Source organism: Sciurus vulgaris (genome assembly GCF_902686455.1).
Source record: "Sciurus vulgaris genome assembly, chromosome: 11".
NCBI classification, from domain to species: Eukaryota; Metazoa; Chordata; class Mammalia; order Rodentia; family Sciuridae; genus Sciurus; species Sciurus vulgaris.
In genome coordinates this window covers 21859951-22004129 of record NC_136472.1, presented here as the reverse complement: position 1 = coordinate 22004129, position 144179 = coordinate 21859951, and the positions used below count along the sequence as shown (strand labels likewise).

At 36.8% G+C, this 144179-nt stretch overlaps 6 protein-coding genes and 2 pseudogenes across 8 annotated transcripts; 4 read left to right on the top strand and 4 right to left on the bottom strand.

Annotated features, from left to right (window-relative positions):
- Positions 1 to 1183: 1183 nt before the first annotated feature.
- On the top strand, positions 1184 to 4647 carry LOC306638469 (olfactory receptor 5D18-like; the record flags this gene model as incomplete). Its single annotated transcript, XM_079101729.1, has 2 exons — positions 1184 to 1209; positions 3591 to 4647. 2 exons carry the CDS (start codon positions 1184 to 1186, stop codon positions 4645 to 4647), a joined length of 1083 nt encoding a protein of 360 aa, XP_078957855.1.
- A 9064-nt stretch (positions 4648 to 13711) lies between these two features.
- LOC306638467 (olfactory receptor 5L1-like) lies at positions 13712 to 14770 on the top strand (the record flags this gene model as incomplete). The annotated part of the gene is made up of 1 exon (XM_079101728.1): positions 13712 to 14770. Exon 1 carries the CDS (start codon positions 13829 to 13831, stop codon positions 14768 to 14770), a length of 942 nt encoding a protein of 313 aa, XP_078957854.1. The 5' UTR covers positions 13712 to 13828.
- A 5360-nt stretch (positions 14771 to 20130) lies between these two features.
- LOC306638466 lies at positions 20131 to 27581 on the top strand (annotated as a pseudogene). The gene is made up of 2 exons: positions 20131 to 21066; positions 26573 to 27581. The product of its transcript is annotated as an uncharacterized misc_RNA (transcript).
- Positions 27582 to 37703: 10122 nt separating this feature from the next.
- On the bottom strand, positions 37704 to 38636 carry LOC306639038 (olfactory receptor 5W2-like; the record flags this gene model as incomplete). Its single annotated transcript, XM_079102482.1, has 1 exon — positions 37704 to 38636. The coding sequence occupies one exon, from the start codon at positions 38634 to 38636 to the stop codon at positions 37704 to 37706; it is 933 nt and encodes a 310-aa protein (XP_078958608.1).
- Positions 38637 to 57062: 18426 nt separating this feature from the next.
- On the top strand, positions 57063 to 57998 carry LOC306639023 (olfactory receptor 5L1-like; the record flags this gene model as incomplete). The annotated part of the gene is made up of 1 exon (XM_079102466.1): positions 57063 to 57998. The coding sequence occupies one exon, from the start codon at positions 57063 to 57065 to the stop codon at positions 57996 to 57998; it is 936 nt and encodes a 311-aa protein (XP_078958592.1).
- A 47446-nt stretch (positions 57999 to 105444) lies between these two features.
- On the bottom strand, positions 105445 to 106383 carry LOC306638465 (olfactory receptor 10AG1-like; annotated as a pseudogene). Its single transcript has one exon. The product of its transcript is annotated as an olfactory receptor 10AG1-like (transcript).
- Positions 106384 to 127240: 20857 nt separating this feature from the next.
- LOC306639223 (olfactory receptor 10AG1-like) lies at positions 127241 to 128191 on the bottom strand (the record flags this gene model as incomplete). Its single annotated transcript, XM_079102617.1, has 1 exon — positions 127241 to 128191. The coding sequence occupies exon 1, from the start codon at positions 128183 to 128185 to the stop codon at positions 127241 to 127243; it is 945 nt and encodes a 314-aa protein (XP_078958743.1). The 5' UTR covers positions 128186 to 128191.
- A 14445-nt stretch (positions 128192 to 142636) lies between these two features.
- LOC306639229 (olfactory receptor 10AG1-like) lies at positions 142637 to 143584 on the bottom strand (the record flags this gene model as incomplete). The annotated part of the gene is made up of 1 exon (XM_079102625.1): positions 142637 to 143584. The coding sequence occupies exon 1, from the start codon at positions 143576 to 143578 to the stop codon at positions 142637 to 142639; it is 942 nt and encodes a 313-aa protein (XP_078958751.1). The 5' UTR covers positions 143579 to 143584.
- Positions 143585 to 144179: the final 595 nt, after the last annotated feature.

The following is a 144179-nucleotide window of genomic DNA, read 5'->3' as shown; positions in this document are numbered from 1 at the left end:
ACACCTCCACACCAACAAATTGAAGGCCTAGAATAAATGGATACATTTGTAGACACATATAACCATTAGTGTGCAGAAAAAACAAACAGAACACTAGTAATTACCAAGATAGTGTCAGGAATACAAACTTCCTCAGCAAATAACACTCAGGATCAGATAGACAGCTTTATGGCTGAATTGTACAAGAAATATTCAGACTGCTACTGGAATGAGCGTAGACACATAAGGAGCACCACAGAGACCACAAACATAAGTCCATGTATTTACAGCTGACTGACTTTTGGCAAAGGCAAAAACAAAGCAAAACAAAACAAAACTACATTAGAGAAAGGAAATTTTCTTTAATAAATGGTGCTGGGGTTACCAGATATCCATGTGCAAAAACAAATTTAAAAAGATACCAGACTTGGATATTTACTCTGATCTTTTGTACTAGCATCAAGTGAAAATTCATTAATATCTCAGAGATCCCAAACTATGAAAGTCGTAGAAGGAAGTATAGGGGACTTCTTGTAGATATTGATCTGCTGAAGGTTTTCTTGGTATGACCCCTAAAGCACAGCAAGACAAGGAAAAAATTGACCAATGACATGACATAAAATGAAAAACCATCTGCAGAGCAAAGGAAATCACCAACAGAGTAAAGAGACAACTCACCAAATGGAAAAAAAAAAAAAAAATAGGGACAAACTATTCTTCCAACAAAGAATTACTATCAACAATGTATAATCAACTTGAATGACTCAGTAAAACCCCATAAAAACCCAATTAACTCTGAGTGAATTATGTGAATATTTCAATAACTTTATCAGAAAATACAAATGAAAATCACAATGATATATTATCTCACTTCATTTAGAATGATAATTATCAAAAAGATGAGAAGTAATAAATATGAGTGAGCCTGAGAAGTACAAGAAGTTCTTGTACACAGTTGGTATAATCCAAAACACCAGAAATAGAACTACCATGTGCTGAGCAATCCCACTACTGGAAAATGAATTCAAAAACTTAATTCAGTACATAGAAGCAATTTCTGCACTCACATGTTTCCTGCAGCACTATGTACAATAGTCAAGATATGGAATCAAACTAAGTATCCATTGATGAATGGGGCAGGCAAAGAAAACAATGGAGTAACATTCAGTCATAAAAAGAATGAAATTCTCAAATTTGCAGCAACATGGATGGAAGTGAAAAATATACTAAGTAAAATTTACCAGTACAGAAGAAGTACTACAAGTTCTTACCTACATGTGGAAACTAAAGAGTTGATGCAGTAGTAAAGAACAAAATAGGGTTACCAGAGCCTGGGACAGGTGTCGGGGAAGCAGAGTATGGAGAAGGTGGTTCATAGATTGAAGCTGGGTGGGAGAAATAACTTATAATGTTCCCTTGCAGACTAGAATAACTATAGTTGATAATAATTAGTGAATATTCCCTAAGCTAGTAGAGTGTTTTGGATGTTCCCAAGATAAATAAATTATAACTGATGAGGTGATAGGTTTGACCTCTACCCTAATCTGGTCATTATATATTGTATACACATTGAAATGTCACAGAGTAGCTCCATAAAATGCAAAATTTATATATGCTCATCAAAAAACACATAATTAAAACAATAACTATCAGATAAGATGATTAGTTTAGTTGCTTGCTTTGTGCCCTCTAGAGAGTGGAGCAATACCTGGTCTCTAGGGCTCAGGTCTCCAAGGTTTTATCTACAGGTGTAAAAACACACGTTTCCCCCCCAATCAAGAGAGATCTTAACTTTGGTTTATCAGGTTTAAAATTCAAAAGAAAGATTGAAATTTATTTCAATCAGAAGGACATCTGAAGAGGGAAGAAAGTGACTCTAGAACTACATTGAGAAATAAAGGTGAGTTTGCAAGAAACAAGAAAGCACTGCATGCCACGCTTTGTATTGAGGCTCTGGCTCAGCCTAGCTCCTCAAAGCAGGTATGGTGCAAGGAGGAAGAGCAGCACTGGAAAGCGGGGGATGTGGACCCTTTCACTTCTGCAAATTGTGGAGGCATAGCCAATGTAGACTAGGCAAGGATATAACTAAATGAAATATATTCTGGTAGAATACACTTTAGTGGAAAAAAGTAAATTTACCAACATCATTATGTTTATAAAACAGGAAGCATGTGTGACTTCAGTGAGCAAATGTAATAAGCAAACTGGAGAGCAAAAGCCAATAGGGTAGAAGATTTGCAGTATTGTGTTTCCTGAACACAGAGATGTATAAATTTAATAGCAAAATAACAATAGCGTTTGGATCACAGGAGTCATTGTCTTCTATGTAACATGGGTTTAAAATGAATTTTTAAAGGCCTTAGATAAATGAAATGTCATGAAAAATATGATAATTAGAGTGTTTGTGATTGCTTTGTTTCTTGAGGTCGCACTTAATACATTTGAGTCTGCCATAAATATTCATATTTATGAATGTAAGAAAGCTCAGAGACTTTGAATGTCTTTGTATATATTTTGCCAATTTTACTGATGCACCACCTGAAAACTGTTTCTTGTGTTATGTGATCACAGAGAACTTTACCAGAAAAAAATAGACAGACATTTATGGTACAATAGGAACTAAGAGATACTGTGTGCCAATGAGAGACAGAGAGACAAAGAGACAAAAACACAAACAAGGAAACAGAGAGAGCTAGTGAGACACACAGAGACGCATAGAAAACAGATTGCCTTTGTAATCGGAAGTTTTTGGCCGATTCTTCAGTACAGTTAATTACTCTGGATACTCCCAGTGAAAACATTCCCTTGATCTCATTCTGTAGCTTCCTTTGATGCTCTGTGGCATGTTCAGTGCCATGTGTTTATTTCTGATGTATTTGAAGTCATTGGTTTTGTTCACAAATTAAAAGTGTGATTATTAACAAAGAAAATGTGCTACCATCTAGACCTAAAATACAGATTAGAGTCTAGTGTAGGGAATGGGCTCATAGGAGTCTGAGGATAAGAGCTCAAGGCAGGTGAAAAGATTGGGCTGTGTCATTGGTAAGGTTGAACTTTCTCTGGCTTCTCTCTTGTCAACTCTAAAACAATGTAGTCAACTAGACCATCTTTAAAATTCATTTTAATTTTATTATCTATTTTATTCAGAGGCAATGTGAAAAAGTTGAAAAGAATACCCTCTGAAATCTTGATTCTCATATATTTTGGTATAAGTATTTATTGAGTCACACAGATTAAAGTGCTCAAATATGGAATTCACAACGCAAGCACAGAAGTGTTAAGGGTGCTGGCAGTAAACAGTATCATATAAACAAAATGTAAAATTAATTTGGTTGCAGTGTTGACCTGATCAACCATTAAACTATATTAGGCTTTACTTTTGTGAATTTACAAAATTCAATGGCAGCTGAAATTTTTATGCCAAGATCTGTTTAATATAGTCATACATATTTTTATATTATTTTCCCATACGTCTTAAGGTTGTGAATTGCTTTTGAGAACTTAGGATTCAGTTCAAAAATTGCATTCTTAAGAAAATTTAAAAATCATTCCTGCATTTTAAAATTTAAACATGTGGTCTACTTTGAACATTAAAAATCTAGATCCTGAAGTGATTTTGTTTCATTCTACAGGCTCTGTAAAGGAGTGAATCAAGTTTCCTGTTTTCTCACATCGTTCTTCACTATTTTCATTTTCAAGACTTACTTTAATATTACAGACCAAAGAAAACATGGTACTGTTAGAAATAAAAGTGGGGCCACATTCACCCTCCTGGGGTTCTCAGATTATCCAGAACTAAAAGTCCCACTGTTCATGGTTTTTCTGGCCATCTACAGTGTCACAGTGGTAGGGAATATTGGGATGACGGCCATAATCAAAATTAATCCCAAACTGCACACCCCCATGTACTTTATCCTCAGCCACCTCTCTTTTGTGGATTTCTGCTATTCCTCCACCATTGCTCCAAGGATGCTGGCAAACCTACTTGCAGAAGACAGAAGCATCTCTTTTTCAGAGTGTATAGTACAATACTCTTTGTTTTGTACCTTTGTGGTAACCGAAGCCTTTCTGCTGGCAGTGATGGCCTATGACCGCTTTGTGGCCATCTGCAATCCGCTGCTCTACACAGTGGCCATGTCCCAGAAACTCTGTGCTGTGCTGGTGGCGGGATCCTATGCATGGGGGGCGACCTGTTCCCTGATACTATCATGCTCTGCTCTGCACCTGCCTTTTCATGGCTCCAACACAATCGATCACTTCTTCTGTGAGTTCTACTCTCTGTTCTCCCTCTCATGCTCAGATCCCCACATCATCTCTTTGCTGCTCTTTGTTTTCACCACATTCAATGAAGTCAGCACCCTGCTCATCATCCTCACGTCTTACGTGCTCATCCTGGTTACCATCCTCAAGATGCCATCAGCCAGGGGGCGTCACAAGGCCTTCTCCACCTGTGCCTCTCACCTGACGTCCATCTCCATCTTCCATGGCATCATCCTGTTCCTCTACTGTGTGCCCAACTCCAAGAACTCCAGGCACACGGTCAAAGTGGCCTCTGTGTTTTACACAGTGGTGATCCCCATGCTGAACCCCCTGATCTACAGCCTGAGAAACAAGGATGTCAAGGACACTGTCAGCAAAGTATTGGGCAGTAAAGTCTCTTCTTTTTGAGCATCATATTAGCATGACATTTGTTCCTGATATTTAGATTTTGTTCTTGAAGTTTGGTTTTAAGGATAACATTAAAATTAATAGAATCATATTGTACAAGAGAATAGAAATGGAGTTTTCTTTCAAGGAAATAAACTTGGCTCTCTTTTTGTAAAAATTCACCAATCTCTCTTATCATTAATATATTTAATCACAAATTGTGATAGCACAATATAGTTTGTAATCTGATCGTGAAAATTAAAAGACAACATTCATGCCATCTCTGATACCTATGTATAACTCAATATTAGTTTCATCCCCCTTTTTATAAGATATGTATTATATATAAGCCTATTAATAAACATAGGAATTTTACTTACAACATAGAAATAATAGTTACAATGAGGCATAGTACAGCAATGAGGTATATTATCAATAAATAATGGTGGAAATAATAAGAACCATAAAGGTTATCATGAAGAGAATGCTAAAATGCATGAAGGTTTTTTGAAGTGTGTTTTTATAAACTAGGTGTAATTTGAACTTGACCTTGGAAAAGAGAATGAATAGAGTTTTGCTGATTCTTTTCAGTGAAAAAATACTTTTATTAAAGGGAAAATAGCATAAATAAATTCTGGTTGGCAAAAACAATACTGAATCTAAGAACCAACAAATATTTTATTGAGCTAATGTGATATAACTTGCATGTATGAGTATATGTGTGTGCATCTCCTGTGTAGTGTGGTTACTGAGCATGTAATTTCAGAAAAATTTGGTCAACATGCTAACTGTATTTTTGAAGATGCACCAGTGTGGCAGTGTGACATCCATCTTATAGTTCACCATAGATTTAAGACCCACAGCTTGGATATGAGAAGATCTTACATGCAAAGTAATGGTGATACACACCTGGCCAACTTGTTATTCATGCGTTCCTTCTGTGTGTGAAGATGTCACACACAGTATCAATGCTTTGGCACTTTTTTGTTGAGAAATGGCATAATTCCTGAGTACTTCTCAACAGAATTCTCATTCACCTTGAAACAAAATTATTTGGACTTTGATTAAATGTTGAAAGATAACTAGTATCAACATATACTTATTCAAGATAAAGTTTAAAAATTCATATCCTATTCATCATTCAGATTAAAAATACCAAATCTCTACTTTAATAAACTCACTTTTGCTTGAATAACATGTGTGTCATTTTTCTCCTCTTTACTGAATATGCTTAGATAAAATTCTGAGCAATTATTAATAGGGTGAAAAAAAATCAATTTGCATTTATTTTAGGGAGGGAAAAATGTAATTGGGTGCAAAATTTTATATGGGCTGCAGAAAGTATTTCCTCTGTTCATATTATTTTGGCTCTTACAATGTTTGTTTTTTGATGTTTTAATAAGAATCACACCACAAATTAAAAGATAAGAGCACTATATATTTTGATAAAATATAACTAACTAAACTTTTCAAATATTTCTGAAAATATTTATTTTCACGGGCATATGGGCTTGGATTTCTAATTCCAGTTAAATAATGTATTTGTGGAAAAATCTCAGTTCTAGATCAAGAGGTTTCAGTATCATTTCTATATCAATGTTTTAATAAATAAACATATTGCAGCTAATTTAATAAGGGTTGTTTTTTACAAATAGATTTTAGAGCAGTTTGTTTTGAAGTCAGTAGAAGTAATCACTTTTTCAAATTCAGGCAAGTTTACTGCAAATATTTTCTCAGGTCTTACCATATATAAATTAAAGATATCCATCATTCTTCTACTAGCAAGTTTATTGATCAATGTAATATCATTAAACAGTTTATAAAATGTAATATCTGTGTTTAAACTTGCCAACACACTATTTACCAATATGATATTGCATAGTATTATATTATGTGGTTGAAATTATAACATGAGAGACTTTCATCTGCTAATGAAATTCACAATATTAGGTGAAGTGGAAAAGCAGGATAAGGAAAAACGGATATCACATAATCCCATTTCTATGTGGAATTTTAAAAGTTGGGCCTAGAGAAATTGAGAGTAGAATAATGGTTACCAGAGACTGGGGAGAATAGAAAGCAGTGGAGAGGAAGAAAAGTCAGAGAGGAGAAATAAATACTCATGTTTTGAAGACACATACAATAAGTGTAATGTATTATTTATCTCAAAATAGTTAAAAGTGATGATTTCTGAGTGCATGTACCACAAAGAAATGATAAAAATTTAAGGAGATATATGGAAAAATTAACCTGTGCTGACCATTACTCTGTACATACATGGATCAAAATTATGGCATTTGGCGGTAAATGTATGGAACTGGAGAATGTCGTGCTAAGAGAAATAAGTCAATCACAAAGAACCAATGGCCAAATGTTTTCTCTGATAGGCAGTTGCTAATTCACAATAAGGGGGATGCTAGGGAGCAATCGAGGTATTTTTGATTAGGTAGAGGGGAGGGAAAGGAGGGCAGGAAATGTGGGGGTAGGAAGTATAGTAGAATGAATCAGTCATCATCACCCTATGTATTTATGGGATTACATGGCCTGTATTACTCTACATCATGTACAACTGCGGGGGCGCCTGGCTCTCCTTGCAGTGCTTGACAGAGTTCCACTGAAGGATGATTGCAGAGACTCATCCTAAAAGGATTGCATGCCAGATGTATGCCTGCCTAGCTTGGATGTTATTCTGTGGAGTTTTCCTAATAATATATTACTCACTTCAGTCTGGGGATCTTGCTAGAGGTGATGGGAATAATTCTACAAATTTCCAGAAAAACATCATGGAGACAAAACACATGTTGAAATCCTGTGATGTTAACCTCACTACAGAAGAATGTTTTTATTATGTTAAAAACCAAACACTGCATTTACTGGCACAGCCACAAGGTGTTGGGGCACAGAAACTTATAGATAACAATGTTTTCCCAAGTTCTAAGCACAAAGCACCTCCCACAGTAGCTACTAGATATGGACCAGCTTATTTTATCAATGGCAAGCCCTGGTGATTAGGTAAGGATAATCTGTAAGGTTACTGTTTTCTCATAATCTTTCAGTAAAAACAATTTCTGCCTATGCTTCGGAAACTTCTTTGATTTTATTAGTCACAAGCCTGTCATCATAGCCTGAAGAAAAATGTATATAAACCCAGCCTTCCTCAGAATAAAGTGGGAATGATTGCACCAGAACTAGAGTCTGTGTCTTTCATTCTCCATCCATCGCTGACACTGTCTCCCCGCGCCCCCTTACCAGAGTGGAACCCATGGACCCCTGCTGAGGCTGGACCCCGGCATACAACTGTAAGAATGAGAAGTTATAGTCCATTAATGTATGATTTATCAAAATACATTCTACTGTCCTGTATAACTAATTAGAACAAATTAAAATACATATCACATTGTACCTCATGAATAGGTGCCTATATTATGTGAATTAAAAATCAAATATTATTAAAAGTTTAAAGTTTCATTTTTATATTATTCAAAATATGGAGTGAGCATAATATAAATTCTGATAAACCTTTCCTATATCAACTATCTTTACTTTCTACTTAATGCTCACTTTTTATATTTTTAGAATTTTTATTAGTTTGTTTAACTCATGTGTAAGGGTTCATTTTTAACACAATTGTACATGCATGGAATATAATTTGCTCTAATTTGGTCCACAATACACCCCCATCCCCTTCCCTCTTCCCTCCTTTTGCTCCCTTTCCTCTAGTATACTAATCTTTTTTCTATTTATTTACAGTTCTATTTTCTAAATTAGTTCCTCATGAATATGCAAAATGGCGAGATTCACTGTGGTGACTTTCACGGGAAAGTTTGGTCAGATACAGTTCATCATTTCTCCCCTTTATCATCCCTCCTCCCTCCCTCACAAATCCTTTTCTCTACTCCAATGATCCCTCTTCTAATTATATAGTATTCCCTTCTCTATTTTATTTTTTTCCCCTATTTTGGTCTAGCTTCTGCATATCTTTTCACCCTTGACTTTCTGAGTCTAGCTTATTTCACTTAGCATCATAGTCTCCATTCCATTCATTCACCGAAAATGCCATAAAGTGTCTTCGTTATGGCTGAGTAATACTCCATTTTGTATATGTATCCAATTTTCTTTATCTGTTCATCTGTCGAAGGGCACCTAGGTTGGTTCTATAGCTTGGCTATTGTGAATTGTGCTACTAAAAACATTGATGTGATTGTGTCTCTGTAGTATGCTGATTTCAAATCCTTTGGAAATATACCAAAGAGTGGAATAGCTGGGTCAAAAGGTGGTCCACTTACTAGTGTTTTTTGAGAAGTCTCTGTTTGCCGAAGGGTTTATACTAATTGATAGTTATACCAACAACGTAGAAGTGTACTTTTATCCCCAAATCCTCACCAGCATTTATTATTATTTGTATTCTTGATAATTGTTATTCTGCCCTGAGTGAGATGAAATCTCAATGTGGTTTTGATTTGCACTTTCCTGCTTGCTAGAAATGTTGATTTTTTTTTTTTCATGTGTCTGTTGACCATTTGTATTTTCTCTTTTGAGACATGTGTATTTAGTACTTTTGCCCATTTATTAATTGAATTATTTGGTGTTTTAGTGTTGTTTATTTTTAGTTCTTTATATATTCTACATATTAACCTCTTGCATATCGGGTGCTAAAGATTTTCTCCCATTCTACAGTCTCTCTTTCCATGGTCTTACTTGTTTTCTACAGTCTCTCTCTTTCCATGCTCTTACTTGTTTTCTTTGCTGTGAAGAAGGATTTTGGTTTCATTCCATTCCACTTATTGAGTATTGGTTTTCCATCATGCACTTTAGGAGTCTTGTTAAAGAAGTTGATGCTTGTTTGAATATGATGGAGTGTTGAACCTACATTTCTCTTGCAGAAATAAAAATCTACTAACTTTTTTTTTTCCAGGACTTAGGTCGCAATGTTGACGCAGGTGGAGGCGTGGATAGGTGGGCTACGGTGTTGAAGCACAGGGAATAGGAACAAGCTAAGTAGTCATGAGTGAGCTTTTCAATTCACTTATATTTGTATCTTTTCAATTTACAACTGTGGATTAAACATCTTTCAAAAAGTGCCTCCTTTCTGTTCCCACAACATCCAACCAAGTTAAGGGAATATTGAGAGCAAGCCTGGGCCAGAAAGTGTAGACTCACGCTGGCTTTTGCTTAGGCACACAGGGAAGAAGAGCAAGTTAGTGTTGTCTGGCATGTATAACTAGACAGTTGCTCCTTGGTTGGGAGCAGCTAATTAATTACAGGTTTTATGAACCATCCCAAGGTGGAGGTGATGCCCTTCTGAGAACTCTTGGTGGTATCTCGCCAGTTTGAAATTGCTCAGTCACTGGTGATGCCCTGCCCATGGAGGATTCTGTGCCTCACAGAATGTACTGGCTTTGGGTTCAAATGCCATTGTTTGCTGTCTTCGGGTAGAAGAGTGTACTCAATGTCCTTGAGATGCCAAGCTGCCTGGAGCTACTAGAGATATGGGCACTAACTCATGAGCTTTTAATTGGGATGTTCCTGCTCACAAGCTTTCCTATATTGCTTGTTTGTCTTTCTTTCCTTTATTACTTTGATTTCTCATTCTCTCACCTGCCCTAGAGTTTGGGAACCAATCAAAGTTGTGCTGGTTCATGACACTCCTTCGACTGCTGGTCAGACATGCAGGCCAAGCAAAGGAATGATGATAATGTCATTGCACCTGCAGCCCAACTTACAGAGACCCTCTCTGAGTGGAAAGGATGCATGCCACTCATCCCGGTAGCTGCCACTGGACAAAACTCCCGCAGGGACAGGAGGCACTGCCTGACAAGGGACAAGAGGGATGGAGGTGCTGTCTGCTGTTGCCTCTGAATTATTCCTAGAGCAGTCAGTGATCTCCTGTAAGCTTTTCCCAACATACTATGTGTTTCCCATGCTGTCTCCAGGCACTTTCTTTGACCTCTCTGCATCCAAACCCACTCCTTTGGCACAGTTGGGCTGGATCAGAGGGGTCTTAACACTGGCTATGGGACTGGGCATATAGTTTACTTTGTAGAGTGCCTGCCTTGCAAGCACAAGTTCCTGGTTCAATCCCCAGGACTGCAAAAAAAAAAAAAAAAAACACTGGCTCTGAATCTCTGCTTTTCTCCATACAGTCATGTAGGTGGGAAAATCAGGAAGCTGTGGCCTTCTCCAGCAGCTTACTTCAAGGTTGTTCAAATTACGACTGGTTGTGCTTCCATCACCTTCTTTGCAAATCGTGCATGAAAACAAAATTGTCTCTTGACTGGTTATTAGGAAGATTAAAAAAGACAATGTTTAGATAAGATTTAGATAGATTCTAACACACAATGTGTGCCCAATAAATGTGTCCCACCATTAGAGCTATCTGGCCAGCAGATTCATTACCTTTACTGCATTTGAAGAAGCTCCAGTGTGAGTCTACACAGTCTGCCCTCCTGGAAGCTGAAGGATTTTGTAATCTTATGAGAAAGGGAAAGTTCATCAGAAATTTTCATGGTAATTTCAAATGGCAATACAAGCTGTGCTTCACATATCAGATACTAGGACACAGAAGTGTAATTACCCAAAAATTCTGGAAGTAGGTAAGTTTGGATTTAAACAATTTTTTTTCCCAATGTAGAATTTTTTTTTCTATTTCATTGGCACATAGTACTCATACTTACTTATAGGGTACAGTGTGCTGTTTCTGTATGTGTACATGATGATGATAAAATCAGGGTAATTTGTATAACTATCACCTCAAACATTTGTCATGTTAATTTTTTTTGGTGAAAACATTGAAAATTGTTTCTTCTGACCATTTAAAGTGTAGAGTGCATTATTGTTAACTATGTTCACCCCACTCTGCAATAGAATACCAAGTTACAGTGTTTCTAAAAACATTTTCTGATCACATTCCACAGAGATTAATTATTTTTAAACCTTCTATGTCATCAATTTCTACTTCGATTTTTCCTCACTTTGTTATACCATAGAGATTAATATTTTTTTAGCTAAGGCATTCATTTCCCAGGGGCATAATTTATAGTATAAAGTCTTTTATTTCATTCTATTCATATCTAACACCTTCAGTTCAATTCCAGGGAAGAAACGTCCATACCACAGGTTTGTTCACTACAACTCGACTCTAGGTACTTGAAAAATGAAAAGACATATATTTTTTGAGGAAAAAATAACATGTCTAACTCATCTGTCTTTGACTTAGAGAATGTTTATGATAATACTTACCTCATGCCCTTACTTTTCAAAATTTTTTATTTTATTTAAGAGACAGGGGAGAGATTACAACTATTTCTTCTGCATCATCAAACACTGATGCATATAAAAAATACAAAGTAAAAATGTTAAACTTTCTCTTTTCTCTTTCTCCCCCACTTTTGCCACATCAGCAGTCTTTGTGAGATCTACAGTGACCACAGATAAGCTGGTGATTTCCACTGCTACCCCAGTCTTGGGGTTGTGTGAGTTGTGAGGTGGTCATGAATGTCCTCTGCTCAGTATAGGAGGATACTTTTGGGTTTTCTTTGGATTTATCATAGACTTGTTCCCTGTTAGCATAGAATATTGGGAACAAATTATTCAAAGAGGATTTTCCTCTTTTATCCAGGCAAGAGTCTTAGCTTTTTTAAATGTTCTTGAATTCATGAGAATAGTTTGTTTTAATTACTTTACAACTGACTCATAATACAGAGAAACCATCAGGATGTTTGGGTCCAGAGGGTCTTCACTCAGTTTTCATTACAATATGTTAATGAAGTAAGTATCTGTTCTTACAATTTAGAGAGGGCAGAGAGTAAAACTACTTAAATTCCATTGGCTTCTTCCTTAAGGGAAAGATCTGGATGGTAGTTTCCACTATCATGAAATATACTACTTACCCTCTTTACACAAACAAAACTTTGAGGTACCTTACAAAATTTTCACTTACCTTTTTAAATGTGAATAAACTACTTATATATAAAGGTCATAGCCAAATTAAGCTGATGACATATGGGGTGTCTATCTGTTTTCACATTTGTACATATGCTCTCGCTTACAACTAAAAGTTTGCCTCCTATGTACTGATGGTGTCTCCTTTTTTAAATTTTTTAAAAACAATTTGAAAGTAAATTTCCACAGTAGATATGATGAACCACAGGTTGATAATTCGTTCTCTTTTGAATATTGTTAAAACAGTAATAAACAATAATGAGAACTGAAGATAGTTTTTCCTAATTTTTCAGTGTAATCGTTTGTGATAATATATTACTGTGAATAATATCTGTAGTTTAAAAATCATTTAGTTTTTATTGTTGTCAGTGTTAAGATTTTCAATAAATGTTGTCTAATGCTTTTACAAAAAGCAAGAAAGATGTGTTTTTCTTTCTGTGTCATTTAAAGACTTCATAATTACCATTACAATGAAATAAATAATCAATAATTTTACAAAACCTTTTTTGCTTTTAACTGTATGCATTCATTTTCCTTTGTGGTTCTCAATGACTCCAATTTGAAAGAGTCTTCATGAAACACTATTTTCAAGGAAAATGTTCACGCACCCCAACAATAGAATGAAACAGACATCATGACCCTATGCACATATATGATTACCCGAATTGTATGAATCTACATCATGCACAACCATAGAAACAAAAAGATGTACCCCATTTCTGTACAATGAATCAAAACACAGTCTGTAAAAAAGGATAATTATAAATAAAAGAAAAAATTAGTTAACATGTATGGAAAAATTTAAGGTTATTGATATATTTAATAATAACAGTAAAATGTGCACAGTAACATTTATATTTATTGTAATAAATTTTTAAAATTTTTGTGACTAGAAGTTAATTTCCATGTAAAATTAAAACATATCTTAGAATCTATTTCAAAGTCAATAAAACCACCTAATTCTATACATGATATGAAATGTGCAAGGTAATTAATGACTGAGAATCATTCAAGATTATTGATTAGGTTGAAATTGCTTTTCATTTGTGAGCTCTATGGAGATATATAGATTAGAATATTGTTAAAATTATTGAACATTTTGTAAATTTGACAGTTACATTCCTCTTAGAATTCATGCATACGTTTCATTCTAATGTTATTTTTTCCTAAAATTAATAACCATCTCTCACTTTCTCTTTGATGTCTTCCCAGAAGTAAACCAAAAATTACCATATGTAAGTTAACCTGACATCTGTTGACAATGGCTGCAGAAAATTGTACCACTGTGACAGAGCTCATTCTCCTAGGATTGTCAGATGTCCCCAAGCTGAGAGTCCCTCTCTTCCTGGTGTTCCTTCTCATCTACAGAGTCACAGTTCTGGCCAACCTGGGCATGGTCACACTGATCCAGCTCAGCTCTCACCTGCACACTCCCATGTACTTTTTCCTCAGCCACTTGTCCTTTGTGGACTTCTGCTACTCCTCAATCATAGTGCCCAAAATGCTGGCCAACATCTTTACCAAGGACAAAGCCATTTCTTTCCAGGGCTGCATGGTGCAACTCTATTTATTTTGTACTTATGCAATCACAGAAGTCTTCCTGCTGGCAGTGATGGCCTGTGACCGCTTTGTGGCCATCTGTAGCCCACTGCTGTACATGGTCATCATGTCCCAGAAGCTCTGTGCAGAGCTGGTTTCTGGTTGTTATCTCTATGCATCTATTTGCTCTCTGATTCACCTGTGTTTAACTCTTGAGATCCCAGGTTACAAGTCAAATGTGATCAACCACTTCTGTGATCTACCCTCACTCTTGAATCTTGCTTGCTCTGATGTCACTGTGAATGAATTGCTGCTCTTCATTGTGGTCAATTTCAATGAGGTCATTACCATCACCATCATCCTCACCTCCTACCTGTTCATCCTCATCACCATCCTGAAGATGCGCTCTGCAGAGGGGAGGCGCAAAGCTTTTTCCACCTGTGCCTCCCACCTCACAGCCATCGTCGTCTTCCATGGAACAATCCTGTTCATTTATTGCCAGTCCAGTTCTGGCACTAGTCTGGACATTGACAAAGTGACCACAGTCTTCTACACTGTGGTGATCCCCATGCTGAACCCCCTGATCTACAGCTTGAGGAACAAGGATGTGAAAGAAGCTCTCAGAAAAGTGGTGGACTCCAAAATATTATGCCAGGCAATTTAATAAAGCATAATTTGTAATAAGGGTGAATAGATGGGCCTAGGAGTTGGAAAGCAGAAGATGAGGGGGAGGTAGGCAGGTATGAGAGAGTCTTTTGGTTCTCTAATCTTTGTGCATTTTCAATTCATAAAGACAGGATTCAACATTTTCAAAGTTGCAGATGATTGATATGTTTGTCTTCAATTAGTAATATTTTAAAGTGGTATGAGTAGTAGCACTCTTAGGACATGAATGTTTAACTTGTTTTAATCTATCATGTACTTTAATGAAGAACTCACAAGTCATTTGTTTCAGTAATCTTTAGGGAAAACATAATATTTTTAAAACTTAAATTCCTGATATCTATAATGAAGAACAGCTTCTTGTCAACTAGTTTAAGCAAGCATAGTTTATTCCATACATTCACATATTTTGTTAATTGTTATTTTTTTCTTCTTATTTCATTTATTGCCATGGTAGTTGTTGCAATGTCCATTATTTTTAGTACTCCACACATTATTTTATTTGATAAATGGAGACAATATTCATTTTATAAGAATCTTAGAATAAATAAATTACATGACTGGTGCAAGCATTTATTATAACTCCTTATATATAATTCATTCTATCTCCTTCTCTGTGGGTTCTGCCTCATGTCTCTTCCTCATTATTAGTCACTGAATCACCATTATTATGAGCAGGTGCATCTATTACTTAGGCTTCTTTTTCACTGTTTCTTACCTTCTGATTCTCATGCTACCTCTTCAATACATTGTGGATTAAATGTGTACTGTACCTTGTAAGCGCATAACCCTAACTTTCTTTCTGTTTCTTCCATGTGTATTTATTCTTCACATAATGATCTTTTATCACTATTTTCTGTGTACCTAAGCAGCATTTCTTAATTCATACTTGACTCATATGCAGCATTGAATCTTCCTTTATAAATCCATTATGATTTAAATTTGTACTTTGCACTCACTTGTTTAAATTAAGATTCTCCCAGTCATAAAACATTAAAAAGTCACAAGATCCAGTTCATAAAAACTAGGATTGGTTTTTCTACCTTAATTATATAACTTGGAACTTAATTTCTTTAATTCTTTGTTTCTTACATTTTAACAATAACTAATTCTGCCTAACTCATAGAATTTTATTGATATTAAATATTTTCAATTTTTTAAAAATGGTCAGTGGATCTCTATTTTGTTTATTTATATGTGTTATTAAAACTGAAACCCAGTATCTCACATGCTAGGAAATGAGCTACAATGTGAGCCCCTATTGACATTAAATTTTAACATGTATTCAGTGGTGTTCACATGGTCACAAGAAATACATTTTGCTAATTAATAATTAGAAATCAGAGTGATTTCCTTACTATTAATTATAAGATACAATCTACCATAGAGATCTTTAAACAAATGAAACTGTCTTAAACTAGATAAAATTTGGTAGAGATTCCAATATCAGTGCTCTTATTTAAAATCTCATCAGGAGGAAGAACAGCAAGTGAGTCCACAATATCATCCTTTTTATACTGAATTTTCACATTTCACTCAAGATTTTATGATTCTCAACTATAAGATCTTTACACCAAAAACCTAAGGTCAACATAGGGCAAGCAAAACCAAAAAGAGTAAAAGATAAGATTTGTGATCTAGAGTGGCTTTGGCAATTAAAAAATGAACTTTAACTGTATGCACATCCTTATTCCTGACAAGACAGAGATCAGAGCAAGAGCAAACATTCCAGATGAAGGGAATGAAGACAAGTGTTCTGCTTGAAACTTTGCTATGTAAGTGTCCCTTCTAGAGAGGACATGGGAATGTGTGAGGAGGGCAACAGATCAGGAGAAACCCCTTCTGATCACCAGAAATCCACATTTTGGTTGGGAGAGAAAATCATGCTGATGTATATATGAACAACTAAGTTACACTGAGATGCTAACATCAGTGAAACAAGAGCTAATTCACAAAAATTGTGACTATTACATAATAATGAATATGGTCTGGAGGAATCAGGAAACATTGCATGGAAGGTTCCTCTGGTTCCACTTTTTTCTTTTCATTCTTTTTTTCTTCCCTTCCTTCCTTCCTTCCTTCCATCCTTCCTTCCTTCCTTCCTTCCTTCCTTCCTTCCTTCCTTCCTTCCTTCCTTCCTTCCTTTCTTCCTTCTTTCTTTCTCTCTCTCTTTCTCTCTCTCTCTCTCTCTTTCTTTCTTTCTTTCTTTCTTCTTCTGCCCTATAGTCCAGATACCTGCATGAGACAAGTCCTAACACTGGCTCTGAGTCTCTTCTTTGCTCCATACAGTCACATGGTTGGGAAAAAACAGGAAGCAGTTGCCTTCTCCAGCAACTCTTTGCCTTGCTCAAAGTACAACAGATAGACATGATTTAGAGCTGAGCACGGTAGCCCACTTCTGTAATTCCTGTGGCTCAAGCGTCTGAGGCTGTAGAATTGAAAATTCAAAGCCAGACTCAGCAACTTAGGAAGTGAGACCCTAAGCAACTCAGTGAGACCCTGTCTCAAAATTAATAAATAAAACACAGAGCATGGCTTGGCATTTTATTAGATAGTTAAGCACCCTGGGTTCAATACCTGATCACTTCCCCGACAAAAAAAAAAAAGAAAGAAAATATTTAGATAGATTCTGACACACAATGCCTGCCCAATAAGTGTGTCCTATGATTAGAGCAATCTGGCCAGCAGATCCATTACCTTTACTGTATGGGAAGAAACTCCAGTGTAGCTGTACACAGTCTGCCCTCCTGGAATATGAGGGATGTTGTAATCTTATGAGAAAGGGAAAGTTCGTCAGAAATATTCATCGCAATTCCAATGGCAATACAAGCTGTGCCTCACATATCAGATACTAGGATACAGAATTCCAATGACCCATAAAGTCTAGAAAACAGAAGGTTTGGTGTCAAATTATTTTTTCCCCACTCAGGATATTTTTTTCTTTTTTATTGGGCCAAAATTGTGCATATTTATAAGACACAGTATGCTGCTTCTATGCATGTATCCATGATGCAATGATCATATCAGGGCAATTATATATTTTTGACCACAAACATTTTCATTTTATTATCATGAAAACATTGAACATTCTCTTTTCTGACCATTTAAAATATACAATGCATTATTGTTAACTATGTTCACCCTACTCTGTAATGTAGCACCAGATTTTCTGATCACATTCCACAGAGATTCATCATTTTTGACCCTTTGGTGACATCAATTTTTACTTCGATTTTTATTTATTTTCTTATGCCATAGAGATCAGTAATTGTTTTAAGTAAGGTATCCATTTCCCAGGAGTTTAATTTATAGTATAATAGCATTCTATACACATCTAACACATTCAGTTCCAGTGAGGAAACATCTATATCACAGGTTTGTTCTCTAAAACTAGACTCTAGGTACTTGAAAATGAAAAGAATGTATTTTCTGAGCAACCAATCATAATTAATGATATGTCTAAATCATTTGTCTTAGACTTAAAGAATTTTTATGAGAACACTTATCTCATGCCCTTACTTTTAAAATATTTGTTTCTTCTATTTAAGAGACAGGAGAGAAATTAGAACCATTTCTTCTGCAACATAAAACATCAATGCATATAAAAACACAAAATAAAAAATGGTAGACTTTCTCTTTTCCTCTTATTTTCCTAACTTTTGCCACACCAGCATCCTTCATAAGGTGTTTAACAATCAAAGATGATGAGTTCATGATTACCACTGCCACCCTAATACTGAAGGTTTTGTTAATATTCCTGCAAGCTGGTAATGAACTACCTCTGCTTAGCAGAGGATACTTTTAGATTTTCTATGGAGTTGTCATTGTTTAGTTCCCTATTACCATAGAACATTGAAATAGAATTTTTAAAGAGGATTTTTCATTTGCATTCAGGCAAATATCTTAACTTTCTTTTCTTTTCTTTTCCTTTCTTTTCTTTTCTGTTCTCTTTCTCATTCTCCTTCTTCTTTATTTAATGTTTAACACACAAGAAATCAATGGTTTCAGGAGAATAATTTATTGCCATTTCATGAAAATTGATTAAAGATACAGAGAAAACATCAGGCTGTTTCTCTTCCAGACCATCTTCAGTCAATTTGGACTACAATGACGTAGCAAAGTCTCCATTTCTACAAGGTAAGAAGGAAGGCATAAGTAAGACCTTTCAACTTCCATAGGCCTCTTTCTTAAGGGAAAGGTCTGAATGATAGTTTCCACTTACATGAAATATAAAATTTTATCCCTTTACCCCAATAACTCTTTGAGGGACCTTAGAAAGTTTTCACTTACCTCTATTTTAATGTGATTAAAATATTTTATATCGGGGTTGTATTCAAATTAATTTGATGACATATGGTGTATCTATCTGTATTAACTTCTACACATAATTCTCATTTACAAGTAAAACCTTGCACTCTAGGTATTACTGGTGTCTGTTCTTTAAAATTTATCATTTTAAAACAATTTGAAAGTACATTTCTACCATACATATGATAAAATATAGTTCAAACAACTTTATTTTTGAATATTGTCAAAACAGTCAAAGACAATAATGTACCATTGAACATAACTTTCCATAACATTTCAATATAATCATTTCTGATATTGTTTTACTAAGAATAAAATATCTAATTAAAATAACAACTTTTACTATTTGAAATTATAAGACTTTCAATAAATGTCACTTAATTTATTAAAAAATGTGCAAATGTTTTTTTTTTTTCTGAGACATTATAGGACTTCATAATTATTGTTACAATAAAATCATAACTTTGCTAATTTGATAATAAAAACTATTGTGTCTTTGAGTGTATGTGTTAAGGCCCTTTTTCATTGACTAATTCCAATTATAGAGAATCTTCATGAACTACAAGTTTCAAAGAAAATGTTCACACACTACAATAGAATTTTAGGTAAATTGTACGTGCATATTTACATTACAGAAAGATTTTAAACCTCAACAAAAATGTACACCAAAAATTTTATACTAGTTTTACAATTCATGATCATAACTTCTTAGTGAATCCAAGCTAATTTCTAAGCAGCATTAAAGTACGTCTTTGAATCTGTTCAAAGTCTCCTAAACCACCTAATTCAATGAATTATCTTAACTGTACAGGGTCATAGTTAACTGAGAATCATTCAAGATTGTTGCTCATGCTTAAATTAATTTTCACTTGTAAGATCTATGAAGATACATATTTCATATTACTCATAAAACTCAAACATTTTGAAAACATGAGGTATGTTTCTCTTACAATCCATGAATATGTTTAATATTAATATATTTTCTCTATGATCTCCTCCCTTAACTAGCTCAAAACTTCTCACATGTATTCCTTAACTTGACTTGTTGTAGCAATGACTGAGAAAAACTGCACCACTGTGACTGAGTTTATTCTCCTGGGATTGTCAGATGTCCCCAAGCTGAGAGTCCCTCTCTTCCTGGTGTTCCTTCTCATCTACGGAGTCACAGTTCTGGCCAACCTGGTCATGGTCACACTGATCCAGCTCAGCTCTCACCTGCACACTCCCATGTACTTTTTCCTCAGCCACTTGTCCTTTGTGGACTTCTGCTACTCCTCAATCATAGTGCCCAAAATGCTGGCCAACATCTTTACCAAGGACAAAGCCATTTCTTTCCAGGGCTGCATGGTGCAACTCTATTTATTTTGTACTTACGCAATCACAGAAGTCTTCCTGCTGGCAGTGATGGCCTATGACCGCTTTGTGGCCATCTGCAGCCCACTGCTGTACATGGTCATCATGTCCCAGAAGCTCTGTGCAGAGTTGGTCTCTGGCTGTTACCTCTCAGCATCAGTGTCTGCTCTCATTCATCTCTGCTTAACTCTTGAGATCCCAGGTTACAAGTCAAATGTGATCAACCACTTCTTCTGTGATCTACCCCCACTCTTGAATCTTTCTTGCTCTGATGTCTCTGTGAATGAATTGCTGCTCTTCATTGTGGTCAAGTTCAATGAGGTCACTACCATCACCATCATCCTCACCTCCTACCTGTTCATCCTCAAAACCATCCTGAAGATGCGCTCTGCAGAGGGGAGGCTCAAAGCTTTTTCCACCTGTGCCTCCCACCTCACAGCCATCGTCGTCTTCCATGGAACAATCCTGTTCATTTATTGCCATCCCAGTTCTGGCGCAAGTCTGGACATTGACAAAGTGACCACAGTCTTCTACACTGTGGTGATCCCCATGCTGAACCCCCTGATCTATAGCCTGAGGAACAAGGATATGAAAGAAGCTCTTAGAAAAGTGGTGGACTCCAAAATGTTATCCAGGGTGTTGAAATAATTTGGGTTAAGGGATGAAAAATGTGTAACATAATAATAATAATTTCATAAAAATCTTAGGAGAAAAGTTTTATGTCATGGGTAAACACTTTTTATAATCACTTATTTATAATACATTCTATAGTTGTTTCTATGGATTCTGTATCTGTTCTTATTCATCACTGTTAATCAGGTAAATGCCATTATTATGAGTAGCAGACTACTGCTTTTAACATGCCTGAATTTCTTATATTCATGTGACACCTATTGTACACTGAGGATAAAATACTTTTGCTTGTAAGTAAATTTCTAACCTTCATCTTGCATGTGTATTTTGGTCTTCATGAGATAATTTTTGTCATTTTTTGTGTTTCTCAGGAACACTTCTTGATTCAGCCTTTTCTCCTGTGGAACATCGATTCTTCCTTTATAAATACACATGAATTATGACCATTTCTACTTGGACTTGCTTTTAAAATGAAGTTTCTAACCTTGTATTTATAAAAAGTTAGAAAATCAATAGGCCCAATTCAAAAAGACTAGAATTGGTGTTTCAACCTTCATTTTTTAATTTGGAAATTTTATCTTCACTTTTTCAATCCTTGTTTTCCTACATTTCAACACTTACTCATTGTTCTAACCTCCCAAGATTTTATTGAGCTTAAATTTTGACAAGGTATATTCAGTACTGTTCACATGCTCGCAAGAAATAAACTTTGCTAATTAATGATTTGAGATTACAATGACATCTTTACTATTAATTGTAAAATATCTTCAACTATAGAGATTTCATAAGAGATGAAACTGTCTTAGAATAGATAAATTGTGGTACAAATTCATGTTATCAATGTTCTTATGTAGAATTTTGTCAGGAGAAAGAATTTGAGTCCATATTGAGTCCATATTAACACTCTTTTTATACTGAATTTTCACATTTCACTCATACTTTCCAATTCATCACTATTTATACCGTAATACCAAAACCCTAAGGGCACTATTAGATAAGGTAAACCTAGAAGAGTAGAAGATAAGTTTTGTGATCCTGAGTAGCTTTGACTATTAATAAGTAAACTTAACTTTGGACACATTCTTATTCCTAACAAGGTGAGAAATGAGTGAGAGCAAACATTCCAGATGAAGGGAATAAATACAAGTGTCCTGCTTGATACTTTCCTCTGTAATGTCCAGTCTTGAGAGACCACATGGATATATGAGGACAGGCACAGGGGAAACCCTCTCTGATCACCAGAAATCTACATTTTGGTTGGAGAGAAAACCACAGCAATGTACATAAAGACAACCACACCTCACCAAGGTCTGAGTGATGGATAAGTATGGGTTAATTTGCAGAAATTGTGACAATATGCATAAAATGAATGTAGTCAGGAGGAATCATAAAGTGTTTCATAGAAGTTTCCCTATCTCAGTAATATTTTGATGTATAAATAACATAAATGATACTCTAAAGATAGGTGAGATATCTCACAAATCTGTTTGATAATAGATAGATACATAAAAAGTTACTGATAGTTACAGGAACTAAAATTTGTGAAGAAAATTGAGATATATTAAATTCACTAGACCAGACATGGGGAGTCAGTATTAGGATCTTAAATATGCACTCCATTTACTAACTGGAGAATAACTTGGTCTCTATATAATGTATTCACTGATTTATTTTGATTTAATTTGAACATATTCATTTTGGTAACGTGATATGACTGCATTTTACATTCCCTTTTTTCTCAAACATGTGAAAAAAAAGTGTATCCATCCAATGATATTTATGTATATCCAAAAAGATATATGTTGCTTTTTGTAAAGAGTGATTATAGGACAGCATCTTAGGCATATATGAAAACACATGTATGAATATAAAAGTAACAAAAGCATAATCAAAACAAATATCACTGGAGATGGAAAAAGAACCAAGAATTTTGACTTCTGTAGATATTTGGGATTGCAATATTCAGGATAAATTTCTGAAAGTCATGTTCTAAATCAGAAGCAAAGAAGAAATCATTGTATGAATAATAGCATATATTTTATAGGATATTGAGATATTATAATAACATTAGACATCAGGAGATACTAGTTGTAGTCAGATTTAGCTCCTGGGACAGGAAGAAACAAATTCCAAGCATCTGTAGTCTTATACTGAATATATATGAAGAAAGATATCCACATAGTATCTTTGGCAAGAACGTAACCAAGTAGTCAAGGGACATAAATGGCAGAATCTACCTGCTGCTGGTTAGAGTAATAAAAGGGCACTGAAACTTTGCAAAGAACAGAGGCATAGCAGAAATTTGAGACAATTGTTGAATAAATAAAAAAAATTATAATCTCTGCTCTACTTGTCATTCTAAAAAAATTGTGGAGTGGGAGAATAATCATGGAGCAGAGGGAGATGGTATTCAACTGAGTTAACTTTCACATAAAATGTTTCTAAAGCTGCTGTTGACTTCATTTACATTTTCCATGAAACAAGAATTACTTCAGAAATGAGTCCTTAGTTTTAATTGCTGTTTTGAGGCCCCTGGAGAGTAAGGCAACCAATTTCCTCTAGGACTAGACACCAAAGGGAGATGGAATAGAAATAAGGGTACTGTGTCTCCCCAAATGAGCTCTCTCAAGACCAGAGGGGCTGCCTTTGCCACAGGGAGGCAAGTTCACAGGTCTGAGAAAGTGCAGATGATGTTTTCTAAGGAAGGTTTTTAGAAGATGATCTAGGTTTTGTCAGATTTTCATGGGAAAACAATTTCGGGAAATTTTGAGCCACTGCACACATTATGTATGGGATTACTGAGGGAATAGGAAGCATGCTCTTTCTTGAGAGCTTTGTATGGAGAAACTCGCTTTGAAGAAGTACACTGTGAGTGGGAGAAGTTAGGCCACTGTGAGTTTTCAGGAATATATATCTCCTTGTGTGTGGTAGAATTTAAAGGAGTTTGCAAGAGAAATAGGTATTTAAATGAAATGTATTTGAAAGGACTAAGTGAACCTTCTAAGGAAATTTAATAAAGAGAACATGATCTAAATATGTTTTAGGAGCATGGACATAAAGCTGATTAATGAGGGACAAAACAAGAACTATTAGAAAAAAATTATAAGAAGTATTTTTAAATATTACATTTACCCATATTTAAAGAAAATATAAATTGTTCGATCTGTAAAATATTATCATTTGAGGGAAAGGTATCCTGATATGGAAATTGTACATTAGTCTTAAGTAACAATCAGAAGAAACACAAAAAGCTATCCAAATCAGGGAAATAAAGAAATAGTTCTTTACAGAAGATTATGAATCTTTCTTCTTCAAATAAATTTGGAGATTTTTGTTTTTCACAAATGGGTGGAGTCATTGAGATGCTTCTAGTGAACGGAGGCCAGAGATTCTGTCGTACCTGGTACATTTCACAAGTTAGCTTCCTATTACACAGAATAATGCATCACAGAAGATAAGTCCTACTGAAGTTTAGAAATAGTAAGATGAAGCAATCAGAAATAATTTTAAACAGAATTGACTACAAAAAGATTGTCTTCCCAAAGATATTTAAGTCCTTGGATATCTGAACACAGGCCCATAGAGAGTCCTCCATGTTGGAACTCTGGAAACTGTCTCTTGATTATAGAACCAAAGAAGTTTTACCAGAAATGATTTTACGAGAAAGGGTCCTCATTAAGGGAAATGTGGTTGAGGGAGCCCTGCTCACAGTACTAAAGAAAGGTCTCAGGTGAACTGGTTGTGCTGATTGCCATAAAATACTAAGTTGTTCTGGATATAGGGTTGCTAGATTTAGAAAAAACAGAGGATACCAAATTGAATTTGAACGTCAGATAAACAAATATTTTCTCTGAGTGTACACCAAGCAATATTTAGGACATACAGAAAAAATTCATCATTTATCTGAGACTCAAATTTAACTAGGGTTCTCTAATCTATCTGACAATGATACCTGAGCACCAATCAGAGAAAGCCCTACAATCTCTCTGTGACAATAACCTTTTGCTCCTGGATGTCTTCTCAATTTAGTGACAACATCTTACCATTTTCTTCCAATTTTTTCAGGGGGTTGGAGCAGACAGGAATTAGAGGGGCAGAATGAGTTTTTCAGATGACTTAATGGGATGAAGAAGAGAGGATCCAAGAAAGAGAAAATGTCTTTGTGGGTGATTATGGATTTTCATCATGCCTATTCATATCCAAGTGAGACATTTCTGTGATATCCAGTCTGTATGTTTCACCTTGGGGCCAACATTCAAAACATCTCTGAGACACCACTTTCTTTCCCATTTGACATTCTAAAGATTCTCTAAAAGGTAATCAAAATAGTTAGAGCAGCTCAGGAGTCTGAGACAAGGAGGATCACAGATTCAAAGATAGCCTCAGTAAAAGCAAGGCACCAAGCAACTCAGTGAGACGCTGTCTCTAAATAAAATACAAAATAGAGGTGGGGATGTGGTCAGTGGTCAATTGCCCCTGAGTTCAATCCCCAGTCCCCACCTCAAAATAATAATAATTAGAAAAATAAGTATGAAAATGTGATATTTATAAATTAAAATGTTAAATTTTATATCTCCAATGCAAATCAAAATGGCAGTGGAAACCAGATAACAATTTGATAGGGATTCAAGAAAACTGGGTTCATTGATGATCTAATTTTGGTAAATTTTTGGTCAAGTCATGGTGGTATTTTTGTGGGGGGTGTGGGTAGTGCTGGGATGGAGCCTACAGGCTTGTGCATGCAAGGTTAGTGTTCTGCCACTGAGTTATATCCCCATGCCCTGTATTTATTTTAAAAATATGAGACAGTGTCTATAAGTTACTGAGGCTAGGGTCAAACTTGCAATACTCCTGCCTCAGCTAATTATGGCTTCTTCAAGTTTCCCTTTGACCATCCAGAGAGCAGAGCAGTTTAACAGATAATTTTTGATACTAAAAAAAGGAAATTACAGACTCCTATGTCTGATATATTCAATTTAAGGCAGAATAATGATTAAGATGCTAAATGAATAATTAAACCACGGATATAAATGAAAATTAGATGGACTATTCTTTTGGAGTGTCATAATGTAAGCAAAAATCATAATTAGAAAAACTAATTATAGAATCTATTTCAAATGCTTGCACTTTTTATGAGTAATCACAGAACCAAAATAACTATTTCATTTTGCTAGACATTATTCTTGAAGAGTTACTGAAGCTCACTGAAATATGAATATTGTACATGAAGAATTGATCACATGTTTCTGTTCAAACTGCTGAGCTAATAATGATTATCTTTTAATATTTTCAAATTACATTGCAGAATATGAGAATAATTAGTAGTACAGTTTCTGAGAAAGTAAAATTCACTCAAATCATATTTCTGAAACTTCAATTCTTTCTGTCTTGATACTGGATACTTTTGGGAATCATAAAAGACTTTCACCTCATATTCTGCTGAGGGGGTGATTAAGCATGATTTTGGTGTCAGTCGTTTTCCTTCTTTTATTTCCAAGATGATTTTCAGATCTCACTGAAAGAAAACATGTTTCTAAAAGAGAGAAATGTAACCTCCCAAGCCACCTACACCCTCTTGGGCTTCTCGGATCACCCAGAACTGCAGAGTCCCCTCTTCTTGGTACTTCTGTCAGTCTACACCTTCAGTGTGGTAGGGAACCTTGGGATGATTGTGATCATCAGAATTAACCCAAAATTGCACACTCCCATGTATTTTTCCCTCAGTCACCTCTCATTTGCGGATTTCTGCTATTCCTCTATCATTGCTCCTAAGATGCTGGTGAATCTACTGGTAGAAGACTGAATCATTTCGCTTTCAGGGTGCATGGTGCAGTTCTCTTTCTTTTGCACCTTTTAGTTACTGAATTGATTCTATTTGCTGTGATGGCCTATGACCACTTTGTGGCCATTTGTAACCCACTGCTGTACACAGTGGTCATGTCCCAGAGACTCTGTGTCATGCTGGTGTTTGGATCTTATGCATGGGGAGTCACGTGTTCCTTGACCCTTACATGTTCTCCTTTAAAATTATATTTTCAGGGCTTCAATGTAATCAATCACTTCTTCTGTGAGTTATCCTCCCTGATATCCCTCTCTTGCTCTGATTCTTATCTCAGTCAGTTGCTGCTTTTCACTGTTGCCACTTTTAATGAGATAGGCACATTGCTCCTCATTCTTACCTCTTACATGTTTATTATCACCACTGCCTTGAAGATGCGATCAGCCAGTGGGCATCGCAAAGTCTTCTCCACCTGTGCCTCTCACCTGACGGTCATCTCCATCTTCCACAGCACCATATTCTTCCTCTACTGTGTGCACAACTCCAAGAACTCCAGGCACACGGTCAAAGTGGCCTCTGTGTTTTACACAGTGGTGATCCCCATGTTGAACCCCCTGATCTACAGTCTGAGAAATAAGGATGTCAAGGACACAGTAATAAATTAATGCACACCACAGTTTTTTTAATATTAACTATATATATATTTAATATGGTTTTCACACCACAATTTTTTGAATGAACTCTGTGTTACATTTATTTTTCTTAAAATCACTTTAGATTTCAAAAGGAGAAAACATTTTGCAACTGAAAACATTTTAATATGAATTTTAAATCAGGGAGACTATACTTGGTTTGGCTTGTATAAACCAGATAAAACTAATTGATCTTGACTTCTCTCTTTGTCTACAAAATTATATAATGTCATTTAGTTCACAAGTTGATTTTGTGTGGCAAATGAAAATGTACACGATGTATCGCCCATATTATTATGTGTAGCTCAGGCTAATGCTGCCCTTCTCTCAGTCCTGGTGACTCCTAGAGTTAAAGTGCTAAATTACCAGTTGCTTTTGTAAAATTAGTGAAACAAATAAAAGGGAAAGGTTGTTGAACCTTCCAAGAAACTCAAAATTTATTCCTGAAGATAAATACAGTATGTGAGTTTGTTGTGATATCCTTTTCAAATTCAGCTGATAAATGATGATGATGTTGTATTTCCTTGCTATTTACCTTGACCTTGAAAGATGGGCATATTTTTAAGAGAAACAAAAAAGCAAGACAGACATTTTATTCTGGAGTTAAGTCTTATTCATCCAGTGCTTCATGAAGGGATGAAGTTTTATTTGGGAGCAAAAAAAAAAAAATGTTCAGGAGGTGATTAGAATTATGGCATTGAAATAATAAGTATTTTGAGCTATTATTTTATGCTATCTGCATACAAGTTATATTGTAAGTTAATCCAAGGAAAACACATTTGAATAAGATATGGGTGGTATTCTAAATTATTTCAGAAAAGGGTTTCACTGCAAAGAATAAAAGGACATAAGAGGCTCATAGCATTGCTACTTAGAATAGGGAAAATGCAGAAATGATGTGCTCATTTTCAATGTCTATTCCTCTTTTCTATGGCCAACTATTCAGGATAAATATTCACAGGAAAACTTGAACAAGGGTGTTTGAGAATTCTCTTCATCTTGACTGTTTAGATAGTCTTTATAAAATGCTTCAGTGTAGATGTGAATATTGAGAGCTAATTACCTTGGTTGGACTTCAGTGTAACTTTAAGGTCACTGTCACTTTTAATTGTAGCCTAGATAAACAAATGAAGACCAAGCCTATTGTGTGTATTAGGAAAGTTGGATATTCCTTTAATAATTGTAATGTTAATAATAAGAAGCTCTCACAGAGATGGTTACCTAATTTGGAAATCTTACATTTATCTTCTGTCATGAATTTTACTTTTCTTATATAATCTTGTGTTCTATACATTTTGTTTGGATAAAATTCCAAATAGGTTGGAAAATTATTAATAGAAGAAGTTCTGGGTCTTTTGGGGTAACTAAAATGAAAAATGAGCTTATGTCCATTCAATGAAATAGAAGTAATTTACAGTAACTACATAATTGTAAACTTATCATGATAAATTAAAAACACTTATTAATATTGCATTGTTAATGATATAGAATAGTTTCATCTATGCACAATGAACTATTCTCTGGAATGCATTGCTACCTTCATTTTTATTTGTTTGTTTATTTTTGCTAGACTTGAGATTAATCCATGGGTCTTACATGAGGTAGGCAAATACTTTACCACTGATGGTTGCTTTTTTGATATTTAACTTCCCTAGAACAATGGTGAGAAAGTATCATTTAAAGGTTATATCAATCTTTCTTTAAACCAGTGATGAATAATCCACTTTCAAAGAGCAAACCCTTATATTTCTTTCCTTACTTGGTAAAGGGCAATTATTTTCTTGTTCAGTTAGAGACACTACCTCATTAACCTTTAATATGAGGAAGTAGAAATACATATTATTAATGCTCTGATCAATGATTTAAAATATTAGAGTCACAAAATAAAGATAAAATTTGGTGATTAAACCAGAGCCACAAATCTTTCAATGAATATTGAAGTAAAATTGTGCATTTGCCTTTGTATTTTAACTTAGAATTTCAAAGTGTCTCTGGTAGTTGTGATATCTGTTATAAGGAACATAATTTATATTCATGTTTTATAATTTTTTACTCATGTGCCTTTTAAAATATTCAGTTCTGAAAATATATAAAATTTTAGCATTTTTATACAATTTTAAAAATTATTCATTATAAAATTAAAATGTAAAACAATTGATTTGTGTACCACAGTTATCATATGTCCATCATAATTAATCTGAAATGGACAATTGTTTCATTTCTCTTGTTCCTGAACTCACATTAAAATTGCACAAATTCTTCACAACAGTATTTCTTATCAACATATGAGTGTATAACTTTGTCACCTAAAATATGTCTGTTAATTGACCTTTTATTTCCTGTGGTAATAAAGTTCTGTTTGAGTTTTACTCACAAATACTCATTATGATAATTACTACACTACTTCTTGGTATAACTTATATTGCACATTTTTTGGTAAAATATTCAAAGAAACTGTACAATGTCACTGGAATTACACCTCTTAATTATATTATTAAAAAGAATTGTATTTTAAAATGATTTAATTATTAAAAATATCCATAGGCGCTGTTTCCATTATTAGAACAACAGAGTTCTTAGCATCCTTAAACTGGATCACATTGAAACAAAAATGGAAAGAGAAGTGTATTTTTAAGTTTTTTGACTAGTAATGTTAATATTTTTTAACATCACCAACACAATGTGTCAAAATACTCATGAATGCTTGTCATCGATAATGACTTTAATAGCTAGCTGATTGATTATATTATTCTAATTATTGATGAAAACAAAACTGATAATTTTCTTATTTTCCAAAAGAATTATGGGAAACTACTAGAAAGTGTCACTTTCTCAGTTTCTGAGCTTATTTTAGAAATTTGTAGGATGATTTATTAAATGACAAACTGATTTTCTTCGTTGAATCTTTTTTAACCCAATGTTATCATAATCCTGGCTTCATTTAAGACTTAGAAACTCAGATTGGTGTCAGTATTATGACAAAAAAGAAAAAAAAAAAAAACTATTGTTCTCGAAGTAGATATTCTAAAAATGCATAACCTTTCTACAACTTGTCACTGGGAAGTCCGTTAACAAAACTTTAAGTAACCAGTAACAGTATTACACAGCTGGTGGGGGAAAATCCAGAAAGATCCTTTCTAAGAAATGGTACACAGGGGAAAACCTAAACTTAAATTGGATGAGGCAGTAAAATCGTTGCAACACAACCCCACCATAAATACAAAGGAACAGGAGAATGATTTGTAACTTGTAGCACATTGATGTATGAGAAAAGCTGTGTATGAGAAGCAGCTGCCAAAAGGAGAAAATGCAGAAAGACTAAAGCAGCAAACCAATCCAGGATTGCATGGAGTGCAATTTACTAGGGCTTAGAGAGAGAGAGGCAGCATATCTTGGGTAGCAGAAAGACAGGAGGATTCCTATAAACCTATGCATAATAAAGGGGTTAATGTGCTCAATTAAACAAAGGTGACCTGAGGCCAACTGGAGTATACTTAAGCTCCCCCCACAACAAATAACTATTAATAAATCAAACATCAGCTAAGAAATAGTCCAATAATCTGCCTCAGTGGCTAGCATGAAATACTATCATCCTATAGGATCCTATGTGATTACCAAATAGGTACAATGACACTTATCCAGACGGTTATTGCCATATTGAGGAGGATCCTTACATTCCACTTCTTAAAATTTCTCTTAAAATTCTACAGCCTTCCCCTGTGCAATGTGCCCTGAGCCTGTGAGGGTTTATCTTTTTGTTGGTGGTATCCTACAAAGCCATCTGTCTATACTGAAAACAGGTTCTAAAGCAGCAGTTGAGGCACATGCAGGAAAAGAAAGGACAGTAAACTAACGAGGATAACAATCAATGTTTTTCCACCAAGAGATCTAGGATTGAGACCCCAAAATTAGCTTTTCTCCCAAAGATGATACAGAGACAGAAAGGGTGGTGGTTGGGGTCTTATGTGATATGAGGTTGGCATATTGTTGTTATGAGATTCATACACACAGCCTTTGGTTTTGATAATAGCACACCTTCCCCTCATTCTGTTATTAAATCAAGGGCCATGTGATTTTGAAGCACTGCTTTGTTATTTGAAAACAGGGTAAACAGCAAATGTATGTAGCCATGGGTTAAAAAAAAAAATAGAAAAAAAATTAGAGCAATGGCTAATCTGCACAATCCAGTAAAACAATAATTACAAGTGGCACCATATTTGCTAGATAATAGGACAGCAGTAGCTGATGCATAGAGCAAACTGCACATATTAATTGATGGTGTGGTGTCCATTAATAAATCCTAAAACTAAGAATAAAAAGCCATGCTCCAGCAAGAAGCTGACATTAGTACCCTAAGTTTGCTTACACTACCCAGGGCTTAAAGCCATGACCAGGGATCTAGAATCCAACAGGATGAACATGGAAAACATGAAACAATTCAGATGGCCAGAAACACCACACACCAGGACAAGCAATATCCAAAACACCACGGGGGAACAGACCATTTGAGTTCTCATCTAAGAGTCTCCTCCCCTGGATTTAGCATTTGTGTGTTTGTGAAATTATCACTCTGTTAGTCTATCACCTTGGACAGAATCTGGATGCATAGATTAGAAAACTGTGGTAATTGTTGCAGGTAACAATCCCCAGGTACTAATAAGGGGAAGGCACACCAGCCTTATGAATGTTGAAATTTTCTTTTTTGCTTTTATTTTGATGGGAAGGTGTATTGGTACTGGGAATTCTTTACTACTGAGCCATATTCCCAGACCTTTTTAATTATTATTATTTTTTTGTTTTGATATAGGGCCTCACGGTGTTACTTAGGGTTTTACTAAATTGCTCAGAAAGGTCTTGAACTTATGATCTTCCTGCTTCAGTCTCCTGAGTTGCTGGGAATTCAGGCATGTGCCACCATCCTGGATTGGAAGTCAACCAATGTGAGCACCTATTAGGGGCCATATCTGTTGCTAAGACATTTATTCTCTCCACTAATCCTGTTGATTGGCAATTATATTTCAGATGTAAGTAGTATAATGCATCATTCATTTGAGCCCAATCACGAACAACACATCTTGTAAAATAGGTGCCTCAGTTATTATTCATGGGTTGAGTATACCCATGCACATTTAAATTCAAGTGTTTTTTTTTTTTTGTTTTGTTTTTGTTTTTGTTTTTGTTTTTGTTTTTTTTTTTTTTGGTACTGGAGATTGAACTCAGGGGCACTCAACCTCTGAGCCACATTTTGCATTTTATTTAGAGACAGGGTCTCACTGAGTTGCTTAGCCCCTCATTTTGGCGGAGGCTGACTTTGAATTCTCCATCCTCCTGTCTCAGCCTCCTGAGTTGCTGGGATTATAGACTTGTGCTGCTGTTCCTGGCTTACATTGAAGACTTTGATGGTGGCAGTTTGGTTAGCTTTCTAGCTAGGAAAGGTTTGCATGAGGCCAGTAGCTGTATATACACAAGTTACAGTGTGCTTAGGTCACTTAATGATTTGCATGACAACAGTGTAATCAATCTGGAGTCCTGTGCAGGTCAAATAACTCAGTTTATTTGTTCTTGAATGTGGGTCATGAAGTAGGTTGGCGGGGTGAACCCATCTAACAAAGGTTCTCAAATTGCCACCAAGTCACAATATTTCGTTGTGAACATGCTTCCTTAGCTGTGTTCCACTCTACATAAGTCCACTCTTTCTTTATGCCCACAAGGCCAGTTCAGTTACCTGTGTTATACCAGAACCCACACCTTAGTGAAAGTATTTGCCTCCATATTTCATGGGAAGAGCACTTAACATGATGGATACCCAACATGCAGTCGATTTTGTCTCCCTGGTTCATGCCGCTGTCCACATATACTGCCACACCATGACTCCACAGTATGAACCATTGTTCCAATTGTGTTTGTACCATCTACGTTTTAAGGATGGCACACTGCCCAATAGTTCAGCCCAAACAAGTCATGGTTCTGAGATCCTGTCAGACATACTGCCCTTAGTTCTGCCCATTCACTGCACTGATTTTCCCCTGCCTGAACCAGAGAGTATCCTGGTTGGGTTCTAATGCTGCAGCAATACAGACTCTTGGACTCCACCTGCTGAACCCATCTGCTTGCCCAGCATTTTTTAGTATGGGAGCCAACCCCTTTAGCACCTGTCGCATTACAGGCACTGGTGCAGTAGCCTGTGGTATGAGTTGATTTTTATAATTAACAGACTCAACAAAGTCTGCAGCTTGGAGGTCAGTAAGTTGTTAGAATGCTTTGATGTTGTAAACATGTGTGCTGTTGATTCAAGGTAGGGGTCAGTGTTATGGAGGACTGAGGTTGTTTTAATAGATCATCTACCTGCTTTAAGAAGTGAGGCTAATGTGCACTGTGATTGGCAGAGTCTTGGTTGGTGGTTTCACCAGTACTAGGGCATTTTGTACTGCTAGGACTGCCATTCAAAAGGGATTTAATTTCAGCTTCCTTTAAAAAATATTTTGAAAAATGCACAAGTGTAACGTTTGTCCTTGTCACTCTTGTAAGACAGCTGCTTCAGACCATCTTTTGCATTGAAATCTAGTCGTACTGGCATACCTGGTAGATGGGTACTGTAGCCTTATACTTGTGTAGTCAAGATGTTTGCCATTTTGAATTCTGGGAGACAATCCAGACCTATGAAATCCCCTTTATAATTAACTAATATAGAGGATACAGGCATTGAGTTAAATAGGGAATGAAAGTTTGCCAGTCATACAGAGACCTACAAAAGTCTAGTGAAAGTATTTGCCTCCATATTTCATGGGAAGAGCACTTCCTTTACTGCATGAGGTATAGGAAAAATCTGACTTCATTGAATAGTATCCCAGGCATTGAATTAGCTTAACCTGCTCAGATTACCCCAGGAGAATTTACAAATAGTATTATATCCTGAATTTTTAGAAGGATAATGACTCAGCATCTTACATGGAGGTTGGTACAAAGGTCTGTAAGACAGCATGACCTTCTCAGAAAAATGTCATCAGTATAATGAAACTAGACATGATTAGTAGGAAATGACAGTGAGGGCAAGACTGTGGATTGAACCGAGGGGCACTCTAACACTAAGCTGCATTCTGAACTCTTTATTTTGAGACAGTCTCTCTACATCGCCACACCTGGGCTTGAGCTTATGATTCTCCTGCTTGAGCTTCCCAAGTACAATTACAGGCAATCACCAGTGCACTTGACATTCAAAGTGAGGTCTAGAGCCAACATGCAATGATGTTCTCCACAGAAACAGGAAGAGCTGTCATGAATTCACTCAGAAAAACAAGAGGTCCAGAATAGCCAAAGCAATCCTTAGTAACAAAAGTGAAGTAGGAGGCATCTAAGTATCAGACTTTGAATTATACTACAGACCTAGAGTAGTAACCAAAAAAAGCATGATTTTGGTATCAAAGCAGACATGAAGAACAATGGAATGGAATAAAAGACACAGAGGCAAAACCAAATAAATACATTTATCTCATACTAGAAAATGTGCCATAAACATACACTGGACAAAAAATAACCTCTTCAACAAATGGTGCTGGGAAAACTGGAAATCCATATGGAGTTGAATGAAATTTAATTTTGTTGCATTATCTGGACGGTTTGCACTACCTTGTACAAACTTCCCACCTAGGGCAGGGTGTTGATAGGACTCCACTTTGCTTTTCTCTTCAACACAATCTGATCACTCTGATTTAAGCCAACATTCCCCCACAGATTTTTTTTTCAGTGTTTTCCCAAGCTAGATAGCTATTCCAGGGATATTTGCAAGGATTTCCTAGAATGAATGTAGGAGGACCCAATACAGTGCCAAGGGTGTTTAATGCAGTGATACTTGCTTCTCCTTCATTGTTTTGTCCTCATTATATCTTTATGTGATTGTCCATGGCCCTGAAAAACATGGATTGAGTGCCATGGATTCGAGTGCATTTAGCATCAAATTTTATTAAGGTAACATTTCTTCTCTAATTTGATGGACAAGCATAAAGTGAATTCTATATGAGACCTCAGGTTTCCCTCTATTTCCTTCACCCTGGGACAACTTGGATCCCATTCCTAATCTCAGGGATTGCAAGGGATTCATCCAAAATGACCTGAATTGACTGAATGCTCAGGCTAATTTTCTCTCTCTGTGGGGAGAGCAGATAAGAGAAGTTGCAGCTGCTTTATGTCTTTCCACAGAGCTACCAGTAAGTCACTAGGTGGGGTTGATTACCTATCTTTGAAACATCAGTGAGTGTGATGATTATACAACATTTGTTTTGTACCTTTCCAGATGGTCCCTTTTTTCCCCCTTTTACCCAGATGTGTTTGTTCTCCCCACTTAAATATGTTTAGTAAGTAGACATGCTCTATCAGAGTCATTTTACCTCTAAAACAGCTATGGCTTCCTCAGCATCATATAAAAACTATTCCATTACTACAATAGAAGAGAGAGAGAAGGGTACCATATCATAATCAAAAGGCTAAAGAAACCAAAGGGAACCATACAATTCTCAAGGGATTAGGAGAGAGAAAGGGGAAATGCCCTTTTCCAGGGGCTTCAAAGAGCAACCCTGTCCATGTTTCCTCAAAAGCCTGATCAGTACACGAGCCACTAGGCAACTGGAAGTGGAAATATCAAACATCAAAGACACAGAGATGTAAACTCTTTACTCCTTAAGAAGTGAATGTCCTTGTACTTATAATACCTTAGTATCCACAACCATTTTATATACTTTCTTAAAACAATTGCCTGGGTGTGTATGTTTCACAAACCATAATCTCAGTTAATTTTGCTTTTTTAACATTTAGTAAGCACTCAAAAATGTATGCTTTATGGTCCCTTACTTTATTTTCCTTGTTTTTCCACTTTGTACCCCAGGTGTATAGGGATACCCCAGGCTAGTCAATGTACAGAGGAGCAAAAGTCCTTCAAGTCCAGCAAGCTCCTCAGGACAAAAGGTGCTCTCTTTGAATGGCTTAGAGATGCTCTGCAACTCCTCTGTCCTTGAGGCCTGGAGACATTATCTTATTATAATAACCTTTGGTAGTAGTGGACTCTGAGAAGCAAGCAAGTTATGTGATCTGCACATGCACAAAGCTAATTGCACTATGTAACCTAACGTAACTCCATATGACCCTGGAATAGAGAATAAACTGACTGGATTTTCCATGGAAGCCACTTCTTGCTGTTCACCATCCTGTGTGCTTGCCTCTTTATTGCTGTCCACTTAAACTTTATATTTGGACCCCAATTAACCTTGACATAGGTGAGAGGCTACTGCTTTGTAAAACTGGGTGAAAGCTCAGCACTTGATCAAAGTATGCTTGCATTCTTTTATTAGAGATATTGCTTTAGATGCAGAGCAACACTGAGTAATCACCTAAGAGATTCATTGTGAAAAAGGAAGAGAAGAATTTAATCAGGGCCAAATACAGGGGAAAAGCAAAGGAAAATTTCCTGGAGGAAGTGATGGGGGCCTGATTGCTGACGATTCCAGCACACACATGTGCTTTTACCTAACAAGGTTCTTTTACACAACAAGCTGTTTGGATTCTCCAGTGTTATAGACGCACATGCCTGAAAACTTTCCTAGTGTCAAACCCTGCACTAGAAAACCTTTCAGTTCACACTTCTTTGGTCTGGGACTGAATAACACCATAAGAAATACCATCTCCTTCCTCCTGAATTTACTTATTCTCCTTTAGAATAAATCTCACTATATTTTTATTTATTGTTCTGAGGTCATTATGAATTATTTCTGTGTTCAGTAATTTAATGTCCATTACTTCCATTAAAATATCAGTCACTTGTAAATAAACTACTGAATTCACAAAAGCATGCAAAGTGCTTAAATGTCAATTAGCAAAAACATTTTCTAAATCTTTGTAAAATTGAATATGAATAAAAAATTGATCACATGAGATGTTGGAAATTGAAAGGCTCAGAAATGGTCCACAAAGATAGGGCATCATTTATTGATTCAAGAGCAATAATGAAACAAGACACATGGAGATCTGCAATATTTTCTTATAATCATACCTTAATACAAGTGCACATTTTATTAAATTAATTATATAATATAATTTTTGTTTCTTGCATATCATGAAATACAATTTTACAAAAACAACCACTTTAAATAAATATGCATATGTGAAGATAGTATAATTATTTAAAACCACCCTTTGCTTCTAAGTTTTTGCAGAGCCTCTTTCACATCCTTGTTACGTAAACTATAAATTAGAGGATTCAACATGGGAATCACAAGGGTGTAGAACAGTGAGCTCATTTTATCTTGATCTAGAGAGTAAGAAGAAGTTGGTCGGAAATACATGAAGAGCATAGTGCCCTGGAATACTGCAACTGCAGTTAGGTGGGAGGTACAGGTGGAGAAAGCTTTGAGCCTCCCCTCAGCAGAGCGGATCTTTAAGACGGATGAGATGATGTAGCAGTAAGAGACCAAGACTCCGGAGATGGTACTCACTTCAATGAATCCAAAAATGGTGAATAATACCAGCTCATTGACTTGTGTGTCAGAACAGGAAAGGAGATAAAGTGGAGGTAAATCACAGAAGAAATGATTAATCTCATTAGACCCACAGAAACATAAGCAGAATGTTAATGTCGTGTGTATCAAAGCATCTGCCAGTCCTATGAGGTAAACCCCAGCCAAGAGCATTGAACGCACCTTAGTGGACATGTCCACTGCATAGCGCAAGGGATTGCTGATGGCCTTGTAGCGATCAAAGGCCATCACTGCCAGCAGCAGACACTCAGCATCTGCAAAGATACAGAAGGTCAAGAACTGCAGAGCACAACCAAGGAAAGGAATTGATTTGTTCTTGGAGAATATGTCAACCAGCATCTTGGGACCAACTGCTGTGGAATAGCAGAGGTCACAGAAGGAGAGGTGGCTGAGGAAAAAGTACATTGGTGTGTGAAGCTGGGAATCCACTCTAATTAAGAAGATCATTCCAAGGTTTGCCAGAAGATTAATGAGGTAAACAAGTAGAAACATGATGAAAAGTGTCACTCTGAGGTCAGCATTAGTGGTAATTCCCAAGAAAATGAATTCACTCAAGGATGAACAATTTTCCCTGTCCATTCTTTTCCTTTCTTGTCTAAACTTTCAAAGCATAAAAAATACATATTTGATTATTTTTATTTACCAGAACACAAATAGGACAGAACACAATTTGTATTTATAATTTTTTTAATCCTAAGAAAAATTTGGTCATGTGTTCTACTCTACAAAAATACATTGTATGCTTCTGACAGGAAGACATAAATAGATAGTAGGTAAGAAATTTTGAATTCATGAGTTATTTGACTTTCTACATCTTTAATATCTCGATCTTACCCTTCATTTATTATGAAATAAGTGTTGATATGCTATGTTTGAAAACATTCATCTGGTTGTAAAAAAATCAGCAATTTTTATAAACCAAACCTAATGATGGGTTTCAAAGACCATTGTGTGTGTTCTAGAATCATTAAGTACAATGCTTCATCTATGTGATCTTCAGTATTTGATGAGACACAATATAAGTATTCTTTTCTTTCCAAGAAATGTATTATATTGACATAAAGCTCACTGCCTATTTGTAGATACAGTCCGGAGACAAAAGGGAAGTCTTCCTCATCACTGAAAAACTACCTTACATTCCTATATATCCCTATTCAATGATAAATTGTCTTCCTTATGATCCTATGCAGAATTTAAATAAATATAATGCTATTTTATGAATACTATCAAGTTCACTCAGAATTTTCCAGTTCTGAGAACGCATTATTTTTTATCATTAAACTTCAGAATTCACGAAACTACATAAGAAGGCATGAACTGGTTCATTCACAAAACGTCCATTTATTTCCAAAGAGATCAATTTTTTTTTAACCCTAGAGTTTAAAATTTGGAAACAAAGGAGCTTACCTGAGATGAGCTGTTCATTTGTAACTGAGCTTCGAGCAAATACCATTATATTATAACAGGCAGTATTTGGGACTGGAACTCCCTGAACTTATTTCCCTCAGGCTTTGAAATTATGCAACCATGCGATTACATTTCTGGTAGTGTGTTGTCCCCTGTGAATATGTGAGCATCTTTAGTAAATTTTGAACTGAAATCTGAAGTCACTATATGGTGTATGTCAGAATGAAAACTGCAAATTAGTTTGACCTGTAGAATATAAGAATAAGTGCACATTTTATATTATAAAATGTAATGTGCATAATCCTTGTCCAGCTGAAGCAGAATCAATGAACCTAATAATCCCTCATTTAATCAATTCCAATTTTTCTCTGTTGTCCATCTTTTCCTTCATTTCTGCAGCACTATCCTTCACCCTCTAAATGTTTTTCATTGAAATACAATTCATATACTATACCTTTCACAGTTTAAAGTAAGCACAGCTGTGGATTTGACTGTGTTTAGAAGGCTGAGTACTCTAACACTCCACTTGAAAAACAGTTTTCATCCCCTCCATAGGAAACTCAGGGCCATTAGTTGTCACTCCTCTGGTCCCTCCCCTCAGTTCCTGGAAACCTTCTATTTACTTTCTGTAGATTAGTTGTGTTCACCTAATCTGTTGTCGACTACAAACAGAGCCACATAATACATGGCCTTTTTTCTTGCTATTTATTTGTTTTACCATATTTTTGAAATCTATTCTTTGCATAGCAAGTAACAGAATTTCCTTCCCTTTCATAGTTAAATAATTTTTCATTTTATGTGTGTAGTACATTTTATTTGCTCATTCATCAATTTAAAGAGATCCAAGTTGTTTCTGTGTTTTGTCTGTTATAAATAGTAGTGGTGTGGACATTCTTATTCATGGAAGCTTTGAGGTTCACTTTTCACCCAGTATTGTCATATTCCCCTTCCCCATCCACATGCTGTCAATCACATTTCTATGATTGTGTGACTATTTCACATTCTCTACTTTAATACTTGTTCTTGTTTGGATGTGCAGTGTCCCTCAAAAGTTCACATGTGAGACAATGCAAGAAGACTGAGAGGATAAATGATTGGATTATGAAACCTTAACCTAATCAGGGAATCAATCCTCTGATGGGATTAACTGAGTGATAAATGAAGTTGCTTTAGGTGTAGCTTGAGAAGGTGCCTGGAATGTGCCTTTGAAGTATATATTTTGTACCAGGAGAGTGAAGTCTCTTTCTTTGCTTCGTGATCATTACATGAGCTGCTTCCCTTCACCATATTTTTCTGCCATGATGTTCTGCCTCACACTGCTGAATGTCAATTTGTGCAAGACTGGAAAGCCATACATAATATCATTCAAGATATTCACCTCATAGTACCTAACTCTTATACCCTATTGGCAATGATGCCAGGAAACTACAGCTAGTCCACAGTACTAGATTTGAAGGATGAATTCTTGTGTATCCCCCTGGAAAGGAAGTCCCAATTATGGTTTGCTTTTAAATGTCAGGACCCAAATACTAAAGTAACTATGCAGTATTATTGGACTGTCCTTCCTCAGTGTTTTAAAAACTCTCCCACTTTGTTTAATAAGATTCTGGCAAAAGACTTATGAGGGTTACAGCTGTATAGAGGTATAGATATGGAAAATGAAAAAAAAAATCCCCAAGGTAATGAGTCCTGAGAAAAGAGAGTGGAAAAGAAGACCACACACTGACAGCCTTCATCTCCTAAGACAAATGTTTTCCAAGTGCCAGCTGCAGAAAGGGAAGATGTGTCTTCTTATCTCTGAAATAACAGTCTCTAGGAGATATTAATATTCTTCAAAGGAAATCCTCTCCAGACACTGCCACAGACCCCCAACCTAACGTTCAAATTCCTGAGTGCCCAAGGAAAAACTGATACATTCAGTAGACCACCCCTCAAAATAAATTATATAAACCTAGTCCCTTTCTTTCTTCAGTGACTCATTTACCACCAGGAAAGTGGTTCCACTGCTGCTACTTCATCCCTGCATCCTGTTTTGGTGTGAAACTTCATTTCTGAATAAACAGCAAAGATGATTCCTGAGGTTTGCATCCTGCCCAGTCTTTTTGTGCTAGCAAAAGGAGCCTTTTTACAATATGTGGATGACCTGCTGGTAGCTAGCCCAGACTGTGAACATTGTCTTTCAGATACTATTACTGTACTGAACCATTTTTCCTTATGTGGACACAAAGTGTCCACTAAAAAACCTCAGACTTACAAACAATAAATCACTTATCTGGCATTCCAAATTAGCCAAGGAACTTGAAGTTTCATGTCAGATGGAAAACTGGCTATCTTGAATCTTAGAGAATCCAGGAAACAGAGGCATTTACATGGGTTCCTAGGAATGAGGAATGTCTGATTCTGCATTTTTGGATCTCTAATTTTGGACTAATAGTCAAAATGACTGCAAGGGAGACAAAAAAACACATTTATTGGGCTTTGATACCTCAGCTTGAACTGGACCAGTACAAACCCTTTTATACTGAGGAGGATGAAAAATGGGCAAGTTTTGACTCTCGGAACAAAACTTCAGGTGGAAACAAAATTCCCATGGACTCATTTTTATGCCTGAAAGACTGTTTTGGACCCTGGTAAAACAACTACATGACAGTATACACTATAGGAGGGATGTCTTGGCAAATTTTATTAAACCCCATCTCCAGCAAACTATTCAGCAGGTGATACAAAAATGTGTCCTATGTGCCTGAAATAATACAAAGACTGAAAGGCAACCTCCAATGAGGGGAACACAGCATGTAGGAATACAGCCTTTTGATGACCAGCAAATATATTTTACTCAAATGCACGGTGCCACAGGAAACTTTAGATATTTGCTTGTATTGGTAGATACCTTCTCCGGTTGGTCAGAGGCCTATCCTACCACAACAGGAAAGGCCTCAGAAATAGCTAGAGTTCTCTTGAAGGAGTTGATCCCACGATATGCGTTTCCCTCCTTTATTCAAAGTGACAGAGGACAGTCTTATTGTAAAGGTACCCAATGGGAGAGCAAGGCATTAGATATCCAGTGGAAACCGCATGAATCCTGGAGATTCCAATCAATAGGAAAAATGAAAAAAAATGAACCACACCTTAAAGAATACCGTGGCTAAAGTATGGCATGAATTCCACCTGCAGTGGGATGAGGTGTTGCCAATTGCACTTCTCCAAATATGGGGGGTTCCCAGAAGTGACCTCAGATTAAACCTCTATGAAATACTCTATGGGAGACCCTTCCTGGCACCCAAGGGAAAGAGGAGGATATGGTTATAGCAGGAGATGTAGACTAAAAGAGTATTACAACAGGTCAGACAGATATTAACCAGTGAGCATGGGTTTGCTTCTTGCAGGTCCCCTCAAGTTTGGAATCACCCCTTCATCCCTTCCAGTATGGGGACCAGCTGCTACTCAAGACTTGGAAAGAACAGGGACCAGAGTAACAACTGGGAGAGAAATGGACAGGACCTTACAATGTGCTTCTGACAAATCACACGTCTCTGAAACTCGCTGTAATATAACCTTGAAACCCCAACTCTGTCCCATGGATCGACGGCAACCCCAATCAACCGCAGGAGGCGTCACTTGATGCAAATCGCAAGAGGTGTTTATTCCAGCGTGTTGGGACCCGACTCGTGACTCACGCAGGAGTCGAGGAGTTGAGTCCCTAGCAGAAAATCTTGTAGGTTTATAAAGGCAGAGACCACACATCGGGAGGGGTCGCACATGAAAGGGGGAAAAAGGGGAGGAAGGGGGAAAAAGGGGAACAAAGCTGCTGGGAAATTTCAAAGGGGGTCTGGGTTTGCTGATAACATACAACATGTTTCACAATGTTTTACAACAGGGTGTAGATTCTGGTCAATAGTTTCTGGTCATCCTACTGTTTGAGCACTATCTGGCTACCTGGCTCAATTTACTCTTTCACTCTCTGGGGCTGATTCCTGGAAGAACTTCAAGGGCTTTTTTCCCGTCACTGGGAGGGAGACCTTAGGGAGTTGAGATAAAACAGACAGCTTAAAAAAATGTCCATTCTTCCACTGGATCTGTCTTTCCTGGGCCTAATCCTCTGTGGACCAAGGTGATGCCTTTGTTCATCCAGTGATGAACTTTACTCCAATCCCAGATGGAGACCGGATGCCAACATGGGACCTCAGAACCTACACCATTGTCATGGGGTTCCAGTAATGCATGAGCCAGCTGAAAACTGTTTCCAATGTTCCCTTTCTCACTCTTCCTCTTATTGCCACTCATACCACTTACCTGGCCCACAGGGGAGTATGAATTCCAGAGTACCTTGAAATGATATCCCCTCCTGAGCAAGAACAACTGCCTCTGTGTACACAAAAGGTTACCCAATTTTCTACAGAGAAAATTACAGTAGTAACTGCTTATTCCTTCCAAGATGACTCTTGGATGGAACAAATAGGATTTAAAGTCAGGGATTACTTCCTCCTTGGGGACTCATTGCATTTCTTTAAAGAAACAATGGTCTTTTGTGCCCCTGCAGGACATGTTTCTCTCTGAAGATTAATAATTATCCGTGGGCTACAGAATGCCTCAGAAACTTCATAACAGTCACCCAATGTTTTCTAGGAAATATAGTGACACCATTCTCGATTCATTCTTTTTTTAAATTTATTTTATTTTATTTGTTCTAAATAATAGTACGTGACAATAATTCTCTTTTTAATTGAATTTGCTCATCAGATTAGTTTGTTAAAGATCTTTACTCCAATGGCCAGGGAACCCCCCCCCACCAGGAGATCCCTGATGGTTGTGAATATTTCTTTGACTACATTTTATTACCATGGTGGGGGCTTGTGGTGAATCATTGGGTCCTCTAAAGTCTTTCCTCCACTTTAATCACTCTGGACAAGGAAACAGCCCTGTCCCTTTCAAATTTACAAATATCTCTGAACTCCTTGGCCAAAGTAGTTTTAGATAACTGGGTGACTTTAGAGTATTAGCCAAACAAGGGGGAGTTTGTGCTATAGCTAACACATCCTACTCTGTTTATACTGACACCTCTTCAAAGTGGATACTGGTAGTGAAAAGATCAGGTAACAAGCAAACAAGCTGCAACAAACCCTTGACCACCACACATCCCTTTTGGATGGAATGGAAATAGGCCTAACTAACGTTCTCTGGAGTCTTCTCCAGGACACCAAGAAGGATTATGTCTATTTTACTAGGCTGCCTCCTCCTCCTTCTGACTATCCTATTCATCATTGCCTCTGTGTATGTACCTTTCCATTTACTTTTCTGTTACTGTTCCTCCTTTTGCAAATCCACAACCAAAGACAGGAAGAAAGAATGGCAACAAGTAAAAACCTTCCACTGTAAAGATGCCAGTCATCGCCCTTTCTCTGTAGGAAGCAGCTTGGAGAGATCTCTTGCCCATTTTTCCATAGAAATGGAAGGTAGAAATTGACAGTAGGGAAATATAGCAGTGGTCCACTCACATTTTGAGTATAGTTCTTTTTGCTCTGAGGGTTATTTTTAAAAGGACATATTTTTGGTTTTGGTGGTGGTGTTCTTTCTCTTCTCCCCTCTCTCCTACCTTAATAAGATTAGGGAGACACTATTATCTTTTTCTTCCCCTAGTTAATTGTCCTTTAACACACCCACCACAGGAAGGAGATATCTGCCAGAAGATCTATGAATTGAATATCTAACATACCATCAGAGCACCTTGGTACTCCTTACCAGAGCCCTTCTGAAATGCAACCTTTAAAGAGTTCCTTTAAAATCTCTCTGTTCCTCCTGATGGGTACAATCAAAGTCTTTGGGACAAAAGACCCCTGTGTTTCCTTTGCTAGCAAAGCAATAAATCTTCCTTTTCCCTCTTCTCAAAACTGTGTCTTCATTATTGGATTGGCACTGGGGACAAAGACCAAACTTTTGGCAACAGTATTCAGTCCTGAATTTTGATGATATAATGGCTCAACCTCTTGCCTGGAAGTTGGTACAAAGGCAGTCTACTGTCTTCTGTAAGAGAGCATGATCTTCTCAGAAAAATGTCATCAGTATACTGAAATTAGACAACATCACTAGGAAACACACTGAGGGCAAGACTGCAGATTGAACGGAGGGGCACTCTAACACTTGGCTGCATTCTCAACTTTCCTTTATTTTGAGACAGTGTCTCTACATCACCAAGCCTGGGCTTGAGATTATGATTCTCCTGCTTGAGCTTCCTAAGTACAATTACAGGCAGTCACCAGTGCATCTGGCATTCAAACTGAGGTCTTGAACCAATATGCAATGATATTCTCCATAATAATAGAAACAGAAGTCATGAATTCACTTAGAAAAACAAGATGTCCAGAATAGCCGAAGCAATTCTTAGTGACGAAAGTGAAGCAGGAGGCATCTAAATATCAGACCCTAAATTATAGTACAGACCTATAGTAACAAAAACAGCATGGTATTGGTATCAAAACAAAGATGAAGAACAATGGAACAAAATAAAAGACACAGAGACAATATCAAGTAAGTAGAGTTATCTCATACCAGATAAAGGTGCCATAAATATACATTGGACAAAAGACACAGTCTCTTCAAACAGTGCTGGGAAAACTGGAAATCCTTATGTAGTAGAGTGAAATTTAATTTTGTTTCACTCTCTGGACAGTTTGCACTATCTTGTACACACTTCCCACCTAGAGGGCAGAGGGTTGCTAGGACCCCACTTTACTTCACTCTTCAACACAACCTGTATCACTCTGATTTAAGCCAAAATTCTCCCACAGATTTTTTTTCAGCTACCAACAGGTCACTGGGTGGGGTTGATTACCTATCTGAAACATCAGTGAATATGAAGATTAAACAACATTTGTTTTGCAGCTTTCCAGACTGGTCCCTATTTTCCCCCTTTTATGCAGACTTATTTGTTCTCCCCACATAGATATATTTAATACCCAGGCACATGCTATGAGAGTCACTTTATCTCTGAAACAGCTATGGCTTCCCCATTATCATACAAAAACTACTTTATAACTACAATAAGGAAAGAGAGAAGGGGACCAAATCATAATCAAAAGGCTGAAGAAACAGAAAGAAACAACACAATTCTCAAGAGTCAAAGAAAAAGAAGGGGACAATGCCCTTTTCAAGGGACTGGGAGAGGAGGAGACCACATCATCCTCAAGGGCAAAGAGAGAGAAAAGACCCAGACCATTCCAAATGGGCTATGTAGTAGAATGAAATTTAACCCCCTATCTGTCACCCTGAACAAAACTCAACCAAAGACTCAGAAATAAGGCCAGAAATGCTTACACACTAAAAGGAAATGTAGGTCCAACACTCCAATACATTGACTCAGGAACTGGCTTTCTTAATAAGACTCCTGAAGTGTAAGTAGTAAAATCAAAAATCAATAAATGAGATGACATCAAACCAAAAAATTTGTTCACAGCAAAGGAAACAATCAAGAGTGTAAAGAAAGAGTCTAAGGAATGAGTGAAAATCTTTGCCACTTGTTCCTCACATAGGGTGTTAATTTCTAGGATATACAAATAACTCAAAAGACTTAACACCAAAAAACAATGAAATCAAGATATAGCCAAAGGAACTAAACAGACACTTCTCAGAAGCAGAAATATGTATTGTTAGCAAATATATGAAAAAATGTTTATTATCTCTAGTAATTACAGAGATGCAAATTCAAACTGCACTGAGATTTCACCTCAGTGCAGTCAGAATGGCAATTATTGAAAATACATATAACAGTAAATATTGGCAAGTTTGTGGGTAAAAGAGCTCATACATTGCTGTTAGGAGTGCAAATTGGTGGAACCACTCTGGAAAGCAATGTGGAGATTCCTCAAAAATCTAGAAAAGCCACCATTTGACCTGGCTATAACACTCCTCAGTATATATCCAAAGCAGTTAAAGTCAGCATACTACAGAGATGCAGTCATATCAATGTTTACAGCAGTTCAACTCACAAAAGCTAAGGTGTGGAGACAACCAACGTGCCCTTCAACTGATAAATAGATTTAAAAACTGTGACATATATACAAACAGACTGTTATTCAGCCATTACAAAGAATGACTTTATGACAGTTGCCAGTACATGGATGGACCTGGAGACTTTCAAGCTAAGTGATATAAGTCAATCTCCAATAAACAAAGGTTGAATGTTTTTATTGATATGTGGGAGTTAATCCTCAACAACTAGGGGGAAAGGCAGACTAGAAAATTTGTGGATTAGACAAAGGGAAATAAAGGGATAGGAGGGGGATAGGAAAACAAAGACAGTGGAATGATTCTGACATAACTTTACTATGTACATATATGTATATACCCTGGTGAATCCCACTATTATGTACATCCACAAGAATGGGGTACTAATTAGAATAAGATATAGTCCATGCTTATATAATTATATCAGAATGAATTCTACTGTCATATATAACTAAAAAAAAGAACATTAATTTATTATTAATTAATTTTAAAAACTGAGTGTAGTTGTCCCATCCCTTTCTGGTTCCTCCAGAAAACTCTGGTCTTCTTTGTTCTCTGGAAGAGCATCTGCCTTGTCAGAGGTCCTTCATTTGTATCATGATTCCTTCACTGCCAAGTGGTCTAGCCTTTAAGGCAATGGGCTCCCTGCAGGGAACTCAAGAAATGTGTCACCTTGCCTAAGTGCCAAGTCCATTGTGATATTAATCCATTTTTTTTTCAAGAATTATTTCTTGCTCCTGCAAAGAAAATCTTCCACATCCCAGAGACTCACCATTCAGGCAGGCAGACTCTTGTAGGAAGATGTTCCAGTTTTTGCAGTGTATATCAATTCCGCTGATGATTGTGACTGGATTAGTAAGGTTTCTTTCTCTTTTCTTTTAATTTTTTTAGTTGTCAATGGACCTTTATTTTATTTAGTTATATGCAGTGCTGAGAATTGAATCTAGTGCCTCACATAGGCTAGGCAAGTGCTCTAGCTCTGAGCTACAACCCCAGCCCAAGTAAGGTTTCTTGCATGGTGGTCATTCCAGGGTAAGCTCACTGCTATCTGAACTATTGTCTTCCACTGCAGTCAATCACAGGTGCAATGAAAAGTTTGGTTCATAAGACAGAAAATCTTCTTAGTCCAATCTTTCCTGTTCCCAGGAATTCCATTTTTTTTTTTGTATCTCACTCAGGTCAAGAGAGGTCAAGAGACAGTAACTCTCACTTGTTTCTTCCATTGTTTTCCTTCCTAGCCTGAAAAATCCACAAGTTAACATCTCCAATTTAGAATTTTGTTCCTCTATTTTTTCTCTGCAGTTGTAAAACAGAAGGTAGGTGGAACAATGCACATCTCTTTGTAGCGACAATTCCTCTTCCATCCATTTTATTCTGGCCTCTGCAGCCAGTTTTGCATCAGAAACAAACTACAGCTACAACAATAGCCATTCAATAGTGGCACAAATTACAGTCCTTCTTCACCACAGTGGATTAGACAAATTTCTGCCAGCAAAGTTGCTCCAAATACAGCCACACTTTCAGAGTGTCCTTGTACTCATATGGCAGTCCTCTAGGATCTGGTATTTAGTCCACCCTTTCCACATACACATAAGTAGAAGCTCAGGATTTCCCCTGAAGAATGTTCTTTCTCCTTCATCAGTTTCCAAAGCTCCTGGCTGAGTCATCAATTATTTCAGGAAAATCAGGTGTATGCAAACCAGCTATAAAACATAGAAGGTGCAGAGAGATTGATGAAAGAGGCAGTTAAACAGAATCACACAGGGTCCAATCCAATTCATTAGGTACCTATGGATGGCAGCAAGTCACTCTCTATGGCAGGACAAAATCATTCATACACTAAAATAGACACAAGTGGTTCAGCTACATTCCAGTCAAACAGAATGTAGCTGTAAGTCCTCAAAACAGAACAAAAAATATTAATAGGTTAAAAGTCAGTTAAGAAAAATCCAAGACTTCAATTGTGGTCATGAATGTTTTCATGAATATCTTAACTTATATTTCTTATCCAATACAGTTTGAAATGCATGCTAGGGATATCTGATGGGCAAGTTGACAGTTCCAAGCAAGATAGCTATACTCATGTCAAGCTGGATACCTACAGCTGAAGCAATCACAGTGTTATATAGGCTGAAGCCCAGCTCAACCCCCATACTTAACATTGAGCAAAAGAAAAGAGAAATTTCTGGACAGAAATACCAAATGCCCTATTATTCCCAAAATAATATCTATTCTTCCTTCTTCCCATCCTTGCTTCCTTTCCTTTCCTTTTCTGTTTCTTTTTTTTTTTTTTTTTTTTCTTTTATTTCCTATGTGGGCTCTCACTATGTTGTCCAGGCTGATCTCAAACTGCTGGGCTCAAGAGATACACCTGATCCAAGTACCTGGAACTTCAAGACCATGCCTCCATTTTGAGCCATCACTATCCATTCTTAATCAGAATTTTAAGGTATACATACAAACAAGAGATAGTAACTTGCTGTCAGAAAGCAAAAATAAAAATGAAAAGAACCAGATTTAGATACAACATATATTTCAGAAATATATGACAATCACAACAAAAGTAGTAGAAGGCAGGAAATAATTAAAATCAGAACTGAAATCAGCGAAATAGAAACAAAAGAAACAATTCAAAAAATTGACAAAACAAAAAGTTGGTTCTTTGAAAAAATAAAATAGACAAACCCTTAGCCACACTAATAAGAGAAGGAGAGAGAAAACTCAAATTACTAAAATTTGTGATGAAAAAGGAAATATCATGACAGACACCACTGAATTACAGAACATACTGAAAAGCTACATTGAAAATCTGTATTCCAACAAAATAGAAACTACCCAAGACGTTGACAAATTTCTAGAGAAATATGCTCCTCCAAAATTGAACTAGGAGGACATACGCAATTTAAACAGATCAATCTCAAGCATTAAAATAGAAGAAGCCATTAAAAATCTACCATCCAAGAAAAGCCCAGGACCAGACAGATTCTGAGCCAAGTTCTACAAGACTTTCAAAGAACTCATTCCAATACTTCTTAAAGTATTCCAGGAAATAGAAAAGGAGGGTACCCTACCAAACTCATTCTATGAAGCTAATATCCAAACCAGGAAAGACATCAAGGAAAGAATATTTTAGACCAATATCCATGATGAATATAGATGCAAAGATCCTTAAGAAAATATCGGCAAACCGTATCCAAAAGCATATTAAGAGAATTGTGCACCACAATAAAGTGGGGTTAATCCCTGGAATGCAAGGATGGTTTAACATCCATAAATCAATAAACATAATCCATCATGTCAATAGACTTAAGGATAAGAATCATATGGTTATTTCCATTGATGCAGAAAAAGTGTTCGACAAAATACAACACCCCTTCATGCTCAAAACACTAGAAAAAATAGGGATAGTAGGAACATACCTAAACATTGTAAAGGCTATTTATCCTAAACTCATGGCCAACATCATTCTTAATGGAGAAAAACTGAAACCATTCCCTTTAAAAAAGGGAAAAGACAGGGATGTCCTCTTTCACCACTTATATTCAACATTATCTTCGAAACTCTAGCCAGAGCAATTAGGAAGACTAAAGAAATTAAAGAGATATGAATAGGAAAAGAGGAACTTAAGCTGTCACTATTTGCTGATGACATGATTCTATACTTAGAAAATCCAAAAACCTCCTCCAGAAAACTTCTAGACCTCATGAATGAATTCAGCAAAATAGCAGGCTATAAAATCAACACGCATAAACCTAAAGCATTTTTATACACAAGTGATGAAACAGCTGAAAGGGAAATGAGGAAAACAACTCCATTTGCAATAGCCTCAAAAAAAATAAAATACTTGGGAATCAATCTAACCAAAGAGGTAAAAGATCTCTACAATGAAAATTACAAAATATTGAAGAAAGAAATTAAGGAAGACCTTAGAAGATGGAAGGATCTCCCACGTTCTTGAATAGGCAGAATTAATATTGTCAAAATGGCCATACTACCAAAAGTGCTATACAGATTCAATGCAATTCCAATTAAAATCCCAATGATGTACCTTACAGAAACATAGCAAGCAATCATGAAATTCATCTGGAAGAATAAGAAACCCAGAATAGCTAAAGCAATCCTAAGCAGGAAGAATGAAACAGGAGATATCGCAATACCAGAGCTTCAACTATACTACAAAGCAATAGTAACAAAAACGGCATGGTATTGGCACCAAAATAGACAGGTAGATCAATGGTACAGAATAGAAGACACGGACACAAACCCAAATAAATACAATTTTCTCATACTAGACAAAGGTGCCAAAAATATGCAATGGAGAAAAGACAGCCTCTTCAACAAATGGTTCTGGGAGAACTGGAAATCCATATGCAACAGAATGAAACTAAACCCCTATCTCTCACCCTCTACAAAACTCAACTCACAATGGATCAAGGACCTTGAAATCAGACCAGAGACCCTGCATCTTATAGAAGAAAAAGTAGGTCCAAATCTTCACCTTGTTGGCTTAGAATCAGACTTCCTTAACAGGACTCCCATAGCACAAGAAATAAAAGCAAGAATGAACAACTGGGATAGATTCAAACTAAATAACTTTCTCTCAGCAAAGGAAACTATCAGCAATGCGAAGAGAGAACCTACAGAGTGGGAGAATATCTTTGCCACTCATAGTTCAGATAGAGCACGATTTCCAGAATCTATAAAGAACTCAAAAAACTCTACACCAAGAATACAAATAACTGAATCAACAAATGAGCTAAGGATATGAACAGACAATTCACAGAAGAAGATCTACAAGCAATCAATAAACATTTGAAAAAATGTTCACCATCTTTAGTAATAAGAGAAATGCAAATCAAAACTACCCTAAGATTCCTTCTCTCCCCAATTAGAATGGCAATTATCAAGAATACAAGCAACAAAAGGTGTTGGAAAGGATGTGGGGAAAACGGTACACTGTTGGGGATGCAAATTAGTTCAGCCACTCTGGAAAGCAGAGTGGAGATTCCTTAGAAAACTTGGAATGGAACCACCATTTGACCCAGCTATACCACTCCTCGGCCTATACCAATGGACTTAAAATCAGCATACTATAGAGATACAGCCATATCAATGTTCATAGCTGCTCAATTCACAATAGCCAGATTGTGGAACCAACCTAGATGCCCTTCAATTGATGAATGGTTAGAGAAACTGTGGCATATATATACATTGGGATATTACTCCGCCATAAAAAATAATAAAATTATGGCATTTTCAGGCAAATGGATGAAATTGGAGAATAGCATGCTAAGTGAAATAAACCAATCTCAAAACGCCAAAGTATGAGTTATCTCACTTATAAGTGGATGATGACACACAATGGGTGGTGGGAGGTGGCAAGAATGGAGGAAGGAGGGACTGTATAGAGGGAAAAGAGGGGTGGGAGGAGCGGGGGGGAAGAAAAAATAAAAAATAACAGAATGATGAATTAAACTTCATTATCCTATGTAAATGTATGATTACACAAATTGTATGCTGTTAGTCCATGTACAAACAAAAACAAGATGTGTCCCATTTGTTTACAATAAAAATAAATTTTAAAAAAGTAATATATGACAATCAATCTAAAAATAGTTATAATTTCTATATGCACTAATGAAACAGGTAGGCATCATACATGAGTATACAGGGAATTTCAAAAAAAGTCATAAAAATTATAATTAGAAATAAAACTAAAAAGAAAACCAAGAAAGAAAGCATTTAAGGAGAACAGTAGTAGTTCCAACATATCCAAGCAGTATTTTAATGAAATTAAAGACAGATCAATATGACCCACTTCAAATGAAAAAGAGGAAAATGAGTAAAGACCACACCTAAGAGCAGTAACATCAAGGAATAAGAATAACTCTAATTGGTTTTCCTTCAAGGTACAGAGGTGAAGACGCAGGAAATGTATGTAGACGAGATCAGGCGCATTCAGGGTGGTATGGCCTTAGACTAAAATAAACAATGGAAGGTCGGTTTGGTTTGTTTGTGATTTCCACAATCACACAGTGCTGGGGACTCGAACCCGGACCTCCAGCATGAGAGGCAGGCTCTACAAGGGTAGATTCAAACTAAAAAGCTTTCTCTCAGCAAAAGAAACTATCAGCAATGCAAAGAAAGAGCCTACAGAGTGGGAGAAAATCTTTGCCAATCATACTTCAGATAGAGCACTATTCTCCAGAATCTATAAAGAACTCAAAAAACTCTACACCAATAATACAATCAACAAATGGGCTAAGGAAATGAACAGACACTTCACAGAAGAAGATCTGCAAGCAATCAATAAACATATGAAAAAATGTTCCACATCTCTAGTAGTAAGAGAAATGCAAATCAAAACACCCTGAGATTCCATCTCACCCCAATTAGAATGGCGATTTTCAAGAATACAAGCAACAACAGGTGTTGACAAGGATGTGGGGAGAAAGGTACATTCATACGTTGCTGGTGGGGCTGCAAATTAGTGCAGCCACTCTGGACAGCAGTGTGGAGGTTCCTTAGAAAACTTGGAATGGAACCACCATTTGACCCAGCTATCCCACTCCTTGGCCTATACCCAAAGGACTTCAAATCAGCATACTACAGAGATACAGCCACATCAATGTTCATAGCTGCTCAATTCACAATAGCCAGACTGGAACCAACCTAGATGTCCTTCAATTGATGAATGGATAAAGAAACTGTGTCATATATATACATTGGGATATTACTCCGCCATAAAGAATGATAAAATTATGGCATTTTCAGGCAAATGGATGAAATTGGAGAATATTATGCTAAGTGAGATAAGCCAATCTCAAAAAACCAAAAGATGAATGACCTCGTTGATAAGTGGATGATGACACATAATGGGGGGTGGGATGGGTTAGTGTTAAGGTTACAGTTAGGGTTAGGGAGGGGGGCAAGAATGGAGGAAGGACTGTATAGAGGGAAAAGAGGGGGGAGGGGAAGAGGGAGGGGAAAAGTAACAGAATGAATCAAACAACATTACCCTATGTAAATTTATGATTACACAAATGGTACGCCTTTACACCATGTACAAACAGAGAAACAACATGTATCCCATTTGTTTATAATAAAAAAAAAGATGTATGTAGAAACTCAGCCAAGAGTTTTTCTCAAATAATCAAAAACAAAGCAAAACAAAAAAAGCAAAAATCACCAATATAAGCAATAAGAGCTCAGAGACAAGCAGAAAGAATACACTCACAAACTCTGGAAGATGTTTTAATTAAAAATAGGAAATATTGAAAGAACGAATCATGACAGACAGTACGACTTGTCACTCATAACAGTACTGATGTTTCACACTGGACAGTTTTCCATGGGGATCACTACACCATATCCTTTGAATATGAGCTGTATCCCTGACTTCTACACACTAGATGACAATAGAAGGAAATGTAGGAACTAGAGAAAGGCTGAAACATTATTTGATAAGTTTATGACATATGCAAAGGAGACTCAAAAATAGCCCCAATACTATATTTCAAGTTGCCCTTTTGTTTCAGTCTACAGATTTTTACTCAAGATGATAATTCACTACACGGTGAGTTTATGTAAGCTTTCCTTTTGTATGTGAAAATGAAATAGGTGTTTGAATAGATAAACAAACTGTCTCCTTAGTTTTGTGTGAAAACTTTGGCAGATCAACTTTAGAAATATATTGTATAGAAGTTGAAAATATATAAAATATATTTATATGAAATTGCTTTTGGATCATGTATATCTTGAAAACCCACATGTATATCCAGAGATACATAAAGACAAGTACAATAGGCGCCTTGCTTGCCCTTATCAAGTGTGATGGGTGCTCACCTAGCAGAGTTCACCGAATGATTCCCCTGGATGCCTTCCAGCATGGGACAGCCACTAGGGAAACTGCAGTCCCTACGCTGGCACTGGTCCTACACTTCTCCCATATTCAACCATGAAGTGTAAAACCAGAAACCAGAAGAGCAAAACTTGTACTTTATGATTTAGAGTAGTTTTAGACACATTATGACCCCAAAGTGTGATTTTTAATTAGAATTTCTTATTAGTAAGTTCATTATGACAGTCAAAGGAATTTTGGTGTGATTTAAAGCACCTACCTGCTGGAAAGTAAAGGACTTTAATAATATAATAAGAAAGTGAATGATTATAAGAAATATACATGTTACTTCAGAAGGGAAGCATAAACTCTGACTCACATATTTGATATGTACTTATAGAATTCCAAAAAAGGACCAGAAGTCTGAAAGGAGGCATGTTTGGGTTTAAACAGTTATTTCTTGAATTAGAGTGCTTGATGAAATAGCTAATTCCACAGAGATTAATTATATTTCCTGTCTTACTTCAGATGCCCTTTGTGCCATTCGTATTTGGTTAAACCACAGACATGAATAACAATTTTACTTTAGGGACCTATTTCCCAGGAGTCTAAAGTGTAGTATAAATCTCTAACCATATACTATTCACCTACCATCCTTAGGACCTAGGAGGAAATGCTGGTACCGCAGGTTTGTTAGCTGAAACTAGATTCTGGTTATTTGAAAAGGAAATTAAAATACTTTCTGAGAAAAAAATTATTTTAAAATATGTTGAACTCATCTCTCATACAAATAGAATATTTATGAGGACTATTCCCTGTATACTTAATATATAAAATGTGTTTGTCTTTTAGTTTTAGAGGAAGATGATGGTAATGATTTTCTGTGTAACATCAAACATTGAATGTATGAAAGATAGAGTAGTAAAGAGTAGACTTTGTCTTATCCCTTTTTCTGTCTTTCCTTTTAATATACCTAAGAATAATAGTTCTTCTAAGCAAAAGGATGACTTATCATTTATTATTTTCTGGATTAGGACTTCAGATGCATATTGCCTAGTTACTTTCCAGATAAGTTTATACAAGAATTAATCTCTATGGGTCATCAGCAATATTGAACATTAATTAATAAAAAATACTATCAATTTTATAAGCAAAATTACTATGATTTTTCAGGGTTCCTTTTAACTTTTATTCATTCTACATATTTCTGGATTTAAATGACCTAACTTCCTGAGTCTCTAATTGCCCAAATTTGTCATGTTTCTCAATAGTAGCTGTAAAGCAACTCACTTAAGGTAAATTAATGTTATGACAAATCAAACCAAAGAATAGTGTATATTATACAAATAAAGTAATAAGGTCTGCCATTGTGCTTAGATGCAACATACTAAAAATTACAGGGAGTACTATATAGCTTTGAAATGAAACATGGAGTCTATTTCAAAGTTCCTGGAGTGATCTAACTTAACAGATCACCTAAACCTACTCTGGTAGAAAAAGTTGGAAATAAATCTATGATTCTCCTAATAAATAAGTTAATTTAGAACAGTGGCATTCACTGAGATACTTAACTTTTCCTTTATAGTTATGTTTTGTTACCTTCTTAAATATTCTGAGATCAATGATATATTTTTATATCATGTTAAATTTTCTGATATTACTATAAACTTCTTTTCCCTTTTATTCTCTCTCCAAAAAAAAAAAAAAAAAAAAAAAAATACAGAACAGATTATCTTCCCGATCTGATTCAAGCAGGAATGGTGGAGGAAAATTGCACCACAGTGACAGAGTTCATTCTGCTGGGATTGTCAGATGTCCCCGAGCTGAGAGTCCTTCTCTCTCTGATATTCCTTCTCATCTATGGAGTCACGGTTTTGGCCAACCTGGGCATGATTGCACTGATTCAGTTAAGCTGCCAACTTCACACACCCATGTACTTTTTCCTCAGCCACTTGTCCTTCATAGACTTTTGCTACTCCACCACAATCGTTCCGAACATGTTGGCCAACATCTTCAGCAAGGACAAAACCATCTCTTTCCTAGGGTGCTTGGTGCAGTTCTATTTCTTTTGTACATGTGCGGTCACTGAGGTCTTCCTCTTGGCAGTTATGGCTTATGACCGCTTCTTGGCCATCTGCAACCCTCTCCTCTATATGGTGACCATGTCCCAGAAGCTTCGCATGGAGTTGGTTTCCAGTTGCTACCTCTGTGGAATGGTGTGTTCTCTGATCCACCTGTGTTTAGTTCTTGAAATCTCATCCTACAAATCAAATGTGGTTGATCATTTCTTTTGTGATCTACCACCTATCTTTTCTCTTGCTTGCTCTGATGTATCAATCAATGAACTCATGGCATTCATTTTGCCCACTGTGAATGAGATCATTACCATCACAATCATCCTCACCTCCTACCTGTTCATCCTCATCACCATCCTGAAGATGCGCTCTGCAGAGGGGAGGCACAAAGCGTTTTCCACCTGTGCCTCCCACCTCATAGCCATCGTAGTCTTCCATGGAACCATCCTGTTCACTTATTGCCAGCCCAGTCTAGGCCACGGTTGGGATGCTGACAAAGTGGCCACAGTGTTCTATACTGTAGTGATTCCCATGCTGAACCCCCTGATCTACAGTCTGAGGAACAAGGATGTGAAAGAAGCGCTCAAAAAAATGGTAGGATCCAAATTATTTTCTTAACAGTTATTTTCTTAGGTAGATTTCAGGGTTGCATAAGAAAACTTTAAGGGCAATTATGTGCTAATGAATGTGGAGAAATGTTAAATGGGGAAATATTTTAGGAACAAGGGGATTATGTGTGCTTTCTAATGGATGACTTGCCTGTATATTAAGCCATGTATTATACTGGTTATAGTTTAATTGACTCTTCTACCTTACCTACTCTTCTTCAATCTCCAACTGGATTGAATGTTTGTAAGGTGGTATAATTAGACCCCAATTCTTTGTCTGACATAGGCACAACGAATTCCCATCAAAGTACATACAGAAATGTTTTTTCATTAACCTTGATGCATATAGCCATTTTCACTAAATTGAATTCACTTTTATTAGAGGAAAAATTATATTTATTTAATATCTATGCTTTTTCTTCATAATATGCTATTAGTTTCCAATGTGCTCATATGTATTTCTGGATATCATTTTTAGTAATTTTTTACTATTTTCACTTTTATTACTTCTTCTGCTATAAGATTACAATTTTGGAACATTTGTAAACATTCATATCTGCAAACTTGACATGACATTCTCTACATTTATGACAAAATATTCATGAAAATTAAGTATTGTCTTAAATTCTTACCAGTATAAATGATATGTTATAACCTATTATATTATCATTTTTATTGCTTTACTTTTACCTTTTGCTTCAAATTTTATAATTATTCCTGATTAAACAATTAAATTATGTGTTTGATGCCCTACCGCTTAAGGTTTCAAAACCTTTGTTAATGTTTTTTATTATTTTTAACTGCTAGAAATGATGCCATTCATTCATTACCTTTTCTAAATCAAAATTCTATCCTAAACCCATTATATTAGTTTCCTATGGTTTCAGAAAATAATTAGCACAAATGTGATGGTTTAAAACTATGCAATTTCATTCTCTCACAATTCTGGAAGTCAGAAATCTGAGATTCCTATCACTGGGCCATAATCAAGGTGTGAGTCCCTCAAGAGCTCAGGAGTTTCTAGAAGAGAACATCTTTGCTGCTCCAGCTTCTGGTACCAGCAGACATTCCATGACAGTTCATCCAACTAGACAAACATCTTCAAAATTCCCTCAGCTCCATCTTCATTGCATCTTCTCGTGTGTGTGTGTGTGTGTGTGTGTGTGTGTGTGTGTGTGTGAGAGAGAGAGGGAGAGAGAGAGAGAGAGAGAACATTTAGCTTCCCTCTTACTGGCAAGATATCTCCTTGAGATTGCATTTACAGTAGCCCCCAAACCTGCAGGTAATCCAGGATACTCTCTTTGACATCAGAGATGGTGACATTTGAAAAGATGTTGTTTAATATGAATGTGAGGTCAAGAAAGCATGAATATACAGACAAAGCTCTAATGTGGTAAAGAAAAATAAAGAGGATATGGGGCTTCACCTCCAGATAAATGAGACAGCCTTTACTGATAAAGTCCTTAAAATTACCCACAAACAAAAGAATGGCCTAACCTTTTATGGAGCAGCTGAATCAGGAAGACTCTAGTACTTTTTTTTTTTTTTTTTTTTTTTGGACAATGCCTTTAATTGCCCTTTAATTCTCTGTGAAAGAAACTCTTGAGTCTCTCTGCATGGTCCTACTCTACATAATGTTTATGGTTGATTTAATTATGAATGAGGGGGATAAGAAAGGCACATTTCACACAGTGTGACAGTGGGGAAGTAGAAAGAGTGTTAGCAGCAAATTATAAATGAAGGCCTGAGTGTATCTCTGCCATTTTACCCTCTGTTTAGTCCCTGTCTCATCCCTGTAAAGGTCCTTCATCTAATCACATTTGCAAATAAACTTTCTCCAAACAAGGTAGCATTTATAGTTTCCAGGATTATGCCTGATCCTCCAACTTTGTCTTCAAATTTAACACATACATCTTTTAAAGGCTAAGGCATAAGTTAACTTTCCTTGTTTCTATACTAATACTGCACTTGTTTTTTATTCTCTTAAGATTGCATCGCTACTTATTTGTGTCTCTATTTTCATGAGTCATTTGTTTAAATGGAACATAGACCTTTGTTACTGTAGTGAATTGGGAAGAGCATTTGACAAGATGTTCAAGACCTGTGACCATGTTCTGACACCTGATGAATGACTTTGCGCAAGATGCTTAAACTCAACCTAAGTTCTCTCACATATAATCTGCAAATAAGCTGCTAGCTTCGGACTACTATTTTGAACTTAAATACTACAATAATAATAATGATAACAACAATGACAATAATAATGCCTTCAAAGATCTGGCCCAAAAACTGCACTCTAATTGGTGATTCTTTATAAGAAATATTTAAGGTTGAGGGTCATTTGTTATCTACATAAAGATTTCCATATCTCTGGATTACACACCTACTCACTTTTTCTTTCCTGAAAATATTTACATATTAAAATAAAATTTACAAAGATTGTGTATCTTTAAGGTGTACAACTTGATAGTGTAATACACATAGAAAGTAAAAAGTAACCACCATAATGGAGATTACTTTATACATAATTCATATATCATTAACTCACATAGCTATGATTTTTTTCTTTCTTTTTTCTTTTTCTCTTCTTTCTGTTCTACGGTGAAAACAATTGGTGCTCATTAAGCAAATTTCAAGTATGCAATGTAATACTATTTACTATATGACTGTTATACATAAATAATCACTGACTGAAAGAATGAGTTAAGTTCTGCTTATGATGAGAATTTAGCATTCATTTGATTTTCAAATACTTGAACTGGGATTAGATTTTATACATCCCTTGTAAAACTGCGTTAATTTTTTTATATATCCCTTGTGAGACATTTTATTAATTTTGTGAAAATTAATAAGAGAAATTTCTTTTACCTTTTCTTCTCCAAAAAGGACAGCAGTTCTCTGAAATGCTTGACACTACTGACATTTTGAACCAGACCATTGTGTGCTGTGGGAATTGATCCTATGCTTTATAGGATGTCTAGCTGAATCCCTGACCCCATCTCATCAGATGCCAGGGCACAGCAGCACACACCTTTGTGACAAGCAAGGAAATCTCCACAGGCACTGCCACATCTCTCCTACAGCACAAGTGCCCTTGCACCAGTGGAGGTCCACTGGTCTAGAGAGCATCGGAATGTGTTCCTGAAAACTCAGTCCATGTCCCAGTGCTAATTCATGTCCATTTAATAATGAGGACATTGTTTAGAGAAAAAGGAAAAAAGGTGTTCTATTGCTTTGCTAGCAAAGGAGAAACTAAGGGGACTCCTGTCCCAGAGGCTGTGATTCTGCCCATCAGGAGGAACAGGGGGTTTAAAGGAACTCTTCTAGGTTGCATTCCAGATGTGCTCTGGTGCAGGTCCCAGGGCGACCTGAGCCTGATGGTGTGTAAGACATTGACTTCTTAGATTCCCTGGCAGGTATCGTCTTCCTGTGGTGCTTGTGTTCAAGGACCATTAGCTGGGGGAAGAAAGATACCACTGTGTGCCTGATCTTGTTAGGGAGGGAGAGAGGAGAGAAGAGCGAGAGAGGAAAACAAACAAAAAAACACTTCCTTTTAAAAAGCAGCCTCCAAGCAATGAGGGTTATATTCAAACAGTGAAGTGGCAACCATTACAAGTGGAAGAATTTCACAGTCTCTTCAGAGGAGCCCTCGACATTGAATTCCCTGTTTTAGAATCCTTGCAGCTATCCAGCCACCTTCATTTTAGCTGTTAGAATTTAGATATTAGAATGTGTAGATTTTTTTCTCCTAAATCTACAATCTCCTAAATCTATCAGAGATCCTGGATTTTAGTGAAACTGAAGTTTTCACATAAGACTAGATTCCCACCTCACCCATTTTCTCTGGGTTCTTGTCTTTCAAACGTTAAAGAATAAAATCCACAGTCAGGGAAGGGAAGAGTAAATGGACCAGGATTTATTTAAGCAAGAAGACAGAACTCTGGCCATGTGAGAAGAGGCCTGATAGCAGAAAAACCTCTTTCGTGTGTCAGTTTATGAGTTTTTGTGTGGTTCTGGGCAGACCATAGAGCAAAATGTATGTTAAGCAGGCATTGAAAAGTATTAGGGCTATCACCTTCTTTTCCATCCAGGGTCACCCCACCTTCTGTTTTCTACTTCTGAGGCAAAGGAGTTGGCTGGAGGTGTTCCCACACGTGAGTCTCAAGGTCTTTCATGTAACAGAGGTTGCTTTATACTTCAATGCAGACCTTGCTGCTCTGACTCTGCAACTTATTTTTAAATGAACATGTTTCTTTCTCTTCCTCTCTCCCTGCTCCTCCCTAATCTCTGCCCCTTCCTAATCTCAGGGGGAAACAGAATCACCTTTCTTTCCCATCCTATGCAGAATTATCTGTCCCTGAGTATACACCCAGTTTTCAAGATGGCGGCCTAGAGGGTGGCTGCATTTCATGTTGCTCCAGGACTCAGGATTCAAAAGAGGAGATATTGAGACACTTGGGACCAACTCAAAGCAGCCGGGTGACTCTCACCCGTTGGGAAGGCGTCCCGGATGGGACGGTGGTCCCGAAATGCAGGGAACTTTGTGAAGTAGAGCTGCCGGCGAGACGCCCCTCCCCCCGCTGGAGCAGTGAACTCGGACAACTGGGAGCACCGTAAAGGAGGCCGCTCGGCACAGCGCTGGGACTCGGAGCAAACACTGGGGCTCCGGCAGCTGCCCAGCGGAGGAGTGGCGAGGAGAGCTGTGTGGACTCAGGACACCGGGGCCTGCCCTGAGGAGGAGGAGGAGGAGCGTGGCCACTTGGATTCGGAGTGACTGCACCAGAGCCACAGGCGGTTGCCAGAGGAGAAGCCGCGCAGCGAGCAGTTTGGACTCAGACCACTTCTGAACCCCGGGGCCTGCCCGGAGGAGTAGGAGGAGGAGGAGGAGGAGTGCGGCGGGTCCTGTGGACTCGCAGTGACTGTATTAGCGCTCCAGGCGGCTGCTCAGAGGAGAAGGCGAGTGGTGAGTTGTTTGGACTTAAAGTGACAGCTCCTGAACACAGGGGGGGCTGCCTGGAGGAGAAGCGTGGTGGGATGCTTGGTCTTGAGTGGCCGCACCAGAGCTCCGGGTGGTTGCCCAGAGGACCCGTGCAGCGGGTCACGTGGATTCAGAGCCACTCAGAGCGACTGCTCCTGAACACCCGGGGGGGTTATCTGGAGAAGGAGGAGGAACAGGGAGGGTCACTTCGACTCAGAGTGATTGATTGCCCAGGGCTACGGGTGGTTGGTGGGAGGAGGAGGCACGCAGTGAGTTTCTTGGACTCCTAGTGACCGCACTGGAATACTGGGCGGCAGTCTGGAGGAAGAGGCGTGTGGCGGGTCTCTGGGACTCAGAGCGATTGTACGGGGCCCCAGGTGGCTGCTCAGAGGAGGGGCCGCATAGCCAGGCGATTAGGTGCAGAGCAGGGTCCCAGAATCTAGGAGGCTTCTTGGTGGAAGAGCCGCACAGAGATAGGCTTAGGGCGGAGCGAAGGTTCCAGGCCTGTGGGCAGATTCTCTGAGGAGGGGCAGCCTAAGGAGATTCATTTGCGAAGGGTGAGGCTCCCAGGCCCAGGAGGTAGGGCCGGGCCCCTGGGAACTTTGCAGAGGAAGGCAGCCCAGCCCAGGCGGTAGCTGTAAATTGAGGGGAACCTCTAGGAGGGAACTGACCAGCGAGACCTCCCCACCGGGTGAGTCTTCCCTGCCAGGTGAGGTTTCCCCACAAGGACAGTAAAACCAGAGATTCAGGCCCAAACAGGCCTTGCCTCAGCCTGCAGCCTAGGTCCCCTTTGGATGACCATTGGTCAACAAGTGGAGGCACCTCTGCCCACTAGCAGGGATTATACCCCACCTGAAGGCCACCACTCCTAGAGAGGCAGCTTCCTTGTGGAGCACCGCATTATCAACTTCCTCCAAGACTTCAGCCTACTGAAGGCTAAGGGGGGATATATATAGAAATCTTCAGGGACATTGTAAGTCAATAGAGGAAATCTGCAATATCTCATCGGTCCACTGATACCTGAACAATATGAGAAAACAAGCAAAGAAAATGCTGCAAACAAATCTAGATGTTACATCAATAAAACCCAATGACAGCATGGCAGAAGAAATGACAGAAAAGGAGTTCAGAATGTACATAGTTAAAATGAGCAGAGAAGCAAACGATGAGATGAAAGAGCAAATGCATGCACTGAATGATGAGATGAAAGAGCAAATGCAAGCATTGAATGATTGCACCAATCGACAATTAAAAGAGCAAATACAGGAAGCAAAAGATCATTTCAATAAAGAGTTAGAGATATTGAAAAAAAACCAAACAGAAATCCTTGAGTACACACCCACCCCATAGGAATGAAGTTATCCAGATTTTGGGGATTGTACTAGAAGACCACAGAAATGACTATCTCCCAAGTTAACAAGTGAATTACAACTCCCGAGGGACAACATGTGGAATATACCCTGTGAGTTACCTCTTGAAAAGCCACCTGTCCCTGCTGATGGACAGAGTCACAGACTTTAGGACAGGAGTCCCCTGTGTTTCTTCTTTGCCAGCAAAGCCCTAACCTTCTTTTTTCTTTTTCTCAACATTATGTCCTCATTATTGGATTGGTATTGGGGACAAGGACCAAGTTTTCAGCAACATTCACGTTTCAAGTAGACCTTGATGGGGCTCACTGAAAGCAAAGAATGATTCAAAGGGGAACAGATCTCTACAGAAGGGATGAAGGATGCCTTTTATTAATCAGCAGAATCAAGCAATCAAGTATCAGAGGGGCACATTTTCAGGAGAGAAAATGGAGATTGATAACAACTGGGGTGGGTCTGATCTTTATACGGTTAAAGTGAGAAGTGAATCATGGCAAAAAATGCCTCAGTTGGGTAGTCATAGGGAACCAGTTGTGCAAGTTCAAATCTCAAATCAGGAGGAAAAGTTGAAATAGTTCAAAACCCACTGTTGCTAGAAAAGGTGAATGTCCAGAACCAGAGTCCATCGTTTGCCTTCTCCCACCCCAGTCTCCCCACCCAGTCCCATTGTCTTCCTTTCTCCCTGGGAATTGTTTTTCCCCTTTTTCTTGGGGGTTGCTATTTTTCATAGCCTTCACTCATTAATACATCTGCTGCTTAGCTCACAGGCATGGTAGAAAGAGGCACTGTATCAGAACTACCTGATCATTTTGCCATGAATTCTGTTTTACCTTCATTCATTAGGACTTCAGGCAAACCTCATTTAAATGTGAATAATAATCAGTCTCCATATCCTATGAAGGTATTTGTTAGCACAAAAAGACCAGGAAAGTCACAAACCTCATGAATTATCTCAGCTGTTTATTCAGGAACAAAGTTTCACACCAAAACAGGTGGTGTGGGGATGAAATGGCACCTACCCACTTTCCTGGTGGAAAATGAACCACTGAACAAAGAAAGGGACTGGATTAATACAAGTTATTTTGAGGGGTGGTCTAGTGAGCATACCAGTTTTCTTGGTCACTCCAGAATTTGAACATTTTTGGTTGGGAATCTGTGGGTAGTGTCTGGAGAGGATTTACTTTGAAGATTAATGCCCCCTAGAGACTGTTACTTTAGGGGTGAATAAACACCCCCTCCCTTTCTGGAGTCAGCACCTGGAAAACATTTTTCTTGGGAGATGAAGGCTGTCACTACATGGCTGCCTTTTCACTCCCTTTTCTCAGGTCACATTGTCTTGGGGACTTTTTCATTTTCTATATTACTGAAGCCAGAATTGGGGACAGGCAATTCGTGTAGAAATAGGGGATCTGGTCAAATCAAGGAAATGAAGGCCATGAAAACCATCTGCCTTTGGAAGTTGGAGATTGCATCTGGGAGAATGGAATATCAAAGATCTGCAGAGCCCATTGATTATGAAATTTACCTGCCCTTGTCAGGAACTACAGACAAGGAGCTGCTAATTAATGCTCCCTGGCCCCTTGCCTGACCGAATCACTTTGGTCCGCCCCCTGCCCCATCCCCTTATCACTTTTTACATCTCACCTGCAAAACCAGGCCTAGTCACATAGGCAGAAAGGAGAGATAAGGCGGGAGAGAACTGGAGAACAAAAGAGACCATAATATATAAAAGATGTAGGGTGGCTCACTTCTTGGGACTTTAGAACATGGCCCCCTTCTCCCTCCTGGGAGAAGTCTGTAGTATTACTATGTTTAAATAAAACCTGCTTAATATGCTTGCCTTGGCGTGCTTCTCTAGTGTTCAAACTTCAACATTAGAGGGAGCAGAACTCGTCACCGGTAAACAGTGGTATCATTACTTGTCATGGCATTTCTCGGGTGTTCATTACTTGGGAGATTCCCAACACCATCTTAGCATTATTGACTCAGACTGCTAACATTTGCATACTGCTTGTTAGGTAGTAGGTAGCAGTGAGCAGTAAATGCTTGATAAAGTCATAAATTGTTCTTAAAATTGCTTTAGGGTCCTTCTCTAAACTCTTAAGAAGTCAAATGGTGGTAGTTAACTTGTAGGAAATAAACTGAAGCAAGGGAGCTAGATGGAAATCACACCAAGAGAACAGGGTTAATGGGACTTACTATTAACAGGTCCACTGAGGTTGGTATAAACTTAGGAGTTATGGCTGTAAGTGTCTCCAATTGTCTGGGAAGGAAGATTCCTTTACTAGTGCGGGTGCACAAATATAACTTCTGACTAGTTGTTGACCCCAGGTCCCACATTGATTTGTGATTGTCTTCTAGATGAAACCCACCTAAATAGGATGGGCACCATAAAAGTTCTGGAGAGGACCAACTAAGGTCAAATTCTCTACTGACCAAATGAAGGAAGAGTTGAACACCTGATTGGCAAAAAATACAGAAGGTGGTCCTCAGCTCTGCTGGTAAATAACAAATGGTAACAAATTTGGAGATATCATTACCTCCTTTGTCACTATCTGCTTGGAGATGTCCCACACTTGAGAGTACTATCTGCTTAAGCCTCACTTTGATTTTATGTTTCTTTCTCTTATAAGAAAGTTCTCTTGCAGGATTTCTGGTGTTTGACTTTAAATTTTCTTTTATGGGAACACAAGAACTGAGGTTTGAATTTTCAACTCTGCTTTCCTATGAAAACCTGTTTTTTTTTTTTTTTTTTTCATTTTTCTGCCTTTTCTTTAAAATTTCTGCTCATATTCAGAGATTGTGGTGATGGAACTTTCAAAACAATGAAGTTTCTTCTGTTTTCCTTCAAATCTGGCTTGAATTTAAACTTCTTATCTACCAACTTGACTTTGAATAGAGCAGTGAGCACTATTGTTACTGAAAGCTCAGCCCTTGTCCCTGATACCAATTTAATAACAAGGAGTTTTGAGAAAAAGGAAGAAGAACTTTTATTACTTTGCTAGCAAAGTGAAGCACAAGGGACTACTGGTCCAGAGACTGTGATTCTACTCATCAGGGAGAAGAGAGGTTTTTAAGAAGTGACCCACTCTCGGTGTTCCCTTTGTGCGGGTTATAATTCACTTGTTAATTTTGGAGATAGCCATTCCTTAGATTTTCTGGTGCCAACCCTGAGGTCTGAATTACTTGGTTCCTTGGTGGGTGTGTGCTCAGAGATATATAATTCAGCCTAGGATGGGAAAAAGGTAATATTGTTCTCCACAAGGAACAATAATGGGAGAAGAGGAAAAGAAAATATGTCCTGTCCATTTAAAAATAATGTCAGTGGCAGAGCAGTGAGGACTACATTTAAAGCATGAGGTGGACCAAGGTTACACTATGGCCCAGACCCTTTCCTCCCTGGGCAGAATCTTGTACTGCCCAATACCAAAGATGGATATAAGCTGTCTTTTCTGCCAGTAAAACTTAATAATCAGTTAGTGGATGTGAAAAGAATGACCATATCTAATGGATATGGAAAATTAAAAAAATCCCCAAGATAATATGGCCTGAGAAAAGAGAGTGAAAATTCAGCCATGCATTGACAGCCTTCATCTCCTAGACAAATGTTTTCCAGGTCCTGGCTCCAAAAAGGGAGGAGGTGTTTTATCACCTCTAAAGTAAAAATCTCTAGGGGGCATTAATCTCCTTCAAAATAAATCCTCCCCAGACACTGCCCACAGATTCCTGACCCAAAAAGTTCAAATTCTAGAGTGTCCAAGAAAACTGGTATGCTCAGTAGACCACCCTTCAAAATAATTTGTATTAACCCAGTCCCTTTCTTTGTTCAGTGGTTCATTTTCTACCAGGAAAGTGAATCCACTGGTGCCTTTCACCCTGCATCCCCCATTATGGTTTGGATGTGAGGTGTCCCCCAAAAGCTCACATGCGAGATAATGCAGGAAGGTTCAGAGAAGAAATGATTGGATCGTAAAAGTCTTAACCCAATCAGTTAATTAATCCATGATGGGATTAACTGAAGTTGAGGAGGTGGGAATTGGGGTGTGACTACGGGGTATACATTTTGTATCTGGAGAGTGGAGTCTCTCTCTGCTTCCTGTTCACTGTGACATAAACTCTGTCCCTCCACCACCCTCTCCTGCCATGATGTTCTGCCTTACCTTGAGCCCCAAAGAATGGAGCCAGCTTCCTATGGACTAAGACCTCTGTAACTGTGAGCCCTCCAATAAACTTTTCCTCCTTTATAATTGTGCTGGTCAGATCCTTTTAGTCACAGCAGTGAAACAGCTCACTAAAATACATATTTCGGTATGAAACTTAATTCCTTAATAAACAGCTGAGATGATTTGTGAGGTTTTTGTCTGTCCTGGTCTTTTTGTGCTAACAGTTTGTTCACTGACCTGGAATCAAGAGCAAGGTAATATCCCCTATTTCCCCCAACTCATTCCCTTCTGCTCCAAATAAACAGCTGATGAGGGCTGGAGAGTGACTGTGACTTGCCAGCACCTCTAAGGCCCTCTGAAGGTCTGAAGGTTGGGAGGACTTCCAGCCACTGCTCACAGAAGCTATGGCTGAATCTCCAAACTGACTGCATTTCCCTTTCCTGTTGAAATCAGGCCTCTCCTGCCCTTTGCTTTCTAATCTATGCAGAAGACCTTTGATGCAAGATGCGGATGGAGGGCCCAAGACACCAGTGCTATATGAAGATCTCAGGTCTGAAATCTAACTCTGACAGCCCTTAGGGGTACCAGATATCATTCGCTGTGTGGGAGAGGTTTGGTGCGTGAGACAGGAGGAAGGTTTAAAAGCAACTGAAGGCATCTGTCTGGGGCAACTCCTAGTGTTGCAGGAAGGCTTTGAGTCTGAAATCTGAAACCAACAGCCCTCAGGGGTACCAGATATCAACCACCTACTAAATTTTGCAGCTTTGTGCCATGTGAACAGTAAAGGGATTTATATCAAACTTGTTGTTGGCATTACAGGAGGCCTACTTCTCTCCCTCCCCAATCCTCTCTTCCCTTGGGCACTCAGCAAATTTCACGAATCAGGGACCTACTAGTCATTTTGCTTCTGCATCCACCACTGGCCTTCTCATCTCTTCAGAGAAGACTCCATTTATTAACCAGGACCATGTCCCTTATTCATTTCCTATCTTCTGGACAGAGACTCTGCCCTTAGGCTAACCACTGGGATTGAGGAAAAGACTTTTCTCAGTCACTCATGGGGAAGTCCAGTCCAAGACTTGCACATACAGAGGCGTAGAGTTCAGGGGACTTTGCTCTTCATTGTCACCTCCTCTGTCAAACGTCTCCAAAGATGGGAACTACCCAATAGGTTCTCAAAGACACCCTCATGAGCTGTCTCCACCAATTTTAAAACCCTTTCTTCCCATACTGATCTCGAAATTAGCCTCATTAGACTCAGTACTCACATCTGGCCACAGTACAGATTTGATAGCCAGAACACATGGCCCAAATATGGAACACTCAATAAAGACAATTTACAAGCTTTAGAAAAATATTTAACCCCAAATGGCAGGTATTTGGAACTCCTGTATCTCCAGACCTTTTTCCTTCTCCACTTAAACCCCTCCCTATATCAACCTTGTACCACTTTGGAGTTATCAGCTACAAATTGACAATCCCTTTCATCCTTCACAGTTCTGGAGATGGTGGATGAACCCTCCCCTTACAGATTCTGGGTCCCCATTGCCTTCCCTAAGGCCTCCATCTCCCCATTGGGTTTCCCACCCCAAAGCCCCATCACTTCCCCATCAGATCCTTCTCAAAGTCCTACAACTCCTCTATTAGACTCTCCTTCACAAACTCCACACTCTCCCTTCCCTTTGCCATCCCTTTCCTGTATGTGGTCAAGATTACTACCAGCAGGGCTTTTGCTCCCTTTCTGGGAAATAACAGGGGATGAAGGAACTGTCAGAGTTCATATCCCTTTCTCCATGACAGATATATCCCAAATAGAAGACAAATTAGGCTCGTTTTCTGAAAATCCTGCCAAGTATAGGAAGGAATTTACCCATCTGACTCAGGTCTATCATCTCACTTGGGCAGACATATATTATATATTAACTTCCACCCTGAACCATGAGGGGCACGCCTGTATCTGGCAGACTACTAGAGATCATGCAAATCTCTTGCATGGAGAAACCCTGAAATCCACCCCACAGTCAACATTGCTCTTCCCTCAGTTGAACCTGATTGGACTTACCAACTTCAAGACCTGGGAGTTATCAGGATACAGCATATGGTCACTTGTCTCCTTGAGGGAATGTCAAAAAATTCTCACACCCAAGTAAGCTGGGAAAAAAAGGAAATTACCCAGAGACTCAATGAAAAGTCTGCCTTATTTTTGCCCAACTTACTGAGGCAGTCACTAAATATACAAATTTGTATATTGATAGCCCTGGTGACTGACACCCTTTACATTTTAACTTCATCAGAGGGTCTATACCTGACATCCACAAGAAACTGAGACACTTAGAGAAGGTTGTCAAAGCTTTCTAGAAGCAATTTCTAAATACTCCTTTCAAGATCTTTAGCAATAGGGAAGATAAGGTCAAACAGTAGAAAGAAAAGCATCAGTTCCTAGCCTCAGTCACCCTAGACCACCCCCTCAAAAAAAAAAAAAAAAAAAAAGCCATGCTGTTCATGGCCCCAGCAGACCATCTAATACATCTCCAGCACCCTGCTTCCAATGTTGACAAACTGGACATTGGACAAAAGCTTGTGAAAATTCAAGGTCCTCCACCAAGTCATGTCTTAAATGTGGGCAGAGGGGACACTGGACAGTGGACTGTCCCCAGGGCATAACACCCCTCCCCTCATTATAGCCAGATTCCCAAGTCCCCTAATACCTCCAAGGAACTTAAATTACAGGGATGGTGAATGGCCAAGCAGCAGGTAAATATTCCCCTTCTAAAGAGAATTTTAAAGGCACAACTTACTGGTAAATATCCTCCCTTAACTCTAACTAACCCAAGAGCCAGTGACGTGTCTCAATAAGGAGTATAATAATGTTTCATAATTTTTTGCATCCTTACCTAACCTGATACCAACCAGGGGAGATAAAAAAGATGTTAAAAATCCCTAGGCAGCAATTTCCCTGGTCAAGCCACACTGAAGCCAGCCTTGGAATGTAAATTGCAAAAGTCAGCAGGCCCAGCAGGGTCCCAACCTGAGACTAAAGAGGGAAAAAAAAAGTGTCCCTTTTAACTTTTGGGCTGCAACACAAAAAAATGTTTGTAAGACTTTCTTTCTCTTTCTTTCTCTCTCTCCCTTTCTCCCTCTTTCTCTTTTCTTGCTCTTTCATGCTACTTTAACTGAAATAGTTAATGACCTTATCTGTTTCCCCCCAGGACTCTTGTTTTTTTTTTTTTTTTTTTTTTTTTTTTTTTTTTTTTTAATTCCATATTTTTTGAGCTCATAATTTTGATCCTACACACTTAGGTTAACATTTTTCTGATCAGTCCTATTTTTAATCAATTCTAGAGTTTTTTAAACCTCTATAATATTGCTATGGAGATTCACCTCAAAAAGCTACAAGATCTTTACTTTTATGTTATGTGTATACTGTGTTATCTGTCAATATACATGTGCTTGCATCCGTATATCATGTACATAATATCAAAATTGGCATATAGATAATGAGAGGTCATAAATTAAAATTCAAAAATATGATCCAAATACCTTTAAATCATGTGATTTAAAAGGTTCAATTTAAATTGGGTAAACAAATTAAGTTAAAATTAGTTAACTCACAGGTCTCTCTTGGTGGTCAAACTAATATAATATTTATTTTAAAATGTCTAATATCTATTTTTTCTAAGACTTTTCTTAAACAAGGGAGATATGGCAAATACTGTTCAATACATTTGTCTAATATCTTAGGTTTTATAGGAAAAATAAGCAAGTTGGATTTAACATATATGGTATTAATTATGAAAGTGTTTGCTAGAGACATTTCATAATTTTCAAAGTTAAAATGCTAATGGTTAATATAACATCAAGTCTCCTAAATTCTTGAATTCCATGGGATGATGTACTTGAACATTGTGTTTTCATAAGTTGATGAACAATCAGATGCAATTCCATGTACAAAGGATCCAAATGTTTCAACTGTTTCAATTAGTATTTTATGAATAATAGAAAGCATTTCTTATTAAAACAAAGTAATATATCTAAATTCAAAAATTTCATAAGGGTTATTTCAGAGTGTAAACAAAAAGAAGGGTCAATAGGAAAGAGATATTAGAAGGAAAGAGATATTAGATAGGAAAGAGATATTAGAAGATTCTAAGTATAAAAGTGTATTTAATAGAAGGGAAATGTTTCTGGGTAAAAATGTATTTGCGTGATAAAATAAAAAACGTGAAGGTCTATGTAAGTGAAAGGTAACTTTAAACAAGTTTATATGTAAATAAGTTGGTTATATGATATGAACATTCAGTAAATCTTTTAAAGATTTTTCCCTAAGGTCAAATACTAATATACCAATATAAAACCTAGTTTTAATCTGTATGTTAAACTGACAAAAATTTTCTTACAACATTAATTTATATTTAACATTGTATCTAATAAGTTTTATTCTTTAGAGCAACTAGACTTGAAGATATTAGAGTTTTATACAGCTCTGGTTAAACAGCAACTTCTTTGAGTATTACACTACATTACAGTCTAAATTTTCCTTTAAAAGGTAAACTTTTAATATAAAATTACCAATATACTCTACTTTGTATATTGAATGTGTTTATATCTTCCAGGTATACAAGTCTTGAAAGCAGGAACTTTAAAATAACATCTTAATCAAGCTGATGATTTTAAAGTTATAAGAATAACAAATTTAATTGGGGATTTTGTCATATAACTGAATGTTCTGTAACTGTAACATTTTACACTGGGATAAAAATATAAATGTATTTCTAAAAGATAATAAGAGCCTAATCTATTTAAAGTTTAGTATCATAAAACATCAAAGCATTTTGCCAATTTTCCACATGAAAGGAATGTTAAAAGTTCTCTCAGTCTTTCTTTATTTTATGTTTTAAGTATAACGATATATTATGTTAATGAATGTTCATACAGACTCTGGAAACAATATATGCAAACTTTTTCAATGGCATTTAAGAAAGAGACAAAGATCCGTTTCAGAACTAGAACACTTTGCCTAAAAATTAACCAAGAGCCACACCTAACCTAACATCAGGTCCTGCCTGTCACCTTACCTTACTACATGTTTGAATTACATTAAAATAGGCCAGACTTCAACTCACTTAAAGTTGTGTTCAGAAGATTGATGTTTATTGTAAAGATTACTCTGATCTTAAATAGGGATATATCGTATAATGCAGCTAAAATTCAAGATAACTCTTATACAAACTGAAAATGTTTTTACCCTTGTTAATTGCATCTTGTACTTTCCTTGTAAACTCTGTAACTGTTGCTTGTTAATGTTTTGCAGAGGTATACCTCAAGAACACCCAATCTAGGCTAATTGGAGATAACCAGTAATCACCTAAAGACAGGTAGGATATAAGGCTCACTTCTAGTACTAATAAATACCCCAATTAAATATAAGTAAATGACTGTAATGTTATTGACATTGAAGTTAACCCAGTACTTTTACTTTAAGACTGGTGAAAGTGGCTTGCTAGATGTTTAACACTAAGGCTTAAATTTTGAGGTTAAAATAAAAGGGAAAGAAAACTAATATTTGGCTTTTGCCCTCTGAGTCAGCCTGAACCCAGGGAACAAGAGAATTTCTCTAAGAAGCTTTGCAACGTTGGGTCACATGACATTCCAATCAGGCAGATTAAATGAAACCACTGGAGAACAGAAAGTCAAACAGTGCACCTGCTGCAAAGAGAAGGGTCATTGGAGAAGGGAGATATCCCTGATGAGAAGTAATCTCATCAAAGAGACCTTAACTCATTCAAGCAAGCAGATGACACTAATAGAGCTAAGATGCTGCCTTTATGTTTACCAAGAGTGACCCCTATGGGAGCTTAGCTGACTCTTAACAACAGATATGAACAAGGTCAATTGACCCACTTGATCTTAAACATCTAGTAAAAACAGTTATAATCAAAATACAGCCATACCTGGATATTTAGAAGAAAAACAATAGTTCTTTTAAATAAACTCAAGATGTACATTAGTGTTAGTCCCACAGTCCTAATGCTTCCAAATTTCTGAGGTTTTCTCTTTGCAAGGCTCATATTTATCCCTGCCTATTAAGATTATACTTAGCCTCTGAACCATAAATTTCCTTATTCCTCAAACTGATATTTAACCCCACAACCAAAGCCTATCCATTGCCGTAACAGCACACACTAGACTAGGAGAGCCCCCAACTTATTCCCTTACTAATAAGACTAGAACCAACCACCAGGATTAAAGAATTCTTGCTCACAGCATGTGTATTAAATCCTTATATTTTATTGTCTGAACCTATTCAGGTACAATATAGTATAATAATATAATGCCCCACAAAACATGCATTACATTAAATATAAAAATCTTATTGGTTCTTGACTAGAAATAACAGAGCCCTCAATTTTGTTACATGCTGAAATCATTTTCTTAACACTGATAAATTAGTCTTCCATGCTAGAATTTAGCTATAATAGCTTAGCATCAGTAAGCTATTAGTCTTCATTATATGTGCTACAATTATTTCCCCTAATCTAACAAACTAGTTAATCTTTATGTAAAACTATAATATTTGTCTTCTCCCTATTTTACTTCTGCAGTTTTTCAACAAAGTGGTCAGCTTAGCTGCATGCTGGGAGACACCTCAGAACATCCTTCCTCCTACCACTCATCGCCTGAACTCCTGGAGCACCATAAAAAGAACTAACATTTCTGGAGATGACCTCAGTATTTCCCTCACACATGCCCCTCTGCAACACCCCATATTCACTTTCAGAACTCTGAAAGGTCATCCATTCCTCCACATCACCTCCTTCCACCTTTAGGAACTTAAAAAGTCTTTGTCTGAATTCGTTTTTCATTTCAGAGTCTGAAATAATAGATATGGAAAATGATCACTCCTCAAAATAAATTACATAAACCCAGTCCTTTCCTTTGCCAATGATTTATTTTCGACCAGGAACATGGATCCACTGGTGCCATTTAATCCCTGTATCCCCTGTTTTTGTGTGAAACTTTGTTCCTGAATAAACAGCTGAGATGATTTGTGAGGTTTGCATCCTGTTGGTCTTTTTGTGTTAACAACAAGTGCAGCAAAGAAGCTTTATTTAAAGGACAGGACAGAAAGAAGATCCAAAATGGTGGACTAGAGGGAGGCCGCAAGTGGGTGTGAGGGCCACATGCTATTGCTCACCAGGCCAACATGGCTGCTCTCGCTGAACTGGAGCTAACATCAAACTTCAAAAGACCCCATCTACCAGCAGAGATGGGAAACAGAAATTTTGAAAGCCCAGAGAAACAATTGTTCAGTTTTTCTTTGAGGCATTCCTTTTACTATCTGTTTTCTCACATCTCTACCATCTTTCAAACCAAACATTTTTTATGCATTAATTTATTGGAGAATGGGATATCTGAATAGTATATTACAGTTTTGTTGTGTATTATTATATTTTTACTTTTTAAAAAATCTGTACATATTTTTTCTCTCACTAATCTGTCTCCCTGGATTCTCTTTCTCACTTCTCTCATGCTAACCATCAACCTCTACTAATTTCTTTTTCACTCTCACTATAAATTTTTACTTCTATCTGTTTGCCTTCTCTTCCGTAAGCATCACATGCGTCACTACTTCTGTTCTCTCTCTGTCCATCATTCGAAACTGTAAACCCATTTAGCAAACTTTATATTGTAGACAATAATAGAATGCATCGTTTCTGCTTATTGGGAAAAAACTGTAGATGCCTTAATAGGAGATATTTGGTGTAAAGCTATATATTGTTTGCATTGAGTGTTGCTAATATTGGTCTCCCCCTTAAAGGTGAGGAGCATTCAGGAAACACTGAGTAAAAAGTGTAGAAAATGTGCTGCCTCAGATTCAAAGTACTAGATGGGAAAACACACAAACAACATGAAAAAACAAGGGAACAAAGTGCCTCAAACAAACCAAGGTGTTCCAACAATAGAATCCAAAGACAATAGAGAAAAAAAAAAATATTAGAGAAGGAGTTTAGAATGTACAGAGTTAAACTAATCTTTGAAATAAAAGATGGTATCAAAGGGAAAATACAGGAAGTGAATCACTTTAATAAAGAAGGAGACATTACCAAAAGGAATGAAGGAGAAATCTTCAAAATGAAGGAAACAGTAAACTAAATAAAAAATTCAGTGGGAAGTATCATCAACAGAGAAGATCACATGGAAGACAGAACCTCAGGCAACAAAGACAAAATATAAATCTTGAAAATGAAGTTGAACATGCAGAGAAGATGGTAAGAAACCATGAACAGGAATTCCAAGAACTTTGGGATAATAGGAAAAAACTAAATTTAACATTTACTGGATAGATGAAGGTGTGGAGATACAAACCAAAGAAATGTGCAATCTTTTCAATGATATAGTATCAGAAAATTTCCCAAATCTAAAGAATGAAACAAAAAATCAACTACAAGAGGCTTCCAGGACACCAAATGCACAAAATTACAGCAGACTCACACCAAGGCACATTATAATGAGAAAGAGTAACATATTGAATAAGGATAAAATTTTAAAGACTGCAAGAGAAAAATATCAAATTATTTGTAAGGGGAAACCAATTTGGATCACTGCTGACTTCTCAACCCAAACCCTCCATGCCAGGAAGTCCTGGAATAATATGTATCAATTCTGAAAGAAAATAGATGCTAAACAAGAAATTTATATCATACAAAACTAAGCTTCAGATTTGGAAATGAAATAAAAAACTGTCATGATAAACAAAAGTTAAAAGAATTTACAATAGGAAAGCCTGCACTACAGAACATTCTCACCAAAATACTCCAGGAGAAAAGGAAAAAAAAAAAAAAAAAAAAAAAAAGAAAAGAAAATCATCAAAGGGAGAACTACACTAAAGGAAAAGTCAATTAAACAAAAAAATTAAGTCAAGTTAAAAACCAAAAATACCAGCAATAATACAAATCATATTTCAGTAATAACCCTGAAGGTTAATGATCTAAATTCATCCATCAAAAGAAATACAATGACAGACCAGTTTAAAAAAAAAAAAAAAAACAGACCCAATAATATGCTGCATTCAAGAAACTCACCTCCTAGGGAAAAACCCACAGCCTGAAGGTGAAAGGTTGGGAAGAAACATAGCCTGCACATGAACTGTGTAAACAAGCAGGGGTTTCCATCCTCATATCAGAAAAAGTTGACTTCAAGTCCAAGCTAGTCAGAAGGGATAAAGAAGGACATTTTGTATTCTTTTAGGGAATCATATATCAACAAGACACAACAATCATAAATATATGCCTCAAACAATGGAGAATCTATGTACATTAAACAAACCCTTCTCAATTTCAAGAATCAAATAGAACACAACACAATAATACTGGATGACTTTAACACACCTTTCTCACCACTGAATAAATCTTCTAAACAAAAACTAAACAAAGAAATTATAGAACAAAATAATGCAGTTAATAATTTATATTTAATGGACACATATAGAGTATTTCATCTATCATCAAACAAATATATTTTCTTCTCAGCAGCACATGAATCATTCTCTAAAATAAACCATAAGTTATGTCACAAAGCAACTCTTAGCAAATATAAAAAAAAATGGAAATACAGTCCTGCATTCTATCAGATCATAATGAAATAAAACTACAAATCAAAGATAAAATAAAAAATAGAAACTAACACAAAACATGTAAACTAAATAAGACAATGTTGAATGACTATGGATAGCAAAGGAATCAGTAAGGAAATTAAAAAAAAATTAGAGGTAAATAAGAATAACAATACAACATATCAAATTCTCTGGGATACCATGAAGGCAGTGCTAAGAGAAAAGTTCATTGTATTGAGCTCATTTATTAAAAGAATAAAAGTCAACAAATAAATGACCTAACATTACATCTCGAAGCCCTAGAAAAAGAAGAACAAATCAACACTGAAAGTGGAATAAAACAGGAAATAGTTAAAATCACAGCTGAAATCAATGAAATTGAAGCAAAAGAACAATTCAAAAAATTGACACAACCAAAAGTTGGTTCTTTGGAAAATAAATAAAATTGATAAATCCATAGCTATGCTGACAAGAGAGAGAAAATTCAAATTACAAAAATGATTAATGAAACAGAAAAAATCACAATGGACAGAAGATATTTAGAAACTATTTTGAAAATTTATACTCTAATAAAATAGAAAATCTCAAAGATATCTACAAATTTCTACAGGCATATGATCTACCCAAACTGAATCAGGAGGACATACACAATTTGAACATATGGATTTCAAGAAACGAAATAGAAGATACCATCAAAGTCCTACCAACCAAGAAAAGCCCAGGACCAGACAGATTCTGAGCCATGTTATACAAGTTCCTCACAGAAGAATTAGCACCAATACTCCTTACCTTATTCCATGAAATTGAAGAGGGAACCCTTCCAAACTCATTCCATGATGCTAGTATCACCCTGTACCAAAACCAGAAAAAGACACATCAAGGAAAAGCAACTTCAGACCAATATTCCTGATGAACATAGATGCAAAAATCTCAATAAAATTCTGGCAAATTGCATACAAAAACACATTAAAATGATAGTACACCACAATCAATGGGGTTCAACCCAGGGATGCAAGGTTGGTTCAACATATGGAAATTAACATATGTAATTCATCATATCAAAAGACAACAATCATATGAGAATCTCAATAGATGCATCAAAAGCATTTGACAAAATATAGCACCCCTTTATTTTCAAAACACTAGAAAAACTGGCGATAGTAGGAACTTACCTTAACATTGTAAAAGCTATCTATGCTAAGCCTGCAGCCAACATCATTCCAAATGGAGAAAAATTGAAAGCATTTTCTCTAAAAACTGGAACAAGAAAGGGATACCCTTTTTCACCTCTTCTATTCAACATAATCCTGGAAACTCTAGCCAGAGCAATTAGAGAAATGAAAGAAATTAAATGGATATGAATAGGAAAAGAAGAACTCAAACTACAACTACTGCTTACAACATGATTGTATATTTAGAGGACCCAAAAAATCCCACCAGAATACTTCTAGAACTAATAAATGGAATTCACAAAGGTATCAGGATATGAAATTAACATTCATAAATCAAATGCATTTCTATACATCAATATAAATCCACTGAAAGAGAAATTAGGAAAACTATCCCATTCATACCAGTCTAAAAAGAAAAAAAAAATACTTGGGAATCAATCTAACAAAAAGAGGTGAAATAACTCTACAGTGAAAACAACAAAACACTAAAGAAAGAAATTAAAGAAGACCTTTGAAGATGGAAAGATCTCCCATGTTCTTGGATAGGCAGAATTAATATTTCTCAAATGGCCATACTACCACAAGTGTTATACAGACTTAATGCAATTTCAATTCAAATCTCAATGACATTCCTTATAGAAATAGAAAAAGCAGTAATGAAATTCATTTGGAAAAATAAGAGACCCAGAATAGCCAAAACAATCCTTAGCAAGAAGAGTGAAGCAGGAGACATCACAATAATGATCTTAAATTAAACTTCAGAGCAATAGTAACAAAAACAGCATGGTATTGGCACCAAAATAGATATGTAGACCAATAATACAGAGTAGAAGACACAGAGATATTCCCACATAAATACAGTTATCTCTAGTATACAGTTATATACTAGACAAAGATGCCAAAAACGTACATTAAAGGAAAGATAGGCTCTTCAACTAGTGGTGCTTGGAAAACTGGAAATCCATATGAAATGAAATGAGATTAAACCTCTATCTCTCACCCTGCACAAAAATCAACTCAGAGTGGATCAAAGACTTAGGCACTAGAACAGAGAACCTGTACCTAGTAGATGGAATAGCAGGCTCAAGGTTTCCTCATGTCAGCTTAGGACCCAAATTCCTTAAACAGATCCTAAAGTGCAAGAAGTAAAATAAAAAGAAAAAAAAATCAATAAATGGATGGATTTAAATTAAAAAGCTTCTTTTCAGCTAATGAAACAATCAAGTATGTAAAGAGAGAGCCTACAGAATTAGAGAAAATCTTTACCACATACACATCAGATAAAGCACTAATCTCCAGGACATATAAAGAACTCAAAAAAGCCCAACACCAAAAAACATCAATAACCCAATCAATAAATGAGCTAGGGAACTGAGCAGATATCTCACAGAAGAAGAAATACAATTGATCATCAAATATGTGAAAAAATGTTCAACATCTCTAGGAAACAGAGAAATGTAAATCAAAACTACTCTAAGATTTCATCTCACTCCAGACAGAATGGCAGTTACCAAAAATAGAATCAACAATAAATGTTGATGAGGGTGTGTGAAATGGAAGGTTTATACATTGCTGGTGGGTGTGCAAATTGGTGCATCCATTGTGGAAAGCAGAGATTCCTCAGAAAATTTGCAATGGAATCAAAATTTGACTCAGCTATCACACTCCTATGTTTATTCCCAAAGGACTTAAAATTAGCATACTATAATGATGCAGACACATCAATATTTGTAGTAGCTTATTTCACAATAGCTAAACTATGGAATCAATTTAGATGCCCTTCAACATACGAATGGATAAAGAAAATGTGGTATATATACAGAATGGAATATTACTCAGCCTTAAATAAAAATGAAATTATAGCATTTTCAGGTAAATGGGTGGAGTTGAAGAATATCATGCTAAGGGAAATAAGTCAAACCCAAAATACCAAATGCTGAGTATTTTCTCTGATGCTGATCCATAATGCGGAGATAGGGAAGAATGGAGGTACTTTGGATTGTGCAGAGGGAGTGAGAGTAGCAGGTGGGGTTTGGGGGTGGAAAGATGGTGGAATGAGACAGACTTTATTAACCTATATTACTTGTTTGATTACATGACCCACGAGACTTCACCATTTACAGCCAGAAGGATGAGAAGTTGTGTTTCATTTGTTTACAATGTGTCAAAATGCATTCTACTGCCATGTACAACTAATTAGAACAAGGTTTTAAAAATTAAAAACAGAAAAATCCATCAATAAATGAAGGATAGAACAGAGACAGACTTCTCTTCAGAGGAAGAAGGGAATACAGAGCTGGTATTCATGAAAGTGGGGTCTTTTTCCCCTTTTATCCTTTTCTCCTCATGCCCCCTCTTTCCCTTATCTTGTTTTTGTGACCAAAATGTGGGAAAGAAGCCTTCCAGGGATGCCTTTCCCTGTCTGCCCAAATAGGCAGGAAAGAAGCTGCACAGGAACTACTTCATTAACAATTTCTTGGGAGGAACAGTTCCCTATAGGCAGGTAACTTTCACCACTGTTTCAGGGGGAGGGAGAGTATACTGAAGATATTAGCATCTTATATCCTTTTTCTTTCAAACCAGCTTCCACCTTCCCAATCTGACTGTATCATCTATCTACACCAGCTGCCTGTCCTTTTTCCTGTTGTCAGTCAAAAGTTAAGAGATGGACCTGGATTGCAATGGTGCCCCCTCCTCCACCAAAGAATCTTAATTAAACTTTTCCAGAGACCCTCACCATAATTGTTTTTAATAATAGAATATCAGCACAATTTTCACAAAAGGGGTCAAATGCAGTTAGACTGCCTATTTTCTGCTGCTCTGTCTTGTAAGAGCTAAATTTGACCTGGAACTTCATGGTGTTACTTCCGTTTTCATGGTAAGATGTGTAAAGACCCCTGCAGTAGGGGATTGAGGTTCATAGTTTCCTCTTTTTGTAGATGCCACCTTTGCAGAAAAAAAAAAAAAATTGTGGCGGGCGGAACCAGGGCCCAGGGTTACACCACGTGCATCCAAAGATGGTGACTCGCAGAGAGCAAACGGTGCACTGATTATCCATGGAGAAAAGCAGAACACGTTTACAATTGGCTGTATTATAATCAGTTCAGCTGCCTAGCATGTGGACAGATAGATATACTTTACATGTATGCTCCAGCGAGTGGTTGCTTGACCTTTAACAGGATTGGATGGACATATCTGGTTACAGTTGCTTATGCATGAGACTGCTTATATATTTGAATAAAGGGAAAGTTGCTTGATGAACCTTTGAAGTGTACGTGTCTTCTGTCCCGCTGGTCGGGTCGTAAGCGCAAGAAGCGGTGGTTTTACCTTGGAAAGAAGCTGCGGTTTTCCTCCATAACCGGAGCCGCTTGAAGCAGACCTGGGGCAAGCAGCGGTTCTCGGTAAAAAATTGCAAAAATCTCTGACTAGTTTAACATTGTGACAAAAAAGCACTGTGAACTCAAAGGAAAAAATATTTTTATGTAGACTTCTGCAAAAATGTAAAACTTCGATTCCTTCCCACCCTCACAGAGTATAAAGTCCAAAGAATTTCTATACTCAGGATTCAGAGGAAATTTTAGGCATGAGCCACTCTGAACCAGTTGCAGTCAATAACCCTGCTTCCTGCTAGTTCCTTGGGTGTCCAGCCTCATCTGTTCTACATCAGGGTAAGACTTTCTATAAACTTCCCTGGAAAATCAAATAACTCTAAAGGGGAGCGTGGTCTCTCTCTTCTCCTAGAGGATCCACTCTCCCCTTTGAGAGCATTCTTTTTTCCCTTTTCCCACCTCTTTTAATAAATTCATGCCTAATCCTCTGAGTGATGTCTGAAATCTTTCCAGTGTGATCTCAAGAACCAGTAAATGAGGACACAGGGCCCCCTGGGTTCCATGATAGACCCTTACTATGTAGCACTAGAATCCTGAAGCTAACCAAATCACCAGAAACTGTCCTGAGATCACCATATTGATATCATTCCTACTGACCAGCAAATGATGTGGAGGAGGGGGTAGGGCTCTGGAGGTATTAATATTTCATTTCCTTTCCTTTCAAACCAGCTCCATTCTTATCAATCTACACTGACTGTCTTTTGGTCCTCCCCTCAATACTATGTACTGATGGGCTCACCATTTTTCTTTAAAAGAACATCCTGTGGTCACAATAAGTCTCTATTCATGAAATGGCCTGCATCTTCACCTGAATGTGTATGCTTTGCTTTACCCCTAAAGATATTTCTCTTGAGATTGCCCACATTCTACTTTTAACATATACCTACTTTCTTAAGTAAAATTCTGTCTATGTCTCTGATGGTGCAAGCTGAAATTCTTTTTATCATGTAAACCCAGAACAACACAGCTACTCTCACAAAAAAGCAGGGGCTGAAACTTCAAACCTTGGTTCTCGTCTCATTTAAAGTCAGACACCAAGAGTCATGCAAGAGATCTTTACTGTAAGTGAAAGTAAAATGAAAGTGAGGTGAAAAGAAAGTAAAAGCAAAGTGAGACTTAAGCAGCTATCTCCAAGCAGAGAATGATGAAGGAGACAATGATGTCTCCAAATTTATTACTATTAGATATGAAAGGGCTGTTTGATGTTTACCAGGAGTGTTGGGGACCTCCTTCTGTACTCTTTGCCAATCAGGTGTTCACCTTTTCCTTCTCATTTGTTGGTGGATATTTTGACCTTACTTGGTCCTCTCCAGAACTGCATGGTGGCCATCCTATTTATGGAGACTTCATCTACAATTCCACTCATGCTAATGTGGGCACTGTGGTCAATAGCTGGTCAGAAGTTACCTTAGGGCATCTGCGCTACTATAAGCATCTTCCTTATATGCAAATTTAAAAATCTTGCATTCCACTACATTCAGCCAATAGTCATATCTAATATACCTACTCTTTTGGTTTGTATATAACATAGCCCCAAAAAGTTCCTACAATAATGCAGGGAAGTTCACTAGTGAAATGATTGAAATATGAAGACGATCAATTCCTTAGTCCACCTTAGTTTGAATGAACTGACTGGGTGATACTCTAAGCAGGTGGGGTCTGATGGGAAGATGTAGGTCACTGGGGGCATGCCCAGGAAGCATTCATCTTCCCTGTGGCTCTTCCCCCTCTATTAGCTTCCTGGTCTCCATGAAAAGGACACCTTTTCTACACCATGCTCTTCCACTAAATGTGCTGCCTCATCTTGGGTCCAGAGTAATGGAGTTGGCCATCTGTGGAGAGAAAACTCTGGAACCACAAGCCAAAATAAACTTCCTCCACTAACTAGTTGTCAGGCACTGTGTTCATAGTAACATAAAGCTAACTAAAGCACCTACAGTCAGTATCTTCTTGATTAATTAAAATATATTCAATTTCCTTGAAGAAGATTTTAAGACAATTAAAATATTTTCAGCTACGTTTGCGTGTGTGTGTGTGTGTGTGTGTGCGCGCGCGATTGTTTTCCCAGTATTACTTTATTAGGCAACATATTCTTTATTGATCTCATTCTCAAGCCTCTAATCATGCTGAGACAGGGAAAAGGACTGTTCAATGATGTCAAAGAAAAGAAAATGGATAGATAGCTCTTCCCCATCAACTGGTTGCCAAAACCTCCATGGGAGAAAAGAATTGCACTTGCCATCAGAAACAATTACCCCACTGAAAGGGTCTCTTCCTGCCTTTTGGTCCTACTTTAGGCATGAGAAGAAAGGAAACCTCAAATCTATAAAGGGGCAAGACATCCCCATCCCATGGACACCAGCTCTGGGGCTCTCCTCTCTGGAGGAGGCTCTTTTTCTCTCTTTTCTGTTTCTTAAATAAAATTTACTTTTTACCTCTGCATTTCTCAGGTGTTTAATATTCCACTGCAGGGGAATAAAGAAGGGGAACAAGGAGCTGATCTTTATTTTTTCAGGCCGATATCAATGACATGGAGTGTCCAATCTCCATGTAAATTTTTATATTATTCCATTCATCTCACAAAATTGCTCTGTACTTGATAAAATTACTAAAGCATGTCTCAAGTTATTCTCTTCTCTTTTGAACTTTGTTTCTGAAACAACTTTTATTCATAGAGTGACTGTATTTGTTGAATGAAGATATTATGGCCTAAAATTTAACTTTAATATGGATGTAAATATATAATATGTATCAGATTTATTAAATACATTTATAATTGGTTTTTATATAACATATTGATTTTCAAGATTCTATACTTCTTAATTGACAAGTCACTAATGTTTAGTTACACTTTTGTTCATTCTTCCTTGTCTTTGCATAGAATATTCTGCTAGTTGTTTGATAAATTGATTTGTCTTTTAAGTCAAGTGAGATAATAAATATCATAAATCAGTTTTCCATATTAACTGCCATTTTGACAGTCAAAATGTTTCCCTATAGTATTACCAGGTTATAGACAAACACATTATATCACTTGGTTTTGTGTTTAATCAGCTCCTTGGTGGAAATGTTTAATTGCTCACATATCTTTTCCCATGGGAGATTTGGATATCAGAGTTAGGGTTCTTGTGAGATTAATCTAATGTGAAATAAAAAGCTGACTTGAAAAATCTCACAGCAAACTATAAAACGTCTCCCTTCTCCCCAGAAACAGCCTTCCTAAAGGAGGCATAGATTTCTCCTATGAACCTTCCTTAAATGTACTATGACTACAATGGATAATGTTGTTGTTTTCCTTGAACTGTTGACCTTAATTTTTCAGGAGAATTGACTGGGACTCACAGCAGTGAAGTAAGAAGGTGAGAGAAATAAAGGCAGTGAACTGGTAAGTGTTCTTGTTATATTTCTGGGAAATCTAAGGCACTTTCCACTCAATTTACACCTTTCTAGTCAGTGGTTTGCTAGTAAACATGCCTAGAACCTAGTGGGTTTTCAATCTTCCAGGTGCGTCCAACAAAATTGACAGTAACACATGATATTCTTGTGTTACTTCATGTGTTCTTCTCATTGAACACATGATATTCTTGAAACTATTGAAATTGTTAGACCCTAACTAGAAATCTAAGTGTAAACACAATTTTTATTATGTTATTATATTTTAAAATGGGAACAGACATAGATATCAATGAAGGCTGAGTTCATTTTATATATAACTTATTCTAACATCATATTGGTGCTGCCAGTTTTCAATAAACAAGTAACAGGGCCAGGATGAGGGTTGTATGTTAATAGTAAGGAGAATTTTTGAAAAATAAAGTATTATAATTTTTTTTTTTTTTTTTTTTTTTTTACCATTGAAACTTTTCTTTTTAATGGAATAGGAAGTTTTTTTTTTTTTTTATTGTAAACAAATGGGATACATGTTGTTTCTCTGTACATGGCGTAAAGGCATACCATTTCTGTAATCATAAATTTACATAGAGCAATGTTGTTTGATTCATTCTGTTATTTTTTCCCTTCCCCCCACCCCTCCCACCCCTCTTTACCCTCTATACAGTAGTTCCTTCCTCCATACTTGCCCCCCTCCCTAACCCTAACTCTAACCCTTCCCTCCCCCCCATTATGTGTCATCCTCCACTTATCAGCGATATCATTCGTCCTATGGCTTTTTGAGATCGGCCTATCTCACTTAGCATGATATTCTCCAATTTCATCCATTTGCCTGCAAATGTCATAATTTTATCATTCTTTATGGCTGAGTAATATTCCATTGTATATATATACCACAGTTTCTTTATCCACTCATCAATTGAAGGGCATCTAGGTTGGTTCCACAGTCTGGCTATTGTGAATTGAGCAGCTATGAACATTGATGTGGCTGTATCTCTGTAGTATGCAGATTTTAAGTCCTTTGGGTATAGGCCAAGGAGTGGGATAGCTGGGTCAAATGGTGGTTCCATTCCAAGTTTTCTAAGGAATCTCCACACTGCTTTCCAGAGTGGCTGCACTAATTTGCAGCCCCACCAGCAGTGTATGAGTGTCCCTTTCTCCCCACATCCTCGCCAACACCTGTTGTTGCTCGTATTCTTGATAATCGCCATTCTAATTGGGGTGAGATAGAATCTTAGGGTGGTTTTGATTTGCATTTCTCTTATTACTAGAGATGTTGAACATTTTTCCATATGTTTGTTGATTGCTTGTAGATCTTCTTCTGTGAAGTGTCTATTCATTTCCTTAGCCCATTTGTTGACTGGACTATTTGAATTCTTGGAGTAGAGTTTTTTGAGTTCTTTATAGATTCTGGAGATTAGTGCTCTATCTGAAGTATGATTGGCAAAGATATTCTCCCATTCTGTAGGCTCTTTCTTCGCATTGCTGATAGTTTCCTTTGCTGAGAGAAAGCTTTTTAATTTGAATCTATCCCAGTGGTTGATTCTAGCTTTTATTTCTTGTGCTATGGGAGTCCTGTTAAGGAAGTCTGGTCCTAGACCAACAAGGTGAAGATTTGGACCTACTTTTTCTTCTATAATCTGCAGGGTCTCTGGTCTGATTCCGAGGTCCTTGATCCATTTTGAGTTTAGTTTTGTGCATGGTGAGAGATATGGGTTTAGTTTCATACTGTTGCATATGGATTTCCAATTCTCCCAGCACCATTTGTTGAAGAGGCTATCTTTTCTCCATTGCATATTTTTGGCCCCTTTGTCTAGTATGAGAAAATTGTATTTATTTGGGTTTGTGTCTGTGTCCTCTATTCTGTACCATTGATCTACCTTTCTATTTTGGTACCAATACCATGCCGTTTTTGTTACTATTGCTTTGTAGTAGAGTTGAAGATCTGGTATTGCAATACCCCCTGTTTCACTCTTCCTGCTAACGATTGCTTTAGCTATTCTGGGTTTCTTATTCTTCCAGATGAATTTCATAATTGCTTGCTCTATTTCTGTAAGGTACGTCATTGGGATTTTAATTGGAATTGCACTGAATTTGTATAGCACTTTAGGTAGTATGGCCATTTTGACAATATTAATTCTTCCTATCCAAGAACATGGAAGATCTTTCCATCTTCTAAGGTGTTCTTTAATTTCTTTCTTTAGTGTTGTATAGTTCTCATTGTAGAGGTCTTTCACCTCTTTTGTGAGATTGATTCCCAAGTATTTTAATTTTTTCGAGGCTATTGGGAATGGGGTAGTATTCCTAATTTCCCTTTCTGAAGATTCATCACTTATGTATAAAAATGCGTTGGATTTATGGGCATTGATCTTGTAACCTGCTACTTTACTGAATTCACTTATGAGTTCTAAGAGTTTTCTGGTGGAATTTCCAGGTTCCTCTAAATATATAATCATGTCATCAGCGAACAGGGATAGTTTGAGTTCTTCTTTTCCAATTCGTATCCCTTTAATTTCTTTGGTTTGTCTAATTGCTCTGGCCAGAGTCTCAAGAACGATGTTGAATAGAAGTGGTGAAAGAGGACATCCCTGCCTTGTTCCAGTTTTTAGGGGGAATGCTTTCAGTTTTTCACAATTTAGAATGATATTAGCCATGGGCTTAGCATAAATGGCCTTTACAATATTAAGGAATGTTCCCATTATCCCTATTTTTTCTAGTGTTTTGAGCATGAAGGGGTTCTGTATTTTATCAAATGCTTTTTCTGCATCTATTGAAATAATCATGTGATTCTTGACTTTAAGTCTATTAATATGGTGAATTACGTTTATTGATTTCCTGATGTTGAACCAACCTTGCATCCCTGGGATGAAACCCACTTGATCATGGTGCACTATCTTTTTAATATGTTTTTGTATGCGATTTGCTAAAATTTTGTTGAGAATTTTTGCGTCGATGTTCATTAAGGATATTGGTCTGAAATTTTCTTTCCTTGATGAGTCTGTGTCTGGTTTAGGTATCAGTGTGATTTTGGCTTCATAGAATGAGTTTGGGAGGGTTCCCTCCTCTTCTATTTTATGGAATACTTTGAGAAGTATTGGAATGAGCTCTTCTTTAAAGGTTTTGTAGAACTCGGCTGAGAACCCATCTGGTCCCGGACTTTTCTTTGTTGGTAGGCTTTTGATGACTTCTTCTATTTCAGTACTTGAAATTGGTCTATTTAAATTGTTTATGTCCTCCTCGTTCAGTTTAGGCAATTCATATGTCTCTAGAAACCTGTTGATGTCTTCGAAATTTTCTATTTTGTTGGAGTATAGATTTTCAAAATAGCTTCTAATTATGTTTTGTATTTCAATCCTGTCTGTTGTGATATTTCCTTGTTCATTCCGAATTTTAGTGATTTGGGTTTTCTCTTGTCTTCTCTTTGTTAGTGTGGCTAAAGGTTTATCAATTTTGTTTATTTTTTCGAAGAACCAACTATTTATTTTGTCAATTTTTTGTATTGTTTCTTTTGTTTCAATTTCATTGATTTCAGCTCTGAGTTTAACTATTTCCTGTCTTCTACTACTTTTGGTGCTGTTCTGTTCTTCTTTTTCTAGGGCTTTGAGCTGTAGTGTTAGGTCGTTTATTTGTTGAGTTTTACTTCTTTTATTAAATGTGTTCCATGAAATAAATTTCCCTCTAAGTACTGCTTTCATAGTGTCCCAGAGATTTTGATATGATGTTTCTTTGTTCTCATTTACCTCTAAGAATTTTTTTAATTTCCTTCCTAATATCTTCTGTTATCCATTCATCATATAATAGCATATTGTTTAATCTCCAGATGTTGGAATAGTTTCTGTGTTTTACTCTGTCATTTATTTCTAACTTCAATCCATTATGATCTGATAGAATACATGCTAGTGTCTCTATCTTCTTGTACTTGCTAACATTAGCTTTGTGGCATAATATATGGTCTATTTTAGAGAAGGATCCATGTGCTGCTGAGAAGAAAGTGTATTCGCTCTTGGTTGGATGGTATATTCTATAAATGTCCGTTAAGTCTAAATTATTGATTGTGTTATTGAGATCTATGGTTTCTTTGTTCAATTTTTGTCTGGAAGATCTGTCCAGTGGTGAGAGAGGCTTGTTAAAATCACCTAGTGTTATTGTGTTGTGGTCTATTTGGTTTCTGAAATTGAGAAGGATTTGTTTGACATACATCCATGAGCCACTGTTTGGGGCATAGATGTTTATGATTGTTATATCTTGCTGATTTATGCTTCCCCTAAGCAGTATGAAATGACCTTCTTTATCCCTTCTGACTAACTTTGGCTTGAAGTCCACATTATCGGAAATGAGGATGGATACTCCAGCTTTTTTGCTGAGTCCATGTGCATGGTATGTTTTTCTCCATCCTTTCACCTTTAGTCTATGGGTATGTTTTTCTATGAGGTGAGTCTCTTGCAGGCAACATATTGTTGGATCTTTCTTTTTAATCCAGTCTGCCAGTCTATGTCTTTTGATTGATGAATTTAGGCCATTAACATTCAGGGTTATTATAGAGAAATGATTTGGTTTTCCGGTCATTTGGTTCATTTTTTAAATTTTGTTTATTTATTTGTTTGACACAACTTGTTTCCTCCTTTATTTGACAATTCCTTTAGGATAATTCCTCCCTTTGCTGATTTGCTTCTTTGTTTTTCATCTCTTCTTCATGGAATATTTTGTTGAGAATGTTCTGTAATGCTGGCTTTCTTTTTGTAAATTCTTTTAGCTTTTGTTTATCATGGAAGGATTTTATTTCATCTTCAAATTTGAAGGTAAGTTTTGCTGGGTATAAGATTCTTGGTTGGCATCATTTTCTTTCAGGGCTTGAAAAATGTTGTTCCAGGCCCTTCTAGCTTTTAGGGTCTGGATTGAAAAATCTGCTGATATCCGTATTGGTTTCCCCCTGAATGTAATTTGGTTCTTTTCTCTCACAGCCTTTAAAATTCTGTCTTTATTTTGTATGTTAGGTATTTTCATTATAATGTGCCTTGGTGTGGGTCTGTTGTAATTTTGTGCATTTGGAGTCCTATAAGCCTCTTGAACTTGATTTTCCATTTCATTCTTCAGTTTTGGGAAATTTTCTGATATTATTTCATTGAATAAATTGTTCATTCCTTTGGCTTGTTTCTCTAGGCCTTCCTCAATCCCAATAATTCTTAAATTTGGCCTTTTCATGATATCCCATAGTTCTTGTAGATTCTGTTCATGATTTCTTACCATCTTCTCTGTTTGTTCAACTTTGTTTTCAAGGTTAAATATTTTGTCTTCAATGTCTGAGGTTCTGTCTTCCAGGTATTCTATCCTATTGGATATGCTTTCTATGGAGTTCTTAATTTGGTTTATTGTTTCCTTCATGTCAAGGATTTCTGTTTGTTTTTTTTTCAATATCTCTAACTCTTTATTGAAATGATGTTTTGCTTCCTGTATTTGCTCTTTTAACTGTTGATTGGTGCGATCATTCAATGCTTGCATTTGCTCTTTCATCTCATCGTTTGCTTCTCTGATCATTTTAACTATGTACATTCTGAACTCCTTTTCTGTCATTTCTTCTGCCATGCTGTCATTGGGTTTTATTGATGTAACATCTAGATTTGTTTGCAGCATTTTCTTTGCTTATTTTCTCATATTGTTCAGGTATCAGTGGACCGATGAGATATTGCAGATTTCCTCTATTGACTTACAATGTCCCTGAAGATTTCTATATATATCCCCCCTTAGCCTTCAGTAGGCTGAAGTCTTGGAGGAAGTTGATAATGCGGAGCTCCACAAAGAAGCTGCCTCTCTAGGAGTGGTGTCCTTCAGGTGGGGTATAATCCCTGCTAGTGGGCAGAGGTGCCTCCACTTGTTGACCAATGGTCATCCAAAGGGGACCTAGGCTGTGGGCTGAGGCAAGGCCTGTTTGGGCCTGAGTCTCTGGTTTTACCGTCCTTGTGGGGAAACCTCACCCGGCAGGGAAGACTCACCCGGTGGGGAGGTCTCGCTGGTCAGTTCCCTCCTAGGGGTTCCCCTCAATTTACAGCTACCACCTGGGCTGGGCTGCCTTCCTCTGCAAAGTTCCCAGGGGCCCGGCCCAACCTCCTGGGCCTGGGAGCCTCACCCTTCGCAGATGAATCTCCTTAGGCTGCCCCTCCTCAGAGAATCTTCCCGCAGGCCTGAAACCTTCGCTCCGCCCTAAGCCTGGCTCTGTGCGGCTCTTCCACCCAGAAGCCTCCTAGATCCTGGGACGCTGCTCTGCACCTAATCGCCTGGCTATGCGGCCCCTCCTCTGAGCAGCCACCTGGGGCCCCGAACAATCGCTCTGAGTCCCAGAGACCCGCCACACGCCTCTTCCTCCAGACAGCTGCCCAGTATTCCGGTGCGGTCACTAGGAGTCCAATAAACTCACTTCGTGCCTCCTCCCACCAACCACCCGTAGCCCTGGGCAATCAATCACTCCGAGGCGAAGTGACCCTCCCCGTTCCTCCTCCTTCTCCAGATAATCCCCCGGGTGTTCAGGAGCGGTCGCTCTGAGTGGCTCTGAATCCACGTGACCCACTGCACGCGTCCTCTGGGCAACCACCCGGAGCTCTGGTGCGGCCACTCAAGACCAAGCGACCCACCATGCTTCTCCTCCAGGCAGCCCCCCTGTGTTCAGGTGCTGTCCCTTCAAGTCCAAACAACTCACCACTCGCCTTCTCCTCTGAGCGGCTGCCTGGAGCACCAATGCAGTCACTGCGAGTCCAAAGGACCCGCCGCGCTCCTCCTCCTCCTCCTCCTACTCCTCTGGGCAGGCCCCGGTGTTCAGAAGTGGTCTGAGTCCAAACAGCTCGCCACGCAGCCCCTTCTCTGGCAACCGCCTGTAGCTCTGGTGTAGTCAGCCCGAATCCAAGCGGCCGCGCTCCTCTTCCTCCTCCTCGTCCTCAGGGCAGGCCCCGGTGTTCAGAAGCAGTCGTTCTGAGTCCAAACAGCTCGCCGCAGAGCTTCTCCTCTGGCAACCGCCTGTAGCTCTGGTGCAGTCACTCCGAATCCAAGTGGCCACGTTCCTCCTCCTCCTCCTCAGGGCAGGCCCCGGTGTTCTGAGTCCACACAGCTCTCCTCGCTGCTCCTCCCCTGGGCAGCCGCCGGAGCCCCAGTGGTTGCTCCGAGTCCCAGCGCTGTGCCGAGCGGCCTCCTTTACGGCGCTCCCAGTTGTCCGCCACCTTATCATATTTTTAAAATGGTGGGAATTTAATTAGATTTGACAGTCTTTTGAAAATTATAAAATGAAAATAATAATTCTAGGTATATCACACTCATCCACAAATCATTTGATGTAGCTAAACTTTTTAGAAAAAGAACAAATGTAGAAAAGAATAACTTTGATGATAATGCCAAAACCATAATCATCTTGGTCTCTTATTACACTCTTTGTGCCCAGAGCCTAATTTTTTAGATAGTTACAGTTTGTTTATTTACTCATAACTATATACAGGGATTTGAAAAAGAAATTAAAGTTTATTAAATAGCTGTACCAATGTAAGGAAAATCAAGTACCAAGGCCAGGGTGAGTGTTGTCAACTCTGGGCTGAGAGTTGTGTGTTGACTATAAGGGCAATTTTTTTGATAAAATATTACAATTTAATTTATAGAACTTACTATAAGCATAATTTTGTAAAACTCATTCAGAAGCTTTTTGAAATTTTTGTGATGTTAGATTAGGTCATGATATAGAATGAAGCATATGAGATATAAATGGAAATTAATGCAAATATGAAGATATTTGAATGTGAGTTTATTGGAGACAGAGAATCTTGGCAGTGGTAGAGATACCTATAAGATAGGGATGACAGCACAGGCGTATGTATGTGTGTCTGGCCCATAGTCATTTAATGCAGGACAGATGATTTTGAAATGGATACAGTAAAGTTGAAGTAAAGAAAAGATGCAATCCCCCTTAGGAAGAGTATATTCCATAAGGAGAGAAGGAGGTTGAAAAGGCAGTCACCAGATGCAGATGTTGAGCTGGGACACATCAGGATTAGAGAGGAAGCAAGAGGTGACAGGAGCCAGCAGCAGTGGCAGTTTTGAGGACAGAGTTCTGTCATGTTATACTTAAAAACAAAACATATTTAAAAATGTTTGATTTTGACAGTGAAGATGTAATTTATAATGTTGAAGAAATTAGCTTTATTTAAATTATTGGAACAATAATCCTCTCTCATGAGTCTGACCTGCGAGTGGAGACATCCCTGTAAATACCCCTAGGGGAACATTTATGGGAAATGAAAGGAAATATGAATAAATAGATGCAGGACTGCATTTTTAAAGAAGAAATTGACAAACATTATCATGTGCTAAACGTTTATGAAAGATAATTAGTAGAAGTAACTTAACTGAAACACAATGGTTGATAGGATCAACTTCTGAGAGAAGAGGCACATTTTCCCCAGGGAAGAAAGGGAGAGAGTAGGGACCCTGATATGTTCAAATGCCAATTAGATGACTTGATCAGAAAGACCAGGGTAAATTTATTTTCTATTTAATATTTTCTCCATAATTTCAAAATTATTTTCTGGGAGTCAGAAGAAGGTGGAAAAGTAGGGTCATAAGTAGAATTGTAAAGGTTTAAGATTGGTATTCCATAAAGGAAAGAATAAAAAAGGACCTGTCTTTATGTACATGGATAAACACACACACACACACACACACACACACACACACATACATAACTTAAAATTCTGACTCATACAAATGTAAAATGTGCATGTTCGATGACCTTTCTCAGTTTATTTGCTAGTTAAACTTTTATAATTGGCACAAAAGAGAATTCAAAAACCATATTTTTAAATATCAGAGATTCTGAAATTAATTATCAATAGATAAAAGTCTGGGCTTTTCCATGGAAGAGAGAGAAATCACTTGTCCCTAAGCTGGACAAAATTCACACAGAAAGTAATAAATTTTAGTCTTTTTTCAGTTATTGTTGTATTTCTTAGTCTATATGAGAATACATATTACATTTTAACATTCTCTTAAACACAAAAACTCAATATGTCAATTTATATTATGTATAGCAATGATTGCTTAGTTCAGTTGTCTTTTCTTTTTGGGGCAGAAAGATCTCAAATTTACTTTTTGCTATTATCAATTCAAAATTAATTTAATTTGTAAATATTCTGTCTGACTTCCAAAATTATTCTTAGAAATGCATAAAGTTAATTTTTGTATGTTGAGGTTTCTCTGAACTATTTCCAAACTTCAGCTTTCAATTTCTATATTTCTTTGTAAATTTACTATTAAGAAATAATAATAAACTCCCTATTATATATTTTGGAAAATTATTGATTTTTGAATCATGTACTTGAATTTATATACAAGGTCTCTAAATAGTAATTTATAAATTTTATTCAGGTTTCATAGCATTGAGGAAAGGAAACCTGATTATCCTTCTTGTCTGGGAAAGCTCAACAGGAGGAAGTATGTACATGTACATCTATGTTCCAGAATGCAATTTTGACATGAATGTGCATACTTGATTCACACATTTTTGTATGAAAAGAACAGTAACTCACTTTTGATACTTTCTTAAATCACAATGTGCTCACTCTACTGATCTCATCTGTTCTATTAAGTCTATTCCCTTATGTATGGGAGTGCATTTATATGTGTGATTATATTGGAATATGATTGCTTGCATTTCCTATGTTCTGTCCAAATCTCTTGTCCTAAATAATAAGTTTATTACAATTATCTACACATTTTACATGCACTGGAATACATAATTTTTTTTCAGAAAATTTGATTTTCTTACCTACTAGACAAATTGCAAGTCACATTGACTCCTTCTTTGGACTAGTTCCAAAGGTGTGAGACTAGTTCCTAGACAAAATGCAGACCTTCAGCCATGGAATGAGCATGTTGTACACCAATGCAATGGTTCATGTCCGTGTGATAAGGATGAGGCAAGGGTGAGTGAGAATTTTTTTAGTCTCATTTACTTTTGCAAAACTGGCATTTTCCCATTGCACAAAATAACATCTACCTCATGTGTTAAGTCATTTGAAAGCTAAAAGAAGTTAACTTCTGCAATGGGGAGATACATCTCTAATCATATGCAAAGACTAGTTAAGTGTGAACATTTACCAGATTTTAACTGCAGAAACATATAGACAAAAGTATGAAAGTAACAATGAAATATACGAAACTTGGGCATCCAAAGGATTTTCTGTGACTCAGAGGAGGAAAGTTTAAATATACATTGATTTTATGATCTTTTATAATTTTTTCATTGAAATGTTAAAGTAAATACTTAAGGTCTATCATAAATATATATACAGTCTTCCACAATTATATGTCTCTACTATTTTATTTAATTTTTTTTTTCTTTTTTTGCAGTGCTAACATTGAACCTGGGGACTTACACTTGGTAGGCAAGCACTCTAACACTGAGCCATATCCTCAGCCCAGCTTCATGTTTTATTTTGGACACTGTAAAGAAGCTATAAGTTGATCTCACCAAGGCAAGAGTTGAGTGGTGGTCCTTAAGAGAAATGGGGAGATTAGGGACTGGAGCGAGTGGGCGAGGTTGGTCCACATGTAGTAAGCCCTAATTGCTTCAATTAGGAGGTTTGGTAAGCCATTGAAAGACATTTTCATTGAAAGGAGGGTAGACTATATAAAACAAAATTTTATTGTTATTTAAAATGAAATAAAATCATTTAAAGGTTTTTACCATAAAGGACTGAAATATATTTGAGGAGAGAAGTTTTCCTTAATTTGATCGTGATGCAGGTGTATATGTATGAAAAAATCTGAATGTAAAATTATGTACATTTTCCACAACTAAAAAGAGGGAAAAAAAAATAGAAATACATGCACCACATATAGAAAATAGCTGGAATTGAGTTTTTAAGATAGTCAATAACCAGCCTCTGATAATGAGATTTCAAAGATCAAATTTCAGTTTGAAATACCCAGAGTTTCATTATACTTTCCTGCATATTATCCATATGTTTTTAATTGAGTTCATTTCTAATTCAGTCTAGAGACTAATACAAGGACAATGATCTTAACAACAGCCAGTACTTTTGATGATCCCAGGATAAAATGTAAACCCATTTCAATAACACCTGTTACCTATCTTATTCGTTAATAGTATAAATTTTGGTTTTATAACATCATAGCCCCAGACTCATTGCAGATAGAACACAGCACAGCCTTAACACATAGAAACATCATAAATGTTTCCATATAAAATGATGATAAGGAAAAAGATGATCATCATTTTGCTTTGGACTCATTAATTTCAGAAACACTTTATGTTTTGATCTCCTTTGATCTTACAAGAATTAAACCAGAAAAGTATAAGGTCTATCTGAATCAGTGTTTTCAAATTACAAAAAAATACTTTTTTCAAAAATTTGTATACTTACATGTTAAAAATACAGAAAACCATATTAATTTTTACCTGTTTGGATCAAGGTCAAATGTAGTGCTTACCTTTTATTTTCTGCTTAAAAAGTTAGAGTAAAATGAGAAAGAAACTTATTTCTCATGTCAGTTTATTTTATTTGAAAAAGAGGCCAACTACTTTGTCAGATATGGTCCATTGTCAGCATTATTGATGCTCTTTAAGTAGTAAACATTTCCTGCTCTGGGGATCAACTCCTTTCCCAAAGAGCCTTCTAATTGAACTAAACCATTCTGTTTGCCAATCAAGGAGTTTGGTACAACAACCAAAATCTTATCTGGCCACATATTTTGTAATAAATTCTCCTGCTTCTTGCTCTTTCTTTCTTTTTTTTCTTTTTTTTTTTGATCATTAAGAAGCTGAACCTTGAAAATATCAGAACATTAGGGGGATTTGTCCCTGTCATCCACTTTTGCTCAGTGCTGTTCAAGTTCCAGTAGTTCAGAGAGAGGTGGAGGAGAAGAAAGTGTGATAGGAAGCACAGCCTTGAGTTATGGCATTTGTCTGAAGAAACTGGCATTACTATTATTGTTATTATTATTATTATTATTATTATTATTATTATTATTATTATTATTATGGGTTCTTGGGATTACCCAGTGATTTATGACAACTGAACTATATCCTCAAATCTTTTCATTTTTCAATTTGAGAAAAGGTCTTTCTTAGTTGCCTACTCTTTTAAACCTTGCCTTTGCTTTTATGGGACTGGCTTATTTCACTTAGCATGATAGTTTCCTGTTCCATCCACTTATCAGCAAATACTATAATTTCATTCTTCTTTATGGCTGAGTAATATCCCATTGTATAAATATATCTCGTTTCCTTCATCCATTCATATGCTTTAGGCCATCTAGGTTGGTTCTATAGCTTGGCTGTTGTGAATAGAGGTGCTATAAATATTGATGTGACTGCATCTCTGCACTGCGCTGACTTTAAATTCTTTGGGCATAAACCAAGGAGTGGGATAGTTGGGTCCAATGGTGGTTTCATTCCAAGTTTTCTGAGGAGTTGCCACACTGTTTCCCAAAGAGGTTACACCAATTTGCAGTTCCACCAGTAATGTACAAGTGAACATTTCCCCCACATTCTTACCAACATAAATCCTTGCATGCATTCTTCATAATTGCCATTTTGGCTGCAGTGAAATGGACTCTCAGTTTAGTTTTGATCTGCATTGTTTTAATTGCTAGCAATGCTGAACATTTATATATATATATATATATATATCTATATCTATATCTATATATATAAACCTTTTATTATATATATATATATACATATATATATATATATATATATATATATATATATATGGTTAGTGCAGACAACCTGAGGGGCCAGAGCTCCCTCCTCACTCCAGCCCTTCTTTCTGGGCTGAGGGATTTCTCAGGTGTAATGGGTGGAGTGCCCTAAGTTCTGCTGGTTCCTTCCTGAGCTTGTTAAAGTACTGAATTTCATTCCCGGAGGTTCAAGAAAGGAGACTAGATGACACAGACCATCAAGACACAGACCTGTAGTGCCAGGATTTGAACTCAGGGGCACACAACCACTGAGTCACATTCCCAGTCTTATTTTTTTTCTGTATTTTATTTAGTAAATTTTATTTTATTCTGTATTTTATAGGGTCTCACTGAGTTGCTTAGCCCCTCACCTTTGCTGGGGATGCCTTTGAACTCATGGTCCTCTCGTCTCAGCCTCCCAAGCTGCTGGGATTACAGGCATGCACCACTGTGTCTGGTCAATTTTTTTTTTTGACCATTCTTATTTCTACTTCTGTGAAGTACCCGTTCATTTCCTATGTCCATTTATTGATTGGATTGTTTATTTTTTGGTGTTATGGTTTTTTAGTTCTTCATGTATCCTGGAAATTAATACTCTGAGTTCAGGTGGTTAAGATATTCTCCTATTCTATAGTTTCTCTGTTCTCATTCTTGACAGTTAAATCTAACAAAAGAGGTAAAATTCCTCTATAAGGAAAACTACAGAATGTTAAAGAAAGACATTGTGAAAGACCTCAGAAGATGGAAAGATCTCCCACGTTCTTAGAGAGGCAGAATTAATATTGTCAAAAAGATCATACTACTAAAAGCACTATACAGAGAAAATATTTCTTTTTTGTTTTCACATAAGAGGGTTTATTAAGCAAACAGAGTGTCTCCCTTCAGGGTAAGACAGAAAAGAGGAAAAGAGAGAAAAAAGCATGTGCAAGAAAGAGTGTGAAAAGCAAGGAGGAGAGAGAAAGTGAGTAGGAGAGAGAAAGCATGAGAAAAGATGGCGGGGGAAAGAGAAAATAAAATTTTTATTAAACTTCCAATGATATTCTTCATAGAAATATAAATATCAATCATGAAATTCATTTGAAAAAATAAGAAGCCCAGAATAGCCAAAGGAATTCTCAGTGAGAAAAGTGAATCAGGAGGCATCATACCAGACCTTAAACCATACTACAAAGTTATGGTAATGAAAATGGCATGGTATTGGCACCAAAAGACACATGAAGACCAGTGGAACAGAATAGAAGACCAGAGACTTACCACATAAATACAGTTATCTCATACTAGACAAAGGTGCCATAAAAATACACTGGAGAAAAGATACCCTCTTCAAGAAATGGTTCTGGGAAAACTGGAAATACATATGAAGTAGACTGAAATTGAACCCCTAACTCTCACCCTGCAGAAAACTCAACTCAAAATGGATCACAGACCTAGGTATTAGGCTAGTGACCCTGCACCTACTAGAAGAAAAATTACGCTCAAATCTCCACCATGTTGGCTAAGAAAGTGCCTCCCTCAATAAGACTGCTAAAGCGCAAGAATTAAAATTGAGAATCAATAAATGGGATCGTATCAAACTAAAAAGTTTCTTCACAGCAAAAGAAATAATTAAGTAAAATTGTGTGAAAAATAACTATGATGTTATGCAAGTCTTATTACAGCCCATAAGATATCCCAAGCACTTTACATACATCTCATTTAATCATGCAAAGTTAAACCATCCACATCATTATTGTTTTATAGGTAGATAGCTAAGGCACAGAGAGTTTTAGTGGGTGTGATGGAAAGAGAATTGGAGCCCTCAGTGCTGACTCCAAAGCCTTAAGATACACTGGCTTCCCATGAGCTAGACTCTTTATATTAATCCCATACAGGCTCATAGTGGCATTAGTGAGTCATTTGGCTCGTACTGCAAATAACCTCAGGTGTAGCCATGCAAATAACCATAAGGGTGGTTAGAATATCACCAGGGTGGCCACTGTGAGGCAGGCTGAAGTGCTGGAGTCTCTGAAGGCAGAAAGGAAAAGATCATAAGATGCCATGGGTCACTGAGAACTTTACAAAGGTCATTCCTTCTGATAGTCTAATGATTCTACTTAGAGAAAAGTGAAAGAAACAGACAGGAAGATTGTGGTAGGGAAATAGTAATGCCTGGATTAATGATAAGTGTGATTGACAAAGGGGTTAAACTACTGTGATATGCTAAATTCTTCCCAATCATAACATGATATCACTAGATAGAAACTAAATTAATTGAAACTTTTCAGTAGGTATCCATGCATTAGTTCTCTCATCTGTATCAAAAAGCCTATTAAATTAGAGGCCTCTTCAACACCTGCAGAATTGACACAAGGTGAATTGCTTAATAGATACAGTACTGAGTATCAATATGTTTCTCATATATATGGACGCAGAGCAGAGCTTTTATGCTTTTAGATGCATGATAGCTGAAATTTTGCTCAAAAGTCAGTCAATTGTCACAGAACTACTTACTGAGAAAGGAAGTTTTTTCCAATTGCCCAGGTTGGTTATTTTACCAATAAAACCAAGGACATTTGCATGCATTTTCATATCATTGTTAGTAACTCAAACAGTTTAAACAGATATATGTACAATGATGACTGGAGTAGAGTTAAGGGTTATCATTGTGATTTTTTTTCCAAAAATAGATCATCAACCATAATAAACATATTGTCAGGGATAATTTGGATAGGGCCTTTCCATGTTCTATAATATTGTGAAGTTGTTTTTTTTTATGATAGAATTTTATAAAAAATTCTGTTACTTGGAAGTTTCTCCAAAATAATTTGAAAATGTAAAAATGTATATTGCCATTTAAATTGTATCAAAAATCTTATGCAATTTAAAAAGTGTTACTGTCACCAATACTGGATATATGTGTTGTGGAGACGTAGAAGGATGGAGGTTTCTACAGCATTTGGGACCAGCAGGTGCGTGGTGAGAAGGGGCAGGTTCCTAGACAAGCATCTTCTCCAGATATCCTGAAATGGTAGCAAAACCATGCCAGTTAGTCAACACAGGTTCTCAAGATCTATCGAATGACACTGATGAATATTGTACACATAGTTCCCCTAAAACAATGAGATTTAAGTGTGAGTTATCATTCATGGAACTCCCATATTTTTGTAAGCTTACTTATTATCACAGCATGGGACCAGTTACTGATGTCTCCTCCATAAGTATGAACTTAGGGAGAGCTTCGATCTCTCTTTTCTTCTGAGTAGTGATGGGGATCTACCTCTGGAACATATGCATTCTAGGCAAGAGAAACTCACCCAGACCAGAGAGTTACATTCAAAAAAGATATATTATATACAATAAATAAACAAATTCATCATATGAAAATAGGTGAGTCATTCTGATCATTAGGTAAGACAAAATACACTGAAAATAGACACATTCATTCATTGTGCATGACAATCAAGGACTTTAAAATAACTACAATAATATTTTAAGAAAATGACTTAAAACTACATCAACAATGATGGAAAGATGAAGCAATTCACCAGGGAACTGAATCCATGCAAAATAATAAAATGGAATTGAGACCTGCAGAATCCAGCATGAGAATATCATAAAATGGCCTTATTGATATATCAATTGTCAGGACACAATCAAGTTATTTATATACATACACAAATACACTCCATTTTGGGATTCATATATATTAATAATAAGGCTTGCAGTTTTACAGGATATTCTTTATGTTACTATAATTCTGGTAAATCCCAAGATCTGCAGAGTGTGTTGGTGAGTTGCAGAACCAGAAGAGCAAGTGGTTTAGTTCTGATATAAATCCAGAGACCTCAGGACCTGAAGAGCAGATACTGCCCTTCTATTGAAAGTTAAGCAGACTTGAGACCCAGGAGAAGCTCATGCCTCAGTTCTAATCCAAAGACAGAAGGAAGCTGATGCTCTAGTTTGAAAACAGTCAGGCAGGCAGAGTCCCATCTTCCACAGGGGGCTCAGACCCTGAGTACTCTGCCCTCCTTCCAGTGACTGGATAAAGTCTCCCACATTAGGAGAATTTTTTTTTTTTTTAAGGACATCCCATCTTTCATTCTCTTTCTAAGTTCATGTTATTAAATTGGTCTGACCTGTATAATCTCCCTTTCTTAGGCTTTAAAATCTTACTAACCAGTGCAAGTTCCCTTTGCCATGTGATGCAGCATATTCAGATGTTCCAGGATTAGGATGTGGATATCCCTAGGGATTCTTGGTCTTTATACCAAAATATTTCAGTGAATAGGAGGACTAATATTTACATTATTTTTTAATAAATCCATAACTGAAATAAATTGTTCACTGATGCACCACATAACATTTATTCCCAAGGTATTATTTGTTAAGTCATTTAAGATACAAACTCTAATGTATTCATCTTGATTAAAGGGTTTTACAATTAATTGTCAATTAATTTCAAATGTATCTTACCAAGAGAATAGTCAATATTCAAAAAAAACTAAATAAATTGCTAAAGGTAATTTCAATGTGTAAACAAGTAAGCTTACTTGTGTAGATAATTAATATTGTGGAATATACATTTCTTCAAAAAATAGCATTGTATGGTTATCTCAATGAATTTAAATATATAATACATAGCTAGTGATTCATTTAAGAATTATATCTGAATACAGGCAACATTTCAATGTTTCCCTCATAAAGGTTTTCTTTTTTATCTTAGGCGAATAGTTGTACCTTCTAATAATCCTGTGTGTTAACAAGAATGAGCACATTGTCTGTATTTAACTAATTTTAATTGCTATAAAATGTAGTTAGATGACATTTAACTACTTAACACTTTGCTGAGAATGTGAAGCATGCAACTCAGTTATCTGAACTTCCGGTACAGCTTGGTGCCAGTAACATTTTGATTCTTGCTTTATCAAGTTTCAGATAATACACAACTACCAGAAGCATCTCTGCTACAACCTTCATTTTTATCACCACAGTCATATTGGCATGGTCTTGCTCATGTACTGTATGCCAAATTCCAGATTCAGTATAGAGCATTAATTTGTAAGAGATATATGTATATGTATTTTCAAAAATAAAATACACAAATGAATAAACGTAGAACATCATTATAGATGGTGCAGAATGCATATAGTTTGTTAGGAGAACTGTAGAGTTAGCATGTCCATGCATTGTGTGCACTATCATAACTAAAGTTACAGGGTGGAATGATTTTCAGATGGACAAAACAAACATACAAAAAGACAAATTATCTGAGAATGTGATACTGGATGGGTGGGCATTTTTGGTTCTATTGATTGTTGCCTGTGCTTTCAATATCTGCTCACAGATTTAATAATTTTAATTACTGTACAATGAGTTAAAAACATGAAAGAAGAGGTGAGGTAGTGTAGCGCAGTTGTGTGAACTTTATGTATTCCTGAAAATAGCTTCTAACATGTCCTCAAAGTTTTTACCCACAGATATACAGCCTAAAATAGGAATAGGGTGGGGACTGGCTGTTGGGTGTAGTAAAGAAAGAGATGAGGGCTGGGGATGTGGCTCAGGGCAGAGAAAACTCAAAGGATGGGTAAAAACCTGGATTCAATTCTCAGCATCATTAAAAGAATAAATAAATAAAGGGTTGAGGAAGAAAATAATTATGAAAGTTCTCCTGGAACCATGACATCAAAGGAGGAAAACATATGATCAAAAGAAAATCCTTTTTGAAAGGTAGTCGTGTTGTCTTACATCATGTGCTCTCATGGCAAGTTACTAAGATGAGAGGATAAGACCTATAAACCTTTATGCTTTTTATTCCTGCTCTATTTTCCTTATTTTTTTTTTGTATTGGTGATTGAATACAATGGTATTTTATAACTGTGCTAAGATCCCAGTTCTTTTTATTTCATTTTACTTTATTTTATTTTATTTTTAGTCAGGGTCTTGCTAACTTGCTGAGGATCTTGCTAAATTGCAGGTGGAGGTGCAAGCTTGAGATTATCCTGCCACAGCCACCTAGATTATCCGGGATTACAGGAAATTACCACTTCACCTGGCCCGTGCATCTTTTCTTTTGGAAATATTCAGGATGTATTCCACTTTGGTGCATTGTTATCCCAGTGCTTAGTAATGCCCAAAAGTGTATAGATTTTGCCAGAACTCTGTGTGAGGCACAAGTAACATTCACTTATTCATTCACTCATTCTGTTATTTCCTTAACAGACATCCATTATACAACTACCTATGATAATGATGTCCCACCTACAGTATAATAAAGAGAATTTCAATCTATACAGGCACATCTACAATATATTTAGGTATAAATATATTTAGATATAATGTATTTAGATATATTTCAATATTCCATTCAATTTAATTTGTAAGAACTTACAATTTAATCTCTACTAATTAATTTATAGGGCAAACGTGATGCACTTTAACATTTTACTTATGAGAAATGACTTTTATTAGGTGAGACCACAACTATAGATAAATTTCCCTATATATATATATATATATATATGTGAACAAAGTAAATTTAAATATAACAGAATTATGTCATACTTTTGAAGACATTACCCTCCCAAAGGAGAATGGAGAGATTTGAAATATTTCTCTGATACCTGTGACAATATACTAAAATAACCTCACTCATCTCAGGACACTATGTTTAAAGGCATAATCTTCTGAGTGCAGCAAGCACATCCTGGTTCTTGAGACCATAGATCACAGGATTCAACATGGGAGTCATTATGGTGTAGAACAGAGAGAGCAGTTTGTCAGTTCCTGCAGAATGGCTGGATGTGGGCCTGAAGTAGGTAATGGAAGCTGATCCAAAAAATAAAACCACAACCAGCAGGTGGGAGGAGCAGGTAGAGAATGCCTTAGCCTGTCATTGGGCTGTGGGCAACCTCAGAATGGTGCCCATGATCTTGCTGTAAGAGACATGTATCAACATAAAAGGGACTGCAGCAACAAATATCACTACTACATACACAGACATCTCATGCACTGAAGTGTCCCTGCAGGCTAGCATGAGAATAGGAGGTATGCCACAGAAGAAGTAGTTGATTTGGTTAGAATGACAGAAATGCAGAGAGAATATCTGCCATGTCTGCCCTACCTGGACTGGCATTCCCTGGAGGCAGGCGCCAGCTGCCAGATGATGGCACTTCTTTGGGTTCATGACTAGAGGATAGTGCAAAGGGTTGCAGATGGCCACATAGCGGTCATAGGACATCACAGCCAGGAGGAAACTTTCTGCAGTTCCCAGTATATGGAAGAAGAACATTTGAGTGGCACAGCCCTCTAAGGAGATGCTCCTATCCAGAGTCCAAAGACTGTCTAGCATCCTAGGGAGAGTGACTGAAACATAACAGATTTCCAGAATAGAAAAAATTGCCAGGAAAAAATACATGGGTTTGTGCAGTGCAGGGTCAAGCCTGGTTATTATGAATATGAGGCTGTTCCCAATGAGGACAGCCATGTAAATTATGGAGAATAGCCCAGACAGAATCCCCTGGAGGTTTGGAATTTCAGAAAATCCCAACAGGACAAACTGCACCACTGTGGAGACATTGTCTTCTGCTTCTATCTCTTTAAGCTTCATCTGTGGGAAAGAGTTCACCAGAAGTAACAGTCATTACACTGTCTTGGGCTTTTGTCTTCTCGTATATAATTCAGATTATAAGATTATAAACATTATTTTATTATAAATAAATGCACCCATTTCAAAAATTTTTATTAAATACAGCAATTAATTGCTAAGTTGCTCTTTTTGGGGGGACAGATTCCAATTCTATTTTCTGTTTGAATTAATATTTTGTCTGACTTCTGACATTATTCTGAGAAATCAATGACATCAATTTTTATAAGTTGTGGTGTTTCTTATTTTTTCCATCCTCCAGTTCAGTTTTGACTTCCTGTATTTCTTGTTAAGAAAGAAGTAATATTAAACAGCCAATTACATATTGGGAAAAATTATTTTTGAATCATGTATTTGCATCTCAATTTAAGGTCTAGAAAATGGTAATTCATAAATTTTAATCATATTTTTTAGTGTTGAAAAAGAGAAATCAGCATGTCCTTCTTCCCTCGAAAACCTCAACAGTGAGAAGTATTCACATGTACATCTATGCTCCAGAAAGCAATCTGGCTATGATGTGCACATTTAATTTACATATTTACTGTACGAAAAAAAAACAGCAATTTCAATTCATCTCTGGGAGCATCTTAAATCACTGCTGTGCTCACTGTGCTGTATGCTGCTGACCTTGTATACTCCCTTATGTGTAGGATTGCATTCATGTTTGTGATTATATTGGAGTGTGATTGTTTCCATTTCCTATGTTCTGTCCTTATCTCTGGTCCTAGATTGTAATTTTCTTCCAATTGTCTCCCCACTGTGTGTGCAATGGATTATAAAAGTGTTGTGGAAATTTGATTTGCTTACCTACTAGACAAATTGCATTCAAGTCACATTGACTGCTTCTTTGGACTAGTCCCAAAGGTGTTTGATTGGTTTCTAGACCAAACGTAAACATTCAGCTATGGATTGAGCCTGTCATATGCATATGTTTTGGTTCATGTCCATTTGACAGAGATGGTACTGAGGGTGTAGCAATGTGTAATGAGCAATGTGTAGTTTCATTTACTCTTGCACTAGTGGTATTTTTTGCTCATTGCTTTGAGGAGGCACTAGATAACATTCAGCTCATGTGTTAAGTCATATGAAAGCTACAAGAGACTAAATTACTGCAAAGGGAAGACACCTCTCTAATCATATGCAAAGACCATTTAAGTGTGGACTGTTATCTGATTTCAAATTCAAAAATGTATAGACCAAGCATGTATAACAATGGAGTGCATAAAACTTGGGCAACCAAAGGATTTTCTGTGACTCAGAGGACCAAAGTGAAATACACGTTAATATTATGATCTTTTCAAATATTTTGATCAAAATATTAAAGTAAATATATGTAAAGCCTATAATATACAGAAACATATATGTTTGCATATACATGCACATGTTACATATAATGTATATACAGTCTTCCACAATTTTATAGGTCTCTCAATTTATTATGTATTTAAATTTTTTTTTCACTTCTAGAGATTGAACCTGGGACCTTGCATGTGGTAGGCAAGCACTCTAACACTGAGCCACATCCTCAGCCCAGCTTCTTCATGTTTTATTTTTGGCACTCAAAGATGCTATAAGTTGATCTCACCAAAGCAAGAGTAGAGTGGTGGTGGTTAAGAGAAATGGGGAGATTGGGACTAGAGGGAGGGGGTGAGGTTGTTCCATATGTACTAAGTCCTAGTTGCTTTCATTAGGAGGTTTGGTAAGCCATACAAAGGAGGGTGAATATAGATAACCAAATATTTAAAATGAAATAAAATCATTTAAAGGTTTTCACCATAAAGGACTGATATATTTTAAGCAGAAAGGTTTACCATGACACTGTTGTATATGTATGAAAAAATCTGAACATACAATCATGTCATTAGTTACAACTAAAAGGAAGGAAACAAAAAAAAAAAATGAATCCCTATATAGAAAATGGTTATAAGTGAGTTTTAAAATAATCAGTAATCAGTCTCTAATACTGATACTTCAAAGATAGGATTTCAGTTTGAGACTATCCAGGAAGAGTTTTACTATGCTCTCCTGCATATTAATCATATTTCTTTCATTTACTCATTTCAAATTCAGTCTAGAGACTGATAAAGAATAGTGATCAGAACAATAGGCAAATACCTCTGAAGGTGCTGAGAAAAAATGCAAATCCATTTCAATAATACCTGTTACCTATCTTGTTTGTAATAGTGTAAAATTTTGTTTTATACAGTAATATCCCCAGATTCATTGAATATAAAATACAACCTTAATACATAGTAATAACAAATGATTGCAGAAAAAATGATAATAAAGAGTATTATGATAGTCGTTAAATATGGGCTCATTAGTTTAAGAAGCACTTCACATTTTGATCTCCTTTGATCTTACATGTACTGAAGCCAGAAAAGTATAATGCCCATTCTGAATCAGGGTTTTCAAGTAAAAAATACATTTTTCAAAATTTTCTATACTTAAATGTTAAAAATACAGATACATAGAAAATAAATTCGAGTTAGACAACCACAGTGTTTTGACTTATTTTTATCATGGTCAAATATAATACTTAACCTTTACTGACTGATAAGGAAGTAAGAGGAAAATGAGAGACAAGGTTATTTCTCATGTTGGGTAATTTATTTTATTTGAAAATGAGGCTAAAGACTTTCTCAGGTATGGTGCATAATCAGATCTAATAATGCTCTTTAAGGACTAAATACTCTCTGCTCTTGGGACCAACTCCTTTCCCAAAGAGCCTTCTAATTGAACTAAACTATTTTGTTGCTAATCAAGGAGTTTAATATAATAATCAAAACCGTATTGGGCCATATATTCATTTCTTCATAAATTTTCCTCTCTTTCTCTCTCTCTCTCTCTCTCTCTGATTGTATTTTTGTGTGTGTGTGAACATTAAGAGAGCTGAGCCTTGAAAATCTCAGAATATCAGAGTGTTTGCTATAAACACTTAACTTGATATATAAATTTAGATACCTTTAATAAGATACAGTTATGCAATGTCTTGGGCTGGAATATTTTTCTGTCATTGGAAATTGAAATGACTGAGTTATTGGTCTATTCATACTCTTAAGTGACTCTGAATATGAGTCTTCTCTCACCACATCCACCCTGGTCAGGCAGGTTGCATCATGCCTTAGGTTACAGATGGGGAGGCATGGGGTAAAGTTATCAAGAGGATCTCTTACCTATTTCTTTAAGGGTTATAATCTGGCAAAAGCACAGAAAACTTCCTTATAAAACTCCTCATATAAAATTTAATCACAATACAAGAACCTGGAAAAGAAGCTACAAAATATAATTTCCAACTAAATTCCCATGAGACCAGTAACACACTCTATGATCAGAACTGGATCTCCATGGTCAAAAGCTATAATTTCAAGCAGTGACTACTCACAGTAAAAGACCAGCTCACGTTCATGTTGGATTCTCTCATGTAATGATTATGTAATAATTATAACATTATGAAAAAGAAATCTGTAACATCCAGAGAAACCAACACATTTAGATGCATAATCACAAAACACAACAGAGAAGAACCTTTGGTATAGCTATGGCATATAGGAATAGGTTGATAAATGTTTAAAGAATGATAGAGGGGCAAACTTGGTTTAAAAAGATTATACCTATACACTGAACTACCACTAGTCAAAGATAAGACACTTATTCAACAATTTTGAATTTTGTCGTTCTCAAATTTATTTTATCTTAAATCTAGCTACCTTTGTAGAACACCTTTGAGGCAATATCTCATTTGGGGTATAATTTTCATTTTAATTATGATTACTCTTAGTGGACATCATTTATGTGATTATTTGGTATCTATATAGCACAGGTACAGTACATATGATATTATCTTGTCCATTTGTTTCTTTTCAAACTGTTATCATTTGGGAGTTCTTTGCTTATTCTCCATTTAGTTTCTTTGTTAGATAAGTGATTTGCAAATTCTTTCCCCATATGCATTTTCATGATCTTAATAATGGCAAAGCAGGAAAAAACTATTTCAATTTTAATGTAGACAATTTTTAAAATGTTGTCTTCTATGAATTGTGCCATTGGTAACATACTGAAGAACTCTTGCCTAGTTCAAATCGTAAAGATTTATCTCTGTGTTTTCTTCTATTAATTCTATAGTTTTTAGATTTTTCATTTATATCTATTGTTGGTTTTAACTCATTTTTTTCATAAGTCTAAATTTTTAGATTTTCTTTTTTTGGCTCATGTTTTTGTGTGTGTGTGTGGATATTCAATTCTTCCAAAAAACATCCTTTGTTCAATTGAAAGTGTTTCCACTATTGTCAATGTTAGTTACCCACATTTCCTCAATGGATTAGTGAAAAATTGGAAAATGATAAAGCTGAACAAAGTTGTCAACTGAATTCATGTTTTTAAAGTCTTGGAATTTATCATAGGACTATAATGAATTGTGAAGTGTTTCAGAAAATGAAACTGACCTTCATAAGAGCATTTAAAATAGTGCATTTTATAATGTGACTGTAACCCCCATCTATTTTCAGCTACTTTGGGCAGGCCGTCTAAAATGGCCATATATGCCAAAAACATTGGCTCTCTGTTGTTGTTAATGGAAAATGTTCATGTAACTAGGACCTGAGCATAATTTTTTTTCCAAGGTTATTATTAAATAGGTAACAACTTTATTGGCAAGTAATACTAGAAAACACAATGTTGCAACTATATACAACTATATCTTTTTTTATAACGTGTAATGGTTAATTTGACTGGATTAAGAGATGCTGATGATTAAAAGATTTCTGGGTGTCAATGAGGGTGTGTCTAAGAATGACTGAAATGTGGGATATGAACTGAAGTGAGACCCTCCCTAAGTGTGGGCAGCACCACCAATAGGATGTAAGTTTGGATGGAATAAAAGTTGGAAGAACAAGGTAGCAGATGCAGATGCAAGTTAGACTCTTCTTGAATAGGTTCTTAACTTCTGATTCAAAGCTCTGAGGATATCAGACTCTTGCTTCTTCACTTTTCCAAAGTGCACTCTGCCAGAGATTCTCTAGGTAGTTTCCAAAAGCCTTGGTCTTGGACTAGGGTAATCCAAGAGGCTGTGCAGTCCAAGAGGCAGAGGTCCGAAACAAGAAGGATCAAGAGTGTTGGATCCTTGAGGGGGATTCAAGATGGCGGACTAGAGGGTGGCTGCGTTTCGTGTTGCTCCAGGACTCAGGACTCAAGAAGAGGAGATATAGAGAGCCTTGGGACCAACTCAAAGCAGCCGGGCGAGAATCTCCCACTGGGCAGGCGTCCCGGACGGGGCAGGAGTCCTGGACGGGGCGGTAGCCCCAAAAGCAGGGATCTTTGCAAAGTAGAACGGCCGGCGAGGCGCCCCTCCCCCCGCCGGAGCAGTGATCGCAGACAGCTGGGAGCATTGAAGAGGGGGCTGCCCAGAGGAGAAGGAGAAATACGGGCTCGGCACGTCACTTGGAATTGGATCAGCTGCGCCAGGGCTCCGGGCGGCTATCCGGAGGAGCAGCATGGACTCAGGACTCAAGAAAAGGAGATATTGAGAGACTTGGGACCAACTCAAAGCAGCCGGGTGAGTGTTTCCCACTGGGCAGGCGGCCGGGGCGGTAGCCCCTGGACAGGGCGGTAGCCCCGAAAGCAGGGATCTTTGCAAAGTAGAACTGCCGGCGAGGCGGCCCTCCCCCCGCCGGAGCAGTGATCGCAGACAGCTGGGAGCATTGAAGAGGTGGCTGTTCACCACAGCGCTTGGACTCAGCACAACCCACCCGCGCTCTGGGAGGCTGCCCAAAGGAGAAGGTGCTTGGTGAGCTGTTTGGACTGAATGTGACCACCCCTGAACACAGGGGGCTGCCCAGAGGAGAAGGAGAAATACGGGCTCGGCACGTCGCTTGGAATTGGAACAGCTGCGCCAGGGCTCTGGGCGGCTATCTGGTGGAACAGCGTGGTGAGTGGTTTGGTCCCAGAGCATCGGCTCCTGAACACAGGGGGGTTGTCTGGAGAAGGAGGAGGAGCGCGGTGGGGTGCTTGGGCTCGAAGTGACTGCACCAGGGCTACGGGAGGCAGTCGGGACAAGAAGGTGCACAGTGAGTTCTTGGGACTCGTGACGCACCAGATCTCTGGGTGACTGCCTGGTGGAGAAAGTGGTGTGTGGTGGGTCACTTGGTCTTAGAGCGACCGCACAGAACAACAGGTGGCTGCCGGAGGAAAAGGCGAGTGGCGGGTCACTGGGACTCGGAGCGATTGTAAGGGGCTCCAGGTGGCTGCTCAGAGGAGGGGCCGCATAGCCAGGCGAAAAGTGCAGAGCAGGGTCCTAGACGGCTTCTTGGTGGAAGGGCCCCACAGACAAACTGAGGGGCGGAGCGAAGGCTCCAGGACTGCAGGCAGCTTCTCTGAGGAGAGGCAGCCGAAGGAGATTCGTTTGTGAAGGGTGAGGCTTCCAGGCCCAGGAGGTAGGTCCGGGTCCCTGGGATCATTGCAGAAGAAGGCTGCCCAGCCCAGGCGGTAGTTGTGAATTGAATGGAACCTCTGGGAGGAAAACCGACCAGCGAGACCTCCCCACCGGGTGACTCCTCCCTGTTGGGTGAGATTCTCCCAAAAGGACCATAAAATCAGAGACACAGGCCCAAACTGGTCTTGCATCAGCCCACAGCCTACTTCCCTTCTGGATGACCATTCATCAGCAAGTGAAGGTACCTCTGCCCACTAGCAGGGAATATACCTCACCAGAAGGCCACCACCCCTAGGGAGTCAGCTCCCTTGTGGAGCACTGCATTATCAACTTCCTCCAAGATTTCAGGCTACTGAAGACTAAGAAGGGATATAATAGAAATCTTCAGGGATATTATAAGACAATAGAGGAAATCTGCAATATCACAGCGGTCAACTGATACCTGAACAATATGAGAAAACAAGGAAAGAAAATGCTGCAAACAAATCTAGATGTTACATCAATGAAACCCAACGACAGCATGGCAGAAGAAATGACAGAAAGGGAGTTCAGAATGTACATAATTAAAATGCTCAGGGAAGCAAATGACGAGATGCAAGAGCAAATGCAGGCACTGAATGATCGCACCAATCGACAGTTAAAAGAGCAAATACAGGAAGCAAAAGATCATTTCAATAAAGAGTTAGAGATATTGAAAAAAAACCAAACAGAAATCCTTGAAATGAAGGAAACAATAAACCAAATTAAGAACTCCATAGAAAGCATAACCAATAGAATAGAACACTTGGAAGACAGAACATCAGACATTGAAGATAAAATATTTAACCTTGAAAACAAAGTTGAACAAACAGAGAAGATGGTAAGAAATCATGAACAGAATCTCCAAGAACTATGGGATATCATGAAGAGGCCAAATTTGAGAATTATTGGAATTGAGGAAGGCTTAGAGAAACAGACCAAAGGAATGAACAATCTATTCAATGAAATACTATCAGAAAATTTCCCAAATCTGAAGAATGAAATGGAAGATCAAGTACAAGAAGCTTATAGGACTCCAAATATACAAAATTACAACAGACCCACACCAAGGCACATTATAATGAAAATGCCCAACATACAAAAGAAAGACAGAATTTTTAAAGGCCGCAAGAGAGAGGAATCAAATTACATACAGGGGGAAACCAATACGGATATCAGCAGATTTTTCAATCCAGACCCTGAAAGCTAGAAGGGCCTGGAACAACATTTTTCAAGCCCTGAAAGAAAATGGATGCCAACCAAGAATCTTATACCCAGCAAAACTTACCTTCAAATTTGATGATGAAATAAAATCCTTCCATGATAAACAAAAGCTAAAAGAATTTACAAAAAGAAAGCCAGCATTACAGAACATTCTCAGCAAAATATTCCATGAGGAAGAGATGAAAAACAAAGAAACAAATCAGCAATGGGAGGAACCATCCTAAAGGAATTGTCAAATAAAGGAAGAACCAAGTGGTCTCAAAATAAATAAATAAATAAATAAATAAATAAATAAATAAATAAAATGAACCAAATGACCGGGAATACTAATCATATCTCAATAATAACCCTGAATATTAATGGCCTGAACTCATCAATCAAAAGACATAGACTGGCAGATTGGATCAAAAAGAAAGATCCAACAATATGTTGCCTGCAAGAGACTCACCTCGTAGAAAGAGATACACATAGACTAAAGGTGAAAGGATGGGGGAAAACATATCATGCACATGGACTCAGCAAAAAAGCTGGGGTATCCATCCTCATTACAGATAAGGTGGACTTCAAGTCAAAACTAGTCAAAAGGGATAAAGAAGGACATTACATACTGCTTAAGGGAACCATAAATCAGCAAGACATAACAATCATAAACATCTGTGCCCCAAACAGTGGCTCATCCATGTATGTCAAACAAATCCTTCTCAATTTCAGAAAACAAATAGACCATAACACAATAATACTAGGTGATTTTAACACGCCTCTCTCACCACTGGACAGATCTTCCAGACAAAAATTGAACAAAGAAACCATAGATCTCAATAACACAATCCATAATTTAGACTTAACGGACATTTATAGAATATACCATCCAACCAAGAGCGAATACACTTTCTTCTCAGCAGCACATGGATCCTTCTCTAAAATAGACCATATATTATGCCACAAAGCTAATGTAAGCAAATACAAGAAGATAGAGACACTACCTTGTATTCCATCAGATCATAATGGTTTGAAGTTAGAAATAAATGAAAGAGTAAAAAACAGAAGCTACTCCAACACCTGGAGATTAAACAATATGCTATTACATGATGAATGGATAACAGAAGATATTAGGAAGGAAATTAAAAAATTCCTAGAGGTAAATGAGAACAAAGAAACATCATATCAAAATCTTTGGGACACTATGAAAGCAGTACTTAGAGGAAAATTTATTGCATGGAGCGCATTCAATAAAAGAAGTAAAAATCAACAAATAAACAACCTAACACTTCAGCTCAAAGCCCTAGAAAAAGAAGAACAGACCAACACCAAAAGTAGTAGAAGACAGGAAATAGTTAAACTCAGAGCTGAAATCAATGAAATTGAAACAAAAGAAACTATACAAAAAATTGACAAAATAAATAGTTTGTTCTTTGAAAAAATAAACAAAATTGATAAACCCTTAGCCACTCTAACAAAGAGAAGACGAGAGAAAACCCAAATCACCAAAATTCGGAATGAACAAGGAAATATCACAACAGACACGATTGAAATACAAAACATAATTAGAAGCTATTTTGAAAATCTATATTCTAACCAAATAGAAAATTTCGAAGACATCAACAGTTTTCTAGAGACATATGAATTGCCTAAATTGAACGAGGAGGACATACAAAATTTAAATAGATCAATTTCAAGTAATGAAGTAGAAGAGGTCATCAAAAGCCTACCAACAAAGAAAAGTCCAGGACCAGACGGGTTCTCAGCCGAGTTCTACAAAATCTTTAAAGAAGAGCTCATTCCAATACTTCTCAAAGTATTCCATGAAATAGAAGAGGAGGGTACCCTCCCAAACTCATTCTATGAAACCAATATTACCCTGATACCCAAGCCAGACAGAGATAAATCGAGGAAAGAAAATTTCAGACCGATATCATTAATGAACATTGACGCAAAAATTCTCAATAAAATTTTAGCAAATCGCATACAAAAATATATTAAAAAGATAGTGCACCATGATCAAGTGGGTTTTATCCCAGGGATGCAAGGTTGGTTCAACATCCGGAAATCAATAAATGTAATTCACCATATCAATAGACTTAAAGTCAAGAACCACATGATTATTTCAATAGATGCAGAAAAAGCATTTGATAAAATACAACACCCCTTCATGCTCAAAACACTAGAAAAAATAGGGATAGTGGGAACATTCCTTAACATTGTAAAGGCCATCTATGCTAAGCCCATGGCTAATATCATTCTAAACGGTGAAAAACTGAAAGCATTCCCCCTAAAAACTGGAACAAGTCAGGGATGCCCTCTTTCACCACTTCTATTCAACATTGTTCTTGAGACTCTAGCCAGAGCAATTAGACAGACCAAGGAAATTAAAGGAATACGAATAGGAAAAGAAGAACTCAAACTATCCCTATTTGCGGATGATATGATTATATACTTAGAGGAACCAGGAAATTCCACCAGAAAACTGTTAGAACTCATAAGTGAATTCAGTAAAGTGGCAGGTTACAAGATCAATGCTCATAAATCCAATGCATTTTTATACATAAGTGAGGAATCCTCAGAAAGAGAAATTATGAAAACTACCCCATTCACCATAGCATCGAAAAAAATAAAATACTTGGGAATCAATCTCACAAAAGAGGTAAAAGACCTCTACAATGAGAACTACAGAACACTAAAGAAAGAAATCGAAGAAAACCTTAGAAGATGGAAAGATCTCCCATGTTCTTGGATAGGCAGAATTAATATTGTCAAAATGGCCATACTACCAAAAGTGCTATACAGATTCAATGCAATCCCAATTAAAATCCCAATGACGTACCTTACAGAAATAGAGCAAGCAATCATGAAATTCATCTGGAAGAATAAGAAACCCAGAATAGCTAAAGCAATCCTTCGCAGGAAAAATGAAGCAGGGGGTATCGCAATACCCGAACTTCACTTTTATTACAAAGCAATAGTAACAAAGACGGCATGGTACTGGTACCAAAATAGACAGGTAGATCAATGGTACAGAATAGAGGACACGGACATAAACCCAAATAAATACAACTTTCTAATACTAGACAAAGGCGCCAAAAATATGCAATGGAGAAAAGATAGCCTCTTCAACAAATGGTGCTGGGAGAATTGGAAATCCATATGCAACTGAATGAAACTAAACCCATATCTCTCACCCTGCACAAAACTCAACTCAAAATGGATTAAGGACTTTGGAATGAGACCAGAGACTCTGCAGATTATAGAAGAAAAAGTAGGTCCCGATCTTCAACATGTCGGCCGAGGACCAGACTTCCTCAACAGGACTCCCATAGCACAAGAAATAAAAGCAAGAATCAATAACTGGGATAGATTCAAACTAAAAAGCTTTCTCTCAGCAAAGGAAACTATCAGTAATGTGAAGAAAGAGCCTACAGAGTGGGAGAATATCTTTGCCAATCATACTTCAGATAGAGCACTAATCTCCAGAATCTATAAAGAACTCAAAAAACTCTACACCAAGAATACAAATAATCCAATCGACAAATGGGCTAAGGAAATGAACAGACACTTCACAGAAGATGTACAAGCAATCAATAAACATATGAAAAAATGTTCAACATCTCTAGTAATAAGAGAAATGCAAATCAAAACCACCCTAAGATTCCATCTCACCCCAATTAGAATGGCGATTATCAAAAATACAAGCAACAGGTGTTGGCGAGGATGTGGGGAGAAAGGTACACTCATACATTGCTGGTGGGGCTGCAAATTAGTGCAGCCACTCTGGAAAGCAGTATGGAGATCCCTTAGAAAACTTGGAATGGACCCTCCATTTGACCCAGCTATCCCACTCCTTGGCCTATACCCAAAGGATCTAAAATCAGCATACTACAGAGATACAGCCACATCAATGTTCATAGCTGCTCAATTCACAATAGCCAGACTATGGAACCAACCTAGATGCCCTTCAATTGACGAGTGGATAAAGAAACTGTGTTATATATACACAATGGAATATTACTCAGCCATAAAGAATGACAAAATTATGGCATTTGCAGGCAAATGGATGAAATTGGAGAATATCATGCTAAGTGAGATAAGCCAATCTCAAAAAGACAAGGGACGAATGATATCGCTAATAAGTGGAGGATGACACATAATGGGGGGGAGGGAAGGGTTAGTGTTAGGGTTAGAGTTAGGGTTAGGGAGGGGGGCAAGTATGGAGGAAGAAAGTACTCTATAGAGGGTGAAGAGGGGTGGGAGGGGTGGGGGGAAGGGGAAAAAATAACAGAATGAATCAAACAACATTATTGTATGTGGATTTATGATTACACAAATGGTATGCCTTTGCGCCATGTACAAACAGAGAGGCAACATGTATCCCATTTGTTTACAATAAAATTAAAAAAAAAAAAAAAAAAGAGTGTTGGATCCTTGATCTAGCAGTGTGGACTGCACAGCTGCTGGTTCTTCCAACTCTCCAACTACAGACAGCCATTGTAGAATATCCAGCTTCTGGTCCTGCAAGCCAATCTAATAAATCTCCTTTATATAATCATACTTCCTGTTGATTCTGTTCCTCTAGAGAACACTACCTAATACAGTATGAAATAGATTTGAAAGGAATTCAACAAAAATAACTGAGACATAAAGTAGATTTGACAAAAAGTATTTATCCTAACTTTTATGAAAGACCAAGTTTAAGAACAAGGCCCCCTACACACTCAGGAGGGTCCAGAGAGTCAAGGAACAAACCATTCATTCTTTATGCAATATCAACTTGTGAAGTGAGGAAATACAAATTAAATTCCAACACATTTTTTTTTTATTTCCTATAACGTATCTTCCAATCACAGGAACATGTATCAGCATTGGGTACATTTTCTCACTCAAGATGTGTAAGCACAATCTATTAGCTGACAAATAAATTACTGTGAGCAATGAGTGATTCAGAGGAAGTGAGTCTTGTAAGCCTGATCAATTTAAAATAAAGTGGGTAGAGTGCAGAGACATCAGGTACTGCATACCATAATGGAAACCAGCCTCAACAAAAGAGTCTAAGCAATTTACTAAGAAACCAAAGAGCCACAACAACCATTCCTGGAGGAAACTAGACTTCACAATGGCTATAATATATTTATGGATTGTTTTGTTTTAATCAAAGTTTATGGTATGAGAAAAGAAATAGGGAAGTGTGAAATGTACACAGAAGAAGAAAAAATAAAACAGCAAGACACAGAGAGAAGACAGGGTGGGTAGTGCAAACCTGAGTGACCAGAGCTCCCTGGTCACTCTAGCCCTTCTTCCTGGGCTGAGGTCTTTCCCAGGTGTAATGGATGGAGTACCGTCAACTCTGCTTGTTTCTGCCTGAGCTTGCTTAAAGTGCTGAGGTTTTCACTGGAAAGGGCAAGAAAGGAGACTTTAGGACACAGACCACCCAGTATCCCATCCTAGAACAAGGGTGCCACTCTGATTAAGTGCGATTTATGTCTCTGTCATTAGTTCTTGTTTAGTAGTGATGAAGTTCCAGGGGTGCAGGGAGAGGTGGGTTAGAGGCATGTGTGAGGGGAAGGAAGGCCTTGGAGTTTACTATGTTCTGCATGAGGAAAATAGTACTATTATTATTGTTATTATTGGGGAGTAAACTCAGATATTCTGCACAATTTAACTATATTCTCAATTTTTTTCATTTTTCATTTTGAGAAAGGCTATTTCTTAGTTGCCTACTCTGGCCTAAACCTTGCCATTCTCCTACCTCAGTCTCCCAAGCAACTGAAATTTATAAGCATGTATTATCTTATTCAACTGATTTAATTAGGTAGGGAACATGGAGAATCCAAAGACTGTGGCGGGCGAAACCCGGGGCCCAGGCTTACGCCAAGTGCATCTAAAGATGGCGACTGGCAGAGACAAAGACATCCTGATTATGCCTGGAGAACGGCAGGAAGCATTTACAATTGGCTGCATGATAATCAGTTCAGCCGCCTAGCGTGTGGACAGATATACTTTACATGTATGCTTGAGCGAGTGATCGCTTAACCTTTAACTGGATTGGATGGACATATCTGGTTACAATTGCTTATGCATGAGACTGCTTATATATTGAGGGTGTTATTTGAATAAAGCGGAAGCTGCTTCATGAACCTCTGAAGTGTACATGTCTTTGTCCTGCTGGTCAGGCCGTAAGAGAAGCGGCTGCAGAGCCACTTGGAGCAACTGGTCTAAGAAGCCGCGGTTTTCCGTGAAAGACTATGTTTATTGTCAAACACAATGGTGATTCTCATTGAACAGCTATTATTTCCCATTAAAATTATAAAAAATATGGTTACATAGTTCTAAAGTGAATATATCAATATGCAGAGTAGAAGGCAAACAGAAGTTTAATGGCACAACAGAAAGAAATGGCCAAGAAGAGCTTTCTTTTTTTTTTTTTTTTTTTTTTTGGGGTGCTGGGGATCGAACCCAGGGCCTGTGCTGGCAAGGCAAGCACTCTACCGACTGAGCTATCTCCCCAGCCCCGAGAAGAGCCTTCTTAAGATTAGTTAATCCTGTGGTCCATTCTCTACTTAAGTCATGATACTGCATTGAGTTTTTATTTTAATTATTTGACTGCCAGTGAAGTTGGAGATCCACATCTAAGAAGTGTCCATGGATATCTGAATAATAAGAAGAGAGCTAACAGATCTGCATTCAACGGTGTTTGAATTTGTGAAAATCACATCACTGAGCTGACTTCTTTGTCATGACTAGCCTACTTGAGTTCAAACATGCCCAGAGATGTGAGTGCAATGCTTTGCACATAGAGTAACTCCTTTCTTTTTCTAAATGTTCCCAGTGTTGAGAAGTGTTTAATATAGAAGTAGAATCATAATTTGCAGACAGACACATAAAAACCAGTTGCGAAATACTGTAGAAACAACCTAAGTTGATTCCCTCTTTTACAGTAAAGGACCAGAGTTCTACAAAGGAAGATTCACTTATTAAGTACCACAGTGATTTAGAGTGGCATTGAGCAGGGAGATAAAAGTTGCTGTATCTGGTGGAAATATAGACATATAGACATTCTAATCAATGTGCCTACACAGCCTATCACTGGTATCTATCTTTCCTTTCCATGTTACTCTTATACCCATGTAACATAACAATGACACTTTTTTTCTGTTTAGGGGTTTCAGTAACAAAGATAAAGGAAGGTGTCAAGATATAGATTTACTATAATATTAACCAACTAAATGCAGTCACCAGTGATAATGTAATTGATAAATATTTCCTCATAAGTCATTAGTATGAGAAGGATGTGATTTACAGGTACTAACAGCAGAAGAGAATAAGTATTAAGTAAGTAGGTTAGAATTGAACAAAACCTATTGATGTTACACTGACAATTTTGTAGATTTCCAACACAGAAGAGCTATTTTAGAACATAATGCCACATTGTTTTTCATGTTTAATACTGAGAATCTCCTAAAATATTCCCAATAATTTCATTCTCTCTCAAAACTTCAGGAAGAGAGCAGTAGGGATAGAATTAATAAAATCAATAAATTCTGATTTTTAACATTCAGTTACATAATTTTGGAATATTCGTCTCTATACTTCAGTGCCACTAGATCTGATACCATATTTAATAGGTAGGTTAAATATATATTTAGATCCCATAATACATTGGGGTCATATTGGAGGGAAACTGGATAATTAGATGACATGTTATGACACCTATATTAGCAGTGATCTATAACTGACCTCTTGTGCTTATACTTTTTATTTATCACTTTATTTTTGTTCATGTATTTTGTTCTAATTTGTGCATGTGACAGTAGATGCATTTATACATTCTGATAGATCATACATAAATGGAATGTAATCTATCATTTTCCTGATTGTAGAAGTTGTAGGATCACATGGGTCATGCAGACATACATGTACATGAGGTAATAATGTCCATTTCACTCTCCTAACCTTCCTACACCCATATCCCTTCCCCTCCCTTCACTCCCCACTACATAATATAAGGTAACTGTATTCTTCCCTATCTCCCTCCCCTTATTATGAATTAGTATCTTCATATCAGAAGAAATATTCTGTCTTTAGCTTTTGGGGTTTGGCATACTTCACTTAGCATGATATTCTTCAACTCCATCCATTTACTAGCAAATGAATGAAATTATGGCATTTGTGCTGTACTGTTAATGTTCAATGTTTGTAACTATGCTGATGCTTATGAGAAACAATTCTGAAAGTTAAAAGTAAAAAATGTATGATAGAATGCTAAGTGAAATAAGCAAATACCAAAAAACCAAAGGCCAAATGTTTTTCTCTGATAAATGGATGATGATACAAAATGGTGGGGGGGTGGTAAGAGAAGAATGTAGGAACTTTGGTTTGTGTAGAGGGAAAAGAGGGAGGGAGAGGGCAGGGGAAGGAAAGATAATGAAATGAGACAGACATCATTACCCTATGTCCATGTAGGATTTCAAGAATGGTGTGTCTACATTGCATACAGCCAGAGAAATGAGAAGTTGTACCCCATTTGTGTACAAAGAATCAAAATGCAGCCTGTAAAATAAAATTAATTTTTTAAAAAAAATGTATGATACAGGTGGAAACCTTTAAATCCTTTATCCAAAGCAAGAACACCACATAGGTTTCTTCCATTCAGATATTATCTATAATATCTGAATATTATAGGACTTTCCCCTATTTATAGTATTGTGATTTTTTTTTAAGTTAGAATCCTCCAAAAGATAACAGTTATTTGGAGATTGATTCAAAGTAATTCAAACAGTATAAAATGATGTGTTTCCATTTAAATCATATAAAAAAAATCTAATGCAATTTAAAAAGTGTTAGTGTCACCAATACTGAGTATGATCTGTCTTTTGGAGACATACAAGGGTGAGAATGATGGAGGCTCCTACAGCATTTGGAATCAGCAGGTGCTTGGTGAGAAGGGGAAAGTTTCATTGACAAGTCCCTTCTAGCAGAGATCCTGAATGATGGCAAAACATCATAGTTAGCAAACACAGTTTCTGAATATCAGCTGAATGACTCTGATATACATTGTACATATAGTTCTACTAAAATTAAGATTGGAGTACCAGGTATCATTTATGGAACTCCAATATTTTTATAAGCTTACTTATTTTGACAGCATAAGACCAGTTACTGATGTCTCCCTCTGTGTGTATGAACTTAAGGAGAGATTTTCTTTCTCTTTCATTCTATGTAGTCATAGAGATTCATCTCTGGACCATATGTATACTGAGAAGCATACCCAGACCAGAGAGTTATGTTAAAAAAGCTATATTACATATAATAAATATATTCATCATATGGAAACAGGTGAGTCCTTCTAATCAATAAACAAGACAAAATACACTGAAAATAAAGACAGTTCATTCATTGTGCCTGACAATCAAGGACTTTAAAATAACTACGACAACATTTTAAATGATTTCAAAGTAGATAAATAGTTTAAAGCTAGATCAACAATGATAAAGAGATGAAGGAATTCACCAAGGAATTGGATCTATTCCATATAATAAAATGTAATTGAGAACTGCAGGATCCAGCATGAGCATATCCTAAAATGCCCTTGTTGTCACACCAGTTGTCAGAACACAATCAGATTATTTATATATATACATAAATACACTCCATTTTGGCATCCATATGTATTAATAATAAGGCCTGTATTTTTATAGGACATTTTCTATGTTATTGTAATTCTGGTAAATCCCAAGATCTGTAGGATGTGTTGGTGAGTTGCAGAACCAGAAGAGCAAGTGGTTTAGTTCTGATATAAATCCAGAGACCTCAGAACCTGAAGAGGAGATACTGCAGTTCTATTGAAAGTTAAGCAGACTTGAGACCCAGGAGAAGCTCATGCCTCAGTTCTAATCCAAAGACAGAAGGAAGCTGATGCTCTCATTTGAAAAAGTCAGGCAGGCAGCGCCCTCTCTTCCTCAGGGGGGCTCAGACCCTGAGTGAGATATGGCCTATTTTAGTCAACTTTTCACTGCTGTGACTAAATGATCTGAGCAGTACAATTATAGAAGAGGAAAGTTTATTTGAAGGTTCACTGTTTCAGAGGTCTTAGTCCATAGAAAGTTAGCTCCATTCCTTAGGGCTCTTGGTGAGGCAGATCATCATGGCAGAACAATGTGACAGAGGGAAACAGCTCACATCATCAGATAGCAGAGACAGAGAAAGAGAGACAGAGAGACAGACAGACAGAGAGAGAGAGAGAGAGAGACTCCACTCTTCAGATACAAAATATGTACCCCAAAGCCACATTCCAATTCCAATTTCCTCCAGCCACATCCTACCACTTCAATTAATCCCAGGGATTAATTCACTGATTAGGTTAAGACTTTGACAACCCAAATCATTTATTCTCTGAACCTTCCTGCGTTGTCTCACATGTGAGCTTTTGGGGGACACCTCATATCCAAACCATAACACCCTCCTTCCAGTGACAAGATAAGTTTTCCCATTTCAGGAGATGTGTTTATGGAAGACATCCATCTTTCCTCCTCTTTCTCTTTTAAGGGGTCATGTTATTAGATTGATCTGACCTGAATAATCTCAGAATTTAAAACTCTTACTAACCAGTGCAAGATTCCTTTGCCATGTGATGCAGTATATTCAGATGTTCCAGGGATTAGGATGTGGATGTGGACATCTCTGGGGATCCTTGCCATGTCTATCAAAATATCTCAGTGAATAAGAGAACTAATTTTTACATTCTTTGTTTGAATGGATCCATAACTCACAAATTTTTCACTGATGCATCACATAACTTTCAATCCAAAAGTATTATTTGTTAAGTCATCTAAGATGCAAACTCTACTGTGTCCATGTTAATTGACGGTTTTTATAATTAATTGTCCATTAATTTCAAATTAATTGAAATAATTTGAGAATATTTAATATTTTAAAAGCAAAACGAATCGGAATTACTAAAGGTAATTTCAATGTGTAAACAAGCAGACTTGCTTGTACACATAAATAATATTGTGGAATATCCATTTCTACAAAAATAGAATTGTATGGTTAACTCAATGAATTAAAATATAAACTATATAACTAATGATTCCTTTAAGAATTGTATCTTAGAGGAATTATACCATTTCAGTGTTTTCCCAATAAAACACTAAATATTTCAATCTTAGGAGAATCATTATACTTTCTAATAATCCTCTGTGTTAATAAGAACATTCATACTGTCAGTATTTAACTAATCTTAATTGTTATAAAATGTACTTAGATGACATTTAACTACTATGCTGAGAATGTGAAGCATGGAACTCAATTATCTGAACTCCTGGGAACTCCTTGGTGCCAAAGTCATTGTGATTCCTGCTTTGATAAATTTCAGGAAAGAAACAACTACTACAAGCATTTCTGTTATAATCTTCACCTTTATCAACAGTCACATCAGCATGGTCTTGCTCATGCACTTTATACTAAATTCCAGATTCAATATAAAGCACTAAATTGTAAACAATAGATGCATACATATTTTCAGGAATATAATATACAAATGAATAAATGTAAATTTAATTACAAATGTGAAGGATGCATATAGGTTGAGAAAGGAGAACTGTTGTATTTCCAGGAGAGGAGCAGACAGGTTCATGCATTGTGTGTACTATCACACTTAAAGTTATAGGATAGAATGATTCTCAGATGCAAATACACCGAAACACATGCAAAAAAAAAAAAAAAAACTTATTTGAAAATGTGGTAGAGGATGGGCAGTCATTTCTGATTCTGTTGCTTAGTGCTTCTTTCATCAATGTGGGCACACAGATTTAGTAATTTTAAACACTATAGAATTGGTTAAAATCATGAAAGAAGAGGTGAGATAATGTAGTGCAGCTGTGTAGATTTCACATATTCCTAAAAATAGCTTCCAACACTTCCTTGCAAATTTTCATTCATGACTATTTCATAAAATAGGAATAGGTTTAGGACTGACCTGTTGGAGTGTAGTAAAGAAAGAGATGAGAGGTGGGAATGTGGCTCAGGGTAGTGGACAGATCAAGTATATATAACATCCTGGGTTCAGTTCCCAGCACCACCACCCACACACATACAACACACACAAAAAAAACAAAACAAAATAAAACAAAGGTGGAGGAAGAAAAAGTGTTTATGCAAAATATCTTGGGACCATGACACCAAAGGAGGAAAACATATGAGCAAAAGAAGCCAGTTTCAAAAGGCAGTAGTGTTGTGTTATATCATGCTCTCATGACAAGTTATTAGGATGAAAGAATAAGACCTGTACACCATGCTCTCATGACAAGTTATTAGGATGAAAGAATAAGACCTGTACACATGTAAGATTCTTTTTTCTATTTACATTATAATTTTTAGTATTGGTGATTGAACACAATGATAGTTTACAACTGAGTTATGATCCTGGTGTTGGTCTATATTATTTATTTATTTATTGCTAATTTTGAGATAGAGTCTTGCTAACTTGCTGAGTGTCTTGCTAAGCTGCAGATGCAAGCTCAAGCTTGAAATCATCATACCTCAGCTACCTGATTTTCTGGGATTACAGGTATACACCACTTCACCTGGCCCATATAACTATTCCTTGGTTATTATAAAGTAAGTATTCCACTGTGGCACATAGTTATCTCAATGTTTATTGGTAGCAAAAAAAAAAAAAAGTGTAGATTTTAACAGAACTCTGTGGTAAGCCAAAGTAACATTCATATATCCATTCACTAATTTTTGTAGTTCATGAACAGACACTCGTTATACAACTACTTTTGGTAATGATGGCCCATGTACAGTATAATAAAGAAGAATTTCACCCGATAGAGGTATAAACATTTAAGTAAATTTCAATCTTTCTTTAAAGTGTAAGACCTAACATTTTTAATTTTGGTTATATATTTATAGGGAAAATGTGATGCACTTTAACATTTTATGTAGGAAAAAATATTTTTTTAGGTGGAATGAGAAAAATAGATAAATTTACCTATATAAATATGTGAAGAATGTCAATTCAAAGGCTACCATTTAAATACGCAAAAATTATATCATAAACTTGAAGGCGTCATGCTCTCAAAAGGAGAATGAAGAGAATTAAAATGTTTCTAATAACTGTGATTATAATATAAAGCAATCTGAAGTAAACTCATAACACTATGTTTTAAGCCATAATCTTCTGAGTGCAGCAACCACATCCTGGTTCCTGAGAGTGTAGATCACAGGATTGAACATGGGAGTCACTATGGTGTAGAACAGAGAGAGCAGTTTGTCAGTTCCTGCAGAATGGCTGGATGTGGGCCTGAAGTAGGTAATGGAAGCTGATCCAAAAAATAAAACCACAACCAGCAGGTGGGAGGAGCAGGTGGAGAATGCCTTAGCGCGTCCTTGGGCTGTGGGCAACCTCAGAATGGTGCCAATGATCTTGCTGTAAGAGGCCAGTATCATCACAAAAGGGACCAGAGCAACTAACATCACTACTATATAGATAGACATCTCTTGCAGAGAGGTGTCCCCACAGGCTAGCTTGAGAATGGGGTGTGTGTCACAGAAGAAGTGGTTGATTTGGTTAGAATGACAGAAATGCAGAGAGAATATCTGCCATGTCTCACCTACCTGGACTGGCATTCCCCCAAGCCAGGCGCCAGCTGCCAGTTGATGGCACTTCTTTGGGTTCATGACTAGGGGATAGTGCAGAGGTCTGCAGATGGCCACATAGCGGTCATAGGACATCACAGCCAGGAGGAAGCATTCTGCAGTTCCCAATACAAGGAAGAAGCACATTTGGGTGGCACAACTCAGTAGGGAAATTTTTCTTTTCTGAGTCCAAAGGCTGAACAGAATTCTGGGGAGAGTGACTGAAACATAGCAGATTTCCAGAATAGAAAAGTTTGCCAGGAAAAAATACATGGGTTTGTGCAGTGCAGGGTCAAGCCTGGTTATTATGACTATGAGGCTGTTCCCAATGAGGACAACCATGTAAATGATGGAGAACAGCCCAGACAGAAATCCCTGGAGGTTTGGAATTTCAGAAAAACCCAACAGGACAAACTGCACCACTGTGGAGACATTGTCTTCTGCTTCTACCTCTGCAAGCTTCATCTGTAGGAAAGAGTTCACCAGAAGTACAAATCATTTCACTGTCTTGGGCTTTTGCATTCACATATGTAATGCAGAGAATGGTGAACCTTCTAATTTCTCTGTTTAGTAAAGGAACAAAATTATTACTCCCAGGTGCTCAAGATTATATTTAAACATTTTTTTTTTATTTTAAATAAATGCACCCATGTGAAAAATTTTATTAAATATAGCAATGATTACATTGTTCAGTTGCCTTGTCTTTTGAGGGGAGACAGGTCTTAAAACTATTTTCTGATACTATCAATTGAGAATAAATTTAATTTTTAAATAAATATTTTGTCCAACTTCTAAAATTGTTCTTAGAAATGAATAAAGATAATTTTTGTTGTCATGTTCTATCTGTAGTATTTCCATTCTCCAGTTCAAATTTGATTTTCTATATTTCTTGGTTACTTTATTATTAAGAAATAATAATAAACTCCCCAATATATATTATAGAAATTAACTTGTATCCTATATTTTTATTTATATATAAGGTCTATAAAGTGGTAGTTTATAAATATTATTGTGATTTTATAGTGTTGAGGAAAGGAAATCTTAGTGTCCTTATTGACTGGGAAATTTAAACAGGGGAAAATATTCACATGTTTATCTGTGTTCCAGAAAGTAATTCATACTAGGATATGCACACTTAATTTACATATTTATTTTGTGAAAAAAGTAGAAATTTCAACTCCTCTCTGGGATCATCTTAAATCACTCCTTTGCACACTCTGCTGTATGTTGCTAGCATTATCATTTCCATTAAGTCTATTCCCTTATGTGTGGTAGTGCATTCATGTGTGCGATTATATTGGAGTATGATTGTTTGCACTTCCTATGTTCTGTCCTTATTTCTAGTCTTAGATTATAAATTTCTTACAATTGTCTACACATTTTATGTGCATTGGAATACATAATTCTTTAATAAATTTTGACTTGCTTATCTAGTTGACAAGTTGCATGTAAGTCACATTGACTGCTTCATTGGATGAGTCCCACAGGTGTTAGACTGGTCCTTAGACAAAATGCAGACCTTCAGCTCTGGATTGAGTATGCTAAACACATATGTTTTGGTCCACATGATAGTGATTGGAGCGAGGTTGAGTGGGAATATTTTTAGTCTCACTTACTCTTACAAAAGTCGCATTTTTTTCTCATTGTTTTGAGGAGGCCCTAGATAACATTCATCTCGTGTGTTAAGACATATGAAAGATATAAGAGACTAAATTACTGCATAGGGGAGTTACATTCTTAATCATGTGCAAAGACTGGTTAAGTGTGGACAGTTACCAGATTTCAACTTCAAAAATGCATAGACAAAGTATGAAAGTAGCAATGGAGTGCATGAATCTTCAGCTTCCAAAGAATTTTTTGTGACTCAGAGGAGCAAATTTAAATATACATTAATTTTACCATCATTTATAATATTTTCATCAAAATATTAAAGTAAATATTGAAAGTCTATTTATCTATACAAATATATGTATGTATATAGATCATATATATATATGTACAGTCTGCAAAAATTATGTCTCTTAAATTTTTATTTATTTAAATTTTTTGCACTGCTAGAGATTGAATCTGGGACCTTGCACTTGGAAGGCAAACACTTTAACACTGAGCCACATCCTCAGCCCAGATTCTTCATGTTTTACTTTGGACACTGTAAAGATAGTAAGTTGATCTCACCAAAGCAAGAGTAGAGTGGTGGTGGTTAAGAGAGTTGGGGAGACTGGGGCCTGGAGGGATGGGATGAGGTTGGTTCATGTGTACTAAGTCCAACTTACTTGCATTAGGAGGTTTGGCATGCCATTGAAAGGAGGGTGTCTATAGATAACAAAATTATATTGCTATTTAAAATAAAATAAAAATCATTTAAAGGTTTTCACCATAAAGGACTGATAGATTATTTGGGGAGAGAAGTTTACCCTGATTTGATCCTGACACAAGTGTATATGTATGAAAAAATTTGAATGTACAATTATGTGAATTATATACAAATAAAAAGAAGGAAGAAAAAAATAGATGGATCCCCATATAGAAAATAGCTGTAATTGAGTTTTTAATGATAATTAGTAATCAGTCTCTAATAATGACATTTCAAAGATAGGATTTCAGTTTGAACTATCCAAGAAGTGATTCACTATACTATCCAGCATATTAATTATATATTTTTTCATTTACTCATTTCAAATTCAGTCCAGAGACTGATAAGGGACAATGATCAAAATAACAAGCATATACCTTTCATAATGCCAGGATAAAATGCAACCCCCGTTTCAATAATACCTGTTACCTATCTTCTTTGTAATAGTATAAAATTCTTTTTTTATAATAATACCCCCAGACTCATTACAGATAAATCACATCTTTTACACATAGTAACACCTTAAATATTCACATATAAAATGTTGATAATAAAGAATATCATGATATTCATTAAGATATGAGCGCGATTCATTTCAGAAGTGCTTTACATTTTGATCTCCTTGGATCATACAAGTATTAAAGTCAGAAAAGTACATTCATGTGAATCAGTTTCTCTAAATAAAGAAATACATTTTTCAAAATTTCATATATTTTAATGTTAAATGTACAGACACATAAAATTAATTTGTGATAGACAACAGTATTGATTTTTATCCAGTTTTGATTAAGGTCAAATACAATGCTTACCTTCATTGAATGATTGAGAAGTAAGAGCAAAATGAGAAAGAAACTTATTTCTCATGTCAGGAAACTTATTTTATTTGAAGTAGAGTCTAACTGCTTTCTCAGATACAGTCCACTGTCAGAACTACTGATGCTCTTTAAGTAGTAAATATTCCCTGCTGTAGGGTTCAACTCCTTTCCCAAGGAGCCTTCTAATTGAACTAAACCATTCTGTTGCCAATCAAGGAGTTTGCTACAACAACCAAAAACCTATCTGGCCATATATTTCTTCATAAACTCTCCTGCTTTTTGTTCTTTCTTTTTTTTCATTATTTTTTGTAATCACTAAGAAAGCTGAGCCTCAAAAACATGAAAACATCAGAGTGCATAAGCACTTTACTTAACATAAAAACTTAGATATCTTTAAAAAGATGATGTGAATCTACATCACGCACAACCATAGAAACGAAATGATGTACCCCATTTGTGTACAATGAACCAAAATGCAGTCTGTAAAAAATAAAAAAAGAAATTAAAAAAAAAGATATAATTATGCAATGTCTTGAGCTGGAAAATTTTTCTGTCACTGAAAATTGAGATGATTGAGTTATGGGTCTAATCAGACCCTTATGTTATCTTGAACATGAGTCTTCCCTCACCACATTCACCCTGGGCAGGCAGGTCACATGCCCTAGGTTACACCTGGGGAGACATGGGGAAAAGTTATCTTACCTATTTCTTTCTGTGCAAAAGGTATGCAGAATTTCCTTGTGAAACTCCTTATGTAAAATTTAGCCACAAGACAAGAACCTGGAAGAGAAACTACAAAATATAATTTCCAACTGATCTGCCATGAGACAAGTGGGACACTGTATGTTCAGAACCTGAACTTCATTGTTGAAATCTCAAATTCCAAGCAGTGACTTCCTGAAGTTCACAGTAAAGGACCAGCTTACATTCATGCATGCTTCTCTCATGTAATAACATGATAGAAATCTTGTAACACCCAGAGAAACCAACCCAATTGGATGAATAATCACAAAATCTGAATGAGAATAATATTTGGTATAGCTATGGCAAATGGGAATGGAGTTACACATGTTTAAAGACTGATAGAGGGACAAACTTGGTTTAGAAGGATTATACCTATGTACAGAAATACCACTAGTCAAAAGTCAAATACTTATTCAACAATTTTTTAAATTTATTTTTATTGTAAACAAATGGGATACATCTTGTTTCTCTGTACATGAAGTAGAGGCATACCATTTGTGTAACATTTACATAGGGTAATGGTGTGTTTGATTCGTTCTGTTATTTTTTTCAACATTTTGAATTTTGTCATCTTGAAATTTATTTTATCTTAAATCTAGCTATCAGAACGCCTTTGTAGCAATATCTCATTTGGGGTTTAATGATATTGGACATCACCTATGTGATTATTTGGTATCTATATACCACATGTACAATACATGTGAAGCTATCATGTCCACTTGTTTCTTTTCAAGCAGTTATCATGTTTTTTTTTCATATTCTCCTTAGAGTTCCTTTGCTAGATAAGTGACTTGCAAATACTTTCCCCTGTGTGCATTTTCATGATCTTAACAAAGGCAATCCAACAGCAAACAATTTCAGTTTTAATACACGCTATTTTAAAAATGTTGTTTTCTATGCATTGTGCCGTAGACATCATACTAGAGAACTCTTGCATAGTCCAAATCATAAAGATTTAACTCTGTGTTTTCTTCTACTAATTATATAGATTTTAGATTTTACATTTAATCTATTATTAATTTTCATTCATTTTTTTCATAAAGGTAAATATTCACATTGATTTTTTTTGCTCATGTTTGCGTGTGGGTGGATATTCTACTCTTCCAAATGATGTATTTAAAAATCACCCTCTGTTCAACTGAAAGCATTTCCACAATTGTCAATGTTAGTTACCCACATTTCCTCAATGGATTAGTGAAAAATCAGAAAATGATAAAGCTAGACAAAATTGTCAACTGAATTCATGTTTCTAAAGTCTTAGAAATTATCATAGGCCTACAGTGAATTGTGAAGTGTTTCAGAAAATGAAACTGACCTTCATAAGACCATTTAAAATCAGTACATTTTTACACTGTGACTGTACCTGCCATCTATTCTCAGCTACTTTGATAAGGACGTCTACTGTGGCTGTGTATGCCAAAAATATTGGCTCTCTGTTATCATTAACGGAAGACGTTCGTGTTACTTTGAGCTGACTATAAATTTTTTTTTCCAAAATTATTGCTAAATAGGGTAACAACTGTATTGTCAAGTAATACTATAAAACACAATGTTACAGCGATATCTTTTTTTATAACATGTTTAATGGTTAATTTGAATGGTCAATGTGATTGGATTAAGAGACACTGATGATTACGAGGCTTCTGGGTGTGTCTTGTCTAGGAATAACTGAAATGTGGGATATGAACTGAAGTGAGACCCTCCCTAAGTGTGGGCAGCACCACCAATAGGATGTAAGTTTGGATGGAATAAAAGTTGGAAGAACAAGGTAGCAGATGCAGATGCAAGTTAGACTCTTCTTGAATAGGTTCTTAACTTCTGATTCAAAGCTCTGAGGATATCAGACTCTTGCTTCTTCACTTTTCCAAAGTGCACTCTGCCAGAGATTCTCTAGGTAGTTTCCAAAAGCCTTGGTCTTGGACTAGGGTAATCCAAGAGGCTGTGCAGTCCAAGAGGCAGAGGTCCGAAACAAGAAGGATCAAGAGTGTTGGATCCTTGATCTAGCAGTGTGGACTGCACAGCTGCTGGTTCTTCCAACTCTCCAGCTGCAGACAGCCATTGTAGAATATCCAGCTTCTGGTCCTGCAAGCCAAACTAATAAATCTCCTTTATATAATCATACTTCCTGTTGATTCTGTTCCTCTAGAGAACACTGCCTAATACAGTATGAAATAGATTTGAAAGGAATTCAACAAAAATAACTGAGACATAAAGTAGATTTGACAAAAAGTATTTATCCTAACTTTTATGAAAGACCAAGTTTAAGAACAAGGCCCCCTACACACTCAGGAGGGTCCAGAGAGTCAAGGAACAAACCATTCATTCTTTATGCAATATCAACTTGTGAAGTGAGGAAATACAAATTAAATTCCAACACATAATTTTTTATTTCCTATAATGTATCTTCCAATCACAGGAACATGTATCAGCATTGGGTACATTTTCTCACTCAAGATGTGTAAGCACAATCTATTAGCTGACAAATAAATTACTGTGAGCAATGAGTGATTCAGAGGAAGTGAGTCTTGTAAGCCTGATCAATTTAAAATAAAGTGGGTAGAGTGCAGAGACATCAGGTACTGCACACCATAATGGAAACCAGCCTCAACAAAAGAGTCTAAGCAATTTACTAAGAAACCAAAGAGCCACAACAACCATCCCTGGAGGAAACTAGACTTCACAATGGCTGTAATATATTTATGGATTGTTTTGTTTTAATCAAAGTTTATGGTATGAGAAAAGAAATAGGGAAGTGTGAAATGTAGACAGAAGAAGAAAAAATAAAACAGCAAGACACAGAGAGAAGACAGGGTGGGTAGTGCAAACCTGAGTGACCAGCGCTCCCTGATCACTCTAGCCCTTCTTCCTGGGCTGAATCTTTCCCAGGTGTAATGGATGGAGTACCATGAACTCTGCTTGTTTCTGCCTGAGCTTGCTTAAAGTGCTGAGGTTTTCACTGGAAAGGGCAAGAAAGGAGACTGGAGCACACAGACCACTCAGTGTCCCATCCTAGAACAAGGTATCACTGGAAAAGTGGAACCTTTGTCCTTGTCATCAGCTCTTGTTTAGTAGTGCTCAAGTTTCAGTAGTGCAGGGACAGGTAGGGGAGAAGCATGTGTGAGGGGAAGGAAGGCCTTGGAGTTTACTATGCTCTGCCTGAGAAAACTGGCATTTATTATTATTATTATTATTATTATTATTATTATTATTATTATTGGTTTTGGGGATTAAACCCAGAAATTCTTGACAATTGAACTATGTCCTCAATTTTTTTTTTTATTTTTCATTTTGAGAAAAGCTATTTCTCACTTTCCTATTCTGGCCTAAACCTTACCACTCTCGTACCTCAGTCTCTCAAGCTGCTGAGATTCACAAGCATGTACCATTGAAGCCAGAATTGGGGATAGGCAGTTAGTATACAAATAGGGGATAGGATCAAATCAAGGAAATGGAGGCCATGAAAGCCATCTGCCTCTGGAAGTTGGAGACTGCCCCTGGGAGAATGGAATTTCAAGGATCTGGAGCCCAGTGATTACCAAACTTACTAGCTCTTGTCGGGGACTACAGGCAAGGAACTGCTAATTAATGGCCCCTGGGCCCTTACTTGGCTGAATCACTTTGGTCCTCCTCCTGCCATCTGCTGCTCACCTTTTTTGCTATGTCAAGGGCAACTCCTAGACCTCATCAAAGAGGCAGGAAGGAGAGAGAAAAGGGATATAGAACTGGAGAACAAAAGAGACCCTAACCTATAAAAGATGTAGGGTGTGCTCACTTCTTGGATTTCTAGATCATCAGCCATGTCCAAATTCTCCCTCCCAGAAGATGTCTGTGTTATTAACTTTGAATAAAATCTGATTAATATGCTTGCCTTGGCATGATTCTCTAATCTTTAAACTTCAACATTTGAGGAAGCAGAACTCATCACTGGTAAACAGTGGTATCACCATCTCATCTACCTGATTTAATTTGTTAGAGAACATGGATAATTCAAAGACTAAGTTTATTGCCAAACACAATGGTGATCTCATTGAACACCAATTATTTTCCATTAAAATTATAAGAATATGGTTTTATAGTAGCAAAGAGAAAATATCAATATGCAAAACAGAAGGCAATCAGAAATTTAATAGCACAACAGAAAGAAATGGCCAAGAAGCGCCTTCCTAAAATCAGTTAGCCCTGTGATCAATTTTCTAGTTGAGTCATGATACTGTATTGAGTTTTAAATTTTAATTATTTGAACAACAGTAAAGTTGGAGATCCACATCTAAGAAGTGTCTGTGAATTCTGAATAATAAGATTAGAACTAACAGATCTTGGTTTAAAGGTGTTTATCTTTGTGAAATTCACATCATCTAGCTGATCTCTGTATCATGTCTACCCTACTTGAGCTCAGACCTTCCCAGAGATGTACGTGGAATTCTCTGCACATAAAATACCTCATTTCTTTTTCTCAGTATTGGAACATGTTTTACATAGAAGTAGAATCATAATTCATAGACAGACACATTAAAAATCAATTGCAAAAGACTATAGAAACAACCTAGGTTGATTCCTTCTTTTAAAGAAAAGGGCCAAAGATATACAAAAGAAGATTCACTCATTAAGTACCACAGTGATTTTGAGTGGCATTGAGCGCACCCCTCATAGTATGCTTTCAGAGAGATAGATAATAGTTGTCCTGGGAGATAAAAAATTGCTGTATCTAATGGAAATAAAAAGACTTTTACTGAGTCAGTGAGCATTATTCGTGTTGAATTCTCATCAATGTGCCTACAGAGCCTATCACTGGTATCTATCTTTCCTTTTCATGTTACATTTATACCCAAATGTACCATTACAATGTTATTTTTTCTGTTCTGGGGTTTTACTAACAAAGATAAAGGAAGGGGTCAAGATATAAGAGATTTACTATAATATTTACCAACTAAATGCAGGCACTGATGATCGTGTATTTGGTAGATAATATTTTCTCATAAGTCATTGGTGAATGTATGAGAAGGATGTGATTTAGTGGTACTGAGAGTAGAGAATGATAAGTATTTAAGTAAGTAGGTTAGGATTGAACAAAACCTATTGATGATACATGGACATTTTTGTAGATTTCTAAGACAGAAGAGCTATTTTAGAACATAATGCCAGGTTGTTTTCTTATGTTTCACCTTGAGAATCTCCTAAAATACTCCCAATAATTTTGATTCTTTCTGAAAATTTCAGGAAGAGAGCAGTAGGGGTAGAATTAATAAAATCAGTAAATTCTGGTTTTGAACTTTCAGTTATATAATTTTGAATATTCATCTCTATAGTTCACTGCAAGTAAATCTGATAACAGATTGAACAGATACATGTTATATATGTATTTAGATACTGTAATACATTGGGGTTATATTGGAGCGAAACTGGATAATTAGATGACATGTTATGATGCCTAGATTAGCAGTGATCCATTATTGCCCTCTTGGGCTTGTACTTTTAATGCTTCCATGTTTGTGACTAAGCTGCTGTTTAGAACTAACAATTCCAACAGAGTTTAGATTAAAGACTGTATGATACAGGTGGAAACCTTTAAATCCTTTATCCAAAGTAAGAGCACCACAGAGGTTTCTTCCATTCAGATATTATCTAACATAAGACAGTGTCCCATAAATGCCCCTTGAAAAGCAGGGGGACTTCTTGGACTCACATTCCATTCAGTAACATTTTCACACAGAAACCCTTTCTAATGGACTAGAAAACCTAAGCTGTTCATTAGCATGTGGCTTCTGCAGTTGTACTAGACAAATGTGAGCACCTTCAAGTCATAAGAGGTCGTTCTCATGTATATTTCTTATGAACCATTTTAATCTACACTCTACCAATGGCAGCAAATATATCATTGTGTTTCTGTATGGAATAAATAAGAACATTACTCTACATATCTCCACCTGTTTGTCTATCTATCCCTTTGATATGTCTTTGAGAAGCTGAAAATAGTAGGAAAGAGCGAAATTTATTTTCACAAGAGTTAGTTTTAATTTTCCCATTACTTTTATTTGTCTCAGATTGTGATGAAAGCTTTGCTGTAATATTATATTGACTATGATTTATGCAACGTGTATTATATCCAATAAAATATTCCAGGTGATTTACATGGAACTCATGTAACTGTGGCAAAATTGAACTAACATCATTGTGGTATTGTAGGTGAGAGAGTTGAGGCACAGAGGTTTGAGAGCCAGGGTGTGGTGGGAACAGGATTGGAACCCTCCATGCTGACCCCAAAGCCTTATGACAGTCTGCCTTTCCACGAGCTAGACTCTTCATATTAACCCCACGATTTCAATTGGGGCATGCAGACTCAGGGTGACATTAGTAAGTCATTCGGCTACTACTGCACGTGTACAGATCCACCCAGGTGTGGCCTTAAGAATAACCAAGAGGGAGGTCAAAATATCATGGTGTGGCCACTGTGAGACTGAATTGCAGGAGTCCCTGAAGGCAGGAAGTAGGGTCATGTGCTTACTGGAATGGAGGCCGTGTTGCCTTGAGAACTTAACATTGGTCATTCCTTCTGAATGTCTGATGATTCTACTGTGAGAACTGGGAAAGGGAAGAGAAGAGGCAGGAAGGTAGAGGTAGGGGAAGAGAGTAATGCCTGGCTTACTTTAAATGGAATTAGCAAAAGGGTCTTCCCAGTCAGAACATATTATCAGTGGATAGAAAACACAGCAGCTGTACCTGAAAAAGTGACATAATGTGGATTACTGTAAAGATACACTACTGAGTGTCAGTATGTTCCTCATATGTGGGCACAGAACAGCTTTTTCTGCCTACAGATACATAACAGCTGAACTTTTAATCAATATTGTGTCCAATTGTCATAGAACTGTTTACCAAGAAATGACACATTTTCCAGTTGCCTGGGTGGGTTACTTTACCAATAAAACCAAGGACATTTACATGAATTTTTATATCATTGTGAGTGACTAAATAAAGATTTATTTATAAGGATGACTAGAGAATAATTAAGGGTCATCATTCTATTTTTTTCTGAAAACAGATTGTCAACCATAATAAAAATATTGTCAGTGATAATTTGAATGAAGATGTTGCACTATTTATAGTATTGTGTTTTTTTAAAGTTAGAATCCTACAAAAAATAACAGTTATTTGGAAGTTGCTTCAAAGTAGTTTAAACAGTTTGAAAATGTATTGGTTTCCATTTAAATTGGTTGATACTTGACAGAAGAAGATATATAAGTGATCAACAAATATAGGAAAAAATACCCAACATCTCTAGTAATTAGAGAAATGCAAATTAAAACCACCCATTCTAACTCCAATTAGAATGGCTACTATCAAGAACAAAAGCAATAATAGATGTTGGCATGTATGTGGAGATAAAGGCACACTTATACATTGCTGGTGTAGTTGCAAATTGGTGCAGCCACTCTGGAAAGCAGTATGGAGATTCTTCAAACAACTTGGAATAGACCCACCATTTGACCCAGCTATCCCAGTTTATAACCAAAAGACTTAAAATCAGCATACTACAGTGATGCAGCCACATCAATATTCTTAGCTGCTGGATTCACAGTAGCTAGATTGTGGAGCCAACTAGACGCCCTTCAACTGATGAATGAATAAAGGAACTGTGGTATATATACATAATGGAATATTACTTAGCCATAAAGAAGACTAAAATTATGGCATTTGTAGGTAAATGGATGGAGTTGAAAAATAGCATGCTAAGTGAAATAAGTAAAGCCTAAAAAACCAAAGGCCCAAAGTTTTCTCTGATAAGTGGGTGATGATACAAAATGTGGGTGGGGGGCGATTGTGGTGATGGAGTGGGGCAAGAGAAGAATGGAGGAACTTTGGATGGTGTGGAGGGAAATGAGGCATGGGTGGGGGAAAGAAATATAGTGCCTGAGACAGACAGTATTACCCTGTGTATATGTATGATTACATGAATGGTGTGAATCTACATTGTGTACAACCCTAGAAATGAAAAGTTGTACCCATTTTGTGTAGAATGAATCAAAATGCAGTCTGTAAAAATAAAAATTTTAAAATAAATAAATTATATAAAAAATCTCATGCAAAAAAGTGTTACTGTTTCCAACAGGAATATGATATGTGTTTTGGAGACATAGAAGGGTGAGTGTGATGGAGGCTCCCTATAGCACTTGGAATCAGCAGGTGCTTGGTGAGAAGGGGCAGGTTCAGAGACAAGCACCTTCTGCCAGAGATCCTGAATGATGGCAAAACCACATAGTTAGCAAAGCCAGGTTCTCAAGATCAACTGAATGATGCAGACATATGTTGTACACATAGCTGCACTAAAACAATGAGATTGAAGTGCCAGTTGTCATTCATGGAACTCCAATATTGTATAAACTCACTGATTTTGATAGCATAAGACCAGTTACTGATGTCTCCTCTATGTATATGAACTTAGGGAGAGCTTCCCTTTCTCTTTGTTTCTGTGTAGTGATAGAGATCCTTCTGTGGATCATATGGACCATATGCATGCTAGGAAAGTTGTCTAATACTGAGAAACATACCCAGACCAGAGTGTTATATTAAAAAAGCTATATTATATACAATAAATAAACTCATCATATGGAAACAAATGAGTCATTTTGATCAATGAACAAGACAATATGCACTGAATATAAACACACATCATTCCTTGTGCATGACAATCAAGGACTTTAAAATCACTACAATAATATTTTAAATGATTTTTAAAAATAGATAAATGATTTAAAATTAGATAAACAATGATGAAAAGATAAGGAATTCACCAAGGAATTGGAATCCATGCAAACTAATAAAATGTAATTGAGAACCACAGTATCCAGCATGAGCAAATATGAAAGGCTTTATCGTCACACCCCTTGTCAGAACACAGAGAATCAGGCTTTTTATCTACATACACAAGTACACTACATGTTGTAAGTTATATATATTAATAATAAGAACTGCATTTTTATAGAATATTTTCTATGTTATAAATCCCAATATCTGCAGAGTGTGTTGATGAATTTGAAAACTAGAGGAGCAAATGGTTTAATTCTGATATATATCCGAAGACCTCAGGTCCTAAAGAGCAGACACTGCAGTTCTATTGAAAGTTAAGCAGACTTGAGACCCAGGAGAAGCTCATGCCTCAGTTCTATCCAAAGACAGAAGGAAGCTGATGCTCTAGTTTGAAAACAGTTAGGCAGGCAGAGTTCTCTCTTCTTCATGGGAGGGGGCGGTGGGGGGCTCAGACCCTAAGCACTCCACCTTCCTTTCAGTGACTGGATAAGGTCTCCCACATTAAGAGGCAAGTTTCTTGAAACATCGCATCTTTCCTTCTCTTTCTCTTTTAAGGGGTTATGTTATTAGACTGGGCTGACCTGAATAATCTCCCTTTCTCAGGATTTAAAACCTTACTAACCAGTGCAAGTTCCCTTTGCCATGTGATGCAGCATATTCAGATGTTCCAGGATTAGGATGTGGACATCGCTGGGGATCCTTGTCCTGTCAATCAAAATAACTCAGTGAAATAGGAGGAATAATTTTTACATTTTTTGTTTGAGTGGATCCATAACTGACATACATTATTCACTGATGCAGCACATGACATTTAATCTCAAGATAGTATTGTTTAAGTTACTTAAAACAGAAACTCTATTCATGCTGATTAATGGGTTGTGCATATTACCATCAAAGATTATCTTACCAAGAGAATAGTCAATATCTTAAAAACTGAACTAAATGCATTATTAAAGTTAATTTCAGTTTTAAACAAGTAGGTCTACTTGTGTTAGTAACTAATATTCTGTAATATCCACTTCTCAAAAACAGCATTATATTGTTATCTCAATTAATTTAAATATAAAATACATATCTAGTGATTCCTCTAAAAATTGTATTTAAATACAGCCACAATTTTAATGTTTTCCCAATAAAACTTTTTAAATATTTTTATCTTAGGTGAATCATTATACCTTTAATAATCTTGAATGTTAATAATAACAAGCATATTGTCAGTATTTAAGTGTGTTAATCGTTTTAAAATGTAGTTAGATGACATTTAACCACTCAACACTTTGCTGTGAATGTGAAGTATGCAACTCACTTATCTGAACTTCTGGGAAGTGCTTGGTGCCAGCGTATTGTGATTCCTGCTTTGCCAAATTTCAGAAAAGAAACAACTACCACAAGCATTTATATTATAATATTTAGTATTGGTGATTGAATGCAGTGGTAACTGTACCACTGTACCAACTGAACTATGATCCTGGACCTTTGTCTTTATTCATTTAATTTAAAAAATTTTTTGAGACAGGATCTTGCTAACTTGCTGAGTATCTTGCTAAGTTGCAGATGCAAGCTCTCTCTTGAAATCATCCTGCCTCAGCTACCTGATTTTCTACAATAGCAGGTATGTACCACTTCACCTGGCCCATGTAACTATTCCTTGGTTATTACAAAGTAATATTCCACTATGGTGCATAGTTATCCCAATGTTTATTGATGGTGAAAAATGTACAGATTTTGACAGAACTGTGTGTAAGCCAAAGTAACATTCACTTATCCATTAACTCATTTTAGTATTTCATGAACACAGACCCATTATACAACTACCTTTGCTAATGCTGTCCCACCTGTAATATAATGAAGAATTTCAACCTATACAGGTATACACATTTAAGTTAATTTCAATCTTCTTTAAATTTAAAATGTAAGACCTGACATTTTTAGTTCTGGTCATATATTTATAGGGAAAATGTGATGCACTTTAACATTTTATGTAGGACAAATCATTTTCTTTAGGTGGAATGACAAAAATAGATAAATTTCCCTATATAAATATGTGAAAAAAGTAAATTCCAGGCTACAATTTAAATATTAAAAAAATTACATCATAAACTTGAAGGTATCATGCTATCCAAGAAAAATAAAAAGATTCGAAATGCTTCATGATAACTCTGATAATAAGATGAAACAACCTGAAGTAAACTCAAAACACTATGTTTTAAGCAATAATCTTCTGAGTGCAGCAAGCACATCCTGGTTTCTGAGGCTGTAGATCACAGGATTAAACATGGGAGTCACTATGGTGTAGAACAGAGAGAGCAGTTTGTCAGTTCCTGCAGAATGGTTGGATGTGGGCCTGAAGTAGGTAATGGAAGCTGATCCAAAAAATAAAACCACAACCAGCAGGTGGGAGGAGCATGTGGAGAAAGCCTTAGCCTGTCCTTGTGCTGTGGGCAACCTCATAATGGTGCCAATGATCTTGCTATAAGAGGCCAGTATCAACACAAAAGGGACGGCAGCAACCAACACCACAACCACGTAGACAGACATCTCATGCACTGAAGTGTCACCATAGGCTAGCTTAAGAATGGAAGGTATGTCACAGAAGAAGTGGTTGATTTGGTTAGAATGACAGAAATGCAGAGAGAATATCTGCCATGTCTGCCCTACCTGGACTGGCATTCCCCCAAGCCAGGCACCAGCTGCCAGTTGATGGCACTTCTTTGGGTTCATGACTAGAGGATAGTGCAGAGGTTTGCAGATAGCCACATAGGAGTCATAGGACATCACAGCCAGGAGGAAGGATTCCATAGTCCCCAATACAAGGGAGAAGCACAATTGGGTAGGACAGCCCACTAAGGAGATGCTCCTATCCAGAGTCCAAAGGGTGGCCAGCATCCTGGGGAGAGTGACTGAAACATAACAGATTTCCAGAATAGAAAAATTTGCCAGGAAAAAATACATGGGTTTGTGCAGTGCAGGGTCAAGCCTGATTATTATGCCTTTGAGGCTGTTCCCAATGAGAACCACGTATATGATGGAGAACAGCCCAGACAGAAACCCCTGGAGGCTTGGAAGTTCAGAAAATCCCAGCAGGACAAACTGCACCACTGTGGAGACATTGTCTTCTGCTTCTACCTCTTCAAGCTTCATCTGTGGGAAAGAGTTCACCAGAAGTAGGAGTCATTTCACTGTCTTGGGCTTTTGCATTCACATGTATAATGCAGTGAATGGTAATTTCTATGTTAAATAATTCTGATTTCTCCTTTTAATAAGGGAACAAGAAGTATTACTTCCACATCTTAAGATTATAGTTAAGCAGTTTTTTTTTTCATTTGAAATAAATGCACCCATGTGAAAAATTGTATTAAATTAATCAATGATTGCATTGTTCAAGTTTACTTGTCTTTAAGGGGCAGACAGTCTCAAATCTATTTTCTGCTAGTATTAATTGAAAATTAATTTGATTTTTTAAAATATATTTTGTCCATCTTCTGAAATTGTTCTTAGATATGAATAAAGATTATTCCTATAGTTGTGCTTTTTCTGTAGTATTTCCATTGTGCAGTTCAAATTTGATTTTCTGTATTTTTTGGTAAATTTATTATAAAAAAAAATAAAAATAAACTCCCCATTATATATTATGAAAATTAATTTTGGATCTTTTATATATATATATATATATATATATATATAAGGGCTATAAAATGTGCCGGGGTGCAGCCCTAGCAGGAGTCCATGGGTTCCACACTGG